The following is a 144,179-nucleotide window of genomic DNA, read 5'->3' as shown; positions in this document are numbered from 1 at the left end:
CATAGGGAATACTCACCTGAAACAAATTATTGGTATCAACTGTTTGATTTCTTCAGCGGCCTTACACCAATTACACACATATAGGCTGCTTTATAAACCAGCAGGCGGAGCGTCAAGAGCATGCACCAGATGAAGCGATAAGCGAAACGCGTACTGTGTGTTGATAACATTGGGAGGAGGAGTTAGAATTACAGAGGTGGAGCAGAGGACTAAGACGGCGTCTTTTTGTGGTAGCGCTGCTATGTGGTTTGAAGCCTTCCTTTTATACATTGTTATGGATTTTATCTACACAAAAATATACAGGAAGGGGAGCACAACCTTAAAAGCATACAAATTCGGATTTCCAGGTTAAAATAATAATGTTAAGAACTATTTTAATGCTAAAATAATAATGTTAAGAACAGCATTTCAAATATGACTTGGCAAACAAATATGGCAAACTATTCAAGTTTGGAGGACAAAAAGACGATATTCTAAACAAAAGCTTTACAAAACACGCTTATTTCATAAATAATAATTTGTAAAATACAAATGTAAGCCAGTAGCAGAATCTTGCTCCATGTTTCCTTCTCAGATATACATTATTGTATGTATTCATTTGCTCAGCCTTAACACTTCTGAAATTATGGCACCCATCAAACAAAAAAAAGATAAGATTTATATGCTCTGCAAATCATTGATATCATCATAAACCAATCTCGCAAGACTGTATACTTCAAGAAGCTAGATTTATACCACCAGGAAATCCTACAATCCATACAATATTGATCTGCAATTTATACTGCCGACCATCTGCCCAATGCTCACAATTTTGATTAAATCCCTGCTGATATGATCATAGTCAGTTGTCAGAACCTACAAATCTGTACACTAAAAATAAACCATACGGGGGGGGGTGTCTTTCACTCGTCAACGTTCAATGACCACTATCATGTTGTTTTTTTTTACTGCAAGGAATAAATCACTGTGGGGACTAATGTGTTCTAAAAATGATATAAAAGAGACCGAAAAGCTAAAAGCTGCAAAGTAAAATATGTGACACCCGACTAATTGTAATCCTATAGTCTTAAAAAGACCTTTTTTATGACCCTATATGTACCATAAAACTGGTTTACGTTATTCATTTTTTTTCTTCAAACAGACCAGGCTAAATTTTCATGCTCCAGGCTCTGGTAATCAGATTCATATTGACTTTTAAGCTCTGAGCTCAGAAGACCCTGTCTATAAATCGCCCATTTTTACAGCTTATGCTATTTATATACCATTTGGCAACTGCTTCATTTCTTTAATCTGTGAAATGTATTCTGCAACCACTGCAAAATGCATCAGTATTAGTTTAAACATTAGAGAACAAATTTGCTGCAGAACGCTTACATTTCTTTTATTAATTAGAATAATTAAGAATATTCTAAACCTATTTACATTTTCAACACAGACTCAAGTACCATAGCGTAATTTACTTTTCCATATTACTGCATATTCACATATTTTTTTATCAGCAATCTATGGAAAGGAAAGCGTTATTTGCATTACTGTAGCAGCTGTTGTAGATATAATAGTTGTTCTCTTGGAATGTAGGCATTTAGGGTATACGCTCTAAGCATTTCTGAATAGTTTTTAACTGGTGAGAGTTGTGAACAGTCTGTAGACAACAATTCAAGAAATTCCATAGGACCATAGGATAGGGGCAGTATGGATTGTGTTACTTATTTTTCAATACGTTTATTTATAAAGCACCAACATTTTTTTGCAGGACTTCATTCCCATCATTCAACCTTTTAGTTTTTCATTTGGCTCACCTAATCTGCCCATTTTTCGTTCTGTTAAAAACTTCAAATCTTATTGGTTTTGTTTTACAATCAGGATAGCCAATATGCTTATCCTATGTATGTTTGCATTCCCCTAACAGTCATGGGACCACCCCCTGACGTCAGTGGGCAGTCCTGGCCGCGTCCTGCAAGCCCAGAAGTTCCCAGGTTTGAATATTATACATGCACAAATGGGCCAAAGACTGTTCAGACAAATTTTTTGGTTTGTTTTTGGCCCAAGAAATTAAGTTCCCTGCCCCTTCAGTTTGGACCAAAATCAGGGGGTATTTTTAATTTGGAAACTAAATTCTTTGCCCGGTGCCCACATTCACTCTAATTCATTCACACTCTTACTCACTATCTCTCACTCTCAATCCCGTTTACTCTCTCTCGTGCCCTCTAAATATTTCCCAACCTTCTCTGCCGACCACTTCTAATGACCCCTTCCACATCTTCTTGTCATTCGTCTTCTATCTTCTCTCTCTCTTATCTTCTCTCTACTATATTTTTCTGCATCTCTGCAGAGGCACTAGTGTCAGAGGTCCTAAAAAAAAAGTACTTTATGTTGAAGGTTATAGATACCTGCCTGTTACGGGTATGGCAACTAGATTTGCAAGATGATAAACTGGTCTGTCAATCGTATCATAAAGCCACTATAATGTTCATTAAATCTAGAAATTGGTATATCGGCACAGATGCCTGGTTTTATCCAATTTTAATTTCTAAAACATAATTCTATTACATTGTATTGTTTTGTTGCATGTCAGACTTTTCATTTAACCTCTTTGGGAATCCTCTGATTGATGAATGGTTGGACACGTATATGAAAAAACATTAATATTTCTGATTTCCTGAGGCTGAATTGGCCTTTGTTTTATATGAACAGACCATATTGGACTCTGGGCAACATTTCTATTTTAACATGTTACTGGTGAGTCTGCTTCTTTGCTATAACATATATGTCTCTAGGGTGGGTAAACCAAAACATACCCTCAGAAGGGCCATACTAAAATTGCAATAATAATTTTAGCCTCTGTTGGTGATAACATCCATCATTCTGTCAACTTTTTCAGTATAACTGTCAGCCTGTAATAAACATCCAGGCTTCTCTCAGTGGATGCTTTAACCCTGGCTAATCTCGTGTCTCTCTGAGATATGTCAAGCAGAAAAGTGCACACAAGATATAATCAGACACAAATCAATTCGCATCTCTATGAGTTAAAAAAGATTTAGTTTAGTTGGGAACAATGCAGTTTTGGGAGGTTAGCTCAATAAATTCTAATTCTGTAATTAGAACATGATCTAAGGGCCAATGTTTGGTGCATGTCCTCTGGTTTAAATGGTTGGCAACTAATGGTATATATTTAACGGGATTACCATGGAAGGCCATAGCTTTGAAGACGCTGGGGAAGGGAGGGCACCAGGTAGGAGCAACCTGGTGGATATTTTCCAGTTTTCAGGTATTCTAGATTGTATTTTATATCACAGAGACAGAGGGATGCAAAAGGTAAAATGAGAAGAGGGAGAAAATAAAACCGGTAGGTTTGAGTTAAAGGTTTGTAGTAAGCTTGAGGACAACATATAAAACTCATGACAGACATGCTTAACTACTTCTTATTTTTAGAATAGTTTATGTTTTGTGCTTTTTTTACATCTTTAACATTTAACGGATTTCTGAACAGAAAGATTTTATGTCAATTAAATAGAAAGTAGATGTCAGGCTCCCGGCCCCACTACTGCTCCACGCAGGGTGTCCTTACCTCCTAGAGCCATCCCCGCTTCCTCTGTGACCCGATGGGGATTGGTGCCCTGGCCTCAAGTACCTTGCGCACCGTGGTGCAGCTGGCGGGGAGGCGTGTCCGGGCATCTACTGTGGTGTATTCATTGGAGGAGGCTGGGGGTGATACTGAGGACTGGGATCTCCAACCCCATAAAACCTGTGCACCTACTTCAGTAGGTGCTTGTATATTGAGCTGCTAATGTGTTTCCTTTCCTAAGTGTCCAATTTTTTGTATTGCATGCTCTCCTTGTTTTTGATCTTGGCTTGTCTTCTGGATTCCCCTACTCTCTCTCCTGACCTGACCTCAGCTTGGTTTGTCATATTGCTCCTCTGCTGCCTGACTCGACCTTCTGGATTGGCCTCAACTACGCTTTTGCCTGAGCCCCTTTTGCCTGATCACCCTGCTATTGGTCTTCAGTGGATCCCAGCTAAGACCCTACAGTAGAACAAAGTTTAGAGTAAAGTGAATGCATAGATTTTGCAGAGATGCACAAATTTTGCAGGCTACATGTTATTCCATATTGACAGATCAAACTTTGAGCTTAATGAAAGGAGGTAAGGGGATTAAAGAATGAGAGAAAGGAGAGAAAGGGATATATAAAATATATAGAAGACAGTCCAGTCAACAGACACGCGAAAATTACATAGGCCTGTAGTTTGCATATACAACATTTGCAGTTGAATAAACAAGATTTAGGATATTCTAGCTCACAAGCTCATGACTTGCCCACAGAGAAGCCAATGCATTTAGCAATGCGTTTGTAGCCCAAGGTAGGACAATTGCTGATAGACTCCCCTTAGGTTACAAACTTGTCTCTAAAATAATTTCATCAACTTAATGTGACTTTACCGAAGTGCTGCAACCTATCACAAATTCCCAGTCCCAAACTTTAATTATGTGGTTCACCATTCCTTCATATTCAATTCAAGTGAGTTATATAAAGCATGCATTTGTCTTTCATAGTTTAATGCTGATATGGTGAAATTAATGTTAATAAAAAAACCCAGTTTTGTAATGAATTATTCCCCAGGGCATAGCTAATGATTTTATGCAATGACACAGAAAGGATAACATTTATGGTCATTGTTACTAAAGACAGGGATTAAGAGAAAATTAAGTATCTGTTACTTTATTATCCTCTCTCCTGGCCAGTGGTGTGTTGAAGGGAAAAAATGGGAATCAAAATAGAATTTATTAAAGACCCATTAAAGTTCTTAAGATAAGATCTACATAAAAATGTTTTCTACCAAACTACCAAAAATTGAATATTTCATCTTAGAAATTGACAGGCTACATGGATGAAGTAGGTGGAATTAGGGCTGGCCTACTGGAATATCTGTAAATTTATGAGTAGATTGTTAGGGCCATGAAAAATAACATGAGATGTGACCAAAACTGTATGTGTATTTAACTTAAATCACCCATAAATTAATCTTTCTCAGCATCCAAACCTTTACTAAATATAGTAGCTAAAGTGGAGTGCAATATGACAGTACTCTGCTGAGTGGTCTGTGTGTTTGTGTCAGTGTGTCTGAGAGTGGCAATTGTGTTCGCCATTGTAAAAAAGTTTGGTCAGTATGAATGAGCATCTAATTAAGAGGTATTCAGGATGGCGGCAGCATGATGGTTGTGGGGTAATTATTATGGGGGGCTAAAAATGAAAACATATGGCACATGGACTTCACAAATATGTACTGCACAATACATGTACTGTAACATTTGGGGCTGGTGTTATATCTAGGGCTGGTGTTTCTACTATCATTATAGCCCTGGGCAGAATCCCTGCAGATTTCTCAATTATGCCATAGGGGTGGAAAAAAATTTGATGCATGGTACATAGACATAACATACTGTCCCTTTGTATCATAGATAACACATTGCGTTCAAATATATATCTCACAATTCCACAAGTTACTAATATTGCCTAATTGTTTGTAAAACAAATATCTTTCCTGTACATAAAGTAACTGTCTGGGAAAAAGAATTGTTTAGATCAAATGAAATTTCAATGTGCATGCAAATGAAAAAAAGTAATATAGCTCTGATCTCCAAAGTCCTCTGAAAGGGCAGACAAAGTGAAGTGTTTTTCCTTTCCTAATTTTCCCATACTAAAGACCCTAAGGAAAGAAAAAAAGCAGAGATAGTTATTCAACCCTTGAGTGCTCCGGTGAACTTATACTACATTCTTTGGAAATGTATGGTTATTCTGCTCTGCAGATTACTCTGTACTTGACATTGAGGAAAAGATAAAACACAGTTTACTTGTTGCCCCTGGCAAACTCATCTGCTCTTTTCTCATGTAAAATTCCATTTGGTAATTCACAGCAGCATTGTATGGAAAAAAATCCTCAGAATTTATTAGAGAGTAGAGAAGAGAAATATGGCTGCATATTTAGTCGGTTATGCTTTCTTCCAATGACCGTCATTATTGATTTGATTTTATTTATGGATTTATTAAGTAAGGAACAGGGAGTTAGGAATCCCAGCTATACAACTAACATATTCTTTAAAGAACAATGATAATTGACTACCAGTATTTTTGAAAATACATATCATGGATGATTCTAACAGTAAAAAAAAATAGTTTTTGAAACACAAAAAGGGAAATTGAAATTGGATACTGTATATGTAAGCAAATATGTAATTTTACAGTTCTGAGCACTTAACACATAGACTGCAGTTTTTATATATATATTGGGGGTAGATTGGGATAATGACTTAACTAGGATATCTAAAGCTTCCAGATATAATCCACTAGGAAAGTAACTTTCTAAGCAATATGACAGACACAATAGGATCTTTTTTAAAGGGAAATGGCACCCATCTAAATATATTGTAGCAGAGTATCCTTAATATTATAACAGTAATAACTGTAAGCTACGCAAGATAACAAATATAATTCTTGTAAAGTTATTCTCAAACTGCGATAGCACCATTTGGTGCTATTTGTTTCTAACTGCATAAAACAGTCCAAGATTCCCCAGTAGGGTGGTGCACTTAGATGGGGTCCTTGGATGTTGTAGGTAGTTAAATGTTAGGATGATTCTACTACACCTTATAGCAGAAACTGGTTATCCACACAATATTCCAATCTATTGAGGGCAATTTCTAACAGCTGGCAGCTGATATCTTGTCCAGATTTTGAAACTGGATCAGCTCTTACAACATCTTCCTTTGAACAAATCAACACCTGTGCTTCTCTTGCTCTGGTTGTACTAGTCTTCTGAGCTTTAGAAACAAACATACACTGGGTCAGAAAAGGTCTGGAAGGGGTAAAAACCTAGGAAGGGCAGCATGACTGGAGCAGGATGGACCTAAAGGCCTACTTAGTGGCAAGGGGTTAATTCTAGTGGGAGGGAGATGTGTGCCCTGGCTGAGTAGACAGTGTCTGGAAAGTTGCAGCAATTGTAGCTATTTATAAAGGGGCTGGTATTTGGCATTTCCTCTCTAATTAAGATTGAATCAATGATTATGCCTCCTGCCCTCCCCACAGCTAGGTCTGTTGATGGCTGGTGTGGTTTGTTTTTGGCCTGGTGTAGGAGCACACTGTCTTAGGTATGACCCTGCTTGTGACGCACAAGACTTCGAGGGGCTTGTGGAGGGCACTCCCTAGGCCTAGTGCTCTGGTAAATGAAATATTGTGTAGCCACTGTTCTAGTAGGGACACCAGTCAATGTAGAAAGTGTTTCGGCAGTACGCTTATGCCAGGGGCGGTTTATTATGTCTTAATGTCAAATGGTATCTTTTATTTGAATTAGAATTTGTTAGTTGTAAGCTGGAAGCCTTATTAAACTTCATCTAAACTAAACATTCAAATAAAATCTTATCACTATATACTGAGTCAGACATTGACGGTGGTACAGCATAACTCTTTTCTCCCATCACCATCATTTTCGTTTTCATTTTGTTGCTTTCTCACTCAATTTAGGGGTTTGATTTTATGTTGTGTTATTGCTATTACAATTGCATTGCATTTATTTTAATATATATTAACAAGAGATGAAACCTTTTCCAGTTTATTCTACATTTATAAATGTGTGTTGTCATCATTCAGTTCATAGCAAAATATCTGTAGTGAGGCATAACATTGTGTTTATGTCCTAGCTAGGCAGCCAGCTAGATGGAGGCATTGCCTATCTCTAAGTCTCCTGATCTTCAAGAAGAGCAGAGGCACATGATTTACTTTTTCTAGCATCAAGTTAAGATATAACCATGGAGGAGTATAGTGACTGGGTCAAGTACTGCCCTCAGGTGGTTACAGATGGAGGCACTGTTGAGATGAATTGGCAGACGTCCAAATGGTTACATTTTATATCACACCTTACCCTAAAAGAAATAAGAGAATGGGAAAAATGCAGTGACCCTGATACTGGGGTATACAGAGCTTTGTTCAGACGATGGCCCTGTATTAAAACCATTCTCAAAAGTTCCTTATCAAAGAGTCCTAACAGAGAATCCAAAGGTAATTTTCTCTCATTCTCCCTAGCATATCCCTCAGGAACACCTTCAAATGTTTGTAATAAGATTTCATGTGAGAGAGCCTTTCGTCTCATCTCCTCCTCATTGTCAGAAGAGAGTGCATCACTGCTAGAAGTCTTAGCAAAACTGTCTGTTCTCATGATATGCATTATTTCTCCCCATTAAGTTATATTTTCTTTTTCTTAAGCTCCTCATTTTTTAATCAGGCTGCTTTTGTAAAGTGAGATAGAAGAAAAGCAGAAGATTGATGAGATTTTCTAGTTTTGTCACATATTTTTTAAATTATGCTTCTGTGCATACCTCTGAACTGGGCAAGAAACGAGCGAAGCCCTGTTTCTACAGATTTCTAGATCAATCTGGCCATTCCCCTAACATGAAAAGCTATCAGTGGCTAACCCTACACATAGCTAGCCTCACCACTCCCGGAATTCACTCTACAAGAAGAGGGAGATCTGGGAAGTATATATATATATATATATATAATACTATAATAATACATATATAATATATATAATACAAAAATGCAGTACTCTCAAACTGATTACCTGTTATTAAAGGCAGAGAAATGCAATGCATCTTAAGGGTGACATGTATTGTCTTAAAGTTGTCTCAATAGAGGAGTTTGACTTCTTTCATAGAAGCCAAAGTAACTTAAAAATGTAATTTATTTTTAATAGTAACTGTAAAGTAAAACAAGCAATGTATATTGTATATGCTGCTTTAAAGAACAAAAGTATAACAACCATTAAATAACAATTGTATGGGAAGTAAATCAGAAATATTTCAAATATATCACACGCCACAGCATATACTCTTACATAATTTTTATTAGCATCCCAATTTACATTATTACAAACCTTGTGGCTTTAAAATTAGGAGATAATAAATCTATATAGTATGCATACATAGAGAGCTCATAATGTATAGATATTTTTAGAAGGCATCTTCTGTTCATTAGATGCGATTCTGTATTAATTGCTGCCCTTGATAGTTCAGACAGTTGCTTATGCTTTTTTCCACCACAATAAACTGCAGTAAATAAATTGTTTTATTAAAAAAAAAACAATAACTTAAAGTAGGAGAATATGACTCAAACCCCCTGTCTCTGTTAAAAAAAAGTTGTTTAAATATGTGCAATAAACACAAAGGAAATGGCTGATTATCTAATATTTGGAATATTTTGGGAAAGCTAATATCACTTAACTATGTGAGTGATCCAGTTTTTTTTCTGATTTGGGTTAGAGTTAAGTAAAATCCCTCACATGTTATCAGTGCCTATGGATGAGCATCATAACTAAGAGACTGTGCGAGGGACTCCTTATGGTAGATACAATCCCCCATTTATCCAAAAATCTAATTTAATGAAAAGAAAATATTGGTAGATAAGTGTGTGGGTTTGTGGTATGTATGTATGGATTAGTAGTATATTGAACAGAGAAAAGTTATAGTGAAAACTACATGAGTGTTATTGATGATTATGATGATGAAAGTAATCATAATGTATACAAAATAATTTAGTGTTTTAGTAGAATATATTTAAAATGTCAAGTGTACCTAAATATTTGCATTGATTTATTAGATAACCCTATTCAATGCTTCAGTTTTAAGAAAGGTTAATTTAAGTTCAAGATTAAAGAGATGTCTTAATTTAATGTCAACCCAAACTGAGAATTTGTGTGTGGAGACAAGTTTTAGCTTAATAAGAAAAAAAAATCACATTCTTTGCCTCTCTCCTACATACTTTTTATTTTGGTATAGTCTTAAATTACAATTACAGCGGGGTTAAGGTTAGGACAAGGGATGAGCAGACATCTAAGGGCTTATATAAGTTTATTTGTATTTCAAGTGGGTTCATTAGTTTAACGAAATATATTTGATGAGTTATATCTGATGGGCCCATCTGTAATACCACTGAGTCTGTTGATACCGTAGGTGATTGCAAGATGAATTCTAAGCAGGGTGTAAGGCACATCTTCATTTGAGGCTATGCAATCAAAGAAAACAATTATTTCAAATAGGTGAATGGAGGATTGATTTTGCTGATCCCTTTAAACCCTTACTGCTTTCCATGACTAATTGAATCAGGTTTCAACCACAAAAAGGAGTGTGTTCTTTGCTGAGATGTACTTCTGACATTCTTATAAATAATGTATTTTCTTCTGAGGCTTGGCATTAACAGCTGATGTCAGAACACAAAGCATATCTTATATAGTGTTTCACATTAATCAAACTGTGTTTAAGGGTTTTGACCATGGGTCATTTTCTTTGAAGGCTGTGTACACACAGACAGGAAAATTACATAATTTAATTATTGATTCCTCCCTGATCCCTGTGCCAGTAATGTATTCTATTTGCATGGTTTAAAATGTCAACCACACTATACACTGAGGGGTTTCTACTAGTCCTAAATGATGGCTAACCCATGGCAGTCCAGCTGTTTCCATGATGATCAGCCAGTCATTGTAGTCAGTCATTCTGTACCAGCATCCCTGTATCAAACTGTCTTTCAGGCACATTTGCCTGTTGAGTAGGCTGATGTGAAAATTGCATTTTCTCTCCACTACACTGGATACTTTTTATAGGCAATGTTTCTCAATCTACTATGAATCTCAGGTTAACAGACATAAGATAAGAGGTTTAAAGAGAAGACAGACTGTGATGCCAAAATGACGACATAGATAGCACAGGTATACTGTTTAAAGGGCACAGGTGGAACAAGAAGGTGGCACTGGCAGGTTGTTTAGGGTTCAGAGGTAGCACAGGCAGGCCCTGTAGGTGGAGGAGAAATTTCATAGGCAAGCTGTTTAGGAGCAGAGATGGCACAAGGAGGCTGTTTAAGGGGCAGAGATTGCACATTCAGGCTGTTTAGGGGCAGATATGGCACAGACTGGATGTTTAGGTGGCAGAGGGGGCACAGGAAGGTATTTAGTCACCGTGACCCTGGCAATAAAATATATTGAGCCGATGTCCAAATGTTTCCAAGGCTTCATTCCCTGTCCGACCCAGATCAAACCCCAGATCAATCAGGCTTCCTTTCAAATCACTCGACTATACCTGCCCTCTTAAAAGTATGCAATGACATACAAACTGCCATGGAACAAGCAAACCTAACTGAAGCAATTTTCCTTGATTTTGCTAAAGCCTTTGACACCGTAGACCATGGCATCAATTGCAAACATGTAGAAACTTAGGTATTGATGATCATCCACTAACCGGGCTTCACTCATATGTATCAGATCGATCACAATACGTGTCCATCGCTGGCAGCACCTTGCTGCACCAGTCAAGTGTGGAATACCCCAAGGCTCGATAGGCCACTCCTGCTATTCACATTATTCATAAATACCCAATGTATGCAAAGCCTCAACTGTACACATGTACGCAGAAGACACCGTAACTATGGATCCACCGAAATGAAAATTCTGGACTGAAATCAAAACCGAAAATTCAGCATTCACTTGACTGAAGCTGAAACCAAAAATAACCCCCCTACTTTTAAAAATAAAAAATAAATAGCCACACTTTTATTAAAAGTAGGTAAAAATAATCAATAACAATATTAATATATATATATATTAATATATATGATTGTTAACAGCAATCACACTACTATCATGCCAAGGTTCTAGCATGTACTGGTTGCCTGGGCTTGATAAGAGTGTGATTGTTGTTAACAATCACATATATATTGATATTTTTGTTGAATTTTTCTGTCTAATTTTGGTGTGTTACTTACTTTTAATAAAAGTGTGGTTAACACAGCAAAATTGGCCAAAAATAAATAATATAATATAATATATATATATATATATATATATATATATATATATATATATATATATATATTATTGTTAACAGCAATCACACTCCCATCATGCCAAGTCAGCCAGTACATGCTGGAATCTGTGTATGCCTGGGCATGATAGGAGTGTGATTGCTGTTAGCAATCATATATATTTAATATAGCAATCACACTCCTATCATGCACAAGCGGCCAACACATGCTGAAACCTGGCTAGATGCCCTCTTGTGTATTGACGCTGCCAGCAGTATGGGGTCTGCATATCACTTACAGCCTTCCTATGCCATGCCCCCCCCACTTGCACATTCATGCTATCACACACACTCATTCATTTACTCATTCATAAACATTAATTTTCTCATTCATATACTCATCCATTCATTCACAGATACTCAATTATTTCCCCAATCACGCATACTCGTTCATACACCTTCCCCCACCTGAACTGCAGACTTCCGCAGGAGCCCTGCTGCTTTCTTCTGTGTTGCTCCTGCACTCTCTTATTCCACCCAGAGGAAGCAGGAACAGAGCAGGGTCATGTGATGTGCATTCACGTGACTTCGCTGGGTTCCTGCTTCCCCTGGCCGGTACAAGAGATGCTGCTTGCACAGTGTGTGCAAGCAATGCATAGGTAAGCAGCCTGGCCTCTGCGGACGATTATTTTTGGCCGTTTTTGTTATTTCGCCATTTTGCCGGTAATGCCCTTTTCAGATGATAAATTTCAGCCACCAATATGTCGATGCATCCCTAACTGTAACCTATACAAAGGTAGAATTTTTCCTAAACACTGACAAAACTGTCTCAATGCTCCTTGGAAGTTTACCTAAATTCTGTAAATTACACAATTCTCAACTATGCATTATAACAAAATCAAATAGTGCACTGACTACAGTCAGTTCTTTCAAATATTAAGAAACTCATCAAAACTTTATCCCAAACTAGGTGCCCTGAACAGAGGAAAATCCTGCCAATGCCACACAGTAAAGAAACAGAAAGTACAACAAATGCTAATGCGAGTTGTTGAAGATGAGATTGTAATGTATGCATCTATGCCGCAAATTCACCTTCATAAACTTACTGCATTGTTTAACTTATTCTTTAAAGTTTTGTACTACAATGTAATTACATGACCCATCATTGTGACATGTTAAAAGAGTTAAACTGCCTACCACTGGGATATAGACACACACTTCACCTTTCCAGCCTTGTGTTTAAGAGCTTTTCTGGGAAGCTCCCACCCTACCCGTGTAGAATGCTGCTCCCTCCTTCTATAACCTCAAATGCAGTACCAGCACTATTTACTATTCCACAATGCAAAAAGGAAGTGGCTCGATCCTCCTTTTCCTACAGAGCATAACAACTGTGGAGTAACCTCCCGGACACTATCAAATCTTCCTCCAGTCTAAAATTGCTTAAAAGACGGCCCTGTATATATTGTATGATACCGATATATGAGGCTCAGAACATTTTTTTATACCAGATATGTAGGATTCAGTCCCTCTGAAGATAGGTAATTAAAACATTTTAAACATCAGTCCTCTAAAAACATCAAATAAGGGAATTTAAGTAATAACATTATGCTGTCAATAAATATATATGATGTTTCCTTCAATTCTAAAACTAATTTAAAAAGTGCTTATGTTGGTGTTATGCCTTTTGAAAAGGTCATTGAACTTGCTCCAATTAATTTAGACAAGACAAGTAGAATTTATTATCCAGTAGGCTTTAATGTGTGTCTCTGAAATACCACACTCTGCCACTGTTTGCCTGTTTTAAGCCGGATATCAATATTTTTCAGCTGTCAGCTTGGATTCGCAAGTAGTATATTGGCAACTGAATGGTGTACTCTGCAGTCTAATAAAACATGCACTGCAAATTAGAGGCTTGACTTTGTTAACTATTATTATAACTTGAGATCTACGCAATTATATGATCATAGGTTTCATCAGTGGTATTGTCATAGTATTCTATTCCACTTACCAAGAAGCCCAAACTAGAGGAATGAGGAAGATAAAAAAAGCAAATATAAAGCTAAGCAAAACACATTATTAGATGCTTTAAAGCATACATGGAGCAGAAAATTGGCAGGTTAACAAAAACCCTTTTAGATATCTACAGTGAGTGAAAGGAGACAAAGTAAACAAGTAAAACTTAGATTAATGAGAAACAAAGGGAGTCATGTAAATGAAGAAAAATATATAGCTGACCTCCTAAATAAATACTCCTCTTCAGTTTTTACAGATGAAGGTAAAGGGAAGGGACCTCAGTTAGAAAGAAGAAACATGGAAACATGTAAAGCATGTGTGTTTAAAGTTCTACTTTAACTTTCCAAGGTAAAAATAGACAACTCTATAGGACCCAATGGGATACATCCAAAGTTATTAAGAACTTCAGTGTGTCCTGACAAAACTGTTGGCAGACGTATTTAACCTGGCGCTATTGATAGGAGCAGTTCCAGAAGGAATAGGGAGCAGGGAAGATTTTGCCAAATACTAAATTAACATCTTAAGGACCAATGCTATTTTACAATGTTTTCCAAAAGCAAAAAGAGTAATTTTCATGTTTTTAACTTAATTTAACTGTAATGTCTCTCTCAATGGACTAATTCCCCTACACACACTGAGGGACACTTACTTGATCTGGTTTTCTCCAGATCATGCTCCCTTTCAGATTTCTCCATCTCCCCCTTCCCTCTGTCTGACCACCACCTTCCATCCTTTACTCCAGTGCTAACCCCTAACAAAACAAACTTGCAGCGCTCACCTCATACTTGTAGGCCATTACCAGATAATATCTGGTTAGACATATCTGTCTAACTCTCTGATAGCCTCCCTATGCCATGCTACCCTCCCCACACACACTCTTACACATCCATGCTATCACACACTCATTCACAAACATTCAGCATAAACTACAGCATAACACCCATCACTCTCACGCATTTACTAATCCACTCTCCCTGAATATTTTTCCTCTGACACTGTTCCTCCTCCTCTTAGTTCTTCATCTTCTTCTTCTGTATCCTGTAGTTCCGCTGCAGTGAGTGCGGATGGCGGTGGGCATGGCTTCAGTGTTGTGCGCCGGGATTTGACACTCAGCATCAATCAGCAGCCCACAGTGCGAGGGAGCACTAAAGCAGAGGTCTGTAGAAACAGACCTCGCACTCCCTTTAGTTATGATCTCCCCAACCAGCCACGCCCCCTTCAGCAGCAGGTACCCCTCTGATTAAGGCACCCTTGGGAGTTGTCTTGGCCACCTGGTACTAAAACCAGCCCTGGTCAAAGGTTTAGCTATACCATAAGTATGTTTTACTTTTCCAAGTAGATGGTAGATAAATCTGTCACCAGAGCTAGTAGAGGCTAATACAGTGGTAGTTAACCCATTGCACCAGTATGTCCTTACCCCCTTCAATCCCCTATGGACGTACCGGGACGTCCAAAAAACGCCTAGTAAAAAAACCCTATGGACGTACCCGTACGTCCAGCCCTTCGTGCAGCGTCAGGGACACATCCCTGCCGCTGCACGGGAGATCAGGCTGTCGTTTGACAGCCTGGACTCCCCACTGACAGCAGAAGCCGGCATCGCTGGATTTCTGCTGTCCGATCTGCTGTAACAGCTCCCGGCATGAAAGCCGAAAAGCTGTAACATTTCAAACTGCCCGATCATGCGATCAGGCATTCCCTTCTGGGTTACATCACTGCTGACATAACCCGGAAGTTCATCGGAGGACAGGATATCCCCTGCAGGGGATATCCTGTCCTCCGATGAGGCACAGATGCTGCAATCTCTATGCACATCTGTGAGGACCTGCATAGAGATCACAGTGTGATCAGAAAAAAAAAAGTTAATTCATTTAAAATATAATAATAAAAAAATCATTAAATTAATAATATAAATAATATTAAAAAATTATAATGTGAGCTGTGATGTCATTTTGACATCACTGACATGTTCAGGAGGTCCCTAAGAGGACCTCTAACCATTTTTGTGTAAAAAAAAAATATATATAAAAAATAAAAAAAATATATAAAAAAGATAATAATTTTTTTAAAAAAAAAAAAACCTTACATCCCATTGCCGTAGCATAACATCTAGCCAGTATAACCCTCCTGCCCCCGTTCACAACCCCCAAACCCGTTAAGCCATAGGCATAAAAATTATACAAAAAATGTACACCTTATAGTTTGCTCCCTGGTGCTGGGAAAGTATAGAAAATCTATATAAATTAGGTATTTCTGAAATCAGGACACCTGAATTGATAAATTTGGAAGGGATTTTGTGAGGATTCAGAGGGAATATATAATTTTTTTTTTTTGTTTGTTTTCTAGTTTTTACTAAATTTCTCATTCAAAATTTTCAGCTAATCATCCAACTATGGTATCAAAAGAAAGCTCCTTGAAAAAACAATATATAGTTTACATGGGTACACTATTCACAGGAAAAGAGAATCATCGCTGAACCGACATAGCGCAAAAATGGCAAAATTGCTCCGGGCTTTGAGGTACCAAAAACCCCTGGGATTGAAGGGGTTAAAAGATGTGCCAAGAACCACCATTAGGATATTCCAGTATGTCCCAGCATTTCCCTGCTACTAATACACAAAAGATCAGCCTGTCATCCAGCCTGTGGGAGCAAGTCCTAAAAGGTGGCGTAGAAATAACGCAGCCATAGATGTATCTATCAGAAAACAATATCAGTGTGTACTATTCATACCTTTCCAAAACATATTTGCAGAGAGATAATGCTTACAAATCCAATAAACATCACAATGAAAGTATCTTGCCAGGATGTAAATGCTTTCTTGAGTCCTTTTTACTTTAGATACCCCAGTGATTAGATGTGAACTTGCAAGAAGAACACAAACAAATCTTCAGGTAGTGGCCTAAAATGTCTAAACCAGAGACGCCCAGGAAGGTATTACCCCCTGACAATCCCTCCTATGTAAATGACCTTTGCTCAATACACTTAATATAAATTCCATATTTCAAGATTAAAGTTATTTAAATATACATCAGATACAAGCAGCATACTAGAGTAGAGAGCATAAAACAATATTAGTTTTTTTGTGAGAGATAACATATACATAACCTTACTTAAATACCGTATTTGCTCGATTATAAGACGACCCTGATTATAAGACGACCCCCCAAAATCAAAATATTAATTTAGGGAAAAAACAAAAAGCCTGAATATAAGACGACCCTATAGGAAAAAGGTTTTACTAGTAAGTATTAATTCATGTAAACTAATTTTCATATTTAATAAAAGCTATGATTGAGAAAAATATATTTTTTATTTCCTTTTATTTGCCAACCTGCCTCCCCTAGTTATGCACATCTGCCCCCAGGCTTTCCACTCTGCCCCCAGAAATGCCTTATACCCCCCTATTTGCCACTCTGCCCCATGATGTGCCTTTTAACCCCCTATATGCCCCTCTGCCCCATGATATGCCTTATACCCCTATATGCCACTCTGGCATATAGGGGGTTAAAAGGCATATCATGGGGCTGAGTGGCATATAGGGGGTTAAAATGCATTTCTGGAGATATATATATATATATATATATATATGTACTGCTAACAGCAATCACACTCCTATCAAGCCAAGGCAGCCAGTACATGCTGGAACCTGGGGATGTTAGAAGTGTGATTACAGCCTCCCTATGCCATGCTACCACCCCCATCCCCCTTACACATCCATGCTATCACACACACACACACACTCATTCACAAACATTTAAATACTCATTCATTCCATTAATCACACATACACACACACGCTCAAACCCGCCACCCCCCCATCCCCTTACCTGAACTGCAGATCTCCCACTCGCAGACTTCTGCAGGGGCCCGGCTGTGCGAGCAACTTCTCTGGCCCCGCCCCCAGAGGAAGGAGGGGGGAGCTAGTGTTATGTGAGGACTGTGCTAGCTTCCTGTTTCCTGCTGCTAATAGCACAGACGCTGCTCACGATCAAAGCCCGGTAAGCAGCACGGCCGAAGCAGAATGAGGTCTGATTAGAAGACGACCTCGATTATAAGACGAGGGGTATTTTTCAGAGCATTTGCTCTGGAAAAAACCTCGTCTTATAATCGAGCAAATACGGTATAACATACTTTAAAATAAAAAGCAATTACCAAGGCTTTTCTATTAGCCTAACTCATTTCATTTGTTTTATTTTCTATACTGCTACCATTAAATGGTCATTGATTAGAATATTAGTGCATAAAATAGATTCAAATGCTGCCAGAGAAACAGTTCTGACACAAACAGAATTCACATACACAGCAATATGTTCTGTAGATTTGATTTGCTTTCGTTTTCAGCTTTTTGACTTTTCTACACATTTTATAACATTTAGAAAGATAAAGATGCTGTAAGTAAAATAAGAAGATGAACCAGAAAGAAGGGATTAAATTATATAATATTTACAAAGGGCCCCATTCATCATTATAGAACATTTATAGACCAGTTTTGAATCATGAAACATTTACATTTTCTTAGACATGTCTGTATTGGCAAAAACATTCATTTTCCTTGCTGTGCTGTGTATTGGATATGTGACATTAAACCATTTAGCTAATTTACTAGCAAATGCCAGTTTTTTATTGTTCTTATTCATTAATTGGATACAAATGGAAACAGAGGTCTAAAGGTGGAACTTTGTGCCTTGTGTAAATCCACCTTGTTCTGTGATCATAATTATGTATCATTTGCAAGCAACAAAGTAACCAGGGGTAATATTCAGCCCAGGGGATCAGTCTAACCAAGTAGGCAAATAAAATTGAATGTTCCATCTAGTCATGCCCTAAACACATGTAAAGAAGAAAGAAAGAGTTCACAATCAAAACATACAAAATATTTAGATAGTAGTCTAAGATATTAAAAAGAGAGTAGCTCATGGAGTGACTGTAGCTCCTACCCACCTTACCAACCCTTCTTTCTATATAAAGAGTCAAAAAGTAAAAAAGAAACATAATTTGTGTCCCCTTTTGCACCTCTTGCCTAGAATTCTTATTCTAGGAAACTTTGTGAAACTTTGCAAGTTTATTACTCAATGCCCATATTGGCTTGGACATTCTTTTTAGTGTTTGATAATAAAAACGGATATAGCTGTATTGAGAGAAAATGGTTGACGTTGGTACCTATTATGATGGAAAGTTATATAAGCTTCAGGGCCCTCATAGCCTCCTCTTCAATGGTCCAATGTGCATAAAAAGGTAAAAAAAAAAAAGTTAAATATAAAATTGTGTATATGTGTGTGTGTGTATATATATATATATATATTTATTTATTTATTTTTTTACATCATATGGCCAAAGTTATAACTTTGGTCTTTGCTGAAGACCAAAGTTATACACAATCCGTAGATCATTGGAGTACTTTGGTGCGGTGGTGGGCTTAGCATAATATGGCCATATGAAGAGATTGGCAATAAAATGGCTGCCCGAAAAGTGTCAAAATGGTCCAAGTGAAATAGCCTAGGCTCTTTACAACCTCATCAGGTATTGTAGGAGAAGACCTATCTTGGCTTAGTATTGACTAAAAGGGAGTCAATAAATGTGCCACAACAACTTTTTTTTTTTTTAGAAACCTGTGGTGTTTTTGATATTCATGAGAGCAGAGTATTTTTGTGTATTGTTTGAAAAAGAAGATCAAAGGGTTAAGCAATAAAGACATTTTTAACAGCCTTATTTGCTCATATCTAGTCTAGGAGATTGTATATAGGGTGGTTTCTGAATCAGGGAAAATTTGTTAATTTATTTTTTGTATCTTTTTCTCTAGCTGTGTACAGTTTCTATACTATTTTATTTCCATGTTTGTCCCATTTTTTTTTATGCATTAATACACGATAATATCTTACAGTTATGAAAGAAAGCCCCACTTGTACTGAAAAAAAACAATACATATTTTTGTGGGTGCACTAATTGAGAAATAGGGAAATTACAGATGCATATAGGAATAGCAAAAAAAAACTAAAAACATTTCTGGTCCTGTAATATAAAATAGCCCGGGTCCTAAAGGGTTAATATTCCTTAATACTGCTAGATCAATATATTTGTACTTGCTTCAAAAACATATATATTTGATGTCCCTAGATAACTATGAGAAAAGTCATGTTTGTAATGTTTGTTATGTTAAACAGAGGATGTTTTTCAGACATAGCCGTATAAAGATAGTATACAGCGATCAGTATTTAGGTCTAAATATGCCACAGTTACAATTTTGTTTCATTAGATCTCTATAAGCTCAGAACCAAACTTCTTGCATAGCTAGGTTTTTTCTCTGCCATTGTTTTGAAGCTTTTCTCCAGGCAACTAGGGTTGATATTTCTGGTCGGGCATTTTATTGTGGTAATGTGTCACCAAGGTTCTGTTTGTCACATTCTATTATGTAATGTAACAAGATGTGACTGATGCTAGCGGACAGAATAGGTTGGATGGCATGTCACTGCACAAATATAAATAAGATCTCGGTTTCCCTCATCTCATAGTGATTCATTGTTTTGTTTTTTTTTTCTTTTAACACTCATGATAAAATGCTATTCATCGTTATTATAACCACAAATAGGAATCTGCAGAAAAGATGTGATAATTGTTATATCTGCTTGAAGTGGAATCATTTTGTAGTGAGTGAAAACACCAGATAGATTTATTAGAGATCAACATTTTTTGTATACAGTATTTGATTTCACAGAACACAATAATAACATAAAATGTTAAAGTGTCTTAGCATTATCTCCACAATATACATTTCTGTAGAGCATAAAAATGTTGTTCCTTTTGTTTCTTTATTTTTTTTAATGTATATGTAGATGTGCTTTCCATGTGCAATGTAATGTTCCAGGCCAGCAGGAAAGGTGGAAACACCATGCAGGAAGCCCATTAATAAAGCAGCCAACATCAAATTTGGAAGACAACATGCTCAATGGCTAGTACTCAGTCTCATTTAAAATAGATAAACAGAAAGGGAATGCATAAAGATAATGAAAGGGAACACAGAAAGGATTCAGCCCATCAGTAAATTCTTTCTCAAGACAGTTTTACTCTATAGACTCTTGGAGCTGTATATGTTGTTATAAGTAAAAGACAAAATAAAGCTTCAGACTTTGGCTCAAAATCTTTAAATCGGAGCAGCCCAGGGGCCAATGGTCCCCACTACCGCTTGTCATTCTCCTGCAAGCTCAGTCACTTCAGTATGTTGTATGTTAATGGGCACAGGGTAGCCTAGGAGGTTTGTTTAGTGACACCCTCAGTGAGAAGCACCTATCATTTAACTCATTTTAAGTTAAATTGTTTTGAGATTGTTAAACTTTGGTCACCTGTAGGTCACCTTTTTAAGTTTTATGTAAAATTGAACACGACCCAGTTGATAGCACAGCAGGGACATATTTTCCTTCTGTGCCAGTAGCTTTTAATGTGGGTTGATCTTATTGCCATGTCTGTATATTATCAGTTTTAATGGCATTGTTAAATATTTTCACCATTCCCTATTGTAATACTGTTATATATACATAATAAATATATAAAATTGATTCTATCCAGTTTAAACGCCATTTAATGATTGTTTTATGGCACAGCTTAATGTGTAAAATACACTTAATGTGCTAGAAATGCACAATAAATGTAGAATAATCTAATCTTTTTGATCATTCATTTTTAACTTTATTCTTAGTTGTCACTTAAGATCTATAAAACAAAATAACATATGTTCTTATAAACTAGACCGATTTGGCATCCTGGACTGGCATAAAAGAATTTCTGTAGCAAACACTGTATTCATCTTGAATAAAATCAAAATCTCTGAAGTATACACTGGAATACATCCATTTTTCAGTGGCTCAATCAAAAAGCTAACGTTTATGAGGCTATTTGAACATATTATAGGCCTCTTTAAGTTCCAAAAAGAAGTCATAAAGACATTTTGTGAATTTATTATTATATATGAAAAGGAAAAAAAAGGTGGACCATTTTAGGCAACATTCCCTTTGTTCCCTATCACAGTCCAAATTGCATTTCGTTTTTGGTCAATTTTGCTGTTTATTGAATCAGCCTTTCAGAGTCAATCATGAAAATTACAATGTTCTGCATTGCCTTCACAGACAGCGCAATAACTGTGTGTCCTATTTAATCGGTATGCCATCAAAGTCAAATGCTTGCAGCCCAAAGAAAATTATAGCTATATTTCTTGAAAGAACACATCAATATTTTACATATTAACTGTTCTAGTAATTTTGTTTTATTGAACAGGATTTAATATGACTTGGAGAGAAAGCAGGAGAGAATACCAATTATTGTTGACTTACAAGGATAAATATTTAACCCTTTCCTTAAGAATAAGAAGCAAAAGTTGTATTAGACAATAAAGAGAGTTGTGCACTGCATTTTGTGTCTTGTTCTAGCACAATCATCATCACTGGTCATCTGTTAGATCATAATCTCCAAGCCAAAGAAATATCATATGCGATTATTTGGAATCTTCATCTCGTGAAAGCTTGTAAGCTTGCATTAGTTTTTTTTTAAAGGATTTTATGAGCTGATCTGATATAATTACACTTCAAAGAATAAAACTAAATAAGGCAAGAAAATGAAACTCAATAGAAAACCAAATGAACCGTAGGTTGTTTATTCAGATTCAGATACATTCTTGCAAACACCAAATATAAAACTATTACTTACACAGGCTTCACAAGTTACAAATATATTACAACAGTGCGTATTATAATTGTCATTTGTTTCCATAGCACATAGCTTTTTTGGTAGCATACGAAATTTTGCATGTGTTGATTAAAATTAATAATTTATCTTGCTATATGATTAGAATTTTGAGAACTCATATTTATATCCATATAAACTAAGGTAAACAAAATGAAAAGAAAAGTGTCAGGAAATCTACAAAGGACATTTTTGTGTGTTTGTGCATCCTTTATGTTTTGCTTTTTCTTTAAGTATCAATATTTAAATGTGTATTTTCTACTTGCCTATTTTTAATGTCTTGTGGCTGTTAAACCACCATGAGCTCCATATTGATTTACACCATTAACCACAATAGTATTTGTGACTATGCTACGTTCGTCTATCAGATCTGTTACTGTAAACAATATATTTAAAATGTCCCTTTATATTGTAATCCACTATTCAATATGGGCTCTTATTGTCCAAGAATATTATGTTTTATAACCTTTCATCTCAACTGCTAGAAAGCTTGTATTGAATAATTATGCTAGTAAGTTGGTGACCTACAGTCAAATACCTAGCATGAAAAATTATCTTATTATTTTAATGAAAAAGGTGTAGACACTGTGTCCATGTATATGAGCAACACAAACTTCCCTATTGCCTTCTATACTAGAAGAAAAGTATACAAAATAGTGAAGATGTGCACTAACAATAATCAAATAATGTCTAAAAGTGAAAACAATCTGTGTAAAATAAAATATAGACACTCCAAACTCAACTTGTGTAGCAGGATCAGTTCTCCTTCACAAAGGACCAGAACCTCACAAAGAGGAAAAAAGGAAGTGAAAAACATTGTGCAGTATTGTATCAGGAATAAGCACATATAGATGATATATGTATTGCACTGACTCTTTCATGATCAGCATACCACTAACTATATTCAGCACTTTCAATTGGAACTCTCAGGCTTCTGTGTCAAATTGAAGATGTAACATTAGTCCAGTCTTCATAGAGCAACGGAGAAGCATTCAATTAAACAGGATTTATTGCATAAAAAGAACAGAGAATCTATTTTAAGGTGGGCTTGTTGACATTTAAAGCCCTAAAGGACCAGGGCCCCCGTTACCTGAAAGAGTAATTATCACCCTACATCCCAACTCACCCCTCCAATCTACACATCTTCTCTTCTTTCAGTGCCCAGGCTGCGCACAATATCAGGCTCCAATGCATTTTGCCATGCAGCTCTACACTCTGGAACTCTCTGCCACATTTAGTCAGGGAAGTCCCATCTTTAGAGACTTTTAAAAATAGACTTAAAACTCATCTTTCCTCCCAAGCATGCAGCTAATTTGCTTTTATCGTTCTATGTTATTGTTCAATTATATAACTATAAAATACAATATCATATGCATCTCTCCTATTACATATATACTAGCACTTTACAAGATATACAAAGTACTTCAGAATATGCCCTGTATTTCAGTATGGCTAATTGGACAACATAATATCAATGTCAGATGCTATCTATTGATTCTATGAATTATATTTGACAAGGAATGGTACTTTGCAACTAGAGATGAAGACTGCCTGCAACTGACACAGAAAAAAGTCATTTCCAACTTTCTGCACAAATACTTTATTTTTCTGAATATTGTAGGGGACAGCTCACGCATGGGGCGGCAATGACAGTTTCACACAGGTTTCCAAAGTAAAAGCGCGTTTATTTAGATGTTGTAGTCACAGAGCACCTTGTAAACAAAACAAACTATAAGCCTGTCCGGCTCTAACTAAACAGCAGGATACCTCTCTAGCAGCCTAAGGTCTGACGCAAAGCAAAGTAACCAGTTTTGTATGGGGTAAAGCTTCATACCTGGTGAGCTGCAGCGCTGGCTGTAGCTGCTCCTTCATTCAGTTTCTCCCTTCACCTGCAAACTTAACAGCCCTCTCTTTTAAGGCTTCCTCCCCAGTAACGAGCTTAGGAAGCCTCACCTGAGAGCACCTGGGTTTGCTACCATGCCTGGCAGAGGTAACCAGGTGAGATATATATCCCATCAACCACTCTCCCATACACTTTACCACATATCCCCCCCGTCGACTCCAGACCAGAGGTCTGGACAGCGTCAGCAACCATACAGTACACCCTGGACAACGCATCCGCATTCCCATGTAACTTCCCTGGTCTATGCTCCACTGTAAATCTAAAGTTTTGCAAGGAGAGAAACCATCTGGTCACTCTTGCATTCCTCTCTTTATTCTGTTTCATCCATGCCAGAGGAGCATGGTCAGTCACCAACACGAATTCCCTGCCCAGGAGATAATATCTCAGGGACTCCAACGCCCACTTGATGGCGAGACACTCCCTTTCCACTATGGCATAATTTTCCTCGGCTGGGGTCAGTTTCCTACTCAAGTACAGCACTGGGTGTTCTTCCCCATTAACCACTTGTGACAAAACTGCCCCCAAACCTCTAGCAGACGCGTCTGTCTGAACCAGAAATGGTTTCCTAAAATCAGGGGAAACGAGCACTGGCTGGTCACACAGGACAGACTTCAGACTCTGAAAAGCCCTTTCTGCCTCGGGGTTCCACTTTACCATCACTGACTTACCACCCTTTGTTAAGTCTGTCAATGGTGTGGCCATGGAGGCAAAATTGGGCACGAACCGACGGTAGTACCCGGTTATGCCAAGGAAAGCCCTCACTTGTTTCTTTGTTACTGGCCTAGGCCAGTTCTGTATCGCCTCAATCTTATTGATCTGGGGTTTAACCAGCCCCCTACCAATGATATAACCCAGGTATCTTGCTTCCTCCAGACCCACTGCACATTTTTCAGGGTTTATGGTTAGGCCTGCATCACTAATGGAGTCTAACACGCCCTGTACCTTACCGAGGTGACTTTTCCAGTCAGACGAAAAAATTACCACATCGTCCAGGTAAGCAGCGGCATAATCACGATGTGGTCTCAAAATCAGATCCATCAGCCTCTGAAAGGTAGCAGGGGCCCCATGTAACCCAAATGGCATCACAACATACTGGAACAGGCCCTCTGGAGTGGAAAAGGCAGTCTTCTCTTTAGCCTCCTCAGTTAACGGTATCTGCCAATAGCCCTTTGTAAGGTCAAGTGTTGTAATGTACCTTGCCTTCCCAAGCCTCTCAACCAGTTCATCCACTCGGGGCATGGGGTACGCATCAAACTTTGAGACCTCATTTAATCTCCTGAAGTCATTACAGAACCTCCACGTCCCGTTGGGCTTTGGGATTAGCACTATGGGGCTTGACCACTCACTAGTAGATTCCTCAATAACACCTAATTCAAGCATGCGCCTGACCTCCGTGGATACCGCCTCTCTACGGGCTTCTGGTATCCTGTATGGCTTCAGGTTCACTTTACTGTGAGGCTCAGTTTTAATATGGTGTTTTATGAGGTGGGTACGGCCAGGTAGGTCCGAAAACTTTCGTCTGTTTTCCTGCAGGAACTCCCTCACCTCCTGCTTCTGGGGCACTGACAGTGCCTCTCCTATGGTTACTGGGGGAACTGGTTGCCCCACTTCTTTGACCCCTGCCTGGGTCGCCCCCAAAGACTCCCGCTCTTTCCACGGCTTGATCAGGTTTACGTGGTAAACCTGGAAGGGTTTTCTCCTGCCCGGTTGATGGACCTTGTAGTTCACCTCACTCATCTTCTCTACAACCTCATAGGGACCCTGCCACTTGGCTAAAAACTTACTTTCAACGGTGGGCACTAAAACCAGGACCCTGTCCCCAGGATTAAAGGCCCTCAACCTGGCAGATCTGTTATAAATTCTGCTCTGGGCCTCCTGCGCTCTTTGCAGATGCGTTTTAACTATAGGCATCACCGTCGCTATTCGCTCCTGCATCTGAGCCACATGTTCAATAACACTCTTATATGGGGTGGCCTCGGTCTCCCAAGTTTCTTTGGCAATATCTAACAAACCCCGTGGATGTCGGCCATACACTAACTCAAAGGGGGAAAACCCTGTAGACGCTTGGGGCACCTCCCGGATAGAGAACATGAGGTAGGGTAATAGACAGTCCCAATCCCGACCATCCCTTTCTACCACTTTTTTTAGCATATGCTTTAGGGTTTTGTTAAACCTCTCCACTAACCCGTCTGTTTGAGGGTGGTACACTGAGGTACGGAGGTGAGTGATTTTAAACAACTTACACAGGTCTTTCATGACCCGTGACATAAAGGGCGTACCCTGGTCAGTAAGAATTTCTTTAGGGATCCCCGTGCGAGAGAACATGTAAAACAACTCCCTAGCAATATTTTTGGAGGCCATGTTTCTTAAGGGTACCGCCTCTGGGTACCGGGTAGCATAATCCAAGACAACCAAAATGTATTGGTGTCCCCTAGCAGATTTGACAATGGGCCCTACCAAATCCATGGCAACTCTCTCAAATGGTACTTCAATGATGGGAAGTGGCACCAAGGGGCTACGGAAGTGTGGTGTTGGGGCACTCTTCTGGAATGTGGGGCATGACTCACAATACCTTTTTACTTCTTCATATACCCCAGGCCAATAAAACCTTTGGAGGACCCTCTCTTGTGTTTTATTAGTCCCCAAGTGCCCCCCAAACACATGGTTATGGGCTATGTCCAGCACCAGGTGTCGGTATGGTTTTGGCACCAGAAGCTGTTCCACAATTTCCCTGTTAACTTTGGTGACCCGGTACACTAGATCCCCATTCATGGCAAAATGCGGAAATTTCTGGTCAGCTTCGGGTTCCTATGGTACCCCATTTACTACCGTGACATTTGCCCGTGCAGTTCCCAGAGTGGGGTCTCTCACTTGCTCGGTCCCGAAGTTACCCCGAGACATTTCTAAATCTAAGACCTGTTGGCCGGGTAGGGAAGTTTCTTCTTCTTCCTCCCCAGCTAACACCTGCAAGGGGAAAGAATCTTCACTATACATTTCAGGTGGGCCTAGATCCTTTTCATCATGCCCCTTACTGGTATCATTGTTCCCAATGGCCGTCTCACCTGACCCATTATTTACAGGGAGGGTTACAGACTCTGCCGGAGTTTGTTCCCCAGCTGCAGAAACGTTCCCCCTTCTCCACAACTCCCAGAACAAGGGGAAATCGCGGCCTAAAATAACCGCATGCATAAGTCTTTTTACAACTCCGACTTCGTAGGTCACAGTTCCAGATGGGGTCACCAACTTAATGGGGGCCACAGGGTAAGCTACAATATCCCCGTGGATGCATAGCACTCTTATGTGCTTGTTCGGCACGTAGTCCATAGTCACAAGGCCAGCCCGAACCAAAGTCACCAGGCTACCCGAGTCCAAAAGTGCCTTCACGGAGCAGTCACCTATCTTCACCATACAAAAATGCGGCTCAGTCTCTGATTCTGGAATGGCTGCACAAACAGGTTCTGCAAACAGGGACTGACGCCGACTAGCGTCACACACCATGGGCTCTGAGTTAAGAGGGCAATAGGCGGCTATGTGTCCCCACTCATGGCACCTCCAGCACTGGGGGGTCCCTGGCCTCCTTAGTAGGGAGCCCTTTCTAGGATTGTGGGGTCCCAGGGGTTCAGGATCAGTCTTTTGCCCTTGCCCAAACTCTAGAGCCCTGCTCTCTCTCACATTTTTCCATACACCTCCAGCTGGAACTCTCTTACCCAAAGATGTCGCGGGTCTGACAGTCTTGGAAGGTGTTGGTGCCGCAGGGACCTCACGGAGGAAGTCCTCGGTTGCTATGAACCTTTCCACCATGTTGACAAGCTGCTCAGCAGTTCTGGGGTCTCCATGCCCAACCCACCGTTGTAGCTCCGCCGGGAGGGCGCGGAGGTAGTGGTCCACTACCACCTTTTCCACAATCTGGGCTGGTGTAGTGGATTCTGGTTCCAGCCACTTGCGTACAAGATGAATCAGATCATACATCTGGGACCTGGCAGGCTTGTCCATGGTGTATTTCCAACAGTGGACTCTCTTGGCCCGAACAGCGGGCGTAACACCCAGGCGAGCAAGGATCTCCATTTTTAGTTTTGTAAAGTCCCGGACATCCTGCTCCCCGAGGTCATAGTAGGCCTTTTGCGGTTCACCAGTCAGGAAGGGTGCAATCACTTCTGCCCACTCTGCAACTGGCAGTCTCTCTCTCTCCGCCACTCTCTCAAATACGGTGAGGTATGCCTCAACGTCGTCGTCGGGTGTCATTTTTTTGTAAGCCCCGCTGAACGGCCCTCCTCACGTTAACAGTCTCAAGGGGGCTTGCCTCCACTTGTTGGGACTGAGCCACAACAGTCTCTCTGAGCGCAGCAATCTGCTCCATTAACAGGCGATTCGTTTCCTGTTGTTGGGCCATAGTCTGCTGTTGCGCATGTTGCTGGGCGTGAAAAGCCTCTGCATGAAACTTCCGTTGCTGTTCCAAGGCCTGCTCATGTCTCAGGTTAGCCTGTATCAGCTGCTTTATCACTTCCTCCATTGTGCCGGATGGGCCTTACAGTGCTGCAGCCTTCACTCAGGACATATGCTTCCGGCCCTTTAAATGTCCACAAAATTCAGATGCAGTGTTTTGTCATGCCGTTGCTCCTAGCACCACTGTGCCCGCATTCTCCACCAATTGTAGGGGACAGCTCACGCATGGGGCGGCAATGACAGTTTCACACAGGTTTCCAAAGTAAAAGCGCGTTTATTTAGATGTTGTAGTCACAGAGCACCTTGTAAACAAAACAAACTATAAGCCTGTCCGGCTCTAACTAAACAGCAGGATACCTCTCTAGCAGCCTAAGGTCTGACGCAAAGCAAAGTAACCAGTTTTGTATGGGGTAAAGCTTCATACCTGGTGAGCTGCAGCGCTGGCTGTAGCTGCTCCTTCATTCAGTTTCTCCCTTCACCTGCAAACTTAACAGCCCTCTCTTTTAAGGCTTCCTCCCCAGTAACGAGCTTAGGAAGCCTCACCTGAGAGCACCTGGGTTTGCTACCATGCCTGGCAGAGGTAACCAGGTGAGATATATATACCATCAACCACGCTCCCATACACTTTACCACAATATAGCAAATAATATATATATCAATACAAAGTAAAAAGCTTCTAATTATTTTTTAACCATTCAATTGCAAACTTTAAGGACGAACAATTTGTTTTTTATACCTTCAAATAAAACCTTTAAAATAGTTTCCAATCATAAGTTTAAAAAAGTATTTGTAGTATTCTGTCACTCAAATGTATGTATCATTTGCTTAATCTACAAATCATCCCCTATGAGAGCATAGATAAATGATACTACAAGAGTAAATAGTACATAGTGTCTAGGTACCTAGACCACTGGAGGAAAATAGGCATGAGAGTAGACAAATCTGCATTTTCTCCAGCACCTCTCAACTTGTAACAACACAGAGGAGGAAAGCTACCCTCCTTTTTTCCAAATTATCTCTCAAAACTACTAAAGAGACATGAGAAGAAACACATTGGGCTTTTCATGATTAAATCAGATACATCACTACAACATATGCTTAAAGGCTTAATGACCAAATGAATTCAAGTCATAAACACCTGTTCAATATTACTTCAAAAACAAATCTCTTTAGCTCTGCCAACAGAGAAGCAGGTATTATCAAATATTGACCCTCTGTTAATAAACTAGACAAATTATTATTTCCCTTTAGTACGATGATGAAGTAGTATATCAGAAGATCAACCCTTTTTCATTATAAAATATACCAACAATATTAAATATGAAAACATTAACCTGAGAGAATGAGTACACTAGGGATATAATTCATAATCTGTAAAGAAAACATGTTTCCATGAATGAATTTGTACAAGAGCTAATATGCTCAAAAAAGCTACAATTATTTTTTCAGCATGTCATTTTAATGACAGGCATACTCACTAGTCTAATATCTAGTTTATAAACATGCAGGGCTTGCATGTACAAATTGCTTACCTATATAAATTAGTGATGCAATCATCAGAAAATATCACTGCTATTTAAAAGGTGGTAATGCGTTTAGTGATTACATACATTTCAATTCCAATAAATGTTTTTCTAATAATATTTAATGAGCACATAAAAGTTAATTCTTAAGTGAAGTGCTTGCTTAATGAACTGAGTGTAACAACCATTAGATTCAGCTTTCCTCTGTTCTGTTTGAAAATTAGTACTGCTAGCAGATTAACTATTAATTTACAATAGATATAGAGGGTTGATAAGTGGTACAATTTTTATTGGAGATAGAAAACAAGTTAATGAACAGGATGTTTCTAAACATATATTACACTCTTTATCCACACTTTATCATAAAATTAGAAAAACAAAATATCGAGTGAGGAATGGAGGATTTGGGTTTCTAAAAGATTATCTTGATAAAATAATGCCTCTGTGAATGAGGTCAATATAAATTACTTCAGAAGGTAAATAATGTGTCAAAAATTGTTGTACCAGGCTCGGTAAGTGTGAGATGCCATTAAACCTAGGCATGCACATGTTCTCATATGATGTGATGGATAGAACAATAGGTGGGACAGTGGGATGGACATAGGATGGGCTGATGGGAGTGGTATGGGGGACCAGGCGTTAAGTATGTATGGGGCCCCAAGATTTCTGATGGTAGCCCTCAGTATGGTCCCCAGGAAGCAATTGTGTTTTTTGAGCAACTAGCAGTAGTAGAAATAGACAAGAAAAATAAGAAGAAGCACAAATCGTGCTGATAGGTCATTCCATTAGACGGCTCAAGGTTATTAACACATTTTAATCAGATAATGCCTTTCATTTCCCGTGTTCTTTTGGAGTTGTATAATTAATATTGTTCTGTGCTCATTTGGAGGAAGTAGAAGGTAAATAGACATTAATTGTCTTAAAAATAATTAAAAGAAACACCTTTTTTATTACAAACATAAATCATTATTCAGTTTGTTAAAGTATACCAATCTTCTCCTCTTTGTTAGAGAGTACACTTGTCATTGCATGGGTTACTGGGGGGGCTAAGAATTGAAAAAAACAGAAAATTACACATGCACATACACAGATGTAGAATAATGCAATATTACTGTATGTACGACAGTGTGTCTGTCTACCAATCTAGTCTATTGGTGTTGTCTCCATATCTAGTTACATCTATACATAAACAAATTTGTAGCTTTGAGACATCCATGTCTACCAAAGAAAATGAGCTGCCAGACATGAGGAGCTTATATTAGTGTAGGAAAGAAGGACGGGGGAATGTGGGACCCAAAAAGCTCCTGGGATGTCTGTCTGTCTGTCTATCTACACAAAGGGCCAGTCCGAACATCTAGGTAAACTGTAGGCAATCCCATGTGGCACTGAACTGGTCAGGATGCAACATCCTGAGGTTCCATCCTATATTAACAAAAAAAGTACATGCAGGAACCAACGATAGAGACTTCTCCAACTATAACGACCCAGCCCATTTCTGCCCTTACTGCTGTGATCTGCTTTCTCCAGTGCCCCTCTGCTCTGACCCACCCCCTCTACCTCCCCTTAGTCCTTTCTTTAGCACTATAGGAAACTATAGGATGTTGGGCACGTCGACAGGAGGGGCGGCGCTTCTACAAGTTGTTCCAGGGCCGCCTTCTCCTGCATACTGTATGCTCAAAAGGAAGGGGGTGGGACAGCCCTGGGCTCAGTTGAAGGGATGACGGTTACAGCAATGGTTTCAAAACCATTCACTCTACTGAAACAGCTCTAACAAAAGTCTCCAATGACTTGCTCTTTGCCAAATCAAAATGTCACTTCTCCATTCTAATACTATTGGATCTCTCTCCTGCTGTTGATTACCACCTTCTTCTTGACTCACTTGCTTCTACATCTCTCATGTCCCGTATTACCAACTGCTTATCTGCTATTTCTTCATGCATGTCACAACACTACCTGAAACTTAATATTTCGAAAACTGAACTAATTATCTTCCGTTCTTTTATCTCCACTCCACTACCTGAATTATCACCATTAACAACCCGACCATCATCCTTTACTCAAACCTCTCCTTCATCCCTCAAATTCAGTCCCTCGCCAGATCCTGCCGCTTGCACCTAAAAAACATCTCTCGCATCCGCCCATTCCTCACCCAAGAATCCACAAAATCTCTGGTTCATTCACCTATTTCCCGTCTTGACTACTGCAACACTCTTCTGGCATTCCATTGTCTCGACTCTCTCCTCTGCAGTCTATCCTAAATGCTGCTGCTAGGTTTATCTTCCTTGCACGCCACTCCTTTAGAATTAAATTTAAAATCCTGGTACTAACATGTAAGGCCCTCCATAACACTGCCCCTCCATACATTTCTTTATGGTGCCACATTCAGCTCATACTTATACTTGAGGTTGTTGAAGTGAATTGACAGCCATGATATAGAAGCACTTTATTACAACATTTTAAAACTTTACTGACAGAATAGATTGGCTTTCTGAGGTACTGTTGTTGTGTTAAGGTTTTTATCCTGATTTTTAATTCTTGGCTGCTTGAAATGCAGGACTGACTCCAGGTCTATTTCATAATACATTAGAAGTGGATGTAATCATTGCTGATTAGAGTAAGTGACAGAAACTGCAATTGGCTTTGAAGGAGCCAAAGGAATGGAACCTGCAAAACTACTTTGCATTTATGTGTTGAAGATAAGGAACCATCTATCAGACAGCTGCCAAACCTTGATTTTTTTTTATTACTGAAATACTCTTCATGTAAAGCACAATCAGTTCAAATTGCATAGTTAATTTCAAACTTGTTTAAGCATGCTGTACCTCCCAACTCCTGAAAAGATAGAAGATGGTGTGTGTGTGTGTGTGTGTGTGGTTAGAGGTGTAGCAAATGATACAGCTGGCCCTGGTATTTCCAGTGCTTTTGGTAAACAACACCTCAGATGCTTTGCATCATTATTATTATGAATATTATAATTTTGTTTATGTACTTCTACCAGTGCTTAGTACAACACATATATTCAAGGGGTATGACAAATTTAGAATTTACAGTGTACAGACTCCTGTTACACGGGCTGAGTACCTCCCCATGGCTATTTAGAGAGATAAACTTAGTTACTAATGTAGACACATTGGAGGCACCCTCAGCAGTTTATCACCCTAGGCAACATCTAGGTCTCTGAAACCCTCTTAAAGCTTGTCATGGCAGCCTTTAAAATAACTACATTAATTTGTTCGCATATCTTGTGCTTTGACAATAGCTGTAGTTATTTTGAGATATTTCGTTCAAAAGCTGAGAATTGTGTCTCCTTAAGACAAAACTAACAATACCTGATCAATTTCCTGTCCTGAAGATATTGTTCTTGTTTTACCCCAACTTCACAAAGGTCATCCAAACTAGAGCCCTGCACGGGATTGCTTTTTTAATCTTGCTCCCGCTGATTTTTTGTCCATTCCTGCCCGCTCCTGCAATGTGGGTGTTCCACTCCCGCCCGCTCTCGCCACAAATGTGGCCAATCACGCCCACCTCCTTACCTGAACTGCAGATTTCCCGCGCAGTCCCGCAAGGCTGCCTTCGCGCTGCTCCCTCACAGCGTCCTTTCTCTTGCTCCGCCCAGGAACACACCATAGTCACGGGAAGTTACTTCACATCACGTGATTCCGCTTTGTTCCTGGGCGGAGCAAGAGAAGAGTCACTGTAAGGGAGCAGCGCAAAGGCAGCTTTGCGGGACAAATATCAGCAGATATCAATGAGGCGGGTGGAGGATAGGAAGGTCACCTGATGTTACTCTTAAACATTTGCCCCTCTAGCTTAAGACTATGTCCTCTTGTTGTGGTAGCATTTCTCCTTTTAACCTCTATAGATGTACCTGTACATCCTAAAAATGCATTTATTAAAGCCCTTTAGGACGTACCGGTATGTCCTGACTTTCTTGCAACAGCAGGACTTTCTGCTGCTCGATCTCTTGTAACGGCTGCAGGCATGAGCTCTGGAAAACCGTTTAAATTTACATTTAAAATGCCTGATCGCGTGAGGACAGGATATCCCCTGCAGGGTCTGTCTAGACCCTGCTGGGATATCAGATTGCTCCTCCTACTCACGGATGATGCACACTTTAATCCCCAATACAAGTCTATAGAGACTTGCATAGAAAACACAGTGTGATCGGTGCAGGGGATTGCAAAAGCTGAAAAAATAAACAAAAGAAAGTGTAAGTGATTTTTTTTAAAATAAATAATTAGTGAAAGAATACAATAAATAAACAACAAAAAAAAAACAATAAAGTGAGCTAAGTGATGTCATTGTGACATCACTGGCACAAATAACATATTCAAGAGGTTGCTAAGAGGATCTCTAACCATACTACCATACTGCACTGATAACTGCAAATATTAAAAAAAAAAATACAAAAAAATAAAATAAATTATAAAAAAGATAATACTACTAATAATAATGATAAAAGAAAAAATGCTTACATCCGATTGCACTAGCATAACATCTAAAAGGTATAACCCCCTGCCCCGTTTACAACCCTAGAACCCGTTAAGCCGTAAGTATGGATATGGGATGGTGGATATGGCCCTCTAGAAAAAGATAAAAAAAAAGTATGTGGGTTATTTCTGTAATCTAGATGATTGGGAATCAAGTTTGGCTGAGTTTCCATGCCCCCTAACTGTTCCGCTTTGCAGGGGCGGAGGAAGGGTGAGGTGAGATCTTTTCTCACCTCAGGTGCAGCTGCGGGGGGGGGGTCTGTCGCTTTAGACCTTTACTGCTCCTTAATCACTACCCGCCTGCAAATAATGCGGTGATATGACGTCATCCCTGCTCTCTGCAGCAATAGCCGGCGCCAGTGGCGACTCTAGAAACAATATATAGGGGGGGCACACAAGATATCACAGTCAAACTGGGGGGGCATTCATAATTTCCAAAAGTAATGTGCTATGGAATTATACTTTTGTTATTGGGCTAAAATAATACTTGATCATTCAACATGGGAAGCCTGAAGCCACAATTGAGTGCGACTAATCCTTGAAATAAATATTATAACACAATAAATAACTTTTCCACTAAATGATTTCAGGGCCTTGAACGTTTTGTCCCCTGAAGTCACTACAACTTCAGGAGGGCATTTTATCTCTGGATAAATATAAATTAAATAATTCCTACTGTAAGTTAAGTGCCAGGAACAGATGAGCAAACACACACACCAACACAGGCTCTGTCACACCAACACCCAGACACACACACCAGGACAGGCTCTGCGACACCGACAACCAAACATACACACACACACCAGGACAGGCTCTGCCACATCCAAACACACACACACACCAGGACAGGCTCTGCCACACAGACACCCACACACATCAGGACAGGCTCTTCCACACCCACATCCAAACACACACACGGACAGGCTCTGACACACTGACACCCAAACACACACCCTAGGACAGGCTCTGCCACACTGACAACTGAACACACACACCAGGACAGGCTCTGCCACACCAACACCCAAACACACACCAGGATAGGCTCTGCCACACCAAAACCTATACACACACCCGAGGACAGGCTCTGCTACACTGATAACCAAAACCACACAAGCAGCAGGACACAATCCACGTCACAGACGTCTGCATCAGGATGGATTTTTCACACTGCATTGTCGTTTATACCCCCCTTAGTGTTTTTGCCTCTGCTGCCCATATATATTAATATTAGCCCCAGTTGCCGATAGCAGGTATAGAGCAACACATTAACACACAAACCAAGCTTTGCATGGATAGATCAACTGAAATTCACTTGTGATCTCAGCACTGAAGGTATATATTAAATAAACAGAATCAGACATACAAATCCTGTATTTGCAGGTATACAATAGTATATGAAACGTAGCATTGCAGGTATAGATCAAATAAATACATGGAAACAGCATTGCAGGTATTAATCAACTGAATAAGACATACAAACACTGTATTTGCAGGTATACATAAATAATATATGCATAAATAATGTATGGATACATAAATAATTTATATATAGATATGGATCTACAGAATAACGCAAAAACCCAGCTTTGCAGGTAAAGATCAATTGGAATTCACATAAAAACACGTCATTAAAAGGTATATTTAAAACCCCCTAGATTACAGGCATAGATCACAGGTTGCACACCCCAAAGCCAGCCCTGCCGTCCACACTGCCCACACAGCAATCACACTCCTATCATACCCAGGTAACCAGTAAATGATGGTACCTAGGCATGATGGGACTGTGCTTGCTGTGATTGCTGTTAGCAATCACACTCCTATCATGCCAGGTCAGCCAGTACATGCTGGTACAGGGTGGCTGTAAGTGATGTGTAGACCCCATACTGCTGGCAGCATCAATACACAAGGGGGGAAGCTAGCTAGGTTTCAGCATGTGCTGGCTGACTTGGCATGAAAGGAGTGTGATTGCTAACAGCAATCAAAGTCCCATCATGCCTAGGTTCCAGCACTTACACATCCAACCAGTAAATGCTGCAACCTAGGCATGATGGGACTGTGATTGCTGTTAGCAATCACACTCCTATCATGCCAAGTCAGCCAGTGTATGCTGGTACAGGGTGGCTGTAAGTGATGGGCAGACCCCATACTGCTGGCAGCATCAATAGACAAGGGGGGCAGCTAGCTAGCTTTCAGCATGTACTGGCTGACTTGGCATGATAGGAGTTTGATTGCTAACAGCAATCAAAGTCCCATCATGCCTAGGTTCCAGCACTTACACATCCAACCAGTAAATGCTGAAACCTAGGCATGATGGGACTGTGATTGCTGTTAGCAATCACACTCCTATCATGCCAAGTCAGCCAGTACATGCTGGTACAGGATGGCTGTAAGTGATGTGCAGACCCCATGCTGCTGGCAGCATCCATAGACAAGGGGGCAGCTAGCTAGGTTTCAGCATGTACTGGCTGACTTGGCATGATAGGAGTTTGATTGCTAACAGCAATCAAAGTCCCATCATGCCTAGGTTCCAGCACTTACACATCCAACCAGTAAATGCTGAAACCTAGGCATGATGGGACTGTGATTGCTGTAAGTACAGCTGACAGTTGGGAGCCATAAGACACCAGTAAGGTGTCTTCCCAGCCTCCTCTTTCTACTCCTAAGTAGGTTGTACTGCCAAATTGTGAGACTAGTGATGCCCGGATCATGAACGAATCGTTCATTTGATCCGATTCTTTTTAGTGATCCGGATGAATCGGTTCAGTAGACTGAACGATTCATTTGTAGTGGTTCAGTCTGTGAATCATGCAGCTGTAACCTGATCCTAGAGCTGTGAGTCATCTGCAGAGCACTCAGACACAGACTCTGCGGTCAGGTTACAGCTCATTAATTCACAGAGGAACGATGACTCATAGAGTCAGAGAGTCGTTCAAAGATTCGAATGATCCGAAGACTCGAATGATCCGAAGACTCAAATGATCCGAAGACTCGAATGATTCAAATGATTCGAATCTTACAGGGATCCGGATCTTACAAGGATCCGAATCTTACAGAGATTCGAGTCCTTCAGAGAATATTACTGATACCATACTTTTATAAATAAATACATTAATAATGTTCACACTGCCTCCAGGATTTAGATTCCCCTGGGTTTGCCCCCCTTTACCTATAACTGCACCTACAGTTAACTTTATTAAATTAATTAAATTAACCCTCAGTCATCAGCATAAAATTAACCCTTATACCCCATCAACTATAACTGCCCCTGAAATTAACCGTAAAGATCCCATTAACCATAACGGCCCCTGAAATTAACCCTAAAGACCCCATTAACCATAACGGCCCCTGAAATTAACCCTAAATACTCCATTAACCATAACTGCCCCTAAATTAATTGCATGTACTCCAGATAAATTACCTAATACATTGGTATGGTTGATGGGGTGTTTAGGGTTAATTTAGGGGCAGTTATGCTTAATGGGGTCTTTAGTGTTAATTTAGGGGCAGTTATGCTTAATGAGGTGTTTAGGGTTAATTTGGGGGCAGTTATGCTTAATGGGGTCTTTAGTGTTAATTTAGGGGCAGTTATGCTTAATGAGGTGTTTAGGGTTAATTTGGGGGCAGTTATGCTTAAAGGGGTCTTTAGTGTTAATTTAGGGGCAGTTATGCTTAATGAGGTGTTTAGGGTTAATTTGGGGGCAGTTATGCTTAATGGGGTCTTTAGTGTTAATTTAGGGGCAGTTATGCTTAATGGGGTCTTTAGTGTTAATTTGGGGGCAGTTATGCTTAATGGGGTGTTAAGGGTTAATTTTAGGGGCAGTCATGGTTGATGGGGTGTTAAGGGTTAATTTTAGGGGCAGACATGGTTGATGGGGTGTTTAGGGTTAATTTAATGGTGAGGGTTAATTTAATTAATTTAATAAAGTTAGCTTAAGGTGCAGTTGCAGGTAAAGGGGAATGTAAATCCTGGGGGCAGTGATTATTAATGTATTATTTATAACAGTATGGTAATATTATCTGACTGATTCGAATCCCAATGAAGGCAGAGAGTCGTTCAAAGATCCGGATCTTACAATGATCCGGATCTTACAGTGATCCGGATCACTGTAAGATTCGGATCCCTGTAAGATCCGAATCTTTGAACGACTCTCTGCCTTCATTGACATCACTGGAGGCAGGGGGGGGGTTTCATAATGAAAGGGGCGGGGCCAATCGTTAGTGTGCCTACACGGAGTTACTGGAAAACAGTAACTCCTGTGAGTCACACTGAGTGATCCGAAGATTCGGATCATGAATCGGATCATTTCAGTGAACGAATCGAAATGATCCGATTCACTTTAATGATCCGAACTTCCCATCACTATGTGAGACAGCCAGAGTGTGACATAAGCGGCTCTGTCTCAATCCTCTTCATCATGTGTAGCACGTGGGAAGGACAAGCCTTCTGTTCGGAAGGGTGGACTTAATGCATCAGGTGACACTGCAAGGCTTGCATAGGTTCATTGAGAAGCCTCTTCTTGGCTCCCTCTGCTTCATGCAGGGGAATTCCATCTCCAGGGATATTTATGAACCAGATTTCTCTCCAAGACCCATGTTGGCTTTGGTTCCCTTCTACAGTCTGGTTAGTGTAAACAGGTTTCTTCTTGCATGAAACTTATCAATTTTCTTTTCTTTTTTTCTTTTCCATTGTTATTTATGGTGGGCTTGTTTGAAAATGGGGCCCGAGGCACATTTTGTTAGTCAGGATGGGGTTGTATCTGGGGAGGGGATACCTTTAACTCAGTTACATGGTTCACAGGTAACTGAAAAGAAAAATGGCTAGTGTTGAGCCTACAGTGCTCAAATACCAAACTTAATATACCCAATAAAGAATGTATTCAATATACGTTAATTATAATCATATAAACAATTAAAAACATTAATAAAAAGTTAAATCCCAAGGCATTGTAGTCCACATATGTTAGGAAATTCTCAGACTGAAATTCTTTATAATATGAAGCTTCCCACAGTTCTGTATCCTCAAGGTACTTTACCTGCAGCTTCCTCATGGCTTGATGTATTACTGCCCCATGGATCTTTTCAGGGTTAACATGGCTTCCAATTATAGGACTTAATTTATTTTGAACCAAGAACTCTGGATGCCTGGTTAGAGGGTGTGTTAAGAGTGTATCGTTTTTTGGTAAGTGATGTTTGAACTGTGCATTAATATTTTGCACATTGAAACTTATTAATAAAGATGCCTTAGCATATGTTAAACACATGCTGCAGCAAACTCAAAATTGAATCCTCCCGGCTATATTATTTTTATTGGTACAGTGACGCATTGTACATCATAATCTCATTAACATAATTCACATTTAATATGATTTTTTTAAAAGATCTTTTTATTGGAGGAATGTTGTTCGTGTCATAACAAAACATCAGTACAAGCCATGATGATCAATAAAGCAGACATGATACATACCAAGCAAGTTATTATTACATTGTTGTATCTTAAATGTCTCCCTTGTTTCCCCTTTTTATCTCTTGATGCTTTGGGGATTATTTAAAAAGAACATATGTCCATGTAGATTTCTTCACGCCCGAGCCTCAGCATTGGAAGACAGATTCAACATATCCTGTAAAAATCTGGGTACAGAGAAAAACAATCAATTTCTTGTAACCTTAATAAACAATGAAACATAAACAATTAAAGCACAAACACTCTGACTCCATTGACTTCCTGTCTTTTGTATCAAGTCTGTACAATGCTATGAAGTGTCCTAAAATGTCAACTTTATTTTCCTCTTAAGGGACTCTTCCTGTATATCAATATAGTCAGACCATACTTGAACTGTTTTGTCCTGGGTTCCTTGTCTAAGCTGGCCTCTAACTGGCCCATTCACGTTATGTACAACAGCTTTGAATGCAGCAAGGAGACGGGAGGTTGTGTATCACATATCCAGTGATGTAATATTGCTTTTCAGGCCGCTGCCATAAAATGCGTAATTTAGTACGATTACCCCAATAGTTTTCATTGACTATACCCAGTATAGCCAGCTCAGGTGGTATGTTAATTAACAGTATGCCCACCTGCTTCTGAGACGGGAAAAAAGATCTTCTGAGGCAGCCTTACATTTCAAACACTCTGCATTTTGTTTACTATATTATCTATATTATTTAAGCGCAATGGGGAATAATAAGAGTAATGACATATTTTCAGTATCATGTCTCTATAAAGAGCTGATGAAAGATCTTTGCACTTAACTATTGTGGCTCCACAGATTTTGTTCAAATCCGCCTGGGGCATGTGTGTGATTCAGTTCCTAACCCTCCTTAAGATCTTGGTGATATTCCCTCTAAGATTTGTTTACATTCTTCATATGTGAAAGCCCTCTTCCGGCTGCTGTCCAGGAAGGGGCTGCACACTATGGGGCTGCCAGGCAACATTCGGCTGTGAGGCATGTCCAATGTTAAAGAGGGGGGTACCCAGCATAGACTGGAATTGCCAATTGAGACCCAGTCTCAGTCTGATCATTTTCCAGGCACTAATTGTAGAAATGAGCAAAGGATTGACTAGGATCTCTACCAGGAGAGTGGATCTAGGTTATGTAAAAGTGTGTATAGTGATATATCGGAGAAAATAACTTGTTCCAATAAATTGTCTGTATAAGTATTTGAGGAATGTATCCAGTCCAAAGCATGTCTAGCGAGTGTGACTAAATTATAATCTTTTAGACCAGGGACATTAAGTCCCAAGTCATTTTCTTGATCTCTGCAAGCAAGACAAGCTAATACAAGATTGTCATCCTTGCCAAGTGAGTTTAGCAAAGCCACATCACACATCTCTAGGGGCCAATAGAACTGGCAAGGTATGAATCTGATAAAGTATCCTTCGAAAACGAATCATTTTTATCAGCACTGCTCTGCCTGAAAACGTATAATGGAACTTCTCCCAGCTGTTCTACTCAGCTTTAATTTTCTGAATAATGGGAGAGGTTAACTGAGTATAATTCTGAAAGTCTCCAAGGTAGCATAGCACCTTATGCTCCCAATTCATAAACAAATCCAACTCACCCTGTCTGCCATAATTTTGATGAGTGATTTTATGTCCTGATTCATCAAGGTTATGGGCCTGTATTAGGCTAGGTTGGTTGGATCTTTCTCAGGCTTGAGTAAAAGGATTGTCCTAGCATCTCTGAGGGTATGTAGGCATGTGCCCTTAAAAGTATGTAATTAAAAAGTTAATTCAAGGTCCTTTTGATGTGAGAAAGCATAATCCTATCATCATGGTTGGCTATATATAACATCTGTTAATATTGTCTAATATTGTCTTCTGGTTGGTTTACTATTGCACCTGTCAGGGCTATTGCATGACTGATGAAGTGTTCGTAAGACTTTCTTGCCATAATAGCCAATAACTTCACAGCTATGTTGCCCCACCTAACTTGTTCCTAGTATGGTCTAACTGATGTTATGCACTCTCTGGCATATGTTTCAAGAAGCTGCTTTGTTTGAGTCTAGGCTAAACATGTGCAAACGGGCCAAAAATGTCTTGGACAAATGTTTTGGTTCATTTTGGCCAATTCGTTTTTTCGGCAACAAATTCTGTTTCCTACCTATTTTGGACTAGTAATCGGGGGGCATTTTAAATCCAGGAAAATAATTTGTTGTTTCAATCTGACATTTACTCTCACACTCGCACATTGTCATTTTCGTTCATTCTCTCTGAATGTCTCCCTACATTTTCTGCTGACCACTTCTGCTTCTGTGTCTCGCAGCTTTGCTTTCGTGCCTCGCATTTTCTTGTTCTGCATATTCTTGTTCTCTTTTAAACTGTCTTCTAGCTAATACTCTCCTCTGACCCTTCAAAGAGAAATTAGTGGAGAACATTCCCTAAAGTGACAATAATAGAATCAATAAAACAGACATGTTTATGTTGTACTGTAACCCTAGTTTCGTTCAATACAGAAGGGTAAATCATACTACTTTGTCGGGTACATGTTTACATATTGGTGGGATTGAGGCATTTGGGAGGCAGAGGGACTTGACTGCCGGGTTCGCCTTTTGTGCTTTGAAATTTAGCTGGGGTCTGACTGAACTTTTGATATTGTTTTCATCAGGGTCTCCCTACATACTTATCCATATTGTTGCTGCATGACAAGCAGGCCCTCAGAGATGGGAACGGAGAGTATGTAAATCGTATGTTGGCCAAGTAATGTCCTGTAGCCCAGGCGTGTATCACTAACCTATAGTATTGGCAGGTTGCAGGTGAGCGGCAGATTATGATTCAGTATAGTCCCAATCCTTCACCTCTACTGTTACACGGAGGGTTGCAGCCTTGATCCTGGTAGTGCCCAGAAGATCCTTAAATAGGCTAAAAAGCCTCTTTATGAAAACCAAGAGGACCAAGAGGGTCACCGGGAGGACCAAGATAGCGTCAGTGCAATGTCGTGTTGAGTCCCCTCCTCACCATGCTGGCTACAGGCTCTGTTGCCACTTCCCATCCCTGCAGGTCAGACTACCATCCCCTAATCTGCCTCCAGCTTTGTCTCAAAGATGGAAGGGCCATACAGAAGGTGAGCATGCTAAAGTTAAGTGACCATGGATCAATAAATGTCTCCCCTATATGATAGCATAGAGATTCTTAAGATTCTTAATAGTCAGCTGCAGAATATCTAACAAACATTTCATATTTTGCAATATTTATGCCCCATCCTGACCCTTTCTTCCGAGAAATGTGTGGCTGGGTAACATCACTGCAGACATCATAAAGGGGCAGACCTTTAGATATTGGCAGGCCCATCCTTAGACCCCAGAATAAAAACAAACACCTATGGAAAAAAGGTAAGAAGCCAGTTATGAAGGATATGTCCTCACTTAATTTAGTGGGTAGTTGGAGAACTCTTTAGTGTGCTGAAAGGATTGTAACATTGGTATTCCTACCCCATGATACATTTACTAGACTGGATTATTCCTGATTAAACTATTGCTAAACCAATGCATAAATTATGGTGGGTAAAGGTGATGGAAAACCCTTCCACTAAAATTAAGGGAGTAGTAGACGCATTATTAAATTATTGACTGCTACTCTACTGAGGTATCAATAATTTGAGGCACTGGAGATTACTGACCATGGATCCAGACCTAAAAGATGTAATCGGAAAAAGACTAATGATTACATACAGACATGGCCCTAATCTTAAAGACATGCTTGTACATAGTCATTTTATGACTGATAAAAAAGAGAAAGGAAGGTGGCTGAAATACCAACTAGTTGGCTCACATTCATGTGGGAATTGTAGTTTTTGCAAATATCTACCTACTGTAAAAACATTTCGGAATCCTGTGGATGGCAGGAATTATAAAGTCAGACAATTCATAAATTGTAAAAGTAAGGGAATTGTATATGCTGCTAAATGTAGCTGTGATAAATTGTACATAGGGAAAACCATCCAGGAGTTCCGTAGACGTATATATACCAACATTTGGGCACTATTAGGAGGAAAGAAGAAACATCATGTTATGTTAATTTTTTCCATGGTGGAGATCTAGAGTCTCTGAGGTTTTGGGGTATCTCCCAACTTAAACTTGGTCCACAAAAAGGGAATCTGGATCGATTACTATTAAAAGAGGAAGCCAAGTGGATCTATAGACTCAAAAGTCTGAGTCCTCTAGGCTTAAATGAAGGTTTTTCCTTCTCAGCCTATTTGTAGATTCAAAATAATAGGACTCTCTTTGATTTCTAATATTGATTATTTGATAATGATTTACTTACTTTATAGGGAGGTATGACTATATTATGGAGACTTATATTGTGATTAGACTTGGGCACCAGGGGGCTCTTCGTGTTCGTCTTCGTGCTCGTCTTTGGGAAAAAAAATCTTCGTATTCCGCGAATATTCGCCTGTTCCTGTCTTCTCTTCGGGCGAATATTCGTGGACATTCTTCGTGTTCGGTTTTTCTTCGTTTTTTCCGGTTAAGGGGTTAATACGGGGTTAACGCGTACCGCAGCAGCTCTGGCGCCAGGAGTTTAAATGTCCGTATGAGCAACTCTATTGGTCGTCAGCAGGGGGCTCGCTTGCCAATGGTTGATGGCAGACGAGCCCCCTGCTGGCGACCGATAGGGTCGCTCGTACAGACTGTTAAACTCCTGGTGCCGTAACTTGTCCGGCAGATACCATTGGTCTCCCTGTTCTATCAGTTAAATGTCCGTATGAACAACCAATAAAGTCGTTTGTACGGACATTTAACTGATAGAACAGGGAGACCAGCGGGATCTGCCAGGTAAGTTGCAGCGTTGGGGTTTTAAAAGTCTGTACGAGCGACTCTGTTGGCTCGTTCGCACTGCCCTGTAACCCATGACGGCGAACCTGCGGATTTCCACTTCTGTGAACTGCCGCAATGCCAAGGTAAGTTAGAAGGGGAAGGGACCGGGGAGAGTGGTAGATGAAGACGATTGTGAACATCTTCGTCTACGTTTTACCGCTGCTGTCTTCGTGTTCGTTTTCATGTTTGCCCGAAGACGAATGCACAAGTCTAAGTGTGATAGGGATATTTGGGAAGGGAATTATTCAAATGTGGTGTGTATAACTGTGTATGGTGAATATGCTAAAATGATGTGAATTTGCACTGGTGTTTTTGGATATGGTGCCTCGATGGATTTTGTTATCCTTGGTGGGTTTTGAACCCTGGCCCTCAGTGCTACAGGGCAATGGTGTAAGCCACTGAGCCACTGTGCTGCCCAGCAATTTCTATTGGTGAACCGGGTGTAATGTGAGTAATAAGAATTAAACGGGTAGGAGATCCAGTAATAGGAGTGGTTCTGAGCGGCAAGGAACATCAATGATTGGTGAGAATAACTGTCAGTCAATTTCTTTGATTGTTCACCTTTGGGAATTGGAGAGCACCGCTGCCCATCATGTGTATGGAATTCTATTGGACTTATGTGCGTGATGTCATGCTTAGTTACCTTTAAAGCAATTGGCTGTGTTTGGCAACACATCTAATATATCGGTAACCATTGGATATGATTGTTCCCTCCCCTAATCCGTGATGTCATTAACACAGGAGATATAAGGCCAAACAGTCTCCATTTTGGAAGCCATTAGCCCAGACCTGTGATGAAGCTCTGAGGAGCGAAACATGTCAGGAGGGCTATTTGTCTGAGTTTTTAATAAGCCCGTGTCACTGGTCATAATTCAATTATTCTTGTTGTTAGGACTGCAGCCATCAACAGCATATATTATGTGATACTATTAGTGTTGTATGACTGTGGGCATATGCCCTCATGTCACAGTGATGTATATTTTTTACAGTAGGACTGGTGACACTGGTGTTTTTAAACATATTTTTTGGTTATACCTTTTAACGAACATGTTAATAAAAGTGATGTTTTAAGGTGGGGTAATAATAAGGGTATTTTTGATCCCGGGAACGGGATTGGTTGGTTTTAGTTGTAACTTATTATTTTGGAATTGTAAGCATTTACACGTAAGGTTAACAATTATCACCTTATTTATAACCTTATTTGCATGTGCCTACCCAGAATCCCTTGTGGCTTTGGCAGCACCATGAGATTCCTGAGTGAAAAACAAGCCTTTTGGCTTGTCTGGTGTCTGTAGATGAGTGTTTAATAATGGTTCTACTACCCGATGTTGCTAAAGCAGCACACACTTACAAAGGAAATAAGAGACTTTTATAACAACTTTACACAAAGGATGAGACAAGCCTTGGAGACAAAGAGTCCTTATCCAAAATTATTGCTGAACGCTCACATAACAGAGGAAGAAATCGCCTTCACCCTTAGTAATCTTAAACTAGGAAAGGCAGCTGGCACAAGTGGACTCCCTTCAGAATTTTAGAAACTACTGAAAGATTCTTAAGCCTCTGGTGATTGAAGGATTGGGAAATCACCAGATGTGCTGCCATATTGCCCTTTGTCTGGTTATGTCAGTGGAAATATGGACGAAGATAAGAGAGAGAAGATAAAAGATAGAAGATGAAGAAGATGCGAAAGTGGTCGGCAGCTGCGGAAGTGGTTGGTAGAGAAGGTACGGAAACACTTAGAGAGCGTGAGAGAGTGAACTAGAATTAGAGTATGAGTGAGAGAGTATGAATTAGGGCACCAGGCAATGAATTTTGTTCCCAAAGTTAATGTTTCCGAACATTTGCCCCATTTACACATATCTAATATACTGTATGTATGTATATATATATATATATATATATATATATATATATATACACCCACTATTTGGACAAAAGTATTGGAACACAGCTCTTAATATTGGATTCAGGTTTAGCATTTGTTAAAATTGGGTCTTTCTGAGGAGCTCGGTAAATTCAAGTGTGGTACTTTAATAGGATGCAACCTTTGAAATAATTCTTTTTGTTACTTGATATTCCACGGTCCATATTATTGAAAAGTGGAAGTGTTTAGGAACAACAGCAACTCACCCATGAAGTGGAAGACCATGTAAAGTTGCAAAACGGGATCACGAAGTGCTGAGGCCCATGGTGAGGAGTAAAAGTCACCAACGCTCTACTGATTCCATAGCTGAAGAGTTCCAAACTTCCACTGACATTATTTTCAGCAGGACTTTTAAGGAGTGGATTTCCATGGCTGAGCAGTTGCATGCAAGCCTTACAATGCCAAGCGTTGGATTGAGTGGTATAAAGCACGCCACCACTGGACTCTGGAAACTTGTTCTGTGGAGTGACAAATCATGCTCATCTGTTTGGCAGTCAGCTTGGGTCTGGTGGATGCCATGAGAACGTTTCCTGTCTGAGCATAATGTGCCAACTCTAAAGTTTGGTGGAGGAAATTAATGGTATGAGGCTGTTTTTCAGTGCTTGGGTTAGGCCCCTTACTTCTAGTGAAGAGAAAACCTAATGCTCCGGCATACCAAGACATTTTGAATAATGTTGTCCTTCCACTTTTGTGAGAACAGTTTGGGGAAGGCCATTTTCTATTCCAGCATGACTGTGCCCCAGTGCACAAAGCAAGGTCCATAAAGATGTGGTTGGATGAGTTTGGTGTGGAAGAACCTCACTGGCCCACACAGAGCCCTTACCTCAACCCCATTGAACATCTCTGGGATGATCTGCAACAGAGTTTGCGAGTTTGGCCTTTTCATCCATCATCAGTGCCTGACACAAATGCTCTACTGAATGAATGGGCACAGAAACACTCCAAAATCTTGTGAAAAGTCTTCTCAGAAGAGTGGATGCTGCAAAGGGGAGACTAATTACAAATGAATGTTACTTTGTTTAGAATGCATGCCATAAAAGTCCCTGTTCGTGTAATGGTCAGGTGTCCCAATACTTTTGTCCATATAGTGTGTATACTGCACATTTACTCACTTTAATTTATGCTGTTTGTGAATATATTATTGCAAGGCTTAGGACTGTAAAACACTGTGATCCACTCATATTCCGCAAACATTTTGAGGGACATCAATGGTCAAAAGAGGGATGGAAAGGTTTGGGTCCCTAGGAGAGACTATTTTGCAGAAAAGCTTGGATCGCATATTCAAGTAATATAAAGTTAATCAAAATTGCAGACATATCAATGTGTATTCCACATTGTAACTGGAATAGTGATCATACTAAGTAATTCTTTTGTGAAATACATAGTACTTTCCAATTACAAAGACACTTGAAGCTGAAATGACTCACTGCCTTTTAGCTTTTATAAAGTCATCTTTGATCATGTCTCACATAAAATATAAAGTACATTCTTCTAGGTCAGCTGTCATCACATTTCATAGCTTCAAAAGCTGTATTGCTGCCATCAAACTCCAGCTTCAGGACAATAGTTTTACTGATCTCAACTTACATGATACTTGATTTGCAGTCAAAAAAATGAATTAGAGCCTGACTAGCATTAGTACTTAGTTTTATTAAAATGAACTGAAAGTATATGGTTAATGCTGTTATCAGACTTTCAAAATAAAATGACGGGACAAGATCTGAAATCACTATATTTTTTATAACGTACATTTTTAATGAGGGTTTTACAACTTTTAAATGTAATACATCAATATGCATACATCAGCATATAGTAATACAAAATAGTAATACACATTGGATTAGTCATCTAAATTGTGTGATACATCTCTAATAATACCTCAAGAATAGAATACTCAGAAAAATGTAAGCATTGGATTGCATATCAAAAAGTTATATTTGCATGCACTATTGTAGGTTAATCTGGTCATGACTAACCCAAAGAAGAAAAGGAGAAGAGCAAAGGTGGTAGAGGAGAAAAATAGAGAATGGCAAAGGAGAAATTGTCACCAGCATGGGACCCTGCAGGAATTCAAGGTCTCAAACATATATATGGTGGTCTGCCATAGGTTATGGAGAAGAGGTGGATTTTCCTATGTCAATGGGTGCAAGCTTTGTTTCATCTTTTTTCTTTTTTTTGACAAATGAAAGTATATATTTCATACATTAGGTTGAGAACATCTTTTTTCGGTGGTGTACTTGCGCTATGGCAGTTGTTTTCGTGGAAATGCAGAAAAAGGAGGGAGGGATTGATCATATTTAAAAGGCCTATTTCTGGGCACCACAATCTCTCCAACATAAGTCACTGGAGGTAGGATACATCTTTGTCAGACATTGGGGAACCAAGTACCACCTAAACATGATATTTCATCTGCTCAGCCGTGAAAATGTATTTCATGAAGCTCCTGACACCCAGTGCTTGTGTTGATGCTACAGAGGCAGTTTGAAACTGTGAGTGATGCTAGAGTGGACTTTTTATCCAATTAACTCTTCAGCACTTAGCTGCCCCACTCTGTGGGTGTGCATAGTCTACTGCAATGCGGCTGAGCTTTTACCTTATAACTTAAGAGGTTTCATTAACAAAAAACTGGCCAACTGTTCCAGATATCTGTAATTCACACTGCAGAGCCAATTTAAATATATTGCTAAATCATAAAGAAATTAAATTGTAAACATAAAATAGTTAAGACTAGAAATTTAGCTGTACCGTTTTTATTTTGGAACATAAACTAAATGTATTAAAAAAACAATAAAGTACTAAGAAGTATTGGTTAATTTCTGTATAATTTAGTTGCAACTTAAGTATGTCATTTATCACCCAGTACCTTGGGTGACAAACCTTAGACTGATTGCAAGACATGACACAACACAGTCAGAACTAATTAGAAAAAATGACACCATTAGAGAAATGTCCATTGAGCCATAAGACTCCAAATTAACTTTAAATCCTAACACAGTTTTCTATTCTTCTCCCATTTCTATTTAGAGGTGTCTGATTCTTTCCTTATGTTATTTACAGTAAATGGTAATATAACTTGCATGTTTTTTGATAAATTCTATTACTGCTAATGGATACAGTGTTCATACATTCTACAACAATGGTAAAAGAGGCTCTACATGTATTTTGGTAAAGTAATAAACTTATGGCTGTGAGAGAAAATTATAGGACAAGTAGATTGTTAAAGGACATTTTCCTACCCCTGAGTAACCAGACAACATACATAATTGATTCATAGTGATTTCCTATGCCCAGAATACTTTTACATGCTTGGTAGCACACTTTGGTCGGGAGTGCCTGTACTATGTTACTTGGGGTTGATCATACTATTGGATGAATCACTTGCAAAAGTTAAGCCATGAGCGAAGAGAAACCTTGATGTTAATGGACTGACAATGACTTCAAGTAAGCACTAGCCAGCCCCATATATCTCATCTTATAAGTTTGATAGAGCTGCCATTGCTTGAAATACTTTAGGCATGATCTTTCTGACACAATGCATTATATATCTGTGGAGAGTCCAAACCAACTGATTACATTTTCTTTCTCTTCTCTCCAAAGCAGAATCTCTTGGCTGATTTGTTGCCATTAACATATTTTTGCCTAGCTATGACGTTATCATGATTAAAATACACATTAAGCATCTAGAAAGTGTGCCATTCTTACACTAAAGTTCATTACGGAGAGGAGTCTAAATGTTCATAATGCTTTAATATTTAATTGTCCTTGATCTGTGATACAGGCTATCAGGAGATGTTGCTGAACACATATTGGGGTGTTTTTTGACAGTAACATATACCAGTTGTAAAGGAGTTGTAAATTCATACCTAAATTAGAATGTGTGTAAAAAACCCACAAAAATACTACTGCAAACTTTGGCAAAAGCTGGTTGCAAAGTGTGTGCCTGGAAAGAGTATCTATTGTTAAAAAATATGTGGTTTGGTGGGGGTAAATTGAATTGGCTGGCTTTAAAGATCTCCCAAATAGGACATGGGGCAGAATTTTCAAAATGTCAAAATTCCAGCATGAAAAACTGAATTGCGCATGTCCCAAATGTTGCTTATTATATTACCAGTGGTATCACTGTACGCAGCATACTCATATGCTGAACACATATTGGGTTGTTATTTGACAGTGACCTAAACCAGAAACTATAAATTCATATCTAAAGTAAAATGTGTATAAAAAATAACCCCAAAATAACCAGTGCATGAAAAGAGTTAAATTACTAGCATTTAAAATACTCTGGTGTGTATAGTTTCCAAATAAATATGGGGATAAATCGGAGTGGCCAGACTCAAAGATGTCCAAAATAGGACATGGGGGTAGAAAAAAAATATTTTGTAATAGTAATATGTTACTTGTACTTATTACCCTATAACATGCAAAATAAGCCATAAGAAACCATAAAACCATTGGGTATTTCTAAACTCAGTACAAATAGTAGAATCTATTTACTTGAAAATATTTTTCAAGTAAAAGTCAGAAAAAGTATTTTTTTCCTTAATTTTTCACCATGTTGTTTTTATAGTAAATTAGATGATATGATCTAAAGTCCTGAAATAAAACAATGTATAATTTGTGTGGATACAATAAATGAGAAAGAAAAAAAATACAGCTAAACACAAGCAACGCCTTGTCTCACCAACAGCGGGATAAATTTTTTCAGCTGGCCCCAGACGCCGCTCCGGAAGCATGATATACATGATATACAAGGAGCGCTGAATCTGGTACAGACACTCAAGGGATATAGACGTAGCTATCAATCCAAGGATGCTCGTCGTGTATCAGGAGCAGTAGTTAAGGTGTGACATTCCCATTTTGAGGCTATTTTGTTTGAGTTGGCTTTGACTTTGTTTGAGTTGGCCTTGTTTGGGGCTTTCCGTAGAGGGGAATTAGTAAGTGAGGAGGGCTACAATTTTCTGATATGTTTTGGGATGGTGACGTTATTAATATTTGAATTAGGCATTCAAAGACAGATCAAGAAGATCAAGAAGGTCTTGAGGCCTACTTGGTGTTGTGTCCAGTCATGGGGGGTTCTTCGTTGGTGCATGCAGACAGCCCTGCCCTCTGTATTTTCCAGTTTCTTGCAGTATTTAAAAAATGTTTGGCCCTTGGTTTGGGACAAGAGACGTTTGGTACTGATTCCTTCAGAACAGGGATGGCTACAGAGGCTGGGGTCTGCAAGAGTCTGTTTAGACGTTAGACAGCGATTAGACGTTAGGCTACATTTTGTGTTACAAACAAAATAAAAAAATTGAATGGAAAAAAATGGAAAGCAGACATGTTGTCTTATGGGATACAGCTAGGTTTCCCACATGAGCAGGTTCATGCTGTGGTTTTCGGTGGCTCAGGTGGGCTGGTTTGGATAAGTCCATAGAACTGATGGGATCCCGGAGGGGGGAAGTAATGACTAAGGCGCGGTTCCCTTGAGGAGGTAGGTGTTGTGGAAAAAAGCATACTTACTCAGGCTTTGGTTGCCGTATCCATCTATTGTCTAGTTACGGTCCAACATTACGGCCCGCATGGTGTGGAGGAATGCTAGATCTGTGAAGAGTGTTGACAGGGCTAGAACTCACAGCACCATCTTGAGGTTTGTTCATTTAAGTTTGTTTAAGTCTAAGGGAACTTAGTGGTGTGTCATCCCGATCTAGATCAGGCGGACATAGGTTTGAAAGAGACAGAGTTCAACTCAATTTATCCTGCAGTAAGGGCTTAGTTGACTTAGTGGGATACTGTCTAAAGGGTGGTGTGCAGGTTTTTTTTACAAGGAATGTCAAAATGGATTAAAAAGAGACATTAGTAAAATAAACTGTAAAGTCGCTTGTATTTCATTCTAGAAAACAAAATCTAAAACATGTATTCTGTGTCACATAAAATGGATGTCTTTGTAAAATGATAGACAAAAGTATATTATATTTTCATGTGTTTACAAGAGAATATGTTGTAAGCTTCAAAAACAAAAAACACAAGCATTCATTTAAGATGCATATGCAAAATGTACTTTATTCCAAAGTATAAGATATTTCCTGGCATACTTCTGCAGGAGTGTGATTTTAATAATGACAAACCTACTGAAGCAAAGCTTACTGTACTTGTTGGCCCAAGTTTTTAATTAGTTTCCCACAACCTGTTGTTTTTCTTTCTCTGTAGATGTAACAAAACAAATTGACAGAAAGATCTGAGATGTCTGGCAGCTCTTGAAGTGAAAATGTCATTTTAATGGAAGTATTTGGACTGCTTTCTTTGAATCATCATCATATTGTCATAGTTGACCCATTTTCGAGCAGTTGTAGTTAACTTAATGGTAACATTTTATAAATTTATTTCTCCTCATTTTTTACACTTAATTCATTATGGCAGTATTTCTGATTAAGGGGACAATGTCTTACAAATTATGCTCTAATTTTTAATTAAAATAAGCTCTGAAACCATCTATGAATTGTGTTATTGTTATTCCATGCTCAGAATTTAAAGGTACACTACAGCCACCATATACACTTTAATTCATATAATAATTTAATTCATATAAGAGGTCCCTTTAAACATAAGTCTGGTCCCCATTGCAAATGCATAGGCTCAAAGCCCCACTGTCAGAGAGAATTCACCGCACCGGTGCCGGTGCCCCACCGGTCCGGGGAACTCTGATCTCTGACAGCCGGGAAAGGTCTGCGCGATGGATGCAGACAACCCCCGCTGCTAGCCGCACCTCCTCCCGGCTGCAGCGGAAGTTGTGTACGCGAATCACGTAGAGCTCTACACGATGCCCACTAAGTGGGGCGGGGGGCGGGGAGACAGGAGGATCCAGGTCCCCTGCAGCTTTGCGGGGGATCTGGATCTTAGTCGTCTCGTAGTCAGACCTATTTGAGGTCTGATTATAAGACGACACCAATTATAAGACGAGGGGTATTTTTCAGAGCATTTGCTCTGAAAAAAATCTTGTCTTATAATCGAAAAAATACGGTAATAGTAATAAGCATTAAAAAAATATTTTGTATGTGTCCTTAAAGAAGTTATTTTTCTTAAGGAATAACTGAAGAACAGCAAGTTAAAGATACATCAGATGTAGAACCCAGCAAGCCCAGTGGAGAAATTTAAGCAAATGAAGTTAGAGTTTGTACAAAATAATGAGTTGGTAAGACAAAGAATCAGTTAGGAATTCACAGAAAAATACACCTTAAATTAAAAAAATGTAATTATAAACATATAAACTATATGCATAGGAAAAAGGAAGTAGTCCAAAATAGTATAAATGCAGGGAAATCGTGATTTGAGAAACCCACAAATAGGTACCAAATCTTTACGATTTCAGATCATCATGCCAGCTGAATGCTGGGAAATCATTACATTCAGAATTTGTCATTTTACTAGAACTTGTACAGCTAGCACAAATCTTATAACTTTTCTTCACTTGAAATAATGCTAGCCTCAGCAGGCAATCAGGTGTACAAGATGTAATAGGCTAACCAAGCAGGAGGTAGAAATTTGTATCAGCACATTGGGAATTGCAATTAGTATTAAACAGATAATCACTTTAATACTTCAATGAGGTTTAATAACGACTGATCGTCAGATATTAAAATTAAACACAGGCACATTACAATAACTCTGATAAGAACCTATTTTATAAGAAAAATATAATCATTTTTTCAGTGGTTGGAATAGCTTAGTATAAACCATATTTTAACTATTTAACATATTCTTGCACCAGATGTGATATTTTGTTGTGAAAATTCACTGGGAGAATCTAAAATGTAAGGGAGCAAATATACAAAGATGCGAAAAGGAAAGCACACTATAAGTATATAAATTGAGATTCAGGGGACCTGCTGAAATGACCAACATGTACACACAACAAATCAATAAATTAGTGCAAATAGTATTTAGTATATAATAAATATGAGTTATAAATATTTGGGATTCCTCACACTATATGGTCATATATTGCTTAGCCTGCCCCATACATCAATGTACCCAAAATGTCTCTGCCACCTACTCTGTTTAGTTTCTTCACTGCTCAGTGCTCTGCTCCCTGTATGTCACCCTGTGCACCACCTTCTTGGCTCATACACTCAAACACTATATGCAAACACACACACATTCTATCACCATACACTAACATTCAATGTACACAATCCACCCAGTCTAACAATATACATTGACATCTCATGCAGTCTAGCATTGTACACCAACACACATACACTCATTGTAGTACTGTCCACTGACACATCTTTTAACACTGAAACTTCCCTCATGCACACAAATACCATACCTTGAGAAACACAGTCTAACACTGTACAAATAATAATAATAATGGATAGGCAAAATACACACATATGTACTGCCCTTCCAAATGCCTGTTCTTATACACACACTATGTGATTTCTATCTAATTTTACATGGCTACTGAGTTACTGAGTTACTTTACTTACAGGGATCTCTCAAATTAGTATAAGGCCACTAATGTCTAAGTGTCAGCTCACAGGAACAGGGTCTCATTCTCCTGCTGTACCTGTATGTCTTAACATATGTTAATGTTATTGTCAATTTTATAAATGATCAGCTTTGAGGTTTTGATTTGATGTCTTGTTTCTGAAACTGTCAGTTTGAGGATAGGAATTGTGATTGATGTTTCATTTTCCAATAATGTGTTAGTTCAGTGCATTCCTGTCATTAACTTAATTATTATGTACTTGCTATCTTCCTCTGACATGAGTTAAGCAAAGGAAATGAATCAGTCAGGAAAATTAACCATATGTGTACTAGGTAGCCTTTGGACACATACAAGGATGTGCTTCCAATGCGTACCTCCTTGTAAAATCATAAACACTTATGATGCATACATTTGAAAGTCAGACATGCGTGACTTTAATGCATAAAGAAGTTTGTTAATAAGGAACATATGCACATTGTGCCTGAACTGGAAAATGCCCTCTTCATAGCATCTAAGCAAGTACTTACAGGGGATTTTATGTCATATAAAAGTTCTGAAATAACAGATGAATAACTCAGTCAAAGATTTGACTTGCTATTTTTGAAAGTCACATAACACGATAATAAGTCAGCCATCAGTCACCAACATTATGACCACCTGCCTAATATTGTGTAGGTCCCCCTTTTGCTGCCAAAACAGCCCTGACCCATCGAGACATGGAATTCACTAGAACTCCAAAGGTGTGTTGTGGTGTCTAGCACGAAGACGTCAGCAGCAGATCCTTTAAGTCCTGTAAGTTGTGAGGTGGGGCCTCCATGCATGCATCCTGGTGCCATGTGTTCTCCAAGTTATTGACGCATATGCTCCCCGCCATCCACATGATGTGAAAGAAAATGTGATTTATCAGACCAGGCCACCTTCTTCCATTGCTCCTTTGTCCAGTTCTTACGCTTGTGTGCCCATTGTAGGCACTTTTGTCAGCGGACAGGACTCAGCATGGGCACCCTGACTGGTCTGCGGCTACGCAGCCCCATACACAACAAATTGCAATGCATTGTGTGTTGTGACACCTTTCCATCAGAACCAGCATTAACTTTTTCAGCAATTTGAGCTACAGTAGCTCATCTGTTGGTTTTGACCACACAGGCTAGCCTTCACTCCCCATGTGCATCAAATATTATTTATAACGCTAGTAATGTGCACATGATAAGGATTTCGTTGAAATAACAAACTATACTACATGGCTATTTGTGTGTAAGGCTATCTTTAATATGAATCAAAGTGGACAGCTGCTCTTGGACAGGTAAACCTTAGGGACTCAGAGCAGCTGTGAGTCCCTGGACATATTACCTCCAAAATAACTTGATGGTATCTTAACTGCACTAAACACATTACATATTTTCACGTATTGGCTGTTGATCACCTGGAATAGGTTGTCATGCTCAGACAGCTTCTACCATTCAGTAGCATATAATTAATTGTAGAATGTCAGTAACATTGTGCATTAGAAGGTTTTCCTTCTAAGCACAGTACTTAACACTTTGTGGCAGTTGGCAGCATCCATATGTCAGAATGTACTTGGTGAAAGCTGTGAAATTAAGATAAACTTAGTGCATTTTATACTTTAGACATGTGTTTTGTTTTATGCAATATCTTTATATTTGTAATATTTCTAGAAAAAAAATTCAAAACACTTCATGAGCCTGCAGGAAAAATGTACATCATATTCTCATTTAGTGGCCAAGTAAATCTAAGGTAACTGGAAGAGAAAAGTATACCACACAACCATACCCAAAAAAGGGTTGAGCTCCTAAGTTCTTCAGATCATAAAATTACCCTCCCTCCCATGTACTTGTTAGAGGTTGATTAACTAAAAAGCTGAATTGACAGTCAAATTGAGAGTTAACGTTACTAACCACATTCACAAATATATTTACTAATATATCAGTTGTTGAGTTTAAAGTTGTACTTTAAATTTTGCTAGTTGGATGTGGATTCATGCAAGCTGACTTACTACTGGTATGTCAATTGTTCACTCGCATAATTTGATAATAGGAAGACATATTTCAATTTAAAAAAGTAAATTTAAAAAATTCTACATTTTCCGATCTCCAAAATATGCATGCAGGAGGGATAATGGTGATGTCCATCTCCCCATAAGATGGTTTTAAACCCATTCCATCCCATTATGCATGGGATAGGGGGTATGGGGCATAGGTGAGGTCTGTGCCCCATCCAACCTTAATTTGGTTGAAGGGTTTTATGGACCATTTTTACTAATTATTGGTTTTTGTAAGAGGGTAGAGACTCACCTTTGCAACTAACAAACAACTCAGAGCTTAATTAATCCCTTTGCTTTTTCAACTTGGCTGTGCTGCAGTGGAGTTAATGTGAGAGAAGCACATGCAACTTGTGGGAATTTGCTACCATATATACTGCCATCTCCCATATGCTTGTACTTAAGTGAATTAACCCAGTAGATTCCACATAAGCAGCTGTTGCTGTTATAATTTAAATATGCCTCTATTTTGCAGTTTTGAAAAGTTAAATAAGCCATTAAGCATTTATGGGGTATTTAAAACATGAAACTGTTCAGTTAGTTGACTTCTACTATGGAACTTCTTCTATCCATACATATATCCACAGAATTCATAACTATGAATTCATACTATATATACACATATCCTTCATTGCTTTGGCAAAATTTTATACAAATGTATAGATCAAGTGGGCTGGGTCATCAATAAAATGGATCTATCAGTTTGTGTCACCATGTGACATCATAAGTAATTTTACTGTTGTTCATCATAGAAGCATAATTACATATTTTAGGTCATAAAAGGTGTTTTAAGATATAATTTGCCTTTATCGCATTTAATAAAGCTGTTCAGAATTGCCCAAGTACCTAGTTTACAACTATCGCTTGGCAGTAAACAGTAATTTATTTTGTCCTGTCAGATAACAAGAGGTAGTGATCTTATTATGGACCAAAAAAATAAACACACAAAACAAAGCAAAAATTCAGTGCTTACTTAGCAAGTACCTTTCAAAAGCATTAAGCATAATTTTTGGGGGATTCCATCACACTATATGGGCACCTATTGCTTAACCTGCAACAATGTCAAAGTACCCCAAGTTTGGCGAGTCCTATCTAATTTTTTATGACTATATTCCTAGCCAAGGAGCTGAATCAGTGGGACTGCTTTGCATTTTAACCAACAGAGACTATCAAGCAATTTAAAGCCTTTTCTGGGCACCATTAATGAGACACCTGTGTGTGTGTGTCAGAAGAAGCTCAACCCTAAGGTTTGGTTAGAAACTCCAAATATTTACAGCACTAAAAATATACAAAAAGTATAAAACGCATGAATAGATACGCAGAAATTAATTGTTTAATGTAATTGCTAGTTTACCATTAGCTCTTGAAAAGACAGTAATGTTACGTTACTGTGGTGGTGACCTCAGAATTTCAGTTGTTTAATCATCTCTGCGTAAATCTCTAATCCTGTGGTTTTAAATCCTGTCCACATGGGGGTATTAAATGTCCAGAATTTACAGTATTCATTACCTGAACATAAATGGATAATGCTTAAATCACATGCTAGTAGTGGTCTTTGAGGAGTCGTTTGAGAATCCTTGCTTTAGTGTCTCATTCCAAAATAGTCAGAGACCATAACGCAGCATGTGTTTTTTCATTATCTCAGTGGCATAAGTCGGTAATATATGTGTGTTTAAAATATGATCTTCCACCTAAAATAACTATATATTAAGAGTTTCTCATATAGTGTGCCACTTGGAATTGAGTTTAATAATGCCTTGCATGTACAGATAAATGAAAAAATACATGCTGATAAGGTGAAATGTTGTTTGCCTATATAGTAGTGTCAAGTATATATATATATATATATATAGATATATAGATATATATATAGATATATATACGATGTCAAAAAATAGAGTATTGCAGAGTATGCGGTGATACCTTTTTTATTGGACTAACATAATATTAAAAAGACAAGCTTTCGAGAGTTATCCTCCCTTCATCAGGTCTGAAGCAATACTAATCAACATGATAGAGGTTACAACTTAAAACAAGTGATGGTATAAGAGAAGGGGGTGGTAGAGTGGGGTGTCGTAAATAATAGGTCTGGAGGTGAGAAATGCAGAGAGGTAGAGAGATAACCCAGGGACAGAACAAATAAACTTAGGGAAACCAATAACCACAGTAAAACATCAAAGATAATAACAGCAAATAGACATTGGATGACTAGATGAAGTTCATATGAAGTTCTGGTAGTGTGTAAGGAAACCAGAATCCACATTAAGTCCCTCTTTTATGGTGTTAAAATGTGTAATCATTTTCATCTCAAATATTCTTCTTTCCTGAGAGTCTCTGAAATTTCCTTTGAGTACTTTAATTTTTAGGTTTTGGATGGAGTGATTGTTCTGTGTGAAATGATGTCCAACCGGGGTGCAATATTTTTCTTCCTCATGGTTTTTGATGGAGCTTCGGTGCAGGTTCATTCTAAGGTGCAGCTTAAGCCCAGTTTCTCCAATGTTGCACCCTTTGTCACATGAAGAGCATTGTATCATGTACACCACGTTTGCCGATGTACATGAGTAAGAGTCTTTGATGCTGTATGTTTTGTTGTTGTGGCTGGCTGTGTTACTGTCACATATATGTTGGCAAAGTTTGCAGCGGGATTTGTTGCATGGTAAAGTGCCATTCTGTGTATGCTCCTGTTCTGGGGCCAGTTTGCTGCGCACTAATCTTTTCCTTAGGTTTGGTGGTTGTTTGAATGCCAATATTGGGGGCTGAGGGAATATTTTTTTCAGTATGGGGTCTTCTGAGAATATCGGCTGTAGGTCTTTAATAATTTTGCGGATTTCCTCAAGAGTTGGGTTGTAGGTAACTACCAGAGGGATCCTGCTTGTGTTATCCTTTTTTTTGTATTCTAGAAGCCTTTCCCGTGGTTTTCTTACAGCAGATTTAATTTTTTGGGATATAGTTTTTTCCTTGTAGCCCTTCTTCTGAAATGACTCTGCCAGCGCGCCCAGGTGTTTGTCTCTGTCCTGAGTGTCAGAGCAAATACGGTGGTATCTTATGGCTTGGCTGTAAATGACACCTTGTTTAGTGTGTTTGGGATGAAAGCTTGAATTGTGAAGGTAGCTGTACCTGTCTGTGGGTTTTCTATACACGGAAGAGTGAAGAAAGCCAGAGGTGACAGTTATAGTGCAGTCCAGGAAGCTCACGCTGTGTTTTGAGAAATTCATTTTGAGTTTTATAGATGGGTGGAATGAATTGAAAGATTCGTGGAATTTTAAAAGGTTTTCTTCTCCTTCTGTCCATATTATGAAGATGTCGTCGATGTAACGGTAATAATTATGCGGTTTGTGGGGGTGAGTGGCTAGGAATCTCTGTTCCAAGTCAGCCATGAAAAGGTTGGCATATTGCGGTGACATTTTGGTGCCCATGGCTGTCCCTGTCATTTGTAGGTAGTTAGTGTCATAGAACTTGAAATAGTTGTGTGTAAGTATAAATTCTATGAGCTTGGCGATGGTTTCACTATCATATTTTTGTGTGGCATTGCTGGAGGAGAGGAATTTGATGCAGGCCTCAATACCGTCTTTATGGGGGATGTTGCTATATAAAGACTCCACATCCATGGTTGCAAGTATAGTATTGGCAGGAAGGTTACTAACTTGGCTCAGTTTATTGAGAAAATCAGTGGTGTCCTGTATAAAGCTCTCAGTTCTGATAACTAGGGGCTTAAGAATGTTTTCTATAAGGCCAGATATAGATTCGGTAAGAGTTCCCATACCTGTAATAATGGGCCGTCCTGGGTTGCCTGGCTTGTGAATTTTGGGCAGCATGTAGAAAGTGCCTATTTGAGGATTTGAAGGCACAAGATTTTCCAATTCTTGTTGCATGTATTTTGAGAAGGATCTGATAAGTTTGATAAGATCTTCTGTATATTCCCTGGTGGGGTCCTGGTTCAATTTTTTGTAGTAGAATTCATCTGCCAATTGTCTATTTCCTTCTGCCATGTAGTCCTGGGTGTTCATGATGACTACTGATCCGCCTTTGTCAGCTGGCTTGATGATTATGTTTTTATTATTCATTAAATTGTTCAAGGCATTTCTTTCTGAAGGTAGGAGGTTGTGTAGCATTTTTTTCTGTTGTGTGGTAGCGAGGGATGCTACTCTTGTGCGGAAGCTTTCAATGTAGTTGTCCAATTTCATATTACGTCCTGTTGCAGGTGTAAAGTCTTTGTTCTTTTTTCTCTCATTTTTAACAGGACTGGATGTGGTGTTTTCTTTCTCAAAGAAAAATTCCTTAAGCCTCGGTCTTCTAAAAAATTCCTCCAAGTCTGAGTATAATTGAATGTGGTCCAGTTTTGTGCTTGGACAAAATGTAAGCCCCTTGGATAGCACTGTTTTCTCAGGTATTGATAGATTATGATTGGAGAGGTTGACAATTTCATTATTGTCTGTGTTGCTTTCATGGTGGTTAACCTTCTTAGCTTGCATAGGGACATTGACACTTTCAGTGGATAAGGTTGATCTTTTTTTTGGAATGTCTTTGTTCTGAGCAAGGTTTGCCAGTTTCTTCTTTTTTTTCCTGATGAGAACTTGTTGATTTTTTCTGTAGAAATATTCCAATTGTGTTTCCAATTTTTTAGCTTCAGGTGCAAGTTGTAGAAGATTCTGGAGTGAGGATTGTCTCTGGTCGTATATTCTTTGTTTAATTCCATATAGCTGATGAATTAGGATGTTACGTAGTTTCTCACTGCTTCGTCTGCAGATGTTCTTAGCTGCTGGTGAGTTGTAGGTCGTTGAAAGTGGGTTCTTAATGCCGATTCCCTTCGGGATGAGGTTCATTTTCTTACACCGGGTAAGAAAAAATATATCACTGTTGATCTGAGTTTCTTTTCTAATCAGTTTGATTATTTGCTTCTTTAAGAGGCTGTATTCGGTATCTTCCATAGTAATGTACAAGGGTGAAGCCGTATTAGTCACCACGGGAAAGGCTTCTAGAATACAAAAAAAAGGATAACACAAGCAGGATCCCTCTGGTAGTTACCTACAACCCAACTCTTGAGGAAATCCGCAAAATTATTAAAGACCTACAGCCGATATTCTCAGAAGACCCCATACTGAAAAAAATATTCCCTCAGCCCCCAATATTGGCATTCAAACAACCACCAAACCTGAGGAAAAGATTAGTGCGCAGAAAACTGGCCCCAGAACAGGAGCATACACAGAATGGCACTTTACCATGCAACAAATACCGCTGCAAACTTTGCCAACATATATGTGACAGTAACACAGCCAGCCACAACAACAAAACATACAGCATCAAAGACTCTTACTCATGTACATCGGCAAACGTGGTGTACATGATACAATGCTCTTCATGTGACAAAGGGTGCTACATTGGAGAAACTGGGCTTAAGCTGCACCTTAGAATGAACCTAACTCACCTGAGTTGCTTCTGCATTGAGATAGTCTCTTTTTCAAGTAGGATATTTTAAGTAGGAGTTAAAAAGAAACAGGAGTTCCCTTGGAGGAGTACAACTGGTGGAAAAAGCTTTATTTGGTTGCATTCAATTACTCAGTCATCTGTTTTGGGTGCTTTATTTTTGGTGTTTTTTTCTTGTGTGCTGCAGCTCAGTTAATTGAGGGGAGTGGTTACCTAGCTTCACCTGTGTGGGGTTATCTATATAAAGCCCCAAGTAACTCACAGAGCTTGCTCACTTGAGTTGCTTCTGCATTGAGATAGTCTCTTTTTCAAGTAGGCTATTTTAAGTAGGAGTTAAAAAGAAACAGGAGTTGGAAAGAGAAACAGGGGTTCCACAAGGTACTGTATTTATACTGCTTTATATTTTTACTTTTAACTGTTTATTTTGACGGGTGTTCTTGTTTAACTGTTATTTTGTAGGTTCTCATTTATTTTTATTTTTTTTCTTATACTTGATTATGAGTATGGTTATGGGAGTTAGCAAGATTGATGATCTGACTCAATGCACATCTTGTTTCATGTATGCATTCCTGGATGAATCCGTCCAGGGTCCATACCTCTGTGGCAGGTGTGAGCAAGTGGCTTCTCTGGAATCTCATATTAGAGATCTGGAGAAGCAAATTGCAACTTTGAGAGAGATAGACAATCTTGAAAGGAGTCTGCTGCCCACTGAGCAGAGTTTAGTGGGTGCAGGCAGTGAAGAGGGAGGAGATAAGTCAGCTGGGGAACAGGCATGTAGCTGGGTCACAGTTACACGTGGTGGTAGAGGGGGAGGAAAGAGGAAAGGTTTAGCTAGTCCTGACCTTGTGCAGCCTAACAGATTTGCCCGCTTGAGTGAAGATGTTGGGTGCATCAGCTCAGGTGTAGCTATACTGGAGGAAGCTGTTCCTTCTAACAGCCGAGGGAACAGCCCCTCTAGTATGAGTGGGGTTGAGAGCGTAGGAAAGGCTAGACAGGTTGTGGTGGTAGGGGACTCTATTATTAAGAGAGTAGATAGGGTAATCTGCCGCTCTGATAAGCTCAACCGGACAGTTTGCTGTCTCCCGGGTGCTCGGGTCCGGCATGTTGCTGACAGAGTGGATGGATTATTGGGAGGGGCTGGGGAAGACCCGGCTGTCATGGTCCATATTGGTACCAATGACAAAGTCAGTGGAAAATGGAAGGTCCTAAAGAATGATTTCAGGGAATTAGGAGATAAATTGAAGAAAAGGACCTCCAAGGTAGTATTTTCAGAAATATTACCTGTGCCTCGCGCAACAATAGAAAGGCAGCGGGAGATCAGGGAGGTAAATGCGTGGCTAAAGTCATGGTGTAGGAAGGAGGGTTTTGGCTTTCTAGAGCACTGGGCTGATTTTGCGCTTGGGTACAATCTTTATAGCGGTGATGGATTGCACCTAAACGGAAGAGGGTCTGTTGTGCTAGGGGAGAGGATGGCTAGAAGGCTGGAGGAGTTTTTAAACTAGTGGTAGGGGGGGAGGGACACAGAGATCTTGAAAATGGAGATAGTGCAGAAAGGAGTGGGGCTTCAGATCAGAACAAGGGGGGTGGAGATGGGGGGAGGGGCAAGATCAGAACAGAGGAGGTATGTATTAATATAAATTCTCATAAAATTCAAGAGACTCAGGGTAATATTAAATGTATGCTTGCTAATGCAAGGAGCCTAAATAACAAAATGGGAGAACTAGAGGCAATAGCATACACTAACCAATATGATATAATAGGCATAACAGAAACATGGTGGGATGAGAGCCATGACTGGGCAGTTAACTTAAAAGGTTATACATTATATAGGAAGGACAGAAAAAGCAGGAAGGGAGGAGGAGTATGCTTGTATGTTAGCAACGAGCTAAAGTCAAATATTAAGCATCTTAAAGGCGACAAGGGATTTGTGGAAGCTTTATGGGTAGATATCAACTTGGGGCATAAAAAAGGAAAAGAACTACTGGTTGGGATATGTTATAAACCACCTAATGTTAATAATGATGAGGAAGAGCAGCTGTTAGAACAAATTGAGAAAGCTGCACATCTGGGTAACGCGTTAATTATTGGAGATTTTAATTACCCGGACATAAATTGGGATAGAGAGACTAGTAGTTCTGCAAGGGGATCCAGGTTTTTGAACCTGTTAAATGACTCCTTCATGTCACAACTGGTACAAGCACCAACTAGAAATGATACTTGTTTGGATCTGGTGATAACAAACAATGTTGATCTTGTGTCTAACATTCAAGTGGGGGAGCACTTGGGTAATAGTGATCACAATATGGTCTCTTTTGAAATAAACTCAAAAAAGAAATTGCCCATGGGGAATACTAAAACGTATAATTTTAAGAAGGCCAATTTCAATAAGATAAGAGCAGCTTTACAACTTATTGACTGGCAAAAACTCTTCAGGGATAAAAATACTGAGGAAAAATGGAGTATTTTCAAACAAATATTAGCAGGGTACACTTCTCATATGTACCACTAGGAAACAAATATAAAAGAAACAAATTGAAACCGATGTGGCTTAGTGGGGTCGTTAAGCAGGAAATTAAAAATAAGAAAATGGCTTTTACAGCATTTAAATCAGACGAATCAGAGGCATCCTATATAAGATATAAGGAAGCCAATAAAGCATGCAAAAAAGTGATTAGATGGGCTAAACTAGAAAATGAGAGGGTGATTGCCAAAGAGAGCAAAACTAACCCCAAAAAATTCTTTAAGTACATAAATTCTAAAAAAACGAAGAATGAAAACGTAGGTTCATTAATAACAGAGAGGGGAGTGTTGGTTAAGGAGGACCAGGAAAAAGCAGAAACTTTAAATAAGTATTTTTCCTCAGTATATGTTATGGAGGAACCTATGGCAATGGAGATACATAGGACCACTGAGAAAAATTTTCAGTCAAACTGTGAGTGGATGTCCCAGGACAAGGTGCTGCAGCAACTAAAGAAAATTAATGTTAACAAGGCTCCAGGGCCTGACGGTATTCACCCACGAGTACTTAAGGAGCTGCGTCAGGAAATAAGTGAACCTCTGTTTCTAATCTTTCGGGATTCTTTTCTTTCGGGAATTGTACCAGAGGATTGGAGGAAGGCAGATGTGGTTCCTATTTTCAAAAAGGGTTCCAACTCTGTGCCCGGAAATTATAGACCTGTGAGCCTAACTTCCGTTGCTGGGAAAGTATTTGAAGGGCTGTTTAGGGATAATATTCAAGAATTCCTTGGGAAGAATAGTATTATTAGCATAAATCAGCATGGTTTTATGAAACATAGGTCATGTCAAACTAATTTAATTGCATTCTACGAAGAAGTAGGTAGAAGTGTAGATCAGGGTGTTGCAGTGGATGTAATCTACTTGGATTTTGCCAAGGCGTTTGACACGGTTCCACACAATAGGTTAGTATTCAAACTGAAAGAAATTGGCCTAGATGCAAATTCTTGTTCTTGGGTAGAACATTGGCTTAGAGGTAGAGAACAGAGAGTTGTTATAAATGGTAAATTTTCAAGCTGGTCAAAAGTGGTAAGTGGTGTCCCTCAGGGTTCTGTTCTGGGACCAATTTTATTCAACATATTTATAAATGACCTGGCAGGAGGCATTGAAAGTCATGTTTCTGTGTTTGCAGATGACACAAAACTAGGTAAAGTTATACAGGGCGAGCAGGATATTACTGTGCTGCAGAGGGATCTAGATAGACTGGGGGACTGGACACTCAAATGGCAGATGAAATTCAATGTAGATAAATGTAAAGTTATGCACTTCGGGGTAGCAAATGCACAAGCAACCTACACCCTAAACGGTAGTGAATTAGGGGTAATGACAAATGAGAAGGATTTGGGAATTGTTATAGACGACAAACTAGGCAACAATGTGCAGTGTCAGTCTGCGGTTGCTAAGGCCAGTAAGGTATTGTCGTGTATAAAAAGGGGCATCAAGTCGCGGAATAAAGATATAATTTTGCCTCTGTATAAATCAATGGTAATGCCGCACCTTGAGTATGCTGTGCAATTTTGGGCACCTTTTCTAAAGAAGGATATCATAGCACTAGAAAGGGTGCAGAGGCGGGCTACAAAATTAATAAAAGGAATGGAGCACTATAGTTATGAAGAAAGGTTAACTAATTTAAATCTGTTTAGTTTAGAAAAACGTCGCCTCAGAGGGGATATGATAACGTTATATAAATATATTCGGGGCCAATACAAACCATTGTGTGGAAATCTGTTCATAAACAGGACTATGCATAGGACACGCGGTCATGCGTTTAGACTGGAAGAAAGGAGATTTAGACTATAGCAGAGGAAAGGGTTTTTTACAGTAAGGACAATAAGAATGTGGAATTCTCTGCCTGCAGAGGTAGTTTTATCAGAGTCTGTACAGACGTTTAAACTGCAACTGGATGGATACCTGGAAAAACATAATATTCTGGGATATAATCTTTAATTATGGGGAAACAGCTTATTGATCCAAGGAGAAATCTGACTGCCATTTTGGGGTCAAGAAGGAATTTTTTTCCCTGGTTAGTGCAAAATTGGAAAGAGCGAAGCCGGGGTTTTTTGCCTTCTTTTGGATCAAACAGCAATAAATTAACAGATATAGGAAAGGCTGAACTTGATGGACGCATGTCTCTTTTCAGCCTATGTAACTATGTAACTATGTAACTATGTAACCTGCACCGAAGCTCCATCAAAAACCATGAGGAAGAAAAATATTGCACCCCGGTTGGACATCATTTCACACAGAACAATCACTCCATCCAAAACCTAAAAATTAAAGTACTCAAAGGAAATTTCAGAGACTCTCAGGAAAGAAGAACATTTGAGATGAAAATGATTACACATTTTAACACCATAAAAGAGGGACTTAATGTGGATTCTGGTTACCTTACACACTACCAGAACTTCATATGAACTTCATCTAGTCATCCAATGTCTATTTGCTGTTATTATCATTGATGTTTTACTGTGGTTATTGGTTTCCCTAAGTTTATTTGTTCTGTCCCTGGGTTATCTCTCTACCTCTCTGCATTCTCACCTCCAGACCTATTATTTACGACACCCCACTCAACCACCCCCCTTCTCTTATACCATCACTTGTTTTAAGTTGTAACCTCTATCATGTTGATTAGTATTGCTTCAGACCTGATGAAGGGAGGATAACTCTCGAAAGCTTGTCTTTTTAATATTATGTTAGTCCAATAAAAAAGGTATCACCGCATACTCTGCAATTTTTTGACATCGTGTCTACTGGACTAATACGGCTTCACCCTTGTACATTACTATAGATATATATATATAGATATATATATATATATATAGATATAGATATATATATAGATAGATATAGATATATATATAGATAGATATAGATATATAGATAGATAGATATCTATATATATATAGATAGATATCTATATATATATATATATATATATAGATATTTATCTATATATATATATATATAGGAAAAAAAGTATATGGAAATCAAATCAGCCTCTCTTACTTGTTTAGTTTAACACCATACAAAAAGTATCTTTGGATTGATTCATTAACCTAGCACTGACAAAGACTGCTGTAGGGACATATGTAAGCACACCATAGTGACTATGCACCGCAAACAGAGGCGTATCTAAGGTATGGCACCTATGGCTCGTGCCATAGGTGGCATTTGAAAGGGGGCGCCAGTGAGCGGCTTTTAAACGCTGTCTTTTTTTTTATGCCAGAGAGAGAAGGGGTGCCTAGTAACCGCTCTGCACCCCTCATTCTCCTCCACAAGGCCTCTACCTCCCGCAGCAGAGCAGGAAGACAGAAGCCTCGTGCTCCCGTCGCTGGACCTAAAGGTGAGAGAACTACAAAGGGGGAGAGGGTAGATAGTGAGTAGGGAGAAGGAGAGGGGTTAGAAAGTGATAAGGGAGGGAGATGGGTTAGAAAGTGATACGGGAGGGAGAGGGGGTAGAAAGTTATAAGGGAGGGAGAGGGGTTAGATAGTCAGAAAGGGGGGGGTAGATATTGAGGAAGAGGGTAGTAGGGAAAGGGGAGGGAGAGGGGTTAGAAAGTGACAAGGAAGGGAGAGGGGTAGATAGTGAGGAAGACGGTAGTAAGAATTAGACTTGTGCATTCGTCTTCGGGCGAACATGGAAACGAACACGAAGAGTGCGTTTTCGTGTTCGTTCCGAAGACACGCCGAAGAGAAGACGGCGGCGGTAAAACGTAGGCGAAGACGAAGACACACACCACGAAGATCTTCGTGATTGTCTTCGTCTTCGTCTACCATCCCCCCCCCCCTCTTCTAACTTACCTTGTGTTCGCGGCTTCGCGGCATCGCGGCAGTTCCCGGAAGTGGAAATCCGCAGGTTCGCCGTCACGGGTTACAGGGCAGTGCGAATGAGCCTATTGGTCGCCAATAGGCTCACTCGCACGGTCTTTGTAACCCCTGACAGCGAACCTATGGATTTCCGCTCCCGTTAACCCCTTTGATGCAGCATCGAAGGGGTTAACGGGAGCAGAAATCCATAGGTTAAAGGGCCGTGCAAGCGACCAATAGGCTCACTTGCACGGCACCTTAACCCTTTAAAAAAAAAAGTTAACCCCTAATAAAAAAGTTAACCCCAATGCTGCAACTTACCCGGCAGATCCCACTGGTCTCCCTCCCTGTTCAATTAGTTAAATGTCCGTACGAGCGACTTTATTGGTCGCTCGTACGGACATTAACTAATTGAACAGGGAGGGAGACCAGTGGGATCTGCCGGGTAAGTTGCAGCATTGAGGTTTTAAAACCCCAATGCTGCAACTTACCCTGCAGATGCCACTGGTCTCCCTCCCTGTTCAATTAGTTAAAGACCAGTGGCATCTGCAGGGCAAGTTGCAGCATTGGGGTTTTAAAACCTCAATGCTGCAACTTACCCTGCCGATGCCACTGGTCTCTCTCCCTGTTCAATTAGTTACATGTCCATACGAGCGACTTTATTGTTCGCTCGTACGGACATTTAATTAATTGAACAGGGAGGGAGACCAGTGGGATGTGCCGCGTAAGTTGCAGCATTGGGGTTTTAAAAGTCTGCACGACCGACCAACAGAGTCGCTCGTGCAGACTTTTAAAACCCCAATGCTGCAACTTACCCGGCACATCCCACTGGTCTCCCTGTTCTATCAGTTAAATGTCCGTACGAACGACTTTATTGGTCGCTCGTACGGACATTTAACTGATAGAACAGGGAGACCAGTGGGATGTGCCGGGTAAGTTACAGCACCAGGAGCCTAAAAGTCTGTACGAGCGACCAACAGAGTCGCTCGTACAGACTTTTAAAATCCCAATGCTGCAACTTACCCGGCAGATCCCACTGGTCTCCCTGTTCTATCAGTTAATAAATGATAGAACAGGGAGACCAGCGGGATCTGCCGGACAATTACGGCACCAGGAGTTTAACAGTCTGTACGAGCGACCCTATCGGTCGCCAGCAGGGGGCTCGTCTGCCATCAACCATTGGCAGACGAGCCCCCTGCTGACGACCAATAGAGTTGCTCATACGGACATTTAAACTCCTGACGCCATAGCGGCTTTAACCCCGTATTAACCCCTTAACCGGGGAAAACGAAGAAAACCCGAACACGAAGAATGACCGCGAATATTCGCCCGAAGAGAAGACAGGACCAGGCGAATATTCGCGGAATACGAAGTTTTTTTTTTTGCCGAAGACGAGCACGAGGGAGAGCATGAGTTAATGTGTGGATGAATTGTCTGAATGAAAGTGTGAATTAGTGAGTGACTGTAAAAGTGTTTGTGTGTATCATAGATGTATAATTGTGGAAGGGCAAAGATGGCACTAGCAGGATGTTTGAGTCTTGGGGACCAAGATGGCACAGGCAGGGTGTATATGGGACAAAGATGGCACCGGCCGCACTGTTTGGGGATAAAGTTGACTTGTGCTGGGCTATTTGGCGACAAAGATGGCAAATCTTATGTGTGTAATCTGGGTGCTGGTCAGGTTCTATGTGGGCAGTGTGTACCCCAGGGCTGGCTTTGGGGTGTGCAACCTGTGATCTATGCCTGTAATTTAGGGGGTTTTAAATATACCTTTAATGCCGTGTTTTGATGTGAATTCCAATTGATCTATAACGGCAAAGCTGGGTTTTTGTGTTATTCTGTAGATCCATATCTGCTATGCCATGTTTCCATACATTTTTTATGTATACCTGCAAGTACAGGGTTTTATGTCATATTCAGTTGGTTAATACCTGCAATGCTGTTTCCATGTATTTATTTGATCTATACCTGCAATGCTATGTTTCATATATTATTATTGTATACCTGCAAATACAGGATTTGTATGTCTGATTCTGTTTATTTGATATATACCTTCAGTGCTGAGATCACAAGTGAATTTCAATTGATTTATACATGCAAAGCTGGGTTTGTGTGTTAATGTGTTGATCTATACCTGCTTTCGACAGCAGGGTCTTATATTTATATATATATCTGGGCAGCAGGGGCTAATAAATGGGTTTTAGATATTTGGACAGGGGAGCAATTTCAGTGCTTGCCATAGGCGCTATTTTCAGTAGATACGCCTCTGACCGCAAATGATGACTATGTCCAGGTGAACACCTCATCCACATGTTTTATCCATACACATTTCATAGCTGTGGGAGAAACCAGACAAGAAGTGTCTCAAGCCAAATGCCAATACTTTCATCCAGAGTATAAAGGTAATTATCTATGATACTGTAAGACTAGATGCCCAAAGTGTGGTACCCATATCAACAGAAACTGGGCATTCCTGTCCTGAAAGCTTGCACGGCTCTACTCTTTTTTGCCCAATAAAAGCAGTTATGTCTATGGCACAGCCTCAAAAGACAGGTTGGGGAGATCAAAAATATTCATTGTAACCAGTCCATTGTGCAGCAGGACAGTAGCTGTTAATCCTGTGAGCTCCTGTTATCTCTGTGTCCTGGCCATTGTGTGTCTCAAGCCAATTATATGTCTATCGTCATTCCACGTCTACGTCCCCAATTAATGTAATTATTTATGTCTCATGTCATTCTGTCGTTCCCCCGGATATTGTGTTGCAGGATTTGATCTAATTACTTCTTTCCTGACATGGTAATTAGATCATGTGATATTTGTCTTGCCCCTTTTCTTGTGTGTATATATAGCTCTGTCTTTGGTTTTAATAAAAGAGTCCTGTTTTCACCTCAACATTAGTGTTGCCTGATGCTTGAGGTGGGCTGCTATGATCCTTTATTGTCCTTTTCAGGACAATAGCCACGCTGTGTAGCTAAGCTTCGGATAGCCACAGTGCCAATGCAGCTTTGGTGCAGCGACGTCCCCCCTTCTATCTACAACGTTGGTTCTGCCTGGCGCTGAAGGGGTTAATTGTTGGTGTCCCGGCAGGAGGAAGCAACGTTTGGCGGGAGTACCCAGTCGGGGTACAGGTCGGTCCCGTCACAAGGGTTATCTGCCCTTGTGGTTATTTTATAATGTGACTATAGAGAGACTGGGGCATGGTTTGCTTCACTTGTCTGTTTACTTTATTTTGAACTTCTTATTTTAGCTGATTTTGATGACACGTTAAAGTTAAGTAATATTGCTGATGTCTTCTTATGAAATATGTATTTTTTCATCAGTGATGGCACACCTGCTCACTATAAGTGATTATAGCAACTAAACCATCGTTCCTATTGGTTTTCATTGCCCAAGCCCCAGAAACATTTCTCATATAAAATTGTAATCCGCCTTTATCAGGAGTTGCTTGATTTTCTCTGTTGGTTTAACATTAAAACCTTTCAAATAGTGGATAGTTTGATACATTCATGAAAGGTCATTTAATTAAAATTCTGCTGCACTCAGTTTACTGTTTGGAATAGTACCTGCAGTAGCTCTATACTGTATAGTAGGACAATAAATTCAGAACATCATGGGATGTTAATTCCAGTGAGCTAAGTTCAATACTGCAAAAAATAGGAAGGTAAAAATACTAAGAACAATAAAAACAGCAATAAAATAAATAGTCCTATAAATAGCAGCAGCCCACTCGCCAAGGTTTCCTCTTATTGGCTTGGTAAATAACTTGGAGGTCACAGGAGATAGTGGGTGCGCATAGAGGAGAAGAAAGTCACAGTAATATAATATGTGGCTGGCACCGTGTGGTAAAGAGTTAAGGAATGGGTACTCACATTTTTTGGGGACTTAAGCAATTAGTCCCACAAAACTTGCATGGGCGATACAATCCTCGCCTGGGGATATCTTTAGCAGCAGTCCTGTGTAGTTCTTTTTTTTGGTTCTCAGGATAAGGTGCACATAAAAAGTTAAACAGAAATAGGCATAGTGCTTTCTGTATATATAAAATGAATAAAACAAATAAAAACAGTTCACTATATACTCACAATATGGTGAGCTCACACCTTTTCACCTACTAAATAGGCTTCCTCAGAGACAGTCTTTTACTTTGAGTTTCTTCTCCTCTATGCGCAACCACTATCTCCTGTCACCTCTAAGTTCAATACTGGTTTAACTTTTTTTGTACTAGTAGCAACAAAGCATGAAGAAAAAAGACCTTGGTGTTTTTAGGGCGGCGGCTGCTGAATTATGTATATGGAGCTTCTGGCTGGATACGTGCAGGTGTGTGGAATGCTTTTAAACTTCCACAGCATACAACCACGTGTGTCACCCTAAATTTACAATAGCCGGTGGGAGGCTTTCTTTGCCACTGTCCCACTGGGCATTTGTCTGCTGCACAATATGGCCAACCTGGCTTGTAGAGAAAAGTACTAATATGGTGCCTTCTGTTGATATAAGTTTTTTTTTGTGGTAATGCAGTCCCCAAGACCCTGAAGTTGCAACTTGGAGTGATCATAGTCGCTATAGTAAAAGGTTGTATGCCTTTAAAATATGGAGGCGCTTAACTGCTAAAAATAAAACCTAGAAAGCCTATGTTTCTGAAATCAAGGAATTAATCATGAAAATAAGCTCAGGGGCTCATCACTCCTGAATGCAAATAAAAATGACATAGTAGGAGACATGCTGCCTCTCTTCGAGATGGCAGTGTGATATTGCAGGAGAAAGACCAGAAAACAAAATTCAGGTTTAAAAAATGTGCAACTCCCAAAAAACAAGAAACCTATATATGGGTGGTATCGCCTGAACATATTAGGGTGTTGTTTGGAACTGACATATACCATACAATGTGTGTGAAGAAAAAAAACACAAAAAGTGACTACCACAAACGTGGACAAAGGCTGTGGTTTGAAAAGTGTTACCACTTGTGCATTTAAGATACCAGTAAATTAAACACCACGGACTGCCTAGTTTTCAACATTTTATGGTTTTTTGATGGGGTTAAATTGAATTGGCCGGCTTCAGAGATGTCCCAACATGGGCGCAGGATGACCAGATGTCAAAATTCCAAGTTGAATAATGTGCACATTTCAAATGTGGCCTTTTAACCCCCAGACAACCCAACCACATTTTAAAGAAAGTGGTTTTGAAATAGCAATAGTCTACATGTACTTATTGTCCTATAACTATAACCTGCTTGTCATGAAGACTGTACTTTGTGTGGGTACAGTAAACTAGACAGAAGAATCTAACAGAAATGTTTCCCATTATTTAACCCCTTAAGGACAATGGGCGGTCCCAAAACCCATTGAAAACAATGCATTTTGAGCCCGTACATGTACGGGCTTTGTCATTAAGGGGCTAATGCAGCATCGCAGGGGTTAGCGGGAGCTGAACTCTGTAGGTTCGCTGTCAGGAATTAAAAAGGCTATGCGAGTGAGCCTATTGGTCACCTGCAGGGTCTTCCTCTGGCATCAACCAATTGGTTGATGCCAGAGGAGGTCCCTGCAGGCGACCAATAGGCTCACTCGCACTGCCCTGTAACCCCTGGCGGCGATCCTACGGATTTCCGCTTCCGTCAACTCCTTCAATGCCGCGAAGATAAGGTAGGCTAGATGGGGAAGGGACGAGGGAGATAAGTAGACGAAGACAAAGATTCTTCGTGGTGTTTGTCTTCGTCTACGTTTTACCGCTGCTACCTTCTCTTCTTCATGTCTTTGGAACGAACACAAAAACGCACTCTTCGTGTTCGTTTTTATGGTCGCGCGAAGACGAATGCACAAGCCTATTGAGTGTATAGTATTATATGTATGATATTGTATAGTGTTAGTGTGTGTAAGTATATGCTCTTAGCATGTGTATTTGTGTGAGTATATGTTCTTAGCATGTGTGTATGATACTATATGGTATGAATGTGTGTGTTTATGTTACTATGTGTGTGCATTACTGTATGGTGTCAGCTTATGTTGTGAATACACGTGCCAGTGTATGTGTATATCAATGGGTAGATGTTAGATTGTGTATGTTGTTAGTGTGTGCGTAACTGTATGCCTTTAGCATGTGTTTGGTTGTTAGAGTACAGTTATGGTCACCATTATTGGCACCCTTGAGTATTTTATACATCATGTACAATATCTAAAGAAATAATTTGAATTGTACCTGCTTTGTATTATCAGAATATTGTAACAAGATGTCCAAAGGTATTCAACAAAGAAAGATGGCTTTACAACAGATGAGGGGTGATTTCATAGAACAAACATAATATATGACATTACATAACAGCAATACAGACATCCTTCCATATTTGGTTGCACAACCCTTAGCAATTAGCATATGATGTTAGAGTGAATGGGTGTTAAAGCAATTAAGGATATCGGTTTGTTCGGATACATTTCTCTGCCCTTCCAGCTACATAGGACGCTATACAGACAGGGACCCCTGGGTACTCCTGCCGGCTGCCCATGGTACTGCTTTGATAGGAGGAGGGGTGCCACAAGAAAATTTAAAAGCAGCTCAGTAAATGCATATAGGGAAAACTATTACTACCATACAATAAACTTATTGAAGACCAGGCCGAAAATCATTTCGGAATTTTTTTTCTACAATTTTTGGATCAACAAATTCTGTTTCTTGCCTTTTTTGTTCGGACGAAATTCAGAGGCTTTTTTTTTGTTTATAACTAAATTTGTTGACCCCCCAAATTTTCCCTCTATGCCCCCTTCTCCCCCAGTCCTGTCTGTGCCCCCTGCACTATTTCCCTAGGTATGGAAAAGGAGGAAGGAGACAAAGCTGCCAAAATGTAAGTTACTCATTAACTTTTTGTGTGGATTAGAAAGGATCTATCCACCTGCTGCCCTTCTGTCCCAGTTCTGCCTCTCCTTTCACACCTTGTGCCTCTTTCTACAATGGCTACAGTGATCCTGTCCTTGTCCTTCAAAGATTGAAGCAGCCACCAGTGCGGTGCCAGCGGGAAAAAAGGCATGCTGTGCACTAGTGGCTCTCCATATGTCAGAGGTAAAGTGGATGGTTTGTCCAGCTGCCTTGGAAAGCTCGGCCTTCAACAATGACACACATGACTGTTAAAGGGAGGGCACTACAGTACTGCTGAAAGTGGTGTCACAGGGGAGGCAGTAGTGGGGAGCGAGGGCCTCTAGCAGCTGCGTGAAGGGCTCCCCCTCAATCATGGAGAAGGAAGCACTTCCAACCAGGGGCGTACCTAGAGTATTTGGCACCTGGGGCGGATCCTGTATATGGCAACTGTCACTAACGGTGGTTCAGGCTGTGGATCCTCGCTGCAGTACAAGGAAAGGCGCCCCAAGCGGTGATGACGAGCAATGCAGGAACAGATCGTATTAGGAGCAGACAATCGGATAGTCGGGGTCACGAGCAGAAATCAGGACTGGCAGCAAACACAGATAGTCGGGGTCACGAGCACAGGTCAGGGCAGGCAGCAAACAACGGATAGTCAGGTACAAACTGAGTTCAGGTAAAGGCAGGCGGCAAACAACGGGTGGTCAGGTTCAAGCAACAAAAAGGCAAATAGGATACAGGAACGCTAGTGTAGGCAATAAAGGCTCTATCACAGGCAAGGTATAGCTCTAAACTGAGGGTTTAAATATCCCTCCATCCCTAGATCCTCCTACCCACCTAATTAAGGGGGAGAAGGAAAAAAGATAAAAGGTCCCTTTAAGTCCCCTAATGAATATTCATGAGATAGCCGTTCGCGCAATGCGCGAATGGCTCTCATGACGTCTCGGCGCGCGTCCCGTCTAGATCACTCGATCCACACGGGGGCGCGCGTCCCGCAGCAGGACGGACCTCGCCGCGTTTCCCGCGAGCGGGACGAGCCGGGAGCTGCCTGCGCGAGCTGCGTCTCGGCTCCCCCGCACGAGGACACCGCGGATCCGCCGGCGAGGTAACAGCACCCCCCCCACACACACACTTTAAAACTGCATAGCTTCTATCATTATATACTGGCGCAGACATTGAAGGTGGTACAGCATTACTGTTATCATTATATACTGAGGCAGACATTGATGGTGGTACAGCATTACACCTATCACTATATATGGGGCAGACGATGATGGTGGTAAAGCATAACACCTATCACTATATACTGAGGCAGACATTGACGGGGTACAGCATTACACCTATCACTATAAACTGAGGCAGACATTGATGGGGGTACAGCATAACACCTATCACTATATACTGAGGCAGACGATGAAGGTGGTACAGCATAACACCTATCACTATATACTGATGCAGACATTGACGGTGGTACAGCTTAATCCCTATCACTATACATTGTGCCAGACATTGACAATAGTGCAGCATAACCCCTATCAATATATACTAAGCCAAACATTGATGTGGTGTAGGCCTATGACTTCAGTGTCTGGCTTAGTAGTAGGGATGCTCCGAAATGAAAATTCTGGACCGAAACCGAAAAGTCACCATTTACTTGGTCGAAACCGAAAATGGCCCCCCAACATAAAAAAAAATAAAATCTCACAATTTTGTTAAAAGTAAGTAACACAAATTGGACAAAAATTCTATAACAATATTAATATATATATAATTGTTAATAGCAATCACACTCCTATCATGCCCAGGCATACCCAGGTTCTAGCATTTACTGGTTGTCTGGCCATGATAGGAGTGTGATTGCTGTTAGCAATCATATAAATATATATATATATATATATATATATATAAATATATATATAAATATATATATATATATATAAATATAAATATATATATATATATATATATATATAAATATAAATATATATATATATATATAAATATATATATATATATATATATATATATATATATATATATATAAATATATATATAAATATATATATATAAATATATATATATATATATATATAAATATATATATATAAATATATATATAAATATATATATATAAATATATATATATATATAAATATATATATATATATATATATATATATATAAATATATATATATAAATATATATATATATATATATATATAAATATATATATATATATATATATATATATATATTAACATTATTATTCACATGTGAACTCAGCACGGAAGGCATAGAATCAGACATACAAATCCCATATTTGCAGGTATAGATCAACTGGAAATCACATAAAAACTCAGCAATGAAGGTAAAGATAAAACCCCCTAAATTACAGGCATAGATGACAGCCCTGGCGTCCACACTGCCCACATAGAACCTGACCAGCACAAAAATTACACACATAGGACTTACCATCTTTGTCCCCAAACAGCCCAGCATGAGTCAACTTTGTCCCCACACAGCCCGGCCTGTGCCATCTTTGTCCCATAAACACCCTGCCTGTGTCATCTTGGTCCCCAAGGCTCAAACATCCTGCTTGTGCCATCTTTACCTTTCCACACATCAATTATACATCTATGATATACACAAACACTTTTACAGTGACTCACTAATTCACACTTTCATTCTCATAATTAATTCACACAATATATTATTCTCTCAATCATTAATTATCTCCCCCATTCAGACAATTCATCCATACATTCAATCATTCTCTCACTCATTCACACAATGCATCCACACATTAATTCATTCATTCTCTCATTCATTCTTACTGTTTATTTATTTCAAGATACTTACTACCCTCTTTCTCACTATCTATCCCCTCTCCTTCGCTTTTCACTATCTAGCCCCCTCTTCCTTACTTCTCACTATCTCTCCCCTCTCCCTCCCTTCTCACTATCTACCCCCTCTCCCTCCCTTCTCACAATTTATCTCCCTTTCCCTCCCTTCTCACTATCTACCCCCTCTCCCTATCTACCCCCTCTCCCTCCCTTTTCACTTTTTATCTCCCTTTCCCTCCCTTCTCCCTATCTACCCCCTCTCTCTTCTCCCTATCTACCCCCTCCCTCCCTTCTCACTATCTACCCCCTCTCCCTCCCTTTTCACTTTTTATCTCCCTTTCCCTCCCTTCTCACTATCTACCCCCTCTCCCTATCTACCCCCTCTCCCTCCCTTTTCACTTTTTATCTCCCTTTCCCTCCCTTCTCACTATCTACCCCCTCTCCCTATCTACCCCCTCTCTCTTCTCCCTATCTACCCCCTCCCTCTCTTCTCCCTATCTACCTCCTCCCTCCCTTTTCACTATCTACCCCCTCTCCCTATCTACCCCCTCCCTCCCACTATATACCCCCCTCTCCCTCCCTTCTCACTATTTATCCCCATCTCCCTCCCTTCTCGCTATCTACCCCCATCTCTCTCCCTTTTCACTATCTTCTCCCTCCCCTATCTACCCCCTCTCTCTTCTCCCTCCCTTCTCACTATCTACCCCCTCGCTCCCTTCTCACTATCTACCCCCTCCCTCCCTTCTCACTATCTACCCCATCTCACTATCTCCCCCCTCCCTTCTCACTATCCACCCCCTCACTCCCTTCTCAATATCTATACCCGCCCTCCCTCCCTTCTCACTATCTACCCCCTCTCCCTCCCTTACCACTATTTATCCCCCTCTCCCTCCCTTATCACTATCTACCCCCATCTCCCTCCCTTCTCACTATTTACCCCCCTCTCCCTCTCTTCTCACTATCTTCCCCTCTCCCTATCTACCCCCTCTCTCTCTTCTCACTATCTACCCCCTCGCTCCCTTCTCAATATCTACCGCCTCTCCCTCCCTTCTCATTATCTACCCCACTCTCACTATCTTCCCTCTCCCTCCCTTCTTACTATTACCCCTCCCTTCTCACTATTCACCCCCTCCCTCCCTTCTCACTATCTATCCCCTCTCCCTTTTCACTATTCACCCCCTCCCTCGCTTCTTACTATCTACCCCCCCTCCCTCGTTTTTTACTATCTACCCTCTCCCCCTTTGTAGTTAAAGGCAAACAGGTTTTGGACTAACCATCCTGCGGTGGGAGCGCGATGCCTCCGTCTCCCTGCTCTGCCACGCGCTGCTTTACTGCTGAGCACGGGAGTATGACGTCATATTCCGGCGCTCAGCATTCCATGACGGCACCACAACGGAGTTAGAGGCCTCGCGTAAAAAAAAAGTGACAAGGTTGCCCGGGACCCGGGAAATCCAGGACATGTGGTCACCCTAGCTGTGTCACACCCCTAATGAGCGGCACCTGGGGCAGACCGCCCCCCGCTAGGTACGCTACTGCTTCCAACCGCGATAAACTGACCAAACAGTGGTGTCACCTTATTTGACTCTCACTCAGACTCTCATTCTTGTTCACTCACACCATTTCTGCCCTCGAAGCAGCCTGCCTGTGCCACATCTGTCCCTAAAACAGACTGCCTGTGCCATATTTGCTCTCTAAACTGCCTTCCTGTAACACCCCTGCCCCTAAAACAGCCAGCCTGTGACCCTTCTGTCCCTTAAACAGTCTGCCTGTGCCACCTATGTCTTTAAACACTTATACATCCCCTTACCTGGGGCTGGACGAGCAGCACTGGGGCCTTGCTGATATCTTTGTGGCGTGACGGCTGCCTAACATGGGCCTGCAGCTAACCACTGTGGAGCTTGCATACTTGGTGAGGAAAATCTATTTTCCTATTCAGGTTCCTGCATCTCCTGGGGGAAAAGAGTTTCCTCGCAAAATGTGCGAGCTCCACAGCGGTAAGCTGAGGGCCCGCGTTTAGGTGGCTGTTGGGCCGAATAGACATCAGCGCAGCCCCAGTGCTACTTGGCCAGCATGCAGTTACTGATGGGGCAGCAAACATGGTGAAAGCAGTAGACTTGGGCTCCAGGCCAACTCTTCGAGTTCGTTTTTGTGTTGGTCTTCGTGGAGAAAAAAATCTTCGTATTCCCCCAATATTAACCCGTTCCTGTCTTCTGCAAATATTCGTGTGCGTTCTTTGTGTTCATTTTTTTCTTCGCTAATACGGGGTTAACGCGGTACGTACGGACTACGCAGCAGCTTTGGCGCCAGGAGTTTAAATGCCCGTACGACCAACTCTATTAGTCGTCTGCAGGGGCCTCCTCTGCATTCAACCAATGAAGTACATCTGGCCCAGCAACTTGGCCAACAGAGACCACTGGTCTCCCTGCTACAACAGTTAAAAGTCCGTACGAATAACCAATAAAGTCGCTTGTACAGCTCTTCTCCCTTTCTCAAATCTAAAACACTTGAGAAAGGAAGAAGAGCTCCGAAAAGCTTGCCATTCCAAAATTCTGTTAGTCCAATGAAAAAGGTATTATCACAAGATACTTATTTCATCTGTTATTTGATATTGAATATATATATATATATATATATATGTATACTGGCATTAATTGCAGAAAAAAAAACACTTGGGCAACATAATGTTACCTATGGAGGGGTCTTGCAAATGTTAGGTCGCCCTGCTTCCCCAACGACCCTGGTGAGTTAGCATCTCACTGAAAAGGTAGTTAGTAGACTTGTGAATTTGTATTTGGGAGAACATGAAAACGAGCATGAATGTTGTGTTTTCATTTGTCAAACTGAACAAAGGAAAAACAATTATGGTGGCGGATAAATGTACGCAAAGACAAAGCAGCACAACATGAAGAATCTTTGTTTCTAAGAAAAAATCCCTAGATATCTCCTAGCTAATCTTCCTGGTCCTCTTAAAGGCAGTAAAAGTATGCTCACGGATTCAACTATTCAAAACAAGTACTTTTCCGATTTAAGTAATTTTTGTGATCTTTAAAAAATAAGTAATTATAATTGAATTCTCAGTCCTTTCTTATAATTGTGCTCACGACTTCATTTATTGAATGTGAGACTTATCGTTTAGGGTGGAGAATATCCTCTTTTTAAGACATTACATGGGTGGAAAGGTGTGAACCTACCACAGTCCATTCCCCTATACAATTCAATGCCTCTAGCCTATCTTAAGTCTTCTGTAGTATAGCAGGTTAATATGGGAATCCACAAGGGAGAAAAAGCTAATAGGTCGCCCTGGAGGTCTATTACAGTTACTTACCATGTTCATAGCTGGGACTCAAAATTGGAGGATCATAGGACTATGAAAATATATAGCCTATTCTCCCACATACTCCATTTATTAAATTAACAACTTCCTGTACTGTATATAGCCTTTATGTTCTATGTTACATCAATTAGTTTTAAGTTTGTGACAATAATAATATCCATGATTGATCAACTAGTCTGTGCCCACTTCATAAGGTCACATTTCCCAGCAGTTCATTAGAGAAGATATGTTAATGAATGCTCTCTGACATCTCCCTTCTGTGTTGAGGTCCCCAGTTGGCAACAAAAAGCAGATTAGTGAGATGACAGCAAACATTAATGATCATTTTTGGAAGTAATTCTGAAAACGTATTTAAGGATATAGCCATCTGTTTTTTATTTTTTTATTTTAAATCAATGACCCGCTCAGCGTTATTTACATGTATTCCTTTAATCTTACAGTAGTTTCATCCACACACTAATTAATTCTTTAAAATGCTTGGATTTAAAAAAAAAAGAAGTAAAAATATTAAACTTCAAGAAAGCAGACATTTGTTGCATTACATAATGTAAGTTATTTACAGTTGAAACAAAAATGTTTCCTTTTTCTCCTTTTGCAACATCACTAGCTAAATTTAAGTTGAGGTATTATCTAATTTTAATGTTAAATGTTAATTCAGATAGTTATAGTACTTTATCAAAAAACATAGTTGATCTAAAAAGTATCTAACAAAGATCTGCTCCATGTATGAAATCTGATTTGTATTGAACTAACATAATTTAAATCCTCTGTGGAAATCTGTTTGCAAACATAAATAATGTTTTCTATAAGCAACCTTGTTTCATTATGCTATTGTCTATTGCTAAACTTTTTGTAAATTAAAACTATAACTCTGTAAAAAACATTTCTGTGAATGGACATGATCTACCACTTTGTGGCTAAGCTGTTTCTCCTAGATGCTTCCACTTTACAATAACAGCACTTACAGAGGACTGTGGTAGTGTCAGGTCCTGGTGGGGAAGAGCTGGAGACCAATGGCAGGGTGGCAGGCACAACAAAAGGGTCAGGCAAAAAGCGGAGTTGATACAGCCGTGGGACTGGGTGGCTTACAGGTAGAACTAACAGGGCAGAAATTTCACAACTTCAGCATTCTGTGACAGTAGCACATTTAAAGTAGATGATCTCTTCAGTATGGCCCATGCTATTGCCAAACTGAAAAACATGTACTTTCTTTAAATAACATTATTTTGATCATATCAACTAATTTATCATAAAAATGAAAAAGGGACCTTTTCTGACTTTTATTTGAAAAATCCTTTACACATCTACAAAAGCTAATGAAAAAAATGCTAAATGGATTCTAATATTTGTCATGAGTTTAGAAATATCTACTGTTTTTATGTTTTTTTTTGGTAGGGCAATATGTACAAGTAGCATATTGGTATTTCCAAAACTGGTCATTCTGCCCCTATGCCCTATTTGGGACATATTTGTAGTCAGTCAGTTTAATTTACCCCCATCAAACCATTTCCATGCAGTAATTCTACTACCAGACGTCTTTGGTAGTATTTTGTTTTGTGTGTGATTTTTTTTACACACATTATACTTCAAGTATGAATTTACTCATTGTAACGGGCCCACCAAGAGAGCTGTAGTAACTCCCACATGCATCCTCCTGTTGTCCCCGGAATAACTTCCAGCACCAGCCAGCATGCACAGCTTGGAAACCTGCTATGTGTACCCAATAAGAAGACACACAACTACCTTGAATTGAGTACAGCAGGAATGAACAGTTTATTGTTGTAAAACATAGATTCATATATCCACAGAACTTCATTAACATAAATTAACATTGATAAATACCGTATTTGCTCGATTATAAGACGACCCTAATTATAAGACGGCCCCCCAAAATCTAAATATTAATTTAGGAAATAAACAAAAAGCCTGAATATAAGACTACCCTATAGGAAAAAAGTTTTACTAGTAAATATTAATTCATGTAAACTAATTTTCATATTTAATAAAAGCTATGATTGAGAAAAATATATTTTTTATTTCCTTTTATTTGCCAACCTGCCCCCCCCAGTTATGCACATCTGCCCCCATCCTTGCCACTCTGCCCCCAGAAATGCCTTATACCCCCTTATTTGCCACTCTGCCCCATGATGTGCCTTTTAACCCTCTATATGCCACTCTGCCTCCAGAAATGTCTTATACCCTCCTATATGCCACTGTGACCCATGATATGCGTTTTAACCCCCAGTGATACTGCTAACAGCAATCACACTCTATCACACTATCAAGCCAAGGCAGCCAGTACATGCTGGAACCTAGGGGTTGATAGTAGTGTGATTACAGCCTCCCTATGCCATGCTACCACCACCACCCCCCTTACACATCCATGCTATCACACACACACTCATTCACAAACATTCAAATACTCATTCATTCCATTAATCACACATACTTGCTCAAAAACCCTCCCCCACCCCCTTACCTGAACTGCAGATCTCTCACTCGCAGACTTCTGCAGGGGCCCGGCTGTGCGAGCAACTTCTCTGGCCCCGCCCCCAGAGGAAGGAGGGGGGAGGTAGAGTTATGTGAGGACTGTGCTAGCTTCCTGTTCTCCTGCTGCTAGTAGCACAGACGCTGCTCGCGACCAAAGCACGGTAAGCAGCATGGCCCCAGCAGAATTAGGTCTGATTAGAAGCCGACCTCGATTATAAGACGAGGGGTATTTTTCAGAGCATTTGCTCTGGAAAAAACCTTGTCTTATAATCGAGCAAATACGGTAGGTGTATGTAGACAACCCAACCTTTAATCCCCTGGCAGCAATCCTATTGATGGGATTAATTAAACAATGGAGTTCGTACCTGTGCTATCTTTGTTTGACAGCCAGGCTGGAGCCATCTGTATGACAGGTCATTCTCTCACAATCATCCTGGTATATGTCACTGTCAAACACCACCCCAATACGTGTTCAGTCATCCTGCCCCATATGTTAAAGAGAGACAAAAAAAGTTAAAATTATAAAAAGTAAGTGCACTCTTGGATTTAATAACTGGTCCGATTTACTTAAGGTTATTTATATTGTGACGGCCCCGGGTTAATCGGTGCCATCTGCAGTAGTGGTTGTGACCATCCGGGGTTAAAATGTGTGGCTATATTGATGAAGGGGTTAATCGCTGGTGTCCCGGTGGCCATGGGGCGGAGGAAGCAACATTCTGCAGGCGTACCCAGTCGGGGTACACGTCGGTCCCGTCACACATATTCTTAGGATGTCTAGTGTAAACAGGTTTCTTGAGGTCATTTGACAGCATTTCTAATAGGTTAAGGTCTGGGTAATCCCAAAAAGTGGATTTTCCTGTTTTGAAACAATTCTATAGTAGATTTACTTTGATGTTTAGGGACATTATCCTGCTACATTACAACACAACTTCTACTGTTCTGACAGCCATCCTGATCTTCTTCTGTATTATACTTTGATAAACTTGGGAATTCATTCGATGATGGCAAGCCTATGTTGGTATAGACTGTCCTTTTTATGCCATTCATGGTTCTGTGTATTGTTCCTGAACATTTCAAACCTAGTTTTATCAGTCCACAAAACATTTTCCCAGTAGCATTGTGGAGTGTCATGGTGAGCTTTGGAGAGCAGTGTCTTCCTCTTTGGTGTACTCATTTGCATTTGTTTTGTTGTGGGATCTCCTTGTTACCAGAAATTCATATGATGCACAAAATTTAAAATTTAAAATTTAAATTTGTGCAAATCTAAATGTTATTCTGGCTCAAACTTCTCTCTACATAAGCAGGGGCCCAATTATGGTCCTCATACATTTATTTCCGTACTTTCTACAGTTATGCACTTAATTATTTATGTTTTCCGACATATATACACTTGAACTTAGTTTCTAGTGTAGATACTGAGGGTGTTTTTATTCCATATACTAGATTTTTATACCGAACCATGACATCATTTTTTTTCTTTCTTGTCTTTAACTCTTTGCGTTCTTCCATGCATGTTCTTTTACTTATCTCTTAATATTTTAAAGTGCCATTTTGCAAGGAACAGTTAGAGACATGGCTAGGAAGCTGGGCTTACCATACTGTATTTGTTATTTATTTATCAAGTTATCAAGGAATGCATTTGGAAGAAGAGGACTGTATTTTATTTACAAAATTATAAAGATATACAATTGTTATTCCTGTTTATATGTACATTTACATTATATGCAAAGATTTTGGGCTGATAGAGGTAAGATACATAGTTTAAGGAAACAACAACATGGTTATTTGGGTGACATATGTTTGCAAGACCTCCAAATGGGGGCACTTGTAGTATTTTGTGTCTCCTTTTGTGACTTTTTATGTTCCTATTGAGATGCTGCAGCCTACAAACGTACAACATGTTAACATATTTAAAATATAAAAGCCATTTCCTATTCATTCATATAACTCATTACACATATATATTCAGGTAATTTACTTCAGTTGAAGTACCTTTAAAATGAGTCAATGTAAATTCCCCCTGCTGCTTTAAGACATCAAAATATTCACATAATCAACAGACTTTTTAAAGTATATTGTATTATCAGGCATGAAAATTTTTCTATTAGGCATAGTCTCCAGTGGATACAATGAATTCTTCACGGTACATTAGGCAGATAAGAAAGGGACATCTCAGATTCTCACAGGCTCACTGCGGATTTTTATGGCTTCTAATGTTCTCGCAAAACAGTGTTTCATCAATTTTAAAATTTGTGTTTCCATACATAACAATTTGAAAGATATAGTTACAAAAAAAATGTTGCTATATTGTTTTGCTTTTAAAAGCCTAATTAGTCCATTGATGATCCATTTAGAAATTTGCAATTTTCCACAATGAACCCGACCGATAACCTCTACCTCCCGTAAAAAAGTTCAATGGGCTAATGTAATAATGTAGCGTGCACAAGCATACTGGATACAAGCAACCACAAGCTACACTTTTACTTACAGTGTTTCTGTGTTTGTTCATGAGAGCAACCACCATGATTTGATGTAAGCCTTTTTAACCTTTTTATGTGATGTTAAAATTGCTGTATTACACTATATGGTGTCTCCCTTTATATGTTAAGAACCAAAGTGGATTAAAACCCTCAGCGTCCTCTTTGGATAATACATCAGAAGAAATGTAAGAAACCCATCGGGATCACATTCATGTATACTTAGAGCAATGATAATCTGCTCTATAGAAATTTAGTGAGATAGCTATTGGGGACAGTGAGATAGATTATTTATATTGTATGGAAAGCACTGTGGTGTCTTTTTCTTTCATGTGAAAACCTGCAATTTCGGTTGAGTGACTAACCCAAATTCAGAAGAAATTATATACGCCAAATGAATGCATATAAGTATACATTTTATTATTATAAATTCAAAATGATAGCGCTCCATTGTTTCTTTTTTCTACACTTTTACATATAGGCTTATGTTAAAAGTGTTGCATGTGTTTTCGGATGGTGGCTGTATAACCTTTGATTTGTGGGTTCCTGTTCCTCTCTTTCACTAATACTGTCTTCTTGGGGAGTGGCTTTCAAAGGAAGCAGGGCTGACCAGCAGTCTGGAGATAGCTAGCCTCAAAAACCTTAAGTTAGTGGGGAACAGGAGGTAAGAATGAACAAAAGTCATTCAGAGAATCAGCACTTAACCTGGAGACTCCAAGTCCAAACCTGGAGAGTTTCCATGTATAATCATAAGGGAAAAAACTATGTAGCTCCAGAGTTTTGATGGCTACATTCAGGGAACTGGATGCAGACTACTGTGGCAGCCCACAAAACAGTGAGCCTGCCACAACTATTTTATCCTACTGTCTGATTCATAGTCTGTGTTTTTTTAAATATTACTGACAACAAATTACTTGCTTATTCTGAGTAATGACAAAATGATAAACATTTGGCCATGTTCTAGAAGCTTTGGAATAACTGCACACAATTTCTAAACATTAAAGTCACCAGATCAAAGCAAAATTCATTATGTATGTAGTTTACAATTGCAAAATCCTGATAACACACTGCCGGGTGCATGAATACTGGACATAAGATGTAAATCATCTTATAGAGCTTTCAAGTCTGTTCTCTCCTGAGTTTTTAAGATTTATGGTTCATATGTTTAAATAAAAATTCAGGTCAGGATTTCCCTATGTATATTTATAATCTTTGATTTTAAATGTCATGTGTAGTAAAATACAACCCCTTACTGATTTCAGAAATATATGTATATATATTTTTAATAAAAATAAGAATAATTGTGTTATGTACATTTAAAGTAACTATAACTGAAATCGAATATATAATTTATGTTATAGCTTAGCCTGCTGAAATGCCAATAATTTATCAAAATAATGCCATTACATTTCTAGTTACAGCATGCCAAAAAAGCCAAGTATAATGAAATACATTATTATTTATTTCCATTATATTATATAAATCCTTTTTTTCTAAGCAATTGTGTGGCTGGGGCCTGTTGGCCTCTTCACCCTTCAACCAGTCCCCCTTCAGGTTGAGTCTTTTATGTTCGAGCAGCCATTGTCCTAACAAGCCGAGATCAGAAAGCCGGAGTTCAGTATAGTAAGGGAGCCAGAGTTTAGAGAAATCAGGTTCAAGCCGGGTCAAACACAGAAGAAAAATAGCATTAGAAAACTCTAGGACATGATACATTATGAGGAACATATATATATAAGACCATGAGAGGGCAAAGTGTAGTGGTCCTCTGGAGAAAGGATTACCAAATTTAAAAAAGCAGAGTGACTTCACTCTGTTCATCGCTCTCCGTCGAAGCCATTTTGTCAGACATAGCTGTGCGCGAGGACGCATGCCAGCCATTATAATCAGAGTTAGAATAGGCACTGTTGGACTTGGAGGCGGACTGGGCACCTGGAGCCGGTAGGATGGCCCCCATCAGCAGAGTGATAGGTAACAGATACCTCTTCAAATTAGAAGTTACGCTTAATGAACTTTTAGGGGAGTTACAAGAGCTTCTGGTGTTAATATTTAAAAAAAAATAATAATTTCCAACACTTACCATCCATTGCTTGCACTTTTAATATTAATGATTGCTTATACTTTTGCAGTTCATCTATGAAGCTATTCTTATCGCCAACTTAGGGCAGTATACTAATTCAAAATGTGATAGTGAAAAGAGATGGCATTTCTCATATAGCATAAAATCTGAAATACAAAAGCCATTTTTCCCCACAGTAAAGTGAAAAACAACACCATTATATATGTTATATAAATTACAAGAATGTGAACTAATATAGAATGTAAAAGTTACTCTTTGAAACAATATAATGGTGTTTCAGAATTAAATCATGTAATACATACATATTATCAAAGGTCCACTGGGCTTGCCTATCTCAACTTCCTAGTCTCATGATTTGCTTGATTTGATGCTACTAGTTCTGCTATATTGAGACACAGATCTAATTATATCTAAAACTAAATATATTTAAAACATTTACCCTAACTGACAACCAAAAATTGCAAGTTATAACTACATTATTTTAGTTATGGTAAAAACTGACCGTGACAGCTACTGTGGAAGGGAGTGCCCTAAATACATAGAATACTTCTCAAAATATGGACTAAGAGTGAATAGATAACAAAACCCTGAAACAACTATTTGGTCTGTCTTGGTTACGTTGAGTATGGGTCCAATGTCTGGGGTGAAATTCAGAAAAAAAAACACACGTAATTAAAATCTCACTAAAGATCAGCAAATTCATAAAACATTGCCCTTTTAGTTTTACTGGTCTTCTAAAACAAAACAAGAATTCAAGTCAAACATTTAGCACAAAGGCTGGTTGTAATTTAACAAATTTTGTGTTTCCATGGAAAGTCAAATTTTATGTATTATAGCAGTTATAGGAACACTCTAACAAGGTTTGTTTGCATGAAACACTATGATTTGTGAAATATATGTAAATAAATTATTCCTGCTGCTCAACAAAAGTTATACAGCAAATCAACACTGTGTTCATTAGTAAGTTAATTGCTTTCTGTTTTGTTCATTAAGGAACTGGAAAGAGGAAAAACAAGTATGTACTAGGTGAACCTCAAAGACAGGCTGAATAATGAGTGCCTTGACATTTGTTTTATGGGCTATGAGTGGTTTGTAAAAGTCAATTAGTGATGCACAAAACATGCTGAAACACCTATGATCCAACTGATTTTCAAATCCAGAGTGAGGAGAATGTTACCTCTGTTTAAAAGATCCCTAAATAACCACAATTTGCATATCATATAAATGTATTTCTTAACCTTTTTTTGGTTATTTGTATTACCGCATTTGCTCGATTATAAGACGACCCCCCAAAATTTGAATGTTAATTTAGGAAAAGAAGAAAAAGCCTGAATATAAGACTACCCTATAGGGAAAAAAAGTTTCACTGGTAAATATTAATTCACATGTAAAAAAAAAAATTTCATACTTAATAAAATGCATTTTTTGTTTTTATTTCCTTTTATTTTCACATCTGCCCAGAGTTCTGCACATCTGCCCCCAGGCTTGCCACTCTGCCCCCACATATGCCTTATACCCCCTCATTTGCCACTCTGCCTCCCTGATATGCCACTCTGCCCCCACATATGCCTTATACCCCTATATGCCGATCTGCCCCCCAGAAATGCCTTATACCCCCTATATGCCACTCTGGCTGCCCCCTGACTTACCAATGCATTCACAGACTCGTCCCCGTGCTCCAGACTCTCTGGTGTCTAGTGGGGGAGGCTGGTGGACATCTGCCCAATGCACGTAGAAATCCTCCGCTTCTGCCCGGCACTTCCGCCAGGACTTCTATGACGGGACACTGGAAGGTCATATCATGCCAGCACTCCGTCATAGAAGCCTCAGCGGTAGTGCCGGGCAGAAGCGGAGGTTGTCTGGGGGCATCGTGCAGACGTTCACCGGCTACTAGAGAGGAGGATTCAGATCCCCTGCAGCGCTGCGAGGGATCCCCCTCTCCAGTAGCTGGTGAATGACAGCGTGATGCGTGCAGACAACCTCCGCCTCTACCTGGCACCTCTGCTAAGACTTCTATGATGGAGCACTGGAAGGCCATGTCACACCGACGCTCGGTCACAGAATCCTCAGAGGAAGTGCCTGCAGCAGAGGTTACCAGAGAGAAGGATCCAGGTCCCCTCCTGCGCTGCGGGGGATCTAGATCTTAGTCTTATAGTCAGACCTCTATTTGAGGTCCGATTTTAAGACAACCTCGAATATAAGACGAGGGGTATTTTTCAGAGCATGTGTTCTGAAAAAAACCTTGCCTTATATTCGAGCAAATACAGTATTAAAAAGTCCTAGACTACTCACCTCAGAACACTATTTCAGCTATAAAAAGTTTGACATATCAGAAGACATGGCATTGGACAGATTTATTTTATTGCTAGGGCAATTAAGTAATTATTCTGTCAACATGTACTTAGGAGTGTAATATAAGTTGGGTGGCTTGCTTGATCTTCCTGGCACCAATCTAATTTTAAATTAATTTTAAACAATATTCTGTTAAATTTGGATTAATTATTTTAAAAGATAGTGTCTGGATTACAAATTCAGATTTGGAAAAAAACCAAAGATTTATTGGAAAGGAAAGCTGCACAGTACAAAAGTACAAAACAATTAAGGAAGATGGTGAACTTTCTTCCTAATGACATAATGCCTGCATGGTCACAAATGTGCAACTTCTTAAATTAGAGTGCCCCGTTTTATTTCTAGATGCTTTCAGTTGCCATCTAATAGACTGACCCCTTATAATCCATAGCTTTTCATTGGCCTTCTGTGTAATTCTGGTAAAATTGTGCAGGCTTTCTTGTTAACTACAGTAAATGTCTGATGTTTGATGGAGTATCCTGCCTAGTATTATACATGCATCATGCTGGTATAGAGATGAACAGCCACTTTTTTTATTGGTGCTTTACAAATATTTATTTATGACAGTCTCCTCCTTGCATCTGGATATCACATTTTTCTTTGTGTGTCATGGCAAGGTCAGACTTACATATCAAAACATAACTGCAGGGAATGGTTAAAAATCGAAATAATGCATGTCTTCCTTCCCAGCTCTTAAATGGCTTTGAGTATTCATTCAATAACGTGTACATATATATAAAGTTTTGTTATTCCATTTTGCCTGCTGTAAGGTGATATATATATATATATATATATATACCATCTATATACCGTAGTATATATACCGTAGTACATATACTGTATTTGCTCGATTATTTATAAAAATACACCCCCAGCGCTGCAGGGAAATCTCTTCTCTGACAGCCGGCGAACGCTTGCTCGATGGACGGAGACAACCCACCGGGGCTTCTATGACGGAGCACCGGCAACACGTGACCTTCCAGAACTAATGCCGGCCTCCACCTGCTGCCCCAACCAGACACCACGGAGTCAGAAGCACTGGTACGTCGGGGGGGGTGTTATATGGGGGCATAAGGCTTTTTTGGAGGCAGAGTGCCCCATGATATGCCCTTTAACCCCATTTTTGCCACTCTGCCTCCAGAAATGCCTTTTAACCCCCTATATGCCACTCTGCCTCCAGAAATGCCTTCTACCCCCCTATATGCCACCCTGTCCCATGATATGCATTTTAACCCCCTACATGCCAGAGTGGCATTTAGGGGTATAAGGTATTTCACCTCCCCCGGGTTAGCCCCCCCATATTAAATTTTTTTACAAAAGATCATGGCATTTGTTAGATCTTTGTTAGATCAGGTTTGATCAACTGTTTTTTTCGTTAGATCAACTCTAAAATAGGCAATATTAACAATCTTTTTCAGGGGGGGCTAACCCGTAGCCAGCCCCCCCTCAACAAAAATTTCAACAAAATGTTACTGATTATGATAGCTCTACGTTAGATCAGGTTTGATCAGACAAAATTTTTGTTAGATCTAGTCTAATTACTGAGATATTGCATATTTAAAATAACAGTTGATCTAACCTGATCTAACGAATATCTACCAAGATCCATTAAAAAAAATCCAAATTTTAGTTGAGGGGGGGCCAGCCCCTATGTATACCCATCACCCGCACACAAAATAGGATTGTGAATACCGCCTCCTGCGTGGTAGATCTAACGAAAAAAACAGTTGATCTAACCTGATCTAACGAATATCTACCAAGATCCATAAAAAAAATCCAAATTTCAGTTGAGGGGGGGCCAGACCGTATGTGTACCCATCCCCCGCACACAAAATAGGATTGTGAATACCGCCTCCTGCATGGTAGATCTAATGAAAAAAACAGTTGATCTAACCTGATCTAACGAATATCTACCAAGATCCATTAAAAAAAATCCAAATTTCAGTTGAGGGGGGGCCAGCCCCTATGTATACCCTTTACCCGCACACAAAATAGGATTGTGAATACCGCCTCCTGTGTGATAGATCTAACGAAAAAAACTGTTGATCTAACCTGATCTAACGAATATCTACCAAGATCCATAAAAAAAAAATCCAAATTTCAGTTGAGGGGGGGCCAGACTGTATGTGTACCCATCCCCCGCACACAAAATAGGATTGTGAATACCGCCTCCTGCGTGGTAGATCTAACGAAAAAAACAGTTGATCTAACCTGATCTAACGAATATCTACCAAGATCCATTAAAAAAAATCCAAATTTCAGTTGAGGGGGGGCCAGCCCCCCCTCATTAAATATGCAATATCTCAGTAATTAGACTAGATCTAACAAAAATTTTGTCTGATCAAACCTGATCTAACGTAGAGCTATCATAATCAGTAACATTTTGTTGAAATTTTTGTTGAGGGGGGGCTGGCTACGGGTTAGCCCCCCCTGAAAAAGATTGTTAATATTGCCTATTTTAGAGTTGATCTAACGAAAAAAACAGTTGATCAAACCTGATCTAACAAAGATCTAACAAATGCCATGATCTTTTGTAAAAAAATTTAATATGGGGGGGCTAACCCGGGGGAGGTGGTATTTCTGGAGGCAGAGTGTCATATAGGGGTTAAAAGGCATATAATGGGGCAGAGTGGCATATAGGAGGATACAAGGCATATCAGGGAGGCAGAGTGGCATATAGGGGGGTATAAGGCATTTTTGGGGACAGAGTGGCAAGCCTGGGGGCAGATGTGCATAACTGGGGGGCAGGTTGGCAAATAAAAGGAAATAAAAACAAAAAAAATTTTTTCTCAATCATAGCTTTTATTAAATATGAAAAAATTGTTTACATGAATTAATATTTACTAGTAAAACTTTTTTACTATAGGGTCATCTTATATTCAGGCTTTTTCTTTTTTTCCTAAATTAATATTCAGATTTTGGGGGGGTCGTCTTATAATCGAGCAAATACGGTATATTTTATATATATATATATATATATATATATATATATATATATATATATATATATGGCCTAGGCTATAGGAAGATTCCCAAGACCCTGAAATTAAACTGCAGCATGGTGGGCAAAACCATACAGCAGTTTCACAAGACAGGCTCCACTCAGAACAGGCCTCACCATGGTTGTCCAAAGAAGTTGAGTGCCCATGCTCAGCGTCATATCCAGAGCGCTGCCAGTATTGCTGCAGAGGTTGAAGGGGTGGGGGGATCAGCCTGTCAGTTCTCAGACCATACACCGCACACTGCATCAAATTGGTCTGCATGGCTGTCATCGCAGAAGGAAGCCTCTTCTAAAGATGATGCACAAGAGAGCCCGCAAACAGTTTGTTGAAGACAAGCAGACTAAGGACATGGATTACTGGAACCATATCCTGTGGTCCGATGAGACCAAGGTAAACTTATTTGGTTCATATGGCGTCAAGCGTATGTGGCGGCAACCAGGTGAGGAGTACAAAGACAAGTGTGTCTTGCTTACAGTCAAGCATGGTGGTGGGAGTGTCATGGTGTGGACTTGCATGAGTGCTGCCAGCACTGGGGAGCTACAGTACATTGAGGGAACCATGAATGCCAACCTGTACTGTGACATACTGAAGCAGAGCTTGATCCCCTCCCTTCGGAGACTGGGACACAAGGTCTCTAACATCCACCAGCTCTGTGATGCCGGGATGCTCCAGTGGCAACCTGAAGCTCTGGTGAATTCCATGCCCAAGAGGCAGTGCTGGAAAATAATGGTGGCCACACAAAATATTGACACTTTGGGCCCAATGTGGACTCAGTTTTGTGAGATACTGTACATACACATACTCCCTTAACCCTTTTTACTAATGACCAGATGCCTTCACTTTTAAAAAAACATTTTACTGAAATAAAGGACTTGTGCACTTACATTTTCAGAACATATTATCTGACCTGTGTTACAGCAGATGAAATGTTGCTTAAATGTCACACTTATACAATGACCTTTTTTAAATAAGGACTGAAATGCCAACTAATTAATCAGTTTAAGCTTTTAATGCAAAGTTAATTCTGAAAATCTCTTGGACTACTCTCTACATATCTTTATTAATTTACAGTCCCATCTGCAGTTGTAAACTATCATATCCATTCCTCATTATTTCTAATTAGGTTTTAAATATACAGTGAGAACCTTAGAGACCTGGTTGCAGAATAAGGGAGCATGTATGGTACATTATCAGGTGCATGAAGGCTCTGTGTGTCTGCATACCTAGTGTAGATATAAAGCTGAAAATTATTGTAAGTTTGCTATTTTTTATTGCTAAACATATCTATAGTCACAATATGAAAGTACAGTGGGGCAAAAAAGTATTTAGTCAGCCACCAATTGTGCAAGTTCTCCCACTTACAAAGATGAGAGAGGCCTGTAATTTTCACCATAGGTACACTTCAACTATGAGAGACAGAATGGGGGGAAAGAATACAGGAAATCACATTGTAGGATTTCTAATGAATTCATTGGTAAATTCCTCGGTAAAATAAGTATTTGGTCACCTACAAACAAGCAAGATATCTGGCTCTCACAGACCTGTAACATCTTCTTTAAGAGTCTCCTCTGTCCTCCACTCATTACCTGTATTAATGGCACCTGTTTGATCTTGTTATCAGTATAAAAGACACCTGTCCACAACCTCAAACAGTCACACTCCAAACCTCACTATGGCCAAGACCAAAGAGCTGTCGAAGGACACCAGAAACAAAATTGTAGACCTGCACCAGGCTGGGAAGACTGAATCTGCAATAGGCAAGCAGCTTGGTGTGAAGAAATCAACTGTGGGAGCAATTATTCGAAAATGGAAGACATACAGGACCACTGATAATCTCCCTCGATCTAGGGATCCACGCAAGATCTCACCCCGTGGTGTCAAAATGATCACAAGAAACGGTGAGCAAAAATCCCAGAACCACACGGGGGACCTAGTGAATTACCTGCAGAGGGCTGGGACCAAAGTAACAAAGGCTACCATCAGTAATACACTATGCCGCCAGGGACTCAAATCATGCAGTGCCAGACGTGTCCCCCTGCTTAAGCCAGTACATGTCCGGGGCCGTCTGAAGTTTGCTAGAGAGCATTTGGATGATCCAGAAGAGGATTGGGCGAATGTCATATGGTCAGATGAAACCAAGGTAGAACTTTTTGGTAGAAACTCAACTCGTCGTGTTTGGAGGAGAAAGAATGCTGAGTTGCATCCAAAGAACACCATACCTACGGTGAAGCATGGGGGTGGAAACATCATGCTTTGGGGCTGTTTTTCTGCAAAGGGACCAGGAAAGAAAGAATGGGGCCATGTATCATGAGATTTTGAGTGAAAACCTCCTTCCATCAGCAAGGGCATTGAAGATGAAACGTGGCTGGGTTTTTCAGCATGACAATGATCCCAAACACACCGCCCGGGCAACGAAGGAGTGGCTTTGTAAGAAGCATTTCAAGGTCCTGGAGTGGCCTAGCCAGTCTCCAGATCTCAACCCCATAGAAAACCTTTGGAGAGAGTTGAAAGTCCGTGTTGCCCAGCGACAGCCCCAAAACATCACTGCTCTAGAGGAGATCTGCATGGAGGAATGGTCCGCAATACCAGCAACAGTGTGTGAAAACCTTGTGAAGACTTACAGAAAACGTTTGACCTCTGTCATTGCCAACAAAGGGTATATAACAAAGTATTGATATGAACTTTTGTTATTGACCAAATACTTATTTTCCACCATAATTTGCAAATACATTCTTTAAAAATCAGACAATGTGATTTATGGACTTTGTTGTCTCATTCTGTCTCTCATAGTTGAAGTGTACCTATGGTGAAAATTACAGGCCTCTCTCATCTTTCTAAGTGGGAGAACTTGCACAATTGGTGGCTGACTAAATACTTTTTTGCCCCACTGTATATATGCTTTCCAGGGAAAATTAATGTTAGAAAATGTATTTTGGATATGTAGTAGTAAACCTTGACACACTTGCTTTTTTGGCTATTGTTCCTAACATCGACACATTAAATTTCAGACATTAGAACCCCTAACAGTATAGCTATTCATGTTATAAATCTCCTGTTTTGACTTAAATATTTTTTTCTGACACTGAATATTTTGATATTTCATTTCCAAATTTCTTTAATTATCATATTAAAAGTAGTACATGAGACCCAAAATAATTAGGACAACAAAGTCCACTTCCTGCCCTGTTATGTTTGACTCAGTCTGCAGTCTAAAGGTATGTCCTTCTCGGTTCTGTGTTTGGATTCAATGGCTAGTTTATTAGTAATTCAGTAAGCAGGGTATAGCGTTAGGCCCCAGCGAATATTGGAGTACTTTGGCAGTGGTGGGCTAAGCATACTATGGCCATATGATGTGACGGAATCTCCAATTGTTATCACATAGTCCTAGGCTAGTTCCTGTATTCATGTTTGTCTGTCCCTTATGTACCTTTACCCTCCTTTCCCTGAATCATCTGAGGATTTCGGTTCCTCTCTCCTCTCTCCATGTCCCAGTTAAGATGTCCTATCGTTACTTAAAGGAGAAGCGTCCGAGGATTCTGGCTCCTCACTCCATCCCCTGTGTTCCTTGCCTTGTTCCCTGTCCTTTGTTGTGCCCTGTATCATGTATATCTTGTCTTGTTATGTTTCTTGCTTGGTCTACTTTTCCCTTGCTCCTTGCTCACTATGTTTCAGCTGTTACTCTGCTTAGCTTCCACACTCCCAGCCTGCAGCATCCTGCACATGATTCCAGTGTTATGTCTCATGCCTGCTCCAGGGTGCCTGCAGGATATCTCCAAGTTCTGCTCTGTTCTGGACAACATCCGCTGCTATGTCAGGGCGCTGGTATGTGGCTGTACAACCCTAGATGGCCACCTGGGAGAGTGCAGTCACCCTGCTCTGGGTCATTACAGTCGTCTGTATAGACCCAGTTCCTGACAGGTAGTCTTATATTCAGGCTTTTTCTTTTTTTCCTAAATTAATATTTTGGGGGGTCATTTTATAATCAGGGTCGTCTTATAATCGAGCAAATAGGGTAATTCTCACACTTTCATTTTAGGAGGGGGATTATTGTAATGGACTATCATGTCTACTTATATTTCGATGTCCAAGGTGACCAAATCTCATTGTATTTATTTAAATTGTGTAGATTTTTATATATATAAAGTTTTTTCTCATAAATCTCTGACAATTTACTTGTATTTTAATTTCATTTTGGAATTTATTGCTATAAATTGTTAATATAAGTACCATCTATGTATGACCTTTAGATATTAATGAATTTCTTTTTTTGTGATATCGAATGCACTCTGCCAATCTTCGTATGGAAAATATTTACTCATCTCATTTTCCAGTATCAAATTCATCTTAGTGACGTTCTTATTTTGTTTCCAATCCTTAATGATTCTAGATATTATTTTCTGTCCTGATGTTATTGCTGTTAACTCATCCAATGAAATACCTTCTATTATAGATCTTGTTTTTAAAAAAATATCTAATCCTGAAATAAGAAATTTTCAGTTCAGGCAAGATTATATTCGGATAGTAGTTGGGAGAAGGGTTTTAAGCCTATAGGAGAAGCAATATCCTTAATGGTACTAATTCCGTTTTCTCTCCAAATTCTCTAGTTAATATTTTCTAAATAATGTTCTAAGATATTGATGGGGGCTAAATTTGATATTTGGTTTCCACTTAAGAATTTCTTTTTGGTGATTATTAAGGTTTTAAAAATGTCTTTAACTATAATATTATCTGTAGAGATTTTCGGATCATCTACCCTATAATAAAGTTGTGGTAAAACAATTCCACAATCTTTTTTTCCCTAAATACACCAAGATGAATTTCTATTGCTAATTTGGTGCCAGGCCAGATAATGTGAAATTTGAATTATGTCATGGACATATATTGGCGAGGGACATCCTTCCATCTCTTAAATCTATAGTCAAATTTGAGACTGATACTCTCTGGCTTTTGGTGCCCCAGTTGAACTTTGTAAAAATAGCCTTTGAGGATCTTCATTGGAGTGGGCTTATGATGATCAGATCACTCCTGCCCAATAGGAGTGTTTAGATCATTATGGCAGCCCCTGGATGACCCAGCCCTAGAAAGAGAGGGGTCATCTAGGGTAATAATGAAAAAAAAACATATTATTAATAAAAAATACATAATTATTACCTGATCACTTGTTAGTGACATTTTAAGTCTCTGGTTATTGATCGGTCTCCCTGATCAATAATCAGTGACCTAAACTTGTCACTTACAAGTGATCCTATAAAAAAATATGTTTAAAAAGTTTCAAAATTGAAATGCACATGTTCCAGTTTTGACTCCACAATATCTGAGAAACATGACTTATCTATGCATGTGGGGTATTGCTGTACTCGGGGGGGGGGGGAGTTACTGAACACAAATCAAATTTTTTAGTAACCACTTCCGAGCTTTCTTACTAAAAAATAAAAACCTCACACACTCTGGCAGTCTCTCTCACACACACAGAGACTCTGGCAGTCTCTCTCGCACACAGAGACTCAGGCAGTCTCTCACACGCAGAGACTCAGGCAGTCTCTCTCTCTCACACACACACACACACACACAGACTCAGGCAGTCTCTCTCACACACAGAGAGACTCAGGCAGTCTCTCTCACACTCACAACTTCACATTGTAGCAGAGTGTCATTTCTTCAGTGTTGTCACATAAAAAGATATAATAAAATATTTACAAAAATGTGAGGGGTGTACTCACTTCTGTGAGATACTGTATTTCCCTCTGCCCCCCAGATATGCTTTATGCCCCCCAGATATGATACTCTGCTCCCCTGATATGCTTTATGCTTCCCAAGATATGCCACTTTGCTACCCTGATATGACACTCCCCCCTAGATATGCCACTCTGCCCCCTGATATGCTTTGTGCCCTCTGATATGCCACTCTGCTCCCCTGATATGCCACTCTGTTCCCCTAGATATGTCACTCTGCCCCTCCTGATATGCCAATCTGCCTCCTGATATGCTTTATGCCCCCTAGATATGCCACTCTGCTCCCCTATGCCACTCTGACCCCCCCTCCAACTTACCAATGCATCGCCAGACTCCCTGGTCCCTGCCGGCGCTCCGTCATAGAAGCCCTGGTGGATCCTCATCTCTGGCAGCCGGGGGAAGTCTGCGCGATGCGATGCAAAGCGGGACAGAGGAAGGGATAGTTTGGGGGGCATGGGTCATTAACAAGTGAAGCTGATGATTGATACTGATAAATGTCTTGTCCTTCACATTTGACAGTCTATTTTATTATTGGAGTTTAGAAATCATGTAGAAATATTATAAATGTACTCTGCCTTGCTGTAATACTCATATGTATAATATGTATCATGGTTTCATCTATAAGCCGTGGTAACCTGACGTAAAAGCCAATACCGTTTGCAATCTGTTATCCTGCCATCCAGAATGTCCCTCCTGCTCCGATTCTTTCACCTGTGGACCATATACTCCCAGGAAGCTATTATTTGATGTGACACTCATTTCTCAGAGATGCATGTGATTTTTTTAAACATATTTTCAAATGCTCACATATGTGAGAATTTAGCCTTTTTTTGATGAAAAATATAAACTTATTTGACTTTTTTTGTCTTTGAAATTTTTTTTTATGTACGCCCTTGGTGTGCATGTTTCTGTAGTAATTTTCAATTGATATACCCAACATTGACATAACTACAAGGGTTATGGAAAGTACAGCTCTACCCAGGCTGAAGGCAGTAGTATAGTCATGAGGACCATACCAAAGTGAAAAGATGTCATCAGACTAAAAATGCAGTGGAGAAATAGATCTATGCTATAAGAAGCTAGTCATAGACTAGAAGTATACCTCGCTTCTTAGTCATATGATACAGGGAGCCAGATACAATGCTCAATAGGTGAATATTATGTATCCTGAATGTTAAGTGACCCCAATTGTTTGAGGGTGTCATTTACTACCTATATTAATTTGATGTTTTAACTGTAATTACTAAAATTTTGTTTTTAGGTCCCTGTTTTTTCTGGTGCTATCAGAAGTACTGAAACCCCCACACTTATACCATCTTTATTAAAACAGAGCTTTTGGTTGTGGCCTACTGCAAGTTCTCTAAACAACACCTTTTCCTTTTTATCATATACTTACCCTCAGTATTTCACATATGGGGTGTTTACACTAGTGGAAGAAGAAATTGTCACAACTGTTGGGTACATAAATCACCTGCTATGGGTTCCTGAAGAAAACATGCTTTAAAGAAAATCCTAGGTATTGACATTAATACAAATAGTAATGTCACCTATTTTTTTAACCTAAGTTCATACAAAAAATTAAGGTGAGAAACAACAGTTTTGCTAAATACAAACTATTATTCCAGGATCTCATCGCATGCAACTGCAGCAAGACACATGAGCCAAACTTACATTCTAATCTTGTTCTCAGTATTCTAATTTTGTAAGAATACTTTCCATATTTCACTTATTATAATTTGATTATTGCTAGTTACACATTTTGAAAACTCACTACAGAGTTAAAAAAAAAATGCCTCTGGAAACAATATCAGCACATGCAGCACTTTCCTTGCTTGGAAATGTAGCTGCTGTGGCCTCTCCCCAAGTGGCCTCATCATAAGGGGATATTTAAGAGTTACACTGGACTATCCAGACATCTATCCCTGGTCTTAATGGTTTCATCCATCCATATCTCCTTCTCTTACAGGTATGAATATCCCACATTTCATTTGAACCCCTAATCTCCTGCTGTTACCCCTGTTTACCACCTGGTTTGAATATCCCATATTTCATTTTAACCCCTCATCTCCTGCTGTTACCCCTGTTTTCCACCTGGTATGAATATCCCATATTTCATTTGAACCCCTAATCTCCTGCTGTTACCCCTGTTTACCACCTGGTTTGAATATCCCATATTTCATTTTAACCCCTCATCTCCTGCTGTTACCCCTGTTTTCCACCTGGTATGTCTGTATCCTGCCTGTCTCCGTACCTGCTGCCATCAAAGGGTTAATTTTGGTGCCCTCTAGTCTAGCTTAATTGTATTTGTAAGCCAAGGTGTTAAACATCTTCCTCCTGTATGCAATTACCTTATCTGACCACTTGTGAGGCAGCCCTATAAATCTCCAGGCCTCACTTGGAAATGTAGCTGCTGTGGCCTCTCCCAAGTGGCCTCATCATAAGTGGATATTTAAGAGTTACTGTGACAGAATGACTTGTCATACAGATGGCTCCAGCCTGGCTGTCAAACAAAGATAGCACAGGTAGGAACTCTATTGTTTAATTAATCCCATCAATAGGATTGCTGCCAGGGGATTAAAGGTTAGATTGTCTACATGCACCTATTTATCAATATTAATTTATGTTAATTAAGTTCTGTGGCTATATGTGTCTATGTTTTACAACAATAAACTGTTCATTCCTTCTGTACTCAATTCAAAGTAGTTGTGTGTCTACTTATTGGGTACACATAGCAGGGTTCCAAGGTGTGCATGCTGGCTGGTGCTGGAAGTGATTCCGGGGACAACAGGAGGATACATGTGGGTGATCTCTGGGAGTTACAACAGCTCTCTTGGTGAGCCTGTTACAGTTACACTGGAGGGAAACGGGAGGGAAACGACATACCAGGTACCACTGCAGAAAGCAGTTACGACACATCATCGGAACCAGATCAACACGTCCCTATCCAAGCAGTCCTCTCCTATTGTCTCACTTCCCACTCAACCACCGACTAGATTGTAAGCTCACAAGAGCAGGGCCCTCTTCTCCTTTTGTACCAGTTTGTTACTGTATGTGTTTTTGTATGTGAAATTTGTTCTACTGATTGTAACAGTGCTGCGGAATCTGCCCGGCGCTTTATAAATAAATGTAATGTAATGTAATAGAGGACCTTAATGAAATGGGTTTCCATGGCCAAGTAGCTGAAGATCACTATGCATAATGCCAAGCAGGAGTGGTGCAAAACCCACTGCCAATGGACTCTGGGGAAGTGAAAACATGTTTTCTGGAGTGATGAATCACACTTCGCTATCTGTGAGTCTGATGGACAAATCTGGGTTTCCTTAGTTGTATGCTTCCAATTTAGTTGTATCTATTTGGAGAAGGCCTTTTCTAGCATGTGCTTTTGCCTGGAACTAGCGTGACGAGTTTTGTCTGGAGGACCTCAAGTCACCTGCAAAGAGACCTTAATTTAACCCTACTGAACACCTTTGGGATGAAGTGGAACACTGGCTGTGAGCTAGGCCTTCTCATCACCATACCTGGGAACTCTCCCGGTTTGACTCAGAAATCTCAGCATGAAGCACCGCTTCTCCGTGTCAACACCCAAATCCTCCGGGTTGCCCTTTAAATGGGGATGTTTCCTGCCCCCGACATCAGAGGGAACTCCCACAGATATCAGCGGGGCCGCCTGCCGGCATCATCAGGATGCAAGGAAGGGTTTTGGGTAGCCGGAGTGAGGAAGTTCCCAGGTATGCGCGTCACTAACAGTGCCTGGCTTTACAAATGCTGTTTTGGTTGAATGGGCAAAAATCCCAACAGACACACTCAAAAGAAGAATGGAGAATGTTGTAATCACAAAGGAGGAGGGGCAACTCCATATAAATGCCTATGGTTTGGGAATGGGATGTCCAACAAGCTCAGGTATCAACATATTTTTGGTCATATCACGTATGTGCAAATGTTTCCATGCTTTTTACTGTCTGTTTTTCCATGAGAACTGTAGATAGCAAAGCAACCATCTCCATGTCAGGTTCTTTGAGGTTTTGATCTGTGGTCTGTCACTAACTGCTAACTAGTGATTTATTAAATCCAGCTCCAAACACAAACTGGTTCTTTCACTAGCCTTGTCTCTTTAATTTCAGTTCTCACTCCCAAGAGGGTTGCCACAAACACAGACCCTATATAATCTGTCCATAGTAAGCAGTACTTTGTCTTTTCTATGAGCCAGTTACCCAAGCTTAGTGTGCTTCCTGTATGTTAATTAAGACTGACTCTTCGTAGTACATCCATTCCTTACGCCCATTCATTTGATGGTCTTTCCTTCTAGCTTCCTAAGCTCTTGGAGAAAAATAAACAAAACTTGCAGCTTCTGTGCATACAGGCTACAATGGTCTCTTTAGCAGACAGGCACCTGGCTGGTCAAGAGCAACTTAGCAATGGTCTCTTTAGCAGACAGGCACCTGGCTGGTCAAGAGCAATTTAGCAATTCGCCAGCTCATTAAGCCTTTACCTACTAGTTATCGTAGATCCTAATCTCTCACTTTCTTTTCCTGTTTTTGCATTTCCTGCTTCTGTTCTTTAAACAAGTATTTATATCTGTATGCATGAAACTCTGCAAGCTTAAATGCATGACTTAGTTGATTTGTTTATGTAGGCCAATAGATGGCACTGTCTTCATTGTGAATAACATTTAATATGCTTAATATGATTTAAAGAATTGTGTGCATAAAATTAATTGCTTGCAAGGCTTAAAATGTATGATCGGGACTATTCTCACTCTATATTGTGGCAGGATGGCCTGGTTATTGACAAGAAACTCCAAATACAAACAGAATAAAAGTAAAATGTGGTTTATTGTGGCTTTTCTTTAAGGTACACAGTACTGTGCTTCAACAAAACAAAAAGCAAATCCTAGTCCATCTTGGACAAAATATTCCCTCACTAACCAACTGGCCAGCTAATCCAGTTCCCAGTCATACAGTGGATATAAAAAGTCTACAATCCTTAATTAAAATGCCAGGTTCTTGTGATTTTAAAGAATGTCAGAACTTTTTTCACCTTTAATGTGACCTTTAATGTGAACAATACAATTGCAAAATAAGCTGAAATCTTTGAGGGGGAAAAAAAACAAAAAAACTCACAATAACCTGGTTGCATAACTATGCACACCCCTAAACTAATACTTTGTTGAAGCACCTTTTTATTTTATTAGAGCAATTAGTCTTTTTTTGGGTAGGGGTCTATTAGCATGGAACATATATTTGCTGTGCTATGCACAGCCCTCTTCAGATCACCCCACAGATGTTCAATTGAATTCAGGTCTGGGCTCTGACTGGGCCATTCCAAAACGTTAATCTTCTTCTGGTGAAGCCATGCTTTTGTGGATTGGGATGTGTGCTTTGGTTCGTTGTTGTGCTGAAAGGTGAACTTCCTCTTCATCTTCAGCTTCCTAAAGGACGCCTGAAGGTTTTGTGCCGAAATTGCCTGATATTTGAAACTGTTCATAATTCCCTCCACCCTGACTAAGGCCCCGGTTCCAGCTGAAAAAAAAACAGCCACGCTTTACTGTGGGTATGGTGTTTTTTGGGTGATGTGCAGTTTTTGTTTTTGTGCCAAACATACCTTTTGGAATTATGCCCAAAAACTTCAACCTTGGTTTCATCAGACCATAGCACATTTTGGGGGACTCGATGTTTTTCTTTGTAAGAAAAGGCTTCCGTCTTGCCACCCTACCCCATAGCTCATTCATATGAAGAATACGGGAGATTGTTGTCACGTGTCACAGCCAGTACTTGCCAGAAATTCCTGCAGTTTAACCCCTTCCGAACCAGTGAGGTACCTGGTACTTCCTGGTTGGGTGTCACCCACAGACCGGGACATACCAGGTACGTCATCGATGATGTGCGATCCAGCGTCGCTATGGACGCTGGGATCGTGAGGGGCGGCTGCTACTGACTGCTGGGTGTCCCCAGCAATCCGTAGCAGCCACTCCCCCTCAAGTCCGTGCACGTGATCGCTTTGAAGCGAATCACGAGCACGGAATTAAAATATTTAAATAATACTGCGGTCTTCAACACCGGTACGGAAGGGGTTAATGTTGCAGGCCTCTTATAAGCCTCCCTGACCAGTTTTCTTCTCGTCTTTTCATCAATTTTGGAGGGACGTCCAGTTCTTGGTAATGTCTCTGTTGTGCCAATTTTCTCCAATTGATTCACTGTGTTCCGTGGTACATCTAATGCTTTGGAAATTCTTTTGTACCCTTCTCCTGACTGATATCTTTCAACAATGAGATCCCTCTGATGCTTTGGAAGCTCTCTGCGGACCATGGCTTCTGCTCTGAGATGCAACTAAGCAAATGTCAGTTAAATCCTACTAGAACATCTGAACTTCAGCTGCTTCACTCAGAGTAAACTGCTAATGGAAATAATACTACAGACCATACTTAATATTAAAGGTTTGTATCCCACTTAGAGAAAACAATTATTACACATTTTACCAAGTTAAGTAATTGTTTTTTCTGAAGTTTAAAATACATCCCCTTCAGCAAACCAAGACATTTTGAACAATGCATTGTCTATGTTTCCAACTTGTGGGAACAGTTTGAGGAAAGCCCTTTTCTATTCTAGCATGACTGTGCCCCAGTGCACAAAGAAAGGTCCATAAAGACATGATTGGATGAGTTTGATGTGGAAGAACTTGACTGGGCTGCACAGAGCCCTGATCTTCTTGTCCAACATTAGTGTCTGACCTCACAAATGATCTACTGGATGTATGGCAGGGGCGTAACTAGAAACCACAGGGCCCTGGTGTGAAAATTGCCCCAGGGGCGCCCCAACTTCAACAGCTAGTCTGTGCCATCATTGCCCCCAAACAACTTGTCTGCGCCTTATTTGCCCCTTACAAAATATGTAAACATACTTACACAATTGTAAACATACAATTACACATCCCCGCTCACACACGCAAATAAGCATTCATGCTCGCATCCATATATATATATATGACTGGCTGCTCGTACACTCTGTGGGCAGCCTTGGCTTCACCGCGGATCAAGTCACTTAACGTGACCCTGATACGGTCCTGTCTCCCCGAGCCGAGGGCCCTTTCTAAACTACTTTGAACCAGCACAAGGAGACAGGAACAAGGGGTTGTGTTCGTTACCCCTGTAGTTACGCCAGTGATGAATGGGCGAAAATTTCCACAGAAAACTCCAAAAAGAGTAGAAGCTGCAAAGGGGGGACTAACTACATATTAATGTCTGTATTTAGAGTGCATAAAACTCCCTGTTGGTGTAATGGTCAGGGGTCCAAATACTAGTGTAAGTGAGATAATGTAGTTATACAGATTTAAAATACGTTTACATTAGGTTTTCCCTAAAACTAAAAACTTCTAAAAATCTAAAACTTGTAATTACATTTAACAACGTATATGCATTTTGCATTCTATAAGAATGTTATTACTACAGAAGTCCTTGATATTTTCTTCTAATTGAAATTTTTAATGAGACCAGATAAAAACATCTACAATTGTCAGGACTATGAATAGCCTATTTAGATGTGAAAATGTACATGAAAGAACAAAAACAAAAACAAATATTCATTGGTAGTTATTTCCATTGCAACCATTTGGCCAACTTTGTACTTAAATTGAAAAGCTATTAGGAAGCAATTGGCTTGTTAGAAGAACGTTAATTATTAAATATCTCAGAAAGTTTGATAAAACGTGCCAGTTTATTCCAATTACTGCTTTGTAATGTTTTTGCTAATTAGCTGTCATTAGGGACCTGGCTGTGCATTCTCTTGCCAATGGAATATTCTATTTATGAGGAGATATTAGACAGAACTGTTAAAACAAAAAAGTATTACTGAGAAAAACTCTGCCTTAATGAAAACAAAATGTTCTTACATGGACATAAAGGAGCTAATAGGCACAAATAAAAGGCACGGTCTGCTTTATGTAGGGAATTAAACTTATTGGTATAATATAAAAAAAGTATTGGGGTCCCCATGACCTCACAAAACTGAGGGGGGAGATGCTTCTCACAACCAATATGCAATAGGTTATGATTAAGCACTCATGTGCGAAACACATTAAGAGTGCCCAGCTCTGAGATTAATTTGTCTGTTTATACGTGAATAAAGAAGATTTTTTCTGCCTGCTCTGACATCAGTTGGCTTGACTATTTGTGGAGTGCTGCTTATCTTTTTGATTTGTGTGAGCAAACCCACTCCACACACCCAGGGCTGTCTTTAATATCATGGAAAAAAAGACATGGTTTCCCAAGTGAAAAACTATTTGTCCTGCTGTGTAATTTTCTGCACGTTTGGCACAATGATTTAATCATTTAAATTTGTGATTGATAGAGGGAGTCTGAAAAACAATGAACACAAAAGTTGTGTATGTCTTTAATTTAGTTGGGCTAGATAATCAATGACTTTCCTTTTTGTAATCTGTCAACACTGTTAAATATGTGTTTAACAATGCCCTTTAATCTTGTGATAGTAACGCAATAGTGAAAATGACAAATGTCCATTGGATCTTCAAACTTAATGAAGCATTTGTTTCGAAAATTCCAATTTCCTTCATAAGCTCCTTGAAATTTGACATGGAATTTCCCATAGACCTGTATTAGATACACTTGTAATTTAAAATGTATATGTTTTATTCTTTATTTATTTTAAATACTTATTTTCATCCCTGTAAACAAACATGCAGCACGAAAACACGTAGAATTGCTTGACGCATTTCACACCTTAGTGACTAACTACTTGTTTTCATGCTGCATTCACGCCATGTGGATTTAACAGCTTCGTGGCTGGTAGATCATGCAAAAAAATGCCCCATGTCGCCACAGCAGGGGTTCTACAAGCTCAACATGCAAATGCTGAGCCAGCTTCAGAGAAGAGGGCTGTGTGTTGCTTGGGTCCACACACAACATTTCCATGCTGCCTGATCGCTCCATGAGAGCGACAGTGCAGCGTTAACCCCTTCAATGCTGCAATTGTGGCATTCTAGCAGTTAATACCCATTCTGTGCAGGGGGGGCTGAACAAGCATGTCTCTCTGACTTTAAAAATTATGTTTAAGAGCCAACTTGCTCTTAACCCCTGGGTCACAGAGGATGGATAGCATGCACTCTGGGGATTCCATGATGGGTTGCAGGTGACCTTTCAGCTCCTCTGTCAGCTTTACAATCTCCATTTGTAATCTTCGGCCTGAAAAGTTCTCATTTTGTTCCAGCAAGTCATGCATGTGTTTTTTAAGGTAGGTAAGTAAGGGGATGATCTGGACCAAAGTGGCAGTGCTCTGGCTTAAGTCCTCAGTCACATGCATAAATGGCTTCAGGACCACCACCACCTGCCCCATTAAATACCCATTCTCTTCTGGCCAATAGGCTGAACACCCCACTGCTCTTCTCAGAGGACATGGAGAGAAGAGCCCACTGCTGCTCTAGGATCTGCTCCATCACTTCCAGGGTGGAGTTCCAGTGGGTGATTACACTGTGCGTTGGTTCGAATAGCTGCCGTTAGCACCAGGTGTAGTATATCTGCTGCTCAACATAAACCCACATCACATCCCTATCTCTGTTTTCACCATGTTTGCTGCCCCATCAGTAACCACCATTCCCATTTCTATTGCTGTGCCTGCCTGTGGTACAATCAACTCCACCTGCATTTTCCTAATAGCTGCCAAAATGTGAGTTGATGTGAGTTAATCTATAACCTCAGAATGGAGTAGGAAAGATATACACTCATAACATTGTGACCACTGACAGGTAAAGTGCATAACACTGATAATCATACCTGGGAACTCTCCGGGTTTGACCCAGAGATTGCCGGGTGAAGCACCGGCTCTCCGGATCAAGCCCCGGATCCTCCGGATTTTGGGAGCGGAGTCTTGACACACCCCGCTCCCCGTCCATTTTCCATTGAAATGGGGGTGTTTCCTGCTGACATCAGCAGGAATGCCCCCGACATCAGCATGACCTCCCACCGACATCGGCGAGACCTCCCACCAACGTCAGTGGGCAGTCGGGGCCGTGTCCTGCAAAGGGTAGTCGAGTCCAGAAGTTCCTAGGTATGCTGATAATCTTCTGTGTTTGAAAGCGCAGAGATTTTGATGCAAGTTTACCTTATGTCAAAATGTCAGCGCATCCAGTGACGTCACCAGGGGTAGCAGATTGATGAAGTTAACACTTTTTAAAAGATTCTATTTTGTTTTTTTGCATTGTAATGAAAATATATGTCCCATTTTTACAATCTAAAAATAAATACCAGATGTTAAATCTCGTTATTACTTGAAGCCTACTGTGTTTGTCTACTATTGAAATCTAGTGGAAGATCAGATCAAATTGAATGACCTATACATGAAGAAACCCAGGAAATTACAGTTAACTGTATTTATAAGACTATGTCACTGTGTGTATATATAGGAGTCTGTCTATATATATATATGTACTTGTCCATGTGCGCATATAATGCATTCAGCATATTTATTAGAGTCCATGCTTGTGGGTTTGTTTTTTAGGGGAATAAGGGCTTTAAGGCCCTTCTTATAAGTAAGTATGCATTAGAAAATAGCAGCTGCTCAGAAATCAGGTCTCTTGTAACTTTAAGCAAAATGCACTCTATGACCAAAAGTAGGTTGACACTTGACCATCACACCTGTGTGAGCTTGTTGGACATCCCATTCAAAAACAATGAGCATTAATACTGAATCACCCTAATTGCTGCTAGAACCGCCTCCAGTCTTCTTGGAAAGCTTTTCTCACTATTCTCACAAAGTGTTGCCTGGAGCCCCTCTCTCTCCTCCGCATATATATGTATGTATATATATATATATATATATATATATATATATATATGAGGCTGCCCGGGATTTAAAGTACTGCAATCGGTGTAACCGAAATACCTAATATGTAGCTTAGCCTTATACCTGTCCCATGCTTGCTTAAACGCTTTCACTGTATAAACATTTACCACATCTGCTAAAAGGCTACTCCATGCATCCTTTCAGTAAAGTAATATTTCCTGATGTTACTTTTAATCCTTTGCCCCTTTAGTTTAAGACTGTCCTCTTGTTGTGGTAGTATTTCTCCTTTTAAATAAACTCTCTTCCTTTATCATGTTTACTCCCTTTAACTATTTAAAGATTTCTATCATATCCCCCCTGTGAAGTCTTTTTTTCTATGCTTTCCCCAACATATCTATAGCCTTCTGGAGGTAAAACCTCCCATATGCGTTACCAGTATTCATATAATCTCAGTTTCTAACGTAGCTTTGTTTGCACAGTGAAAAGACTGTGTAGCTATTATAAACCGGAATTTAGGATAATCAAACAACCTAAACGGATGTAAACTTATATAAGAAGAGTTAATTAGAGTAATTAGCCTAAGGGTAAGGCGTAATGGGAAAATATGTATCTTGCTTTATGGAAGTTATGCCTTGTGCTTCTGGAGGGGCCAGCCTCCTTCCTACAGACTATGGGCCCTGGCCTTGGAATTGGTTCTGTTTTTGTGGAGGTGGGTACAGCGGGGTTCCATTAGGACTACTACTTCCCCCTGGTACAGGGTGCAATGTTTCCACTAGACTTGGGCGCTGGCCAACTCTTCGTGTTCGTCTTCGTGGGGAAAAAAATCTTTGTACTCCATCAAATATTCGCCTGTTCCTGTGTTCCATTCGGGCGAATATTAGTGTAAATTCTTCCTGTTTGCTCTTTTCTTCGTGTTTTGCCGTTTGTTGTAGAAGGGGTTAATACGGGGGTTAAATTGGTACGCACTACGCAGTAGCTTTGGTGCCAGGATTATAAATGTCCGTACGAGCAATTCTATTGGTTGCCTGCAGGGGCCTCCTCTGCCATTATCCAATGAAGTACAAACAATAGAGTCGTTCACACGGCCCTTTAACTCCTGACAGCAAACCTATGGATTTCCGCTTCCGTTAACCCCTGCAATGCTGCATAGAAAAGGTAGGCTAGATGGGGAAGGGACCAGGGAGATTAGTAGACGAAGATGAAGATTCTTCGTGTTGTGTGTTTTCGTCTTCGTATACGTTTTACGTATGTTCGGTATTCGGGCTGAACAACGAAAACGCACCCTTCGCGTCCGTTTTCATATTCACCCAAATACGAATGCACAAGTCTCGTTTCCACAAGTACCAGAGACTCTAAAGACTGTGGAGCTCTGACACAGATTTGGGGTAACTGCATTTTAGAAGAGAGTTTATGGGTGGTGTTACTCTCCATCGGGTCAGGACTTGCAGGGCAGAGAGCTCCATGGCCAGTATTTGCACCTGGATCTGATATCCAGCAGGTTAGCCAGAAGTCAGGGAACCAGCGTGTTTACCATCCTCCCCACAGACTACGATAGCGACCCCCTACTGGGCTGAGATGGGCTGAGTGCAAATACTGAGCCATGTGCAAAGGAGGACCTGATGAAGAACTTTGTGCGGTTTGTTGTTTCTATTGTATGTAAATGACCCCCTTGTACTGTTTATATACCCCTATGTTTCCAAATAAACTCAGTTCTGTTTTCACCTCAACATGAGTGCTGTCTGATGCTTGGGGTGGGCTGCTATGATACTTTATTGTCCTTTTCAGGATAATAGCCACACTGTGTAGCTAAGCTTCGGCTAACCACAGTGCCAGCGCAGCTCCGAAGCAGCAGTGCCCCCACTTCTCTCTACAATGCTGGTTCTGTCTGGTACAATCGCTGCTGTCCCGGCAGGAGGAAGCAACGTTTGGTGGGAGTACCTAAAAATAAAAGCTGTTTTGTTTTCTTTGTTGGATAACAATTAATACCCATACAAGTCCTATTACTATTAGATTTAAAATACACAGAAATAATTACTTTTAGCATCATTCTGTGGACGTTATCAAGAAAAACAAAGAGAGATGGATGATGACAAGGATACAGAGATGCAGGAAAAGAGAAGCACCACAGCTTTTGGATGAGCCAGGATGAGAAGCAGCAGAGCCTCATCCACTTTGCTGGATACATTTAAAGAGGTGCAGAACAGAAGAACTGCCAGGAAACTTAGATGTGCTGGAATGAAGGATGCCAGAACCCCATCCACATAGGCAGTCTGAGATGCCAGGATATTGAGGGCCAGACCCTCATCCCCAGCAGCAATCAGAACTGCTGGGATGCAGGGCATCAGCTTCTCATCCCCAGCAGCAGTCCAATGTGCCAACATGAACTTCACTCACACAGGCAATCTGAGATGTCAGGGTGCAATGTGCCAGAGCCTCATCCTCAGAGGCAATCAGAAATGCCTGGATGTGTGACCTTAGAACATCATCCATGCAGGCAATCTGGGATGCCAGGATGCAGGGCGGTAGAGCCTCATCCTCAGCAGGCATCACAGATATAGTGGGAGTGCTTTTATAAGGAAATACAATACATAGACAAGAAGGAAAGCCTGTGTCTTGTAATGCCAGGTCTATCTATTGGGAGGGGGAAGAAATGTAATGGATGCTGAATCCTCATTTTATGAAAAGTATTAGGATTGCAATTTTACATTGACTTACAGGGTGTTATGCAGGGCCCTGGGGAACACAGGAGAGGAGGACCCACATAGCAGAGACGGTAGATAGGGCTCACAAGGTAGTAGAGTAAAAGTAAGCCAATGCCGTATAAGAAAGTCCGAGGTTGGGGCAGACGGCACAGATGCAAAGTCAAGGAAATCCAAGGTCGGGGCTGGCATCACAGGATCGAGGTCAGCGTCAACGTGCTTGTCAACCCGCGAGCGACGCAAACAAGCAGCGTCGACATGCACGTCACCCCGCGGGTGTGCAGCTTCGACGTAAACCTCATTCTCCTTCCCTAGTAAAGCGGCTATATAAACTATGCCCAGTCCCAACAAAATGTGTTCTCTTGCATCCTAACTGGTGTATTGTGTCATGACTGGTGGTATGATCTTAGGGAGACCCTTTACTCTGAGAACTGCAACGGGTAGCCAACTTGTAGCCTGCTTTCACTACAAGGATGGTGGCATAGATGGGGAAAATGATCAATTGAAATGCAATATTTCCATTCTGTGTATGCCACTATAAGGAACTTTATTAATCATAGACATATTAATTATAACCCTTATCAATAAATGTAGCAGCTTCTGGGGGTGAGGAGCAATGATGTAAGTCGTATGCACGCTCCGGTGGTGTGAAGTTCCTGAGGGCCGACTACCCCACTGCGGCTACCCGCAGAACGAATAATCGGGTAATACCGGCGAGTGAAGGTGAAATTCACTGCATTTGTGAATGGGCTGCAGTGACGGAGGGACCTGGACAGTGAACGGAGCAGAAGACGACACAGAGAGTTTTTAATGAAGCCAGACGCCAAGTAAGAAACATAACACTCTGAATGCCCCCCTGCATTGAAATAGGAGTGGACTGGAGGATTGCTCGTTGAAACGCTGAGGGACTAGAGTGGTTACTGCAACATACACATTCTCCTGCTTTGAAACTTAAAGGGGTGGTGGCGTATTGTTTCAAGGGCACCTTGTTCGGCTCCTGTTCATTCCCTCAGCTGCCAAATATTACTCAGAACTGCTACACTGCCCACTTGTAGGTCTCCCGGCTGGAAAATAATATATTGCCTTGTTTAAAACTACTTTATATACACATATTTCTCTTTTTTTTTTCTCTTTTTCCTATCTTTTTGAAACAAGGTAAAATACTCGGCAGCCATCTATTATAAATTTATGGTTTGAAACCCCTAACAAACAGACACTATAAGACCGCATAATTTTTTGTTTTGTTTTTCTCTTTCGTGAACATGGCATCTAAACACGCAACAGAAAATAAATTATCCAAAAAAGATAAAAGACATAACAAAATAGATAAAACTGAAAAAGACTTTCAAATTTTTTTTCACCACAACCCCTTAGGAATTTGATCTCTAGGGAAGAAATCACAGGAAGATGATTTGCAAGCAATGTATACAGATTTGTCTCAAGAAACTCTTGATAAAAGCTCACAATTCCTACTTCAAAAAATCACAGAGGAAATTCAATTGAACACAAATGCATTAAAACAAGATATCAAGCAAATTGCTCAAAATGTTCAAACTATAGAAGCAGCTACAAACCAAATTAATGGATTTAGAGGACCGTCAGCCCGCAACAATATTAGAATAAGAGGAATTCATGAAATGAAAACAAGAGAAGAACTGGAAAACTATCTGACTCTTCTATTTAAAGAATTAGGCCTGGAGACCGATCCAATAAGTGCTATAATGGATAGATTCCATAGTGTCTCTAAACCAAAAGGCCTTCCAGAAAAAATACCCAGGAATATTGTTGTATGTTTTCAACTGTATAGATTCAAAGAACAAATAATGTCTGTGCTCAGGAACAAAAAATGTTTTAACAAAGAATTTGCAGATATAAAGATATTTCATGATCTCTACTGGCATACTAGAAATTTCCGGAAACAATTTTCTTCAGTAACGCGAATCCTAAGGAACAAACAGATAAAATATAAATGGGGATACCCGAAAAAGCTGATTATAACACATGAAAATAAAGGACTGGATAGGGAAAACAATTAAACTGATGAATTTCTTTAAGATATCAAAGTTACTTTAATTCTAGTTCTCAAATGGGCGTGAATCTACTGTTATTTTTCGATTCTGCTTTCTCTAGTTGCCAATTCTCACTCACTCACATGACCCACCCACACTTTAATTATCATTTTTGTCACTTATTCACACAGCGCACAATAGATACACATGTATCTAATACTTATCCACAGGATTCTATACACGTTTATTAGTCAACTCTTATTTTCTCACATGATTCACTCACATATCAATCAATATTTTTTTCCTTAGTGATAGATAAAAATAAAAAATAACTTACACACTGTACTCCCATAGTAACTTACATATTTATGTACTTACCGTATTGGCTCGGAAATAGGCCGCACACGAATATAGGCCGCACCCTAAAAGATAGGTGCTTTTTTATAGAAAATAGTTTCTGCCCCCCCCCAGATATGCTGCCACTCTGTCCCGAAGATGTACCCCCCCCCCCCGAGATATGCTGTTTACACGCATCGCCGCTGCCGGTGAACGTCTGCGCCATGCGCTTAGACAATCTCCCGTGCCGGCACTCCCCCCGTGGGAAGTGCTGGCAGGGGAGGGTGTCTGAGCGTATCAGAGAGTAGGATGCAGGTCCACCGCTACGGGGGATCTGTATCCTAACCCCGCTGCCTGCCCAGCGCCCGGGACTGCATGTCCCGGGTGTCGGGCGATAGACCCCGAATATAGGCCGCACCCCCACTTTAAAGACTTAAAGTGGGGGAAAAAAGTGCGGCCTATATTCGGGCCAATACGGAATGTCACTAGGAGGGGGAGAAGAAGGGGTAGAGGAGGGCAAGGGGGGAAAGAGGAAATAAGGGGATTTTTTTTTCTCTTGTCATAAAGATTTATGTGTTATACTATGTAATGGGTCTGAATGAGATTATAGGAGAAATATCTATATACATTTGAGAATACTCATGTGTCATAGTGTATAATAGGTCTGAACGAGACAACAGGAGAAATATCTATGTACGTTTGAGAATCCTTTTAATGCCAATAAGGCAAGTTATTACCGTATTTGCTCGATTATAAGATGACCACGATTATAAGATGACCCCCCAAAATCTGAATATTAATTTAGGAAAAAAAGAAAAAGCCTGAATATAAGACGACGCCATAGGAAAAACAGTTTTACCAGTAAATGTTAATTCATGTAAACTATGTAAACTATTTTTTTTAAATAAAAGCTATGATTGAGAAAAATATTTTGTTTTTATTTCCTTTTATTTTCCAACCCCCCCCCAGTTATGCACATCTGCCCCCAGGCTTGCCACTCTGCCCCAGAAGTTCCCTTTACCCCCTATATGCCACTGTGCCCCATGATATGCCTTTTAACCCTCTAAATACCACTGTGCCCCATGATATGCCTGTTAACCCCCTATATGCCACTGTGCCCCATGAAATGCCTTTTAACCCTCTAAATACCACTGTGCCCCATGATATGCCTGTTAATCCCCTATATGCCACTGTGCCCAATGAAATGCCTTTTGACTCCCTATGTGCCACTCTGCCTCCAGAAATGCCTTATACCCCTATATGCCACTCTGGAATTTAGGGGTTAAAAGGCATATTATGGGGCAGAGTGGCATATAGGGAGGTATAAGGCATTTCAGGAGGCAGACTGGCATTTAGAGGGTTAAAAGGTATTTCTGGAGGCAGAGTGGCATTAAGGGGGTTAAAAGGCATTTCATAGAACACTCTGCCTACAGAAGTGCCTTATGCCCCCCATTTAACCCCCCCCAAACTTACCGGTGCTTCTGATTCCTCGATGTGTACCTGGGGCAGCGTGTAGACGTCTACGCGATTCGCGTAGGCAACTTCCGCTGCAGCCGGAAGGAGGTGCGATTAGCAGCGGGGGTTGTCTGCGTCCATCACGCTGACCTTCCCAGGCTGTCGGAGATCAGAGTTCCCCACACCGGTGCGGGGAACTCTCCTCACTGACAGCCGGTGCGGGGAACTCTCCTCACCGACAGCCGGGGAAGGTCTGCACGATGGACGCAGACAACCTCCGCTGCTAACCGCATCTCCTTCCGGCTGCAGCGGAAGTTGTCCACGTGAATCGCGTAGACGTCTGTACGCTGCCCCGGGTCTGAATGAGACAACAGGATAAATATTTATAAATATTTGAGAATCTTTTTAGTGCCAATAAGGCATATTGGTCACATGAGTTATACTGTGTTTCAGGTGTAAACATGACAATAAGAGAAACATATATACATTTGTGACCCTCCTGTGTTAATATGGCAAATAACATTTGTCATAGACATTAAAAAGCCAGTAGTATACTGGTCTAGTAAGGCTTTTTTTTTTTTGTAGGCCCTCAGGAAACTTGTCCTTTTCTGTATTTTCTTTTCGCACCACTTTATTAGGGATTGGCTATAGTTGATAGCCTCCCATTTTTTTAAAACTATGTTTTGGAGATACTATGATGTCTTAAGTATGGGTACTTTGAGACATAATGGGGGTTGGGATGGTAACATGTCATGGTATTATCTTCAAAAGCCTGGCATTTTTATTGTACGATTTTTTTATTTAGTCTGCTGAGGACAAAGGGGGGGGGATAAAGAGAGTTAATAAATATCTAACTAATAAATTAAAGCAAAAAATGGCTAACAAGGTATTGGAAGAGTATTTAAAAAATATTACAGTAAATTATATACCATATTTGCTCGATTATAAGACGACCCTGATTATAAGACGACCCCCCAAATCTGAATATTAATTTAGGAAAAAAAGAAAAAGCCTGAATATAAGACGACCCTATAGGAAAAAAGTTTTACCAGTAATTGTTAATTCATGTAAACTATTTTTTTAATAAAAGCTATGATTGAGAAAAATATTTTGGTTTTATTTCCTTCTATTTTCCAACCTGCCCCCCAGTTATGCACATCGGTCCCAGAAATGCCTTAGACCCCCTATATGCCACTGTGCCCCATGATATGCCTTTTAACCCTCTAAATGCCACTGTGCCCCATGATATGCCTTTTAACCCTATATGCCACTGTGCCCCATGATATGCCTTTTGACCCCCTATGTGCCACTCTGCCTCCAGAAATGCTTTATACCCCTATATGCCACTCTGGTTAAAAGGCATATTATGGGGAAGAGTGGCATATAGGGAGGTTTAAGGCATTTCAGGAGGCAGAGTGGTGTATAGAGGGTTAAAAAGGCATTTCTGGAGGCAGAGTGGCATTAAGAGGGTTAAAAGGCATTCTGCCTCCAGAAATGATTTATGCCCCCCATTTAACACTCCCTCCCCCTCCCTCCTCCAAACTTACTGGTACTTCTGACTCTCCTGTCATGTAGCTGGGGCAGCATGTAGACGTCTACACGATCGGCGTAGACAACTTCCGCTGCAGCCGGATGGAGGTGTGGCTAGCAGCGGGGGTTGTCTGCGTCCATCGCGCAGACCTTCCCCAACTGTCAGAGACAGCCGAGATCAGAGATCAGAGTTCCCCGCACCGGGGCCGGGAACTCTGATCTCTGACAGCTGGGGAAGGTCTGTGCGATGGACGCAGACAACCCACACTGCTAGCCACACCTCCTTCCTGCTGCAGCGGAAGTTGTCTACGCCATTCGCGTAGACCTCTACACACTGCCCCAGCTACACACCGGGGACTCAGAAGTACCGGTAAGTGGGGCGGGGGGGGGACAGGTCCCCTGCAGCTGTGGGGGATCTGGATCTTAGTCGTCTCATAGTCAGATCTATTTGAAGTTTGATTATAAGACGACCCCAATTATAAGACGAGGGGTATTTTTCAGAGCATTTGCTCTGAAAAAAAACCTCGTCTTATAATCGAGCAAATACAGTAATATACAAAACAATATTAACTCTAGATATAGAGTTATAAGCCTAGATATAAAAATTCCTCAATTTAACCAAGACCAACAGAGGGACTTAAATTAACAGATAAACGCCCAAGAGATTCAAAAAGCTATAAATACATTGGAAAATAATAAAGCTCCAGGTCCCAATGGTTTTGGAGCTTTTTTCTATAAACTAATGTTTAACGAATGAATACCCTGTTTAACAGAATTATTTAATCAGATTACAGAGCAAGGATCCTGCCCAACAGAATTTTTAAGAGCCAACATTATACCGATCCCAAAACAAAATAATGATCCCTCTATGGTTGCAAACTATCGACAATTTTACATAGACATGTACATAGATGCCAAAATATTTTTAGCCGGTAGATTGCAACAGATTATCAAATATATGATGATCAAATCGGCTTTGTTTCTGACCGAAGCACAGTGAATAATTTAAGAAGGATAATCGATGTATTAGCAAGGAGAGATAAAAAACGTTAATTACTTTGGCATTAGACGCTGAAAAAGCTTTAGACCGAGTAAATTGGCAATTTATGTTTGCAATATTAGAGGCGTTTGGTTTTAATGGTTTTATTTAAATGCTATTAAGGCACTTTATAGTAACCCGACAGCGAGAACAGTTGGGCTAAGCATACGCGCAGATGAATTTAAATTAAACAATGGAACCAGACAAGGATGCCCATTATAATCACTATTATATATAATTATTATAGAAATATTAGCTTTAAAAATAAGGTCAAATAAGGCTATAAAAGGGTATCCTATTCATCAAGAGGAACACATACATATATTTATATGCAGACGATATTTTATTAACATTAACATTAACCTTACCGGCTTTAATTGCAGAGATCAATTTATATTCGGAGATTTAAATGGAAAAAACAGATTACCTATCTGCGTATCAACATCTCGGCATAAATCCAAGAGATTCCAGCTATAAATTTTTTACCTTTACTTAAAGAAACTAATTCTACGATTAAAGGCTGGAAAAATATGATCCTCTCCTGGGTGGGCAGAATAAACACTTTAAAAGCATACATTTTACCTAAATGGTTATATATTTTCAGACATTTACCACTAAAGTTCCCAGATAGTTGGTTGGATCTCGTACAGAGTAGTTTTAACGGATTTATCTGGCAAGGCAAAAAACCCTAAATTAGCTTGACAAAATCTGCTTTAAAATCTCAAGAGGGAGGCCTAGGTTTTCCCATAATTAAACAATATTATTGGGCAAACATAATTGGCCATGTTTATATGATGCAGTTACCATCAGCTAATATTGAATGGTGATATAAGATCGAGAGACAAAATATTTTGGGAGGTGATCTAGCATCATCTATCTGGATATGCTCAGAAGGGTGTAGACGAATACAAATATCAGACAGTTATGTTCTCTCAAATCTTATGACAGTATGGTCATCAATTAGAAGGAACCTGGGATTACATGATAAAATAATCTCAAAGATAAAACTTGATGTTATAGAGTTTAATGTTCCAGACCTAAATTTGAGTAATTGGAAAGCATCAGGAATCCAAAGTATAAAAAAATTATTAAACCACAACACTGTAAAGACTTTTCCAAATCTAGCTCAAGAATTTGGCTTTAGCAAAAAAAAATATTTTTACATATTTAAGAATCAAAAACTTTATACAGAAACACCTATCATATAATGATAAGGCCAAACATTCTGAAGCACTTTTTCATGGACATCGGAGTGCAAAAAGTATGTCTAAATTTTACTCATTTTTATTCAGATTCAGATTCAAGTACGTAAGAAAGACTCAAGAGAAATGGTCTAAATTATTAAAAACATAAATTTTACATGCCCAATGGTTACAAGCAACAAAATATCTTCATAGAGTTATCCATAATGTTGAAATTAGAGAAAATCCATTCAAAATGATTAATTTCTGGTATCTGGTTCCCACAAAACTTAAAAACATTTCTACATGTTATTCAGATATATCTTGACGGTGTCATGCAAAGACTGGAGATTATTTGCATATTTGGTGGGACTGTGATATTGTAAAAGGATTATGGAATATAGTATTTGCTAAATTAAACCAGATAGGAATTCTCTTGATAAATCAGAGCTACTACAATTAAACTGGCCAAAGCGAAATAACAAATTTTCCATAATAGTGACACACTTCTTTGTAGCAGCTTAAACTGCTCATAGCTAGAAATTGGAATAATAATTCTCCCTTTTCATGGTTGCAATTAAAAAATCTAATTATATATCAATGCAAAATGGAGGTCTAAATTGGTCAAATATAAGGGCAAGACGAGATGCTTCATTTCTTACAGAATGGATAGAATGGCTAAATAGCCACTAACTGTCAAAGCTACTCTCGACTACAAATCTTATCTTGTTATTTATTTATCTTTTATTTAAGCGTTAACTATTTACTTAATTATTAATTTTTAGGCCAAGGGGTGTGAATTTAGCTTCATATCTTATGTTAACTTATAATATGGCTTCTGCTTCTCTCCCTTCATCCTCAGCGATTTGGTCTAGCAGGGCCAGTATTCAGTATTGTGTCACAAGGAGGTACACTAGCGGCAGTCCCCAGGCTTGGAGTCGGACAGGAGGGCCGGGGACAGAAGAGAAGCAGACGGGTTCCGGAGTGAGCAGCGGCCCAGATAATTCGAGGCACTCAGCCTGTGGCCCTGGGGGTACAGAGGGCGTCCTCAGGGGTTCCCTCGGGGAAGGGGTGGCAGCTTAAGGGTGAAGCGGGCCGGGTGGGGTTGTAGGGGGCACAGAGGGTAGGTTCCCTGAGGGGGTCAGTCTTGGGGTCCGGTGCCCTTACGTGTTGGGAAGGGGGGGTCTTCTAGGAAGCTGTCTTTGTCTGCAAGTGGGGGGGTTGTGGATCTTCTTCCACTCGATCTTTCCTTGGTGTGGTTAGGTTTCTGGCTCATGGTCCTGGTGAGCACAGGGTTCGGTCTGGTAGTAAAGGCCCACAACCCCCTTCCCCTCTCCTCCCCTCCTTACTTTCTCTGGAGGATTCTTTGGATGCGAACGAGGATGACAAGAAGGAAGAAAAAAGAGGGAGTAGAAGCGGATGTACCGTAAGATTTCTGCATAATGCTAGCAAGATAGGGGAGAGGGTGCCGGAGAAATGGTCCACGCTTTTCTGTTATGTGGACAGAATTTGGGAGGCCTACCGGGTGTACAGGGGTTGGGTATGGTGGCGCTACGATGAGAAGATTTGGCAGCGCCTGGCAGCTAATCCAGTCATGAGGTGGGACCAGATGGACTTGCCTCTTTGGCTTAAATTAATGATGGCACAAAAAGGATTGCCTTTTCAAGGCAGGGTCAGCAGGGTATCCCATGGTTCTTAATCAGATGCAGGGAAGAAGGAAACTTGCTGATAGGTTAATGACATCCACTGCAATTGCAAGTTCAGGCACAAATGCTCTGGTTACGGGGGTTCTCTCAGCCTGTTCAAATGCTTTAAGCTGACTAAGGCAGGTGGCTCCTCTGGTCCAGCTCGGGCTAAGGAGGAGAACCCGGTGAAGCACGACATGATGCTACCGAGGCTACCGAGGCATAGCCACATAGTAGACTGGGGGACGCAGCATTTCTGGATGATGGTTTTTGCATGGCTTACGGATACCGTTTGTTCCTAGGGCTGTCCGTTTGTCAATCAAAAATTTAAAATCTCTGTCTGCCTTTCTGGAAGTCATGCGTGAAGAGTTGGCCGAGGAGATTCTGTTGGACCGTATGGCAGGTCCCATTCAGGTTTCTCCGCTGGGGGTGGTGCCTAAGAAGGAGATGGATCAACCGGAATTGCCCTTTCACCTGTCCTATCTGAATGGGGAGTTCTGAGATATTGACAAGGAGCTCTGTTCGGTCTCCTACACCTGTTTCAATAGGGCAGTTGCCCTGATGAGGGAGGCAGGCCATGGGGCCCTAATGGCTGTTTCCCATTCAACTGGACTGCCATCACTTGTTGGGTTGCTGGTTTGACGGTACCTTTTACGCTGACTTATGCCTCCCTATGTGGTGCTTAATTTCATGCGCTTACTTCGAAAAGTTTAGTACTTTTCTGGATTGGGTGGTGTAGAAGGAAGCAGGTTCCGGTCACTGGTCCATTATCTTGATTATTTTTTGTGCGTCAGGCAGGGGAATTTGGATTAGTGTTTTTACTTGTTGCGCACCTTGCAGTGGGTGGTGCAGTTCCATTGGCGGTGGATGGAACCGAGGGTCCCACCACATGTTTCAACTTCTTGGGTCTTGAGATCGACTCAGTAGAGGGTGTCTGTTGTCTTCCGGCCGATAAGTTAACTGCGGTAAGGGCGGGAGTGGCTGAGGAAGGTGTTGTTGAGACTCCTTCAATCATTGTTGAGGCATCTTAAATCCTGACACGGATAATTACAGTTTCAGTTTTTTTCTCGCTCCTTGTATAGAGCTGCAGAGGGTGTGTGGGCAGCGCATCACCGGGTTTCGGGTATCGAAGGCGATGAGGGCAGACCTAGCTGTCAGGGAAGTTTTCATTGCCAGGTTCAATGAGAAGGTGTTTTTTCAGATGGGGTCGGTGTCAGCGGAGTCTTTGTTTACTGATGCGTTAGGTAGCATGGCTTTTGGGCCGTACTTAGCTGGGCGTACTTTGCTGGGCAGTGGTGTGCGGCTAGGTTGCCGGTGGAGTGGAAGGGTTTTCACTTCATTAGGAATTTGGCCTTTTTAGTAGACTGCATTCGTATTCGGGCAAACATGAAAAGGAACGCGAAGGGTGCATTTCCGTTGTCCAGCGGAATACCAAAGAAATGAACATGGCGGCAGCAAAACGTGCACAAAGCCGCACAACAAGAAGAATCTTCCTCTTCGTTAATATCTCCCAACTAATCTTCCTGGTCCCTTCCCCCTCTAGCCTACTTTGTCTACACAGCATTGCAGGGGTTAACGGGGGCGGGAATCCGAAGGATCGTGCAAGGAGTTAAAGGTCCATGCGAGCGACTCTATTGGTCGCCTGCAGGGGCCTCCTCTGGCATCAACCAATTGTTTGGTCAAGTTTCGCCCTCAGGAGTTAAAGGTCCGTAAGAGCGACTCTATTGGTCGTTCCTACGGACCTCTATCTCCTGGAGCGGGGAGACAAATTTTAAAAGTCTGTACGAGCGACTCTATTAGTTGCCAGCAGGGGACTCATCTGAGGAGGCCCCTGCTGGCTCCATCAATTTTTGATGTCCATTGCATCAAATTTTTGTCAGCCTCTTCTCCTCCAGTAGTATGCTTGTTGCGTTGGTTTGTTCTGCTTTGTATGGAGTTGAATGTGTCGTTTCTGGCTAAGCACGTTCCAGGATAGCTGAATGTGATTGCCAACTCTCTTTCTTGCTTTCAGTGGAAATGGTTTCGTCTGAAAGTGGATGGTAATATACCAGGCATCTAGGGGTGTAAATGCTCTGGGGGATAGCATTTGGTGGGAGGTTCCTGGTAGGTGGTGCTGGGAGCCTCAGGTTTGGGTTTTGGGATCTTAGTATGTCCTTCCCTGTGTAGCTTTCCTGGTAGGCTGTATGGCTTTTTTTTATTATTTATGTTTATTGATGTTATTTATATTTATGTGTTCAGTTTGGCAGTCTTTACCCAAGATTGATTGGTAAAGGTATTGCGGGTAAAAAAGAACATTATCACAGGGTCAGAGTGTCTAAACAGATTAGGGAAGATTTGGTGGTTTGGAAACAGTTTTTAGACAAATTTAATGGAGCAGCTGTATGGCAGGATGAATTCGTTAGCAATGATGTGGCAAGTGCGACAGGTTTCCGAATATATTGGCAAGGAAAATGGGCTGTGGATAAATGGCCTATTAAGTGGATACAAGCAGGTTGGACCAGAAATATGGTTCTGCGGGAGTTATTTCCAGTAGTTGTAACACTGGAATGTTGGGGGTTGTCAATGGAAGAATAAAAGATTACTTTTGCATTGCGACAATATAGGTGTGGTTTGGGTAATAAATATGCTAAAATCTAAATCATTGCCGGTTATACATGTTTTAAGACGTTTGGTATATTTATGCTTAGTTTTTAATATATGGTTAAAAGCAAGACATATTGCTGACAAAAAAATTTAATAGCTGATGCTCTTTCACGTTTCGATTTCAAGAGTTTCAAAATGTTGACGCCACAAGCGCCACAAGCTGGTGGTTCCGGGCAGTGTATGGGAATTAACTTCTCCCAGATAAATTCTTTAATTTCACAATCTTTGTCAAAAGGAACATGGAGTGCGTACACTAAAGCATGGAAATGCTGGTGTAATTTTGTTAAAGATAAGAGTGTAGATAAGTTTCAGGGGGAATTTGTTTTGAAGTTAATGGGTCAGGGTCATTCTAGGGCGTTTATAGAAAAATATTTATTAGGAATTTAATTTTTCTTTAAGCTAGCTGGTAAACCTTCTTCATTCAAAGAGTTTCTAGTGAAGCAGGTCCTTAACCCCTTAATGACAATTGCCGGTTCTGGCACGGCACGGAAAAACAAGTCGATTATGACAAATGACGTGCCTGAACCGGCACGTCTTTAAACGGGTGCAGAAAGCGATCTACGTTCGCTTTCTGCACCCAAACGGCGTTGCTGTAATGCCTTGACCTCGAGGCATTCAGCAACGCCACGATCGGCACCAGGGGCCATGTCTGACCCCTCCCCGGGGCGTCAACAACCGCCATACATTGTATGGCGGCGGACGCCCGTTTCAAAAGCGTTTAGGAGGTGATCAACGATCACCTCCTAAACTTACATGGTGTCGCTGGAATGCCTCGATCAGGAGGCATCCAGCGACACCAAACACTTACCTTTGGATGGACTGTGACCGCTCCGGAGAGCGGTCACAGCCGCAGCTGCCGGTGATCTTCGCCATCCGCAAGATGGCGGCGGCCCGGGAAAAAAAACAATAAAGGTGAAAAAGTTCGCTAGACGGTCTCCAGACCCTCTAGAGAACTCTGGCAGGTTGAATATAGGTATTGCATTCAACCATGCAAGTCAAAGGAGCCCAGGTTTCTAATCACAGTGTGATTAGTAAAAATAAATTAAAAAATAAAATAAAATTAATAATAATTAGAAAAAAATAGTAAAAAAAACAGTAAAATGTAAAAATAATTTCCCACTGATGTGGCAAAAAAATTAAATATATATATATAAAAAATATATTTTTGTGAGCAAGTCCTAAAATTAGCACATTAGCTTAAAACAATTCTCGCATGGAAAGAGTTAAAATACTGGCATATTAAATGCCCATGGGGTGTCTACTTTAAAAAAAGGTATGATTTGATGGGGTAAATTGAATTGGCCGGGTTCAACAAGGTCCCAATTAACAGGGGGGGAAGGATGGCCACACATCTAATTTCCAATTAGAAAAATGCACACGTACCAAATGTGGCCTTTTAGTTCCTCCACAAAATGACAAACCCATGCATGTGGGGTATCACTGCGCTCAGGAGATGTTGCTGAACACATATTGGGGTGTCATGTGACAGCGGCATAAACCAGGAGCTGTAAATTCATACATAAATTAGGTGTGTGGGGGAAAAATACACACAAAAAAATACTACTGCAAACTTTGAAAAAATTCTGGTGGTAAAATGTGTGCATGCAAAGAGTTAAAATACCAGCATTTAAAATACCCTGGGGTGTCTAGTTTTCAAAAATATATGTTTTTTTTGGGCACACTGAAATGGCCCGGCTCAAAGATGTACCAAATAGGGCATGGGCAGTGGATCCCCAAATGCCAAAGTTCAACATTGAAAAATGCGCATGTCCCAAATGTGGCCCTTTTGCCCCCAAACAGCCAGGCAAAATCATTCATGTGAGGTATCGCTGTACTCAGGAGATGTTGCTGAACACATATTGGGGTGTTTTGTGATAGTGACATATACGAGGACCTTTTAATTCATACCTGAAGTAAAATGTGTGTGGAAAAACAAATGCAAAAGAATTACTACCACAAAGTTTGACAAAGACTGGTGGTAGATATGGTGCATGGAAAGAGTTAAAATACTAGCATTTGAAATACCCTGGGGTGTCTAGTTTTCAAAAATATATGGCTTTATTGGGCACACTGAAATGGCCCGGCTCAAAGATGTACCAAATAGGGCATGGGCAGTGGATCCCCAAATGCCAAAGTTCAACATTGAAAAATGCGCATGTCCCAAATGTGGCCCTTTTGCCCCCAAACAGCCAGGCAAAATCATTCATGTGAGGTATCGCTGTACTCAGGAGATGTTGCTGAACACATATTGGGGTGTTTTGTGATAGTGACATATACGAGAACCTTTTAATTCATACCTGAAGTAAAATGTGTGTGGAAAAACAAATGCAAAAAAATTACTACCACAAAGTTTGACAAAGACTGGTGGTAGATATGGTGCATGGAAAGAGTTAAAATACTAGCATTTGAAATACCCTGGGGTGTCTAGTTTTCAAAAATATATGGCTTTATTGGGCACACTGAAATGGCCCGGCTCAAAGATGTACCAAATAGGGCATGGGCAGTGGATCCCCAAATGCCAAAGTTCAACATTGAAAAATGCGCATGTCCCAAATGTGGCCCTTTTGCCCCCAAACAGCCAGGCAAAATCATTCATGTGAGGTATCGCTGTACTCAGGAGATGTTGCTGAACACATATTGGGGTGTTTTGTGATAGTGACATATACGAGAACCTTTTAATTCATACCTGAAGTAAAATGTGTGTGGAAAAACAAATGCAAAAAAATTACTACCACAAAGTTTGACAAAGACTGGTGGTAGATATGGTGCATGGAAAGAGTTAAAATACTAGCATTTGAAATACCCTGGGGTGTCTAGTTTTCAAAAATATATGGCTTTATTGGGCACACTGAAATGGCCCGGCTCAAAGATGTACCAAATAGGGCATGGGCAGTGGATCCCCAAATGCCAAAGTTCAACATTGAAAAATGTGCATGCCTGTAAAATATTCTAACACATTTTCTAACCTCAATTAAGAAATGGACCATATATAATTATTAGTATAGGCAATAGTCAAAGATATGTAATTATTGGGCATAAATAAATGATAATTAAGATATATTAATAGGTTTCAATAATAAGCTTCAAGGTTTCCTTGACCTTAAATATAGAATGAAGGATTTGCTGAACATGCAGTCTATAGATAGGATAGTAGCTTGCTAATGCATGGTATAGTTGTAACTCTAAAAGGGCATTACAGTAGGATTACAGTGACCACCTAAAATAGGGTTTAGGCGTGTAAGACCTAAGTGAACATGTTTGAACACCTAATTAGGTGAAGACCAATAGACTGACATCATTTTCAAATGATATATAAGCTTGGTGGAAGAGAGGCATGGGAGGAGAGGTAGAGGAGAGATGTACTTGCCATCCACAGACTCTTCTTGTCCCAACACTCCCTCCATCCATCCTCAGGAATGCATAGGACAGATGCCATCAACTAAATTCCTTTCCAAGGTTTTGTAAGACTTGTTTCGTATTATTTTTGTTATCTTCTTTTTATATTCTTCTTCTATTTTTGTTCGTATTAAATGTTTTACCTTTGTTTGCATCTAAGTGACTCTGCCTATTTTTGACGCACATACATTTATATGTGATCCAATTATTTGAAGTTTGTATTGGCCCTATATATTTTCTTACATATCTGGCGTGCCAGCCCTGCGTATTTTTTCCTGACCTTTGCCCTCCAGCTTGCTCAGGGGGAAGGGCAGATATATCTGTACACTTTTTGCAAACTGTCGGGAGAAAATTAAGAAAAGGACCTTTGAGAATACAGACTTATTGGAACTACACGAACTGGAACTGCTAAAAGACGCTATTGACGGCAGACGCAAGAAAGCCATACAGCGTGAAACAACAGCCACTCAAGGAGAGTTCACTAAACAGGGTAAGTCATGGATTTTATAAAAACATATGCTAACAAAAGTAAAATAACTTTTCAATTTGATAATTGTCCTACTAATGCACAGTTATGGGCTAGTATGTACAAACAATGTGAGCTAGAGAATATGAAGATAGATAAGAAATTGTTATGTATTGATAAACTTAAGAAGAAACTGGAAAATGTCCTAAGCATGTTTAAAACGTTTAATGACTTGATTGTGGAGGATTTGCAACCTAGACAAAGTATTTGCATGATTAACAAAGTTGTACCAGAATCTAACCCTGATGACAGTACTGACGACTTTAACAGCTGTCCCGACTGTTTTGTTTTAGCTCAGCAATTAGAGAACTTGGAGAGGGCTAGGGACAGACAAGCTCAGTTACTGTCTAAACTATGTTTAGAAAATAAGAAGGTGTCAGTTATCACAAGACAAGAAGGTAAGAAGGGCGCATCTTTTGTCCCTGAAATAGCTGGTACTTCAACAATAGATTCTGATGAGGAACTTGACGTAGGAGGAGTTGAGAGACAAAAGCTCAGAGACAGTGCAACAAAATTGACTTTAAAAATTAATGATCAATTAATAAAAATTGCCAAAGATATTCCTAAATATGACGATAAGATGGATGCATTCCATAATATTGATGTATTTGAAACAAATACAGACAAATTCCAATTAAATAATAAACAAAGAAACACCATTTTTAGGTTTTGGATACCTTCACATATGTCCAAAAGGTTACAGGACACACCTACAGAGGACGCATTAGGTCAAGTAGTGCATGCAAATGAAGGGGATAGATTGAAACAATTAATTCTGTTTACAACTGGTGACTCATCCCCATCTCTTGACTTAATTGAATCTCTTAAAGTAAATCTTCAAGATGATCCCTTTGCATTTTTGTTGAAATTTGAGAAAGCCTATAGAATGGTAATGGGAGTTGATGATGGAGATGAAACACAGGCAATGATTACAGCATTTGTAAGGAAATTTAAATATCTAGATCCTGTATCAGTTCAGCTTGCCTCTGAAAAACCTAGTTTGCAAGAAGCAGCCATATTCATTGATCGTATTAGAAGAGCAATGAAAATGTCAACTGTAAAGGTAAAAGTAACTACAGTACAGGAACTAATTGACAAACGGCGAGAATTAACTCAGAATGACTGTCACAAGCCACAAACTAATCCTACTAATTTTGAACGATTTGATAATACTAACCGAAAGATATTCAGACCAAATGTTAGTTGTTATCATTGTGGTCAAAGAGGACATTTGAAGTGGCAGTGTAAACAATTTCTTAAAAATAGAAAATTTGTCCCTAGAACACAAAATTTTGGGAAAGAAAATGTGCTGGTGCCAACAGCCCCACCTACTGGTGAACAATTTAAGTCAACGTCCCCATACACTCCACTAATAAGACAGGTGCAAGAGCTCACAACAAATAGTACTGCTACTAATGTAACAGGAAAGAATGTCAGGGGGGGTCTGACACCCTCTCAGTGACTAGATAAGAATCAATCACTCTGTAAGTTGACCTATGTAGCTCCAGTGTCAACTGACAACTGTGGCAGACTATATGTCAAGGGAAAATTACAGGGAAAAGAGATTACATTCCTAATTGATACAGGAGCTCAATTAAGTGTGACTAATCAAGCTTTACCTATAACATCTAACTCACCTGTTTGCACGATTGTAGGTTTTAGTGGTAAAGGTAATACTTCAGCAACTTTGGTTACTGGTGTTTTGTTTGAGATTCCTGGCTATTTGTGTACTGAAATTGATATCTGGCATTGTCCTAGCTCAGAAAATATCTTAGGGGCTGATGTAATGAGAGAAAGAGGTTGGGTCATTGACTTAGGGAATCAAGTGATTTGGAGAAGTAATAACCTTAAAGGGCCTGTAGTAATTGATCCAAGTGACTACAGTGTAGTGGCCATCATCAATTTAATTGAGGAGGTATCCCCAAATCATGTATGGCCACAAATGGATTGTAATGATTTGACTCTTGTAGAAATTGTGCAGAAATATCCCTCGTTATGGGCTCAATCTAAGAATGAGGTAGGGACAATGAAAGATGTTGTTGTTAAAGTGGAAGGAACAGATCCCATAGCTCAGAAACAGTACCGATTGCCTCCAGATTCAATTGAGCCTTTATCCAAAATTATTGAAGAACTACTTCAACAAGGCGTCATACGCAAATCAAATTCGGTGACAAACTATCCGTTATGGGCAGTTAAGAAACCAGATAATTCTTATAGAATGCTTCTAGATCTGCATATGTTTAATAAATGTACCCCAAATGTGGCGCCAATTGTAGCAGATACCCCCGACATCATGTCTCGATTGAATGCTAAGGCAAAGTTTTTCTCAGTATTGGATATCAGTAATGGTTTTTTCAGTATTCAGATAGAGAGGAGTTGTCAATACAAATTTGCTTTTACTTTTCTGAATGAGCAATATGTATTTTGCAGATTACCACAAGGGGCGCACATGTCACCTAGTCTGTTTCATCAGGCATTGGCAAAAGTGTTATCAAAATTCTCAAGGCAAGATTGTATTCTACAGTATGTGGATGATATCTTGTCGGCAACAGAGAGTAGAGAGGAACACCTCACCTTGCAAGCAGAATTGTTTAATCTGTTGTACGAGTCAGGATTGAAATTAAATCCAAGGAAGGTCCAATTACTGAAACAAGAGGTTCAGTACTTGGGAGTTTTGATAAGTCCAGGCCAGAGACGTCCTTTGCAGGAAAGAGTAGCAACAGTAGCAGCTTTGCCTGTACCTACAACTTTCAAAGCTTTAAGACAATTCCTGTGACTTGTAAATTTTTCTAGAGACTTCATAGAGGGTTTTGCTGAAAAAGCTAAACCCTTATATGACTTACTAAAAAGTACTGATGATGACAATTCATTTGGTCCATGGGGAGATGAGCAGCAGAAAGCGTTTGAACAACTTAAACTTGATTTACAGAGAGCACCAGCTTTGTGTATCCATCTAAGCCTTTTGCTTTACAAGTTCATACCGCGGAGACGGCTGTCTCGGCAGTTTTACTGCAGCTACAGGGAAAGGAATGGAGAATAGTTGGCTATTTTTCCAAACTCCTTTCACCTGTAGAAAAAGGGTTTGAAACGTGCGCAAGACATTTGGTGGGTGTACACTTTGCAGTCAAGGCGACTGAACATATTGTTGGGTTTAACAAACTAATTCTGCAGACCCCTCACTCCACCTTGAAATTGCTTCTTGAAAAAAGTATCCCAGGAGTGTCACATCAAAGATTTGCACATTGGTTGTTGTCTTTATCTCCAAAACAGATTGAAGTGGATCATAAAGCTAAATATGTGCTCCCTCAACTAATGCAATATGAGGGTGAATCACATGAGTGTGTTGAGACATTTCAGGGGGATTTTCCATCTCTTTTTAGAAAAGAAGTAGAGGAAACTGATGAACCAGTATTTGTAGATGGTTCTAGATTTTGTTTGAAAGGACAATATTATACCGGATATGCCATTTGGTTTCCAAAGAAAGGTCGAGCTATTCAGCATAGACTACCAGGACATTTTTCTGCACAGAGAGCAGAAATTGAAGCTGTTAAAACAGTATTGGAAATTAATGAGAAAGAAAATAATGATCCTTTGGTAATCTATAGTGATAGTTCATATGTCGTACGTTCACTAACAGACTACTTACCTGTGTGGAAAAAACGAGGTTTTGTGGATTCATCTAACAAAATCTTAAGTCATGTTGATACATTGCAGACTATCTTTGAGCTTGCTTCTAAAAATCCTAACCGATATGCTATTGTCAAAGTACCTGGCCATAGCAGAGGAACTAGTGATTTAGCTTTGGGAAATGAGAAAGCAGATTCTCTAGCCAAGGAAGCAGCTTTGATAGGAGAGATAGTGATGGAACTAGAACCGTTGGAAGTACTACCAGTAAAGAGTAAGGAAGCAAATTTACCTTCATTTAGTGATGAACAGATGAAAGATCCGTTCATTGTGGAATGTAAGAATAAAATAACACCTCCTTTTGTTTGTGAAAATGGAGTGATTTGTTATGAAATGCAAGGTAATTTACTTCCAGTTGTGCCTAAACACTTGCAGACGGAATTCACCCGCTATAATCATGAAAGTTTAGGTCATGTGGGTCAGCAAAAGTTTCTGGAAATTCTCAAAGAGAAGTTTTATTGGGACAAAATGGAGGACTCTGTACAAAATGTTGTTCAGTCATGTCTCATTTGTGCTCAAGTAAACCCCAGGCCTAAAGGACAAAAGCCTCCACTTCTAAGAATTGCACCTGCAGACGGTCCGTGGTCTACATTGCAGATTGACTACGTAGGTCCCCTACCTTCAGGTAAACAAGGTCTCAGGTATGCATTGGTTGTGGTAGATGTATTTTCTAAGTGGGTAGAACTGTTGCCTGTCAGGAAAGATGATGCTTTGTCTACGGCAAAAGCATTAGTGAATCATGTTTTTTGTACTTGGGGAATCCCAAGGATGATTTCAGGGGGAGCCATTTTACTGGCAAAGTCATGCAGGCTGTTTGCGCAATCCTGGGGGTACGTCAACAATTCCATGTTCCATACCATCCTCAGTCCGCAGGTATTGTAGAAAGAATGAACAGAACGATTAAGTCTAGAATTGCAAAAATGTTACTTGATAAAGGAAATACTTGGGTTGATGCAGTACCTCTGGTATTGATGAGTATTAGGGGAACAAGCTCCTCAACTACCCAGTATACACCTTTTGAATTAATGACAGGAAGGAAAATGCCATTGATCTTTCCTCATGAACCGTTTTTGTCTACTCCACAGAAAGATGCCATTGCAAGAACTAAGTGGTTACAGATACTTCAGGAGAATTTAAAAACAATTCTTCCTCACGCAGCGTCTAGAATGCAGCGTATGGTACCGCCTCACTCTTCTAAATTTGTGAGAGGAGCATCAGTAATGATTAAGACTTTTGGGAAGGCGGGACCTTGGGAAAGCAATTGGGAAGGACCGTTTGAAATAATCGATACTGTGGGTCAAGTTATGATCCTTGTTCAAAGGACAGAAAAGACTGTGAAAAATACCCGTAGGCAGCAGAAGCTGTGGGTACATGTTGACCAGTGTAAATTGTATGTTTCTAACTAAATTCTGTTCTTGCAGGAACAAAGTTCTGCAAGAAAATGGAGGAACAAAACTGTTTACTATTGGACAGAGAATCTCCAGAGAAACAGCAATACAAGAAGCATGACATCAAGATAGCGTGCTACATATTACTTCCATGGTTGTTGGTGCTGAGTTTTTTGGTTGCTGTGTTGTTTGAACTATACCAGAAGCCAATTGGAATTGATGATCAGACAAAGGATTTACCACAGAAAATATTGTTATTGCATAAGATAAGAGAAGTTCAGGTGGATCGACTCCTGATATCAGACATTGATACATCAAGAGACATTGTTGGACGAATTAGATTAATTATAATTTAAGATATACAGATTTTGTATTTGATGGGGAAAATCTGGAACAATTAGATGTTTCAGCTTGTCTTCATTTTGTTTCCAAAGTAATATGTCTTCCAGGGCAAGAAAAAATTGTCTATCATTCTTGTTTTCACAATCATTCATCATGTGAGGCCAGGATTGAAAGTGTTACATCTATGCATGAATTAATGACTCAAGTAAAAGGAGGAAAAGTTTGTTTTCAGGTAATGAAGGAAGAGTCATTGGTCAGAGCATTCTTTTCAAACTGTATGCATAATGAAACTCTTCACAGAGGAGAATTGAAAAAGTTGGAGATAGATGGGAAAAAGTTTAATGTCTCGACTATGGGCATAGAGCGTTTAAAAACACTACCTCTGCAATTTAATCTCACACAGATAGACCATTTTCCTTGGAAAACATGGACTGAGGAAATAAAGAAAGATAAGGGATTATTGGCCATATTAAAACAACAATTGAAAGATGCCGAAATTGTTTTCCAACATAAACAAGGTGAATTAGAACAAATTCAACATCAATGGAATGATATGTCTGGAGTTAGTTGGTGGTCAAATTTTAAAAAATCAGTAAATATGTGGTCACAATCTTCGGTAAAATCCGCAGCTGGGAATATATTGTTGAATCCAATTGTTATTATAGCTATACTTGTTTTATTATGTATTATTTATCAAAGTTTTCTTATGTGTAGAATAAGTAAGATATATAAACATGTTAAGTATGAAGTAGATAAGGGAGATGGAATATTAAGGGAATTGATAAAAAGAGCACAATCCTCTCATTCCATAACAAATGTAGAGAAAAGGGTGTCTCATGCTAATGATTATCATATGGTCCCAGGTAAAGTGTGATGTGATTGTAGTATAAATGTGATACGAATGTGATACGAATGGTGAGTAAATGTGTATATTTGAAAAGATATGATAAGGATATTGTCCTATCATCAGGGGGAATTGTAAAATATTCTAACACATTTTCTAACCTCAATTAAGAAATGGACCATATATAATTATTAGTATAGGCAATAGTCAAAGATATGTAATTATTGGGCATAAATAAATGATAATTAAGATATATTAATAGGTTTCAATAATAAGCTTCAAGGTTTCCTTGACCTTAAATATAGAATGAAGGATTTTCTGAACAGGCATTCTATAGATAGGATAGTAGCTTGCTAATGCATGGTATAGTTGTAACTCTAAAAGGGCATTACAATATATGTACAGCGACCACCTAAAATAGGGTTTAGGCGTGTAAGACCTAAGTGAACATGTTTGAACACCTAATTAGGTGAAGACCAATAGACTGACATCATTTTCAAATGATATATAAGCTTGGTGTAAGAGAGGCATGGGAGGAGAGGTAGAGGAGAGATGTACTTGCCATCCACAGACTCTTCTTGTCCCAACACTCCCTCCCTCCATCCTCAGGAATGCATAGGACAGATGCCATCAACTAAATTCCTTTCCAAGGTTTTGTAAGACTTGTTTCGTATTATTTTTGTTATCTTCTTTTTATATTCTTCTTCTATTTTTGTTCGTATTAAATGTTTTACCTTTGTTTGCATCTAAGTGACTCTGCCTATTTTTGACGCACATACATTTATATGTGATCCAATTATTTGAAGTTTGTATTGGCCCTATATATTTTCTTACAATGCCCCAAATGTGGCTCTTTTGCCCCCAAACAGCCAGGCAAAATCATTCATGTGAGGTATCGCTGTACTCAGGAGATGTTGCTGAACACATATTGGGGTGTTTTGTGATAGTGACATATACAAGAACCTTTTAATTTATACCTGAAGTAAAATGTGTGTGGAAAAACAAATGCAAAACAATGACTACCACAAAGTTTGACAAAGACTGGTGGTAGATATGGTGCATGGAAAGAGTTAAAATACTAGCATTTGAAATACCCTGGGGTGTCTAGTTTTTAAAAATATATGGCTTTATTGGGCACACTGAAATGGCCCGGCTCAAAGATGTACCAAATAGGGCATGGGCAGTGGATCCCCAAATGCCAAAGTTCAACATTGAAAAATGCGCATGCCCCAAATGTGGCCCTTTTGCCCCCAAACAACCAGGCAAAATCATTCATGTGAGGTATCTCTGTACTCAGGAGATGTTGCTGAACACATATTGGGGTGTTTTGTGATAGTGACATATACAAGAACCTTTTTATTCATACCTGAAGTAAAATGTGTGTGGAAAAACAAATGCAAAAAAAATTACTACCATAAAGTTTGACAAAGGCTGATGGTAGAATTAGTGCTTTGAAATGGTTAAAATACTAGCATTTGGAATACCCTGGGCTGTCTAGTTTTCAAAAATATATGACTTGATGGGGTAAATTGGATTGGCTGGCTTCAAAGATACCCGAAATGGCACATGGGGGGAAGAATTACCAGATTCAGAAAAAATGGCTTTGAAATAGTCATAAAAGTTAGAAACAGTCATTTTTTTCTAAATGTTTCACCATATTTTATACTTTTTTTAATAGCAAATAATACGATACAATCAAAACAATGTCATCTAAAGAAAGCCCTTCTTGTCCTGAAAAAAACAATATATAATGTGTGTGGGTTCAGTAAACGGGAAAGAAGAAAATTACAGCTAAACACGAGCAGCGCAGAAATGTTAAAACGGCCATTGTCACGAAGGGTACAAAAAGTAAAATCAGCCTTTGTCACGAAGGGGTTAAAGGCTATAATAAGGCTAAGAAGAGTGTTGACACCAGAGTGTTGAAATATTAGAAAAGCTGGTTAATATTTTGCCCAAGGTTTGTTGGGATGATTTTGAGAGGTGTCTATTTAGAACTGCTTTTATAATTGCATTCTTTGGCGCTTTCCGTATAAGTGAATTGGTAGCGGCCAATAAGAAAGGTGGTTCTGGTTTGCAGAATGTGGACGTCATGTGTGAAAGAAATCTGAGAATATTTTTACGGTCATCCAAAACTGATAAATTGGGGAAAGGTTGTTGGTTGGAGCTGGGTAGGATTGAATCTCAAATGTGTCCAGTATTGAATGCTGAATTATTTAATGCCATTAGACCAAAGGTTAATGGGAATTGGCTGATTGATAATTCAGGTTCTCCATTGACAAATTTTCAGTTCAGAAGTGTGCTTAGAAAGGCATTTATAGCACTCGATTTGGGTGATTTTGATTATTCATCACATTCTTTTAGAATTGGGGCAGCAACGGAAGCTGCAATGTTGGGTTTGGACCAATCAATTATAAACAGGATTGGGAGGTGGACTTCGAATCGTTATTTAGGTTATGTTAGGCCTAATTTGTTCTAAATCTCTAATGATATTTTCTTTTAGGTCAACATCCAGTTATAGTTTGGATTGTTGGACATTCGTTCATTTATTGGGCACAGAAAAGAGCTGTGCAACGGAGCCACGGCGAAAATTTAGGTTTTGATAACAAAGAAATTCAGTTATATTGGTTAGGCATTAGAGGTTTAGGTATATGTCAATTAGAAGCTATTTTGTTAGACTATGTAAATATGTTACCAACGCCTAATGTTATTATTATGCATTGTGGGGGAAATGATTTGGGTAAAACAAAGTCAATTGAACTGTTATAAATTTTTAAGGAATTTTAGTATGGTCAGAAATCATTCCTAGATTTATATGGGTGTCTAGACCTGAGTTTAAAGCACTAGACAGGGTGCGTAGAAAACTTAATAGGTCAATGGAAAAGTTTATGGCAATGGAAGGGCTAATTAGCTTTAGGCACGTAGATCTGGAAAGTAGCTTTTATGGATTGATGAACTAGTTATGTGGTGGTTGTCTGCTGGCTTTTAGGGCGGTAGGCATTATATATATATATATGTTGTGTAAATTATATGGAGGTGAAACTCTGGGTTTGGGCCAAGAGTTTCGTTAACGATTGTTATTGTGAAATATGTTAATAATAATGTTTTATTTATTAACATTGGTTTATATTTGCACTTTTTAAAAGGTTACAATATCCCTTACAACTACATGACATTAATGCATGGAAAGAGTTGAAATACTAGCATTTGAAATACCCTGGGGTGTCTAGTTTTCAAAAATATATGGTTTGATAGGGTAAATTGCATTGGCTGGCTTCAAAGATACCCGAAATAACACATGGGGGAAGAATTACCATTTTGGAAAAAATGGTTTTGAAATAGCAAAACACAACTTGCAGAAAAAAAAACCCATCTATTTAGCAGGTTTTTTCATCAGCTTTTATAGATGAGTTAAGTGAAAGAAGACAATTACAGCTATAAATGAGCACCACAGAAATGTTAAAACAGCCATTGTCACGAAGGGCACAAAAAATGAAATCGGCCATTGTCACAAAGGGGTTAAACCTCTTCACCGACAGACATATGGCATGTACTCAGAATTACCGCTCATATAAGAACAACTTCACATCTATACTATCATATCTGCGAACCTTGATGTAGAAGTCTGCACTACTCGTTGGTTCAGAAGAGGAATCTGTCACTGTTGTGACAATATTATACACTACATATTATCTGTTATTGTAAAGCGTCACTGATAGGTGTTCATACTTTGTACTCATATCACCATTTATAAGCAAACCATATTTTAATAAAATTTCTAAAAGAACCACAAGCTTACAATTTAGAAGGGGGCAGCATTACACAAGAGGTGAAAATGCAAAGGTCTTGGTGTATGCATGTTTAAATAAAAATTATCTGTAGACATATACACAGATGCAGGCAACTAGTGAAGGGATTGAGAGAGGGGAACGATGTTAGTAGAGCAATGGTTATAAATATAATGCTGCTAGCAGCATTCATAATGGAATGGAATGGGGCAACATAGGTATGAGGAAGACCAATTAAGCTTAAATTACAGTAGTCAAGATAGGAGATAATGAGTGCATGAACAAGAGCTTTAGTTGCATCTTGTGGTAGGAATGGGTTACTACAAGCAATGTTCCTAAATATAGGCAGCAGGTTCTGGAAAAATAAACATCAGGGGTGAATAATGAATAAGAAGCAAGAGGCAACAGTGACAGAGAGACAGAGAATGTGTGAGGTAGGGATGAGGATTGCACCATCAACATTGAGAGAGACAGGAAGGAGGGAATATGTGAAGTTTAGGTGAGAGATTGTACATTCTAATTAAAAGTAGGAAAAACTAAATCTGCCACTTAATCTGTCTAATATATTCTTGTTTGCTTTTCATACTTTGCTCTGCATTTGACTAGAACAGTGCAATTAAACAGAATTTGATATAGGTTAATTATTATTATTAGTGTTATAATATTCTGGACACTTGTGTTTATTAAATAAAAAAAATTTCTGCACAAGTTTCTGTAACCTCTAACATACCCTCTATTTCAATGTCTATATAAGATCAAGAGAACTTTAATTCACCGCATTATATAAGCAGTGTTTGGCTGACACAAGACTCCGAAGTATGTATCTTTACCTGTTTGTTAAATGAAGAGGTAAAAAGCACTCAACTATGAGTAGTTTTAATGAGCTGGCATAAATGTATAATAAAGATATACATTGTATATACACCTACAGAATTGTGCATATAAAACCCTGGTTCAATGGTTTTCTAGTATTAAGGGGAGTCAGTATATGCTGGTTGTATTATATGTTGAAATCCACCTGTGATGGAGTACATTATATAATCACTTCCCCAAAACAAGGCACCAAGGGGTTAAAGCCTCCAAACAATGGCAGGGAGCCAGGCCTTCAAAATCCTGTCTGCAGTGCAGAGGTGGATCATAAAAACTAATCACCAGTGTGTGAAGAAAATTGTTTTTCTTATATTTGTATCTTATGTATGTCTTTCAACATACACATGTACAATTATACTACTATAATTAAGCACATTAGCCTGCTTTACTTTCCGACACCTTCAATCCTTAAGCCTATAGGTGGTTCAGCATAGATAGATTGCTATTAACCCCTTCAATCCCAGGGGTTTTTGGTACCTCAAAGCCCAGAGCAATTTTGCCATTTTTGGGGTATGTCGGTTTAGCGATTATTCTCTGTTCCTGTGAATAGTGTACCCATGTAAACTATATATTGTTTTTTTCAAGGAGAGATAGAGCTTTTGTTTAATACCATAGTTGGATGATTAGCTGAAAATTTAGAATGAGAAATTTAGTAAAAACTAGCGAAGATTAGAAAAATAAACTAATTTTTTTTTTACATTTTCCCTCTGAATCCTCACAAAATTAGGTAAAGTAATGGAAAATCCCCTCCAAGTTTATTAATTCACATGTCCTGATTTCAGAAATACCTAATTTATATAGATTTTCCAGACTTTCCCAGCACCAGGGAGAATACGATTAGGTGTACAATTTTGTATAATTTTTATGCCTATGGCTTAACGGGTTTGGGGGTTGTGAACGGGGGCAGGAGGGTTATACTGGCTAGATGTTATGCTAGGGCAATGGGATGTAAGGTTTTTTTAAGAATTTTTTTATTATCTTTTTTTATATCTTTTTTTAAATTTTTTTTTATTTTAATTTTTTTACATTTTTTTTGTATTTTTTATATATTTTTTTTACACAGTAATGGTAGGAGGTCCTCCTAGGGACCTCCTGAACATGCCAGTGATGTCACAGTGACATCACAGCTCACATTATAATTTTTTTTGTATTATTTATATTATTATTTTAATGATTTATTTAATATTATTTTTTAAATGACTAACGTTTTGTTTTTTTCAGCTTTTCACTTACAGGACGGGAGGGGGAGTGAGAGAGATGGTTTCTCACTCCCCTCCCAGCGATCCCCCTGCACCGATCACACTGTGATCTCTATGCAGGTCCTTACAGACCTGCATAGAGATCGCAGCGTCTCTGTGCCTCATCGGAGGGCAGGATATCCCCGCAGGGGATATCCTGTCCTCCGATGACCTTCCGGGTTACGTCAGCAGTGACGCAACCCGGAAGGGAATGCCCGATCGCGCGTTTGCAACTGCGCGATCGGGCAGTTTACCGGTAACAGCTTACCGGCTTTCATGCCGGAAGCTGTTACAGGCGATCGGACAGCAGAAAGCCGGCAAAGCCGGCTTCTGCTGTCAGTGGGGAGTCCAGGCTGTCAAACGACAGCCTGGTCTCCCGTGCAGCGGCAGGGATGTGTCCCTGACGCTGCACGAAGTGCTGGACGTACCGGGACGTCCATAGGGGTTTCTTTGTGGGCGTTTTTTGGACGTCCCGGTACGTCTATAGGGGAACGAAGGGGTTAAAACAATGAGGAATGATATACAGAATGGTTTAAATGTAAACACCTGACCTAATCAGGGTATGAATTTTTTCTTTTGCAATCACGTGGCTGCTATTTTAAACAAAACATTTTGTTAATGCTGACATACAAACAGGGTAGGTAATAGTAGCTAATAATATATTCCACTAATTAAGATGCTGTGTCATTCTATACAAGATTAAACAGCTGTCTCCAGTACTACTTCTGTGCTACAAATATGATAAAATGTACATAAAAGTTATTTAAAGTTATTGAGAAGTACGCAAGACAGGCAATGATAGTGAATATATAAGAACTGCCGTACTTAATATTATCTTCACAACATAGCGACATTTTCTTATGCTAATAATTAACTTTGTTATCTTAAGTGACAGGTATACCTTAAGATCAAAGACTATCCTGTTCAGGTATATCTAATCTGGTCAGGGTCCCAAAGGTGTATTTCTATACTTCTATAAAGAAGATCTTTAGTTTATTGCTATTCTGTCTTTACCAATTATCAAATGGGAAGAGGTGTGGTTAACACTAGCATTACTACTGTAGAGAACTCCTGTATATTGCCATTCAACTGCAGTCTAGTACCTGCGTGACACATAGAGGACACCTGACACTTTACAGGTAGGGTGCAAAACTTGATGGTGGCCTCATTTGATTCTATAAATGTGTTTTCCTACACCACACATGCTGTCAAAAGACCATATCACCATCAACAGTCATGGAATCTAATCTAAAAAATAATCCAAAGGATTATTATTATATTCGTACATTACAACAGGTTTCCAAAAGTGAGAAACTTTGAGTCAGTAAGGTGAGAGAAGTCAGTCTTCAGTGGAAAGCTCTCCAATCCTGTTTTGTGAATTGTATGCATTTAGATCCCTCCATGATGAAGAAGGGTTTAAGTGGAGAGGGTAAGTGGGGTAATTAATCATTGTTTTGTTCTAACTTGGGTCTGGGGAAATAATAGCAGATTTTATAATATTTTTCATTTTTATATTTACCTAGAATATACTTTAAGGGGTTAAGAATGTCTAGACAATTCCTTATGGTTAATAATTGAACTGGGCTGGTCAACATTTTGGAAAGCTGTATTCCATTTTGCAGGTCTAGACTGCTGGATTGCCCCTTTCATTATGGCTAAAATAGACTGGCCTTTCCATTTGTGTTACTGGATTAGCATAGGGGTTGGTGTGAAGCCTCTTAAATAACTTACCTTTCTATACTTGTGTTTTGAAAAGCATTGGAACATTTATGAGGAATTGGGTGCTGTGTTCTCGCCATCCTGTTTATTCATCAGGAATTGTGTGTCTGTTTTGACAGTTGTTGTACCTTAAATTACATTAAATAGATATATATATATATATATATATGTCCTTTGTTATTAGCTACATTTAAAGATACAACTGTTCAATTTGAGAAATATTCTTGAAAGTTCAGGATAAAGCAGGGCAAACAGAGTAATAGAGTTTAGCAAAAGTGTTCCCAAATCCCTGTTTGAAATAATATAATGGAATATTAAATATACCTACACCCAATTTAGGAAGTTTGTATAAGGTTACAGTTTCCATTTTCAGATTCCTACTAGTACATTGTTTTATTAATGTATTTAGATTCACTGTCTTCAACA

The 144,179-nt window shown here is 39.8% G+C and overlaps 1 protein-coding gene across 1 annotated transcript in view; it reads left to right on the top strand.

The window, feature by feature from the left end:
* Window positions 1–143,142: 143,142 nt before the first annotated feature.
* LOC128500162 (beta-1,3-galactosyltransferase 2-like) overlaps window positions 143,143–144,179 on the top strand; it is a 15,153-nt gene continuing 14,116 nt past the window's right edge. Inside the window, exon 1 of the mRNA XM_053469208.1 lies at window positions 143,143–143,173. The gene's annotated coding sequence lies outside the window, so the exon portion shown is untranslated. The remainder of the gene's footprint in view (window positions 143,174–144,179) is intronic.

The sequence above is a fragment of the Spea bombifrons genome, chromosome 6 (genome assembly GCF_027358695.1).
Source record: "Spea bombifrons isolate aSpeBom1 chromosome 6, aSpeBom1.2.pri, whole genome shotgun sequence".
In the NCBI taxonomy this organism is placed as follows: domain Eukaryota; kingdom Metazoa; phylum Chordata; class Amphibia; order Anura; family Pelobatidae; genus Spea; species Spea bombifrons.
The sequence above is the reverse complement of the archived record's forward strand: the minus strand, read 5'-3'. Positions and strand labels throughout refer to the sequence as shown.